This window comes from Ahaetulla prasina, chromosome 11, assembly GCF_028640845.1.
Source record: "Ahaetulla prasina isolate Xishuangbanna chromosome 11, ASM2864084v1, whole genome shotgun sequence".
Classification (NCBI taxonomy): domain Eukaryota; kingdom Metazoa; phylum Chordata; class Lepidosauria; order Squamata; family Colubridae; genus Ahaetulla; species Ahaetulla prasina.
This window is the reverse complement of record NC_080549.1, coordinates 24,560,422-24,688,694: the sequence shown is the minus strand read 5'-3', so window position 1 is coordinate 24,688,694 and position 128,273 is coordinate 24,560,422. Positions and strand designations below refer to the sequence as shown.

The following is a 128,273-nucleotide window of genomic DNA, read 5'->3' as shown; positions in this document are numbered from 1 at the left end:
AGATTGACAGTGGAGGGACAACAGAACTTGAAGGCTCCAGATTGGGAAGGAGAAAGAGGAAGGTCAGGATGGGGCAGGTTTTGAAAGAGGCAGATGCTGCAGCTGATTGTCAAGGACCAAAGGAGGGAGATGCAGCTGGTGATGAAGCCCAGAGGTCGGCTTTGAATAGCAGCTTGTCAGAGATGGGCATTGTCATTCCACACAGAAACATCGTTCTGCTATTTTAACTTCCCGCTGTCTTCAGAGAGCAATGAAAATATCCCGCAGCCTCTCGAAGTTTGTAGGAACATGACACAACTTTGCTTTGAATGCTATCATAAGTGCCCAGAAACATTACATGGAATGTCATAGTTTTTCTCCACAACTGAAAGATGAAACAGAGTGCTTTAATAACTAAAGAAGAAGAAAATAAAGAAAAACAAAATTACAGGACACTTTTCAATAGGCAGACTGTTGACTAACAATTCTCTCTCTCTTATCTATCTATCTATCTATCTATCTATCTATCTATCTATCTATCTATCTATCTATCTATCTTGCAAATTCCAGGAGATAGTGGAGGAGAGGGGACCATGGCATGCTGTGGTCTATTGGGTCACAAAGAGTTGACACAATTTAGCAACCAAACAACAACAAATCTCTCTCTCTCATCTCTCTTATCTCTCTCTCTCTCTCTCTCTCTCTCTCTATCTATCTATCTATCTATCTATCTATCTATCTATCTATCTATCTATCTTGCAAATTCCAGGAGATAGTGGAGGAGAGGGGACCATGGCATGCTGTGGTCTATTGGGTCACAAAGAGTTGACACAATTTAGCAACCAAACAACAACAAATCTCTCTCTCTCATCTCTCTATCTACTTATCTATCATCCATCCATCCATCCATCAATCTATCTATTCTTGTCAGGCTACCTTGCTTCTTGACAGCTCATCCTTTTAGGAAACTTCATAAACCAATAACTTACTTTCTTTTGCTGCAGCAATATATTTAGTTCCAGAGCTTTTCATGATTGTCATTCACGATTCTTGCTATTTTTATTCCTTTCTTTTTATGTCTGACTCAACAGTGATTATATGATGCTTTTTTTAAAATAGGAGAGGGGGTGGGGGTGGGGGTTTGAGAAGATGAAATGAGCTTGCCACAAGTTCTAGTAACAGATTTCATACAGACACCACACAGAACTTTTAGCAGAAATCTTGAGACAAAAACAGCGAGGTATTGGAATTCTTACCTATCATGAATTTTAAGAAATAAAATTTTATTAAACTCAGATGTATCAAGAAAAACAGTAGGATTGCATGAAAGTGAAGGTAATGAAGAAAGGAACTCATATGAGTATGAGTTTGTTAAAAAAAGGAGATAGTAAATGCATAAACAGAAATGAAATGAAACAAAAATCCAAGAAAGGAAAAATGGCGGATAGTGGAAGGCTACACAAAAGATCTGACCATGAAAAAACCAGTTACAGAAAGTGGAAAGAAAGATTAAGAGGAAATTTTTGGTGGTCCTTGAATCAACTATTTGTGCTCATCCTAACAGCCACCCCATGTGGTTATTTGGGAGTTAGAATAAAGAAATGTGGTTTGGTGGGACTGGAATCACATTTCCTCATACCTGAGCAGGGTGTGTAACAAAAGACAGTGCATTTATAGTGAATGCTTACCCCTCAAAGCCACCGTTATGGAAATGATCACTGTAGTTCTTAAACCGTGTCAAAGAAGAACCACAAGGTCCAGGAACAGCAAGGAACAGATCCATTAAGAGGTTCTCAGTTCCCATCATGCCCACCTAGAAGGAACAACTGCTAACAGCCTTTCTCTGAAAGCTGCCTCATTTGGGCTATCCTGTTTTGGATTGCCATTGTATTGCTATTATCATCCGCATCTTTCCTATTACCTAAGGAAAGATCCATAAGATCCTATTGGTATCTTATGACTATCACTTTGGTGGGTCTATCTGGTGATTTATGAATGTATTTTATGATTAATGATTTATTACTTTGTTGCTTGTATGTATACTGAGAATGCATGCACCTCCGACAAATTCCTTATGTGTCCAATCACACTTGGCCAATAAAAACATATTCTCTTCTCCTCCTTTCCTCTCCCCTCTATTGTACTCTACCCTACTCAACTCAACTTGACTCCATTCCACTCCACTCCACCCTGTTCTTTCTTTTCACAGCCCCCAGAAGTTTAAGGAGAGCATGTTACTAAAGCTTTAAAAATCACCCAGATTAATCTTTTGTGTTTATGAGTGGAGTGAGTTCTCCAGTTTTAATTTAGAGTAATTATGCATTCCAGCTATCAGAGCTTTTGGGAATAGAATCCATAAAAATAGATGATCAGTGATTGGTATTTTTAGCTCTCCATCATAACCCACTAGAAAAACTTCTGCATTCCATAAACTTGTCAGCATTTTCAAATCAGATCCCGAAGATGGTTCTTTTTTGCTTCATTGCCTACTCAAAACACATAAGAAAAAACCCACATTAGATATAATTTTTTTGAGCGGGTAATGTCTCCCCCGCACTCTTTGGACAAAAATGACATGATGGAGAGTAGGAAGTGAGCATCTCTGATACAGATTTAAGCATCTTTGGAAAAGGAAGGAGGAGAGTCATTCCTTGTTTCCTGCAATAAAATACAGTGGCAAGTAAGAAATTGTTCTCACCATCATTTCACACAATTCCAGGATAATAGTTTATCCAGGATAAACCCAGGGATGTCATTTATCCCTCCCAAGCTGTTTGTGCAGTGGAACTTCAGTCAGTTTCAGTGTTCCTTGCAGTAGCAGGAGGTAAAATCCTGTTTTTGAAGCGCAGCATTGAAATAGTCTCAGTCAAGTCAGCTGAGAGAGAGAGAGAGAGAGAAAGAAAGAAAGAGGGAGAAAGCGAGCTCCCTCTCTATCTTTTATGGTGTTTCAGTCTTGACTTTTGGTGACACCTGGACAATCCTTGATAAGATTTCAGAAGTGGGTTGTCCTTGCTTGCTTCTTCCTAGGACTGAGAGCCTGTGGTCCTAGGTCACACAGCTGGCTTCATGTCTTAGGCAAGATTAGAATTTATGATCAGTCAGTTTCTGGTTTGATGCCTTCGCCACACCACCAAACTAGTTGTCTGATATTTTACAAGGTTGAAATTTTTGGTGGGTTTTCTGTTCAAGTGTTAATGGGGGCTGATTCTGCTGAGTATTTTTCAGATCAGCCGAGGCTGGCTTAAGTGTTGCATTAAAAATTAGTGCAAAGAGTAACAGAGCAACCTAAGGAAATTACATCTTCTGCCCTGCAGACTGCTGCATGATATGCATAGCAGCCAATGTGCATATCAATCTTCTTTGATTCCATACATAGGAATGTATTGCAAAATGTCTTGTCTACAAAGTCAACTTGATTTGAAAAAATGCCTCTGGATCTCACTTCACGTTGCAAAAAAAATTTTTTTTTAAAGAAAAGGCAAGTGACAGTCCAAGCTTGTTTGTAAAATCCCTACGAAGACAATAAATTAGGACAGTAGAAGACCTCAGGGGTATTAAAGCACAGAGGGCAGGACAAGAAGTAATCGTGGAAGGTTGTTAAAGAGAAATCCAACCTAGAAGTAAGGAGAACTTTTCTGATAGTGAGAATAATTATGTCAGTGGAACAGTTTTCTTTTGGAAGTTATGGGTGCTCCAACACTGGAGGCTTTTAGGAAGAGATTGAACAGCCATGTGTCTCTTGCTTGAGCAGGGGTTGGGCTAGAAGCCCCCCCCCCCCGAGGTCTCTTCCAGCTCTATTCTATGTTCTGGAAGAACAGATGGGGAAACCTCTCTTCTATTAGCCTTTCTGAAATGGGGATTTGTGACTGTCACATTACAAAAATAAACACTTGGCACCATCGTACTTCTCACTCCCATCCAGATATGACCCATAATGCAAACTTCAATTCAACATTAGTCACTTCTGCGTCTCCCTTTAGCCCAAATGCTGTAGCCTACAAGAGGCCACCCCATTTTGAGTGACAGCTTCCAACTTCTGCCTGTTGTCATTCCCACTGTGGTCCAGATGTGCAGCAGCAGAACTCCCCCTCATAAGAAATCTGGAAAACCGGGCATAACAAGCCATGCCTTCCAGATGTGTTGGCCATCATGGTTTGACACTCTGGGAGTTGTTAACCCAAGGTTTGGGGCACATGTAAGGATTATTAAGGCCATCTGCAATATGCTCTGAACGTTTATTACTGAAGCTGATTGGCAAGGCAAGCGAACATTCCCATTAGAATTGCATAAATGCAATTGAAGTCTGCCTTCCAAGCAGCAGAATCAGAAACCCTTCTAGAACAAAGAAAGCTAAATACACGGAGGACACCGAGTGTCGTGTCCCACTCCTCCGCTGACGGCCGGGTCAGGGAAATCCGAATCAGGCTTGCCTCTGCAGCTCTGCCCAAAGTCCTAGCAAAGTCCTCAGAGCAGGCAGGAGACCAGTAAGTGACTTCAGCAAGATAAGTTCGACTTTTGCCTGACTCAGAGACTGCCAGAAAGCAGATCCTTTATATAGGCCATGGGGTGTGGCTCCATGACTCAGCACTCATTAAGGCCTGCCCCTCCCTTCCTTCTGTTGCCTCCGCCTATCCAGTCTTCTGATGCGAGGGTCACTCCAATCAGCTGTTGGTAATAAACCCTCCTCAGGCTCACATGCTGTGGAGGAGGGGGAGGGGTCTAGCTGCTCCGTTTGCCTGGGCATGGAGTCAGGGCTGGGGCCGGGAGGCATACATTCCTCCGTGTTCGGGAGCAGGTAAGAAGGCCCCGGCTGCTCTGAGGGCGGGCAAGACACAACACCGAGGCAGCTTCTATTGTTTGCTAGTTGGCTCAGGTGTACCTCTCAGAAAAATCCGTATCCCTGGGAGATTTCGACAATACATATCCTCGATTTAGTACAGTTCGTTTAATGACCATTCAAAGTTACAACAGCACTGAAAAAAGTGAGTCGTGACCATTTTTCACACTTTTGACCATTGCAGCATCCCCATGGTCACATGATCAAAATTCAGCCCTTTAGCGACTGATTCATATTTATGACGGCTGCAGTGTCCCGGGATCACGTGATCAACTTCTGAGACCTTCTCTCAAGCAAAGTCAATGGGGAACCCAGATTCGCTTAACAGCGTTGTTACTAATTTAACTGCAGTGATTCAACTGTGGCAAGAAAGGTCCTAAAATGGGACAAAATTCACTTAACAAATGTCTCACTTAGCCAGAGATTTTTGGGCTCAATTATGGTCAAAAGTCTATCGAAGTGCTGTCCCGGTGTCTGGAGGCCGTACGGGTCTGGATGGGGAGAAACAGGCTCAAGCTCAATCCCTCCAAGACAGAGTGGCTGTGGATGCCGGCATCCCGGTACAGTCAGCTAAATCCGCGGCTGACCATCGGTGGCGAGTCATTGGCCCCGATGGAGAGGGTCCGCAACTTGGGCGTCCTCCTGGATGAACGGCTGTCTCTAGAAGATCATCTGACGGCCGTCTCCAGGAGAGCGTTTTACCAGGTTCGCCTGGTGCGCCAGTTGCGCCCCTTTCTGGACCGGGATGCCCTATGCACGGTCACTCACGCACTCGTGACGTCTCGCCTGGATTACTGCAACGCTCTCTACATGGGGCTTCCCTTGAAGGGCATCCGGAGGCTGCAGTTAGTCCAGAATGCGGCTGCGCGGGTGATAGAGGGAGCCCCTCGTGGCTCCCGCATAACACCCATCCTGCGCAGGCTGCACTGGCTACCTGTGGCCTTCCGGGTGCGCTTCAAGGTTTTGGTGACCACCTTTAAAGCGCTCCATGGCATAGGGCCGGGTTATCTACGGGACCGCCTACTGCGACCAGATACCTCTCACCGACCCGTGCGCTCTCACAGAGAGGGACTCCTCAGGGTGCCGTCAGCTAGGCAGTGTCGTTTGGCGACGCCCAGGGGAAGGGCCTTCTCTGTGGGGGCTCCCACCCTCTGGAACGAACTCCCCCCAGGACTCCGTCAACTTCCTGACCTTCGAACCTTCCGTCGCGAGCTCAAGACACATTTATTCATCTGTGCAGGACTGGCTTAGATTTTAAATTTAGAGGGGTTTTAAATTGATTTTAATATTTATATTTTATATTTATATGTTTATTTTTAATAATTTGGGCGTTAGAATAAGTTTTTTAAGGATTATTTTAATTTGTATATTGATGTTTTATATGCCTGTGAACCGCCCTGAGTCCTTTGGGAGATAGGGCGGTATATAAATTCGAATAATAAAATAAAATAAATAAAATAAAAGTCGAGGCCTACCTGTAAATTAGAAGTAAATGACGGAATTCAAATTTAAATTACACTACACAACAACGTAACTCATTTGGCATCGGCTCCAATTTGGCTGAATACCCCAGTTTGAGAACCACGGTTTACGGCTCATGACACATGTGAACTCAACATTCTCGCTCCCTCAGCCAACCACATCCTACTACTCGGTCTGGAACTGGCTGTGACTTTGACAGTGTTGGAAAAAAGCAGGTTAAAAAATGTGCTGAGATGTTCTTTTGTGGCATTTCAATGACATTTTAAAAAAACCACACACACACACACACACACACACGTGAGTGAGACAATTTCACCATACGCGACCTTTATTGGCGATATCAGGGCGTCATTTATTATACAGAAGTCACATCACACCATTCTCTTCCAATTTAATCCACTTATAAATCTGTAGCAAAAGTGCACTTTTAATCTATAACATATTTTTTTTTCAATATTCTCTCCCTCTTTCAAGTCAGGTATTATTCGTAAAAACATTATCACCAAATATACAAAATACAAGCTTAGCCTTTTCCTATGCTGGGCGGCCGCCCCTGCCTTCCAATGGGGTGGGGTGGGGGCTTTGCCCACGGAGCTATCAGCTTCACCCACCAAAGAGGGGGTCTCCAGGGTGAAGTGGGTGAAGGATCTTTTGTGGTTTTGGAGACGTTTTCTAACCGAAAATTCATACCTAATGCATCAATAATGCATAAGCTGCCCACTAGTTGTCAACAGCTATTTTTGTTAGAGATGACCACCTCTGAAGAAAATTGGACTCTGGCATATTGGACTGAACATATCCACACCAGTTGCCCGCCTGAAGTAGGGAGACTCTTGAAATCTGAATTACTCAAAGACAAATGACGTGACATTATGTGCCGCTAATGGAATGTCACTGCTAACACTGCTAAAGGAAGCAGCTACTGTTAAGACAATGGCCGCAATCTTATAACCTCCCTGGAGGTCCCAGATACTCAGCTTGGTATCCTCGCTGAGGGTCATGTTCTTGGAAAGAGAGCTCCAACTTCTCCCAGGCCCCATGGAAACCTGTAGAACCTCTGATGCTCTGAAGTGAGCTAAGGCAAACGCAGGCGACTCTCCTCCTTCTTGGACATCGTCTGTGGAGTTTGGATGCTGCTGCAGAGATGGGACACCCTTGCAATGCAAAAGAAAGCTTTCCAATGGAAAAGTGAAACGATGGAGCCAAGGAAGCAAGGAAAACGCAGCTTATTGTTACCGGTGGGTGCAAGCCGGCCAAACCTTTGGAAGTAACAGTTTGCCTGACCTTCCAATCCCAGATTCAAGTTCAGCCGTTGCCATTTTCTGAGTCGATTCTCTTCTTGGAGATTCCCGGCAGAAGGTGATTTAGGAAAGCTTTAGGACGAGCAGAGATAATTTCCGAGTTCTCCCAAACAGGAAGCCCATTCTTATTACCGTTCATGTGGACTAACAAAGAAATCTATGCATTCGTCAAGGCGCACCAAGGGCTGCTGGGATCAGCTGCTGGGCACCAGGCCTTCTGAGAGGCTGCTGTGAAGAGGGAGAGGCACCAATGGTTCCCAAAGCCCAAACTGGCTTTTAGGTCACAGCCCAGACTAAGGTTCTTACGAGCCCAAATAATTCTGGCAGATTCTTCTCCACTGCACAATTTTTCCTCTCTTAAAAAGGCTTAGAGTTATAATGCGTAACATTGGAAAATCGATGCTAAGTTTGTTTAGTCTTCCTAATACTGCCTTATTTTTTCCCTCCGTTGAAGCAGCAACATCAGCATAAATGTGGACTGGAAAATTAGAGCTGGAGAGCAGGAGGGGATGAAGTTAAGAGGAACTCTTTTCAAGGCATCGATAGACCTTAGTTTAAGTCCCACCCCTGAATTGTTTTCAAGGCCAAAATCATAATTATTAATTAAACCTTAAAGTTTAGAGTGGTGATGTCCATTGACAGCATGTCGATCCATGCCGAGAATTGCTTCTTACGTGCAAAACTGAACCCTTAATAGATCCTGTTTCAGCAGACGGCACTTTTGGCTTAGAGAATAGCTCTGAGAAACTTGTTCTTTCAGTTTTTATGCTAGATGCGACCTGCAACACTTACATCTATTTCCTTTTCTGACTTCTACAGTATTGTGGTTCTGAGTCAAAATCTCTTTTTACAAAGGATTAACAGATTTATAAAGCATATAAAAATTACTTTCCAAGGAAAATTTTAAGAAAGAGACAAAGCTGAACAAATGTAGAATAAATAGTGTTATCGGAAATAAAAGTGACATCTTTAACAAAATCTTCAATCCTGTAAAAACGCCTAGTGTCCTTTTCCCATAGAAAAAAAAAGGTAAAAATTAAACCACGATGCTTCCAGGATGGTTTAAGCTGGCTGCAGTCTTGAATTACCAAAACTGCAACTTTCATCAACTTTCTTCCACTTGAGTCCAAAAAAAGGACAGGAATTCAGCAAATACCGGAGGGGAAATTGTTCTGTTAGAAAACAGAAAAATGGCAATAACGGAAACCAAAGAAGAGTCTTAAGCCACGACTGAACAGATTTTACAGTGTTACTTTAAAAATCACTTTCTTGGTTCTTGAAGAGTTAAGCAGCCAGGTTTCAAGTAGAGGTAAAAGATTTTGGAAGTTAGCAAGTATAAAATAGCCTAGAAAGAAAATCAAAGCAAAATGCATCCTTGCTCAAGACTGTTCTCTTCAAGGAAATGCACCACTTGATTGCCCACGATAACCAGGAGGAATTGTTTCTGCCATCACTTTGTTGTCCTTTCTGGGCACAGCCTTGATCCCTTCTTTTGTGCACAAGATGTCCCAAAAATGTGCCATCTCAGTCTCTTGATTGATAGAAAAGGATATATCCAGATTCTGAATTTTTGGAAATGTCTGAGGTCAATCCATAGAATTCTTCAATTGCTTGAGCGTCTATTTTCTACAATTTAAGAACAATGGAGAGGTTAATGGAGAGAGAGAATCAGAATCACTGTCAACATCCTCTGATCTACCATTTTCACACTCAGATTTTAAGCAGGTAAAGGAGAATATGTGTAGCTCAGGATTCAAATGAGGGGCCCTCTCTGAGTTTGGTTGTTTTCTTGTAGACATTTTATTACCCAAACTAGGTAACATCATCAGAACTACTGTGTTTCCCCGAAAATAAGACCCTGTCTTATATTGTTTTGAACCCTGAAATAAGCGCTTGGCTTTATTGCCTATGGATTAGGGGTGACATGTTAGCAATGTTCCCATATTTGAGGGGCTGCTACAAAGAAGAGGGGGGGGTGTGTCAGTCTATTTTCCAATTCACCAGAAGGCATGACAAAAAACAATGGATGGAAACTAATCAAGGAGAGAAGCAAGAACTAAGGAGAAATTTCCTGACAGTTGAGAACAATTAACCAGTGGAACGGCTTGCAAGCCTTCAGAAGCTGTGGTTGCTCCAACACTGGCAGCTTTTAAGAAGAGATTGGACAGCTACTTGTCTGGAATAGTAGGGTCTCCTGCTTGAGCAGGGGGGTGGACTAGAAGACCTTCCAACTCTGTTATATATTTCATTAAAATTCAGCTGCCAATCAAGTCAGTGGCCCTGGCTCCCCCCACTGAGAAGATGAGCACAAGGTAAGGGATGGTGCACAACTGTTTTAGCGCATGTGGCCCCTTCCCAACCAGAAAGGCAGGGAGAGCGCCAATTTCCCACTGTCATCTCTGGACAAACAAATGGACATTAAGAAGCAAAAGAAAAGGCTCCTGCTTTAAATATACATTTAAAGACATTAAATATGCAACCAATCAATGAATTAAAACAACCCACTTGCCCTTTGCTGCTATTAATGACTTCACTGCAAATTTAGCCACGTGTCCTGCAATCCATGGGGCTGAATGCATTTATCTGGCTCCACACAAAAAGAAGAGGTGGGCACTTCCCAGAGACAAGGAGCTGATGTGGCCTGTATAGGCAGTCCTCACCTTATGACCACAATTGAGCCCAAAATTTCTGCTGCGAAGCAAGGTATTTATTAAGTGAATGTTGCTCCATTTTACGACCTTTCTTGCCACAGTTCTTAAGTGAATCACTGCAGTTGTTAAGTTAATAACCTGGTTGTTAAGTGAATCTGGCTTCCCCCATTGGCTTTGCTTGTCAGATGGTCACAAAAGTGGATCACATGACCCTGGGATACAGCAATGGTCCTAAATACGAGTCAGTTGCCAAGCACCTGAATTATCTTCCCCCACATGGGGGATGTTGCAATGGTCGTAAGGGTGAAAAAATGGTCTTAAGTCACTTTTTTCAGTGCCGTTGTAACTTTGAATAGTCACTAAATGAACTGCTGTAAATCAAGGACTACTATGTAAGACTACAGACTTATGATTGTAATTCACATTCAATATTTTTCACCAGTCTAGGAAGCCAATCAAAGCATACCAGGTCCGCCTGGTGCGCCAGTTGCGCCCCTTTCTAGACCGGGATGCCCTATGCACGGTCACTCACGCCCTCGTGACGTCTCGCCTGGATTACTGCAATGCTCTCTACATGGGGCTCCCCTTGAAGGGCATCCGGAGGCTGCAGTTAGTTCAGAATACGGCTGCGCGGGTGATAGAGGGAGCCCCTCGTGGCTCCCGCATGACACCCATCCTGCGCAGACTGCACTGGCTACCTGTGGCCTTCCGGGTGCGCTTCAAGGTTCTGGTAACCACCTTTAAAGCGCTCCATGGTATAGGGCCGGGTTACTTACGGGACCGCCTACTGCTACCGGATACCTCTCACCGACCCGTGCGCTCTCACAGAGAGGGACTCCTCAGGGTGCCGTCAGCTAGGCAGTGCCGTCTGGCGACACCCAGGGGAAAGGCCTTCTCTATGGGGGCTCCCGCCCTCTGGAACGAACTCCCCCCAGGACTCCGTCAACTTCCGGACCTCCGAACCTTCCGTCGCGAGCTTAAAACACACTTATTTATCTGCACAGGACTGGATTAGATTTTAAATTTATAGGGGTTTTAAATTGGTTTTAATATTTATATTTATATTTTTTAATAATTCGGCATTAGAATAAGTTTTTTAATGATTATCTTAATTTGTATATAAATGTTTTATGTGCCTGTGAACCGCCCTGAGTCCTTCGGGAGATAGGGCGGTATACAAATATGAATAATAAATAAATAAATAAAATATTCTCAATAGATGACTTTTGCATCGCCGTCTACAGATAGTCCTTGACTTACAACCGTTTGTTTAGCAATCATTCAAAGTTATAACGGCACTAAAAAAAAGGGGGGGGGACTTACAACTGGTCCTTGCACTTTTAGCTGTTGCAGCATCCCCACGGTCACGTGATCAAAATCTTAACAACTAATATGTATTTACGTCTTGGGGGGGGGGGAGGTTACCAGATGGCCATGTGACCTTCCCAGCCAGCAAAGTCTGACAAGCAAAATCAATGGGAGAAGCCAGATTCACTTAATGACCACATGATTCACTTAACAACTGTGCTGATTTGCTTGACAACTGTAGCAAAAAAAAGTTGCAAAATCAGGCATGCTTAGCGACAGAAATTCTGGTTCCAGTTGTTGTTATGTTGAAAACTGCCAGTTATTTATAGCAGGGATATTCACAGGTTTTGGTTCAAAAAAAATCTAGATGTGTGATGATGAACCTATGGCATATGTGCCGGAAATGCCACGCAGAGCCATTTCTCTGGGCACGGAAGCCGTTGCCGTTTGCTCTTCCGGGTTCCAGCGCACCAGCCAACTGGTCTTCACATGCACGGGAGCACTAGAAACCAGAAGAGCAGCCACCCAGTGCGCATGCACACACCGGCCACCTGATCTTCCAGTTTCAGGCATTCATGCGCGTGCAAAGACCAGGTAGCCAGTGCGCCAGAACCTGGAACAGGCGACGGCTTGCACAGTCAAAGATGCAGAGAGGGGATCCCGGCGGTCGCTTCCTAGGGGAGCAAAGCTGTCAGCCAGGATGGGCGGGCTAGGGCTTCCTGCCCCAATGAGCTTCTTGCGCAGCCCCAGCCCTCCAGCCCACGGCACCGACACATATCCGTGGTCCGGAACACCTGGCCAGCTCAAGAAGCCCACTCAGGCGGAGAGAAACGTCTGTCCGACGCCGGGGTAAGAGGCGTACCAGCTGGAAGTGATTGCGCTCCCTTGGCAGAAGTGGTGGTGGTGGTGGGGGGGCTAAGCTGGCTCGTTCTCAGTGGCAGGCTGGCAGGGGGGCGCTTCATTGATACTCTTCCGGTTTCGCGTGCGCGCGCATGTGCACCGGCCAGCTGGTCTTTGTGTATGCCAGAAATCAGAAGACCAGGTAGCGCGCTGGAAACTGGGAAATCATATTCCCAGTGTGTGCATGTGCACCGGACAGCTGCTTTTTTGGCACACGGGCAAACTCCCATTTTGGCAGTTGGTGCCGAAAAGGTTCGCCAACACTGATCTAGATGATGGCCACCACAGCTGAATCAAAGCTGTCAGGTTTTTATGTACATTGCACATAAAAATTGGAAAATCTGCAGGGGCTCTGCCTGAATGCTTCAAAAGAGAGAACTCTGCTCTCAAAGTTATTAGCTTTCATGCAACAGAAACACTGAATGGCTAACAATTTTTTCTCCAGAGCTGAAAAAACCCTTCAGACTCAGCCCGGAAAAGTAAAACTGGCCCTTGTTTTCCTTCCCAACTCGCTCATCCTAGCAGTTAAGAGAAATCAATCAGACCGCAAAAGAGGCACTCACGGTGTCTATGTACATGTGAGTTTCAAGGGGGCAGCCAATCTAATATAGCTGCTTCCAATAGAGAAGTGCTTAAAATTTATGGAGTCTGGTAAGGCTGTAAGGACCCACCGGGTGGGCAGAGCAACCAGCCACAAAGTGATTTATCTAGCTCATTTTATTTAGCTACCCATTTCTAAAACCAAGAATGCTGCAAACTGAAAATTGTATTATAAAAAAATTATGTCTTCACAACAAGATGATTAAGGGCCTGGAGACAAAAACATATGAAGAACAGTTGCAGGAATTGGGTATGGCCAGTCTAGAGAAAAGAAGGCGGGGGGGGGGAGAAGGGTCAGGATAGCTGTATTCTAGTATTTGAGGGGCTGCCACAAAGAAGAGGAGGTCAACTTATTTTCCAAAGCACCAGAGGGCAGGACGAGTAACAGGACAAGAAACTAATCAAGCAGAGAAGCAACCTGGAATTGAGAAACTTCCTAACAGTGAGGACAATTAACCAACGGAACAGCTGGCCTCCAGAAGTTGTGGGTGCTCCATCACTGGAGGTTTTTAAGAAGAGACTGGACAGTCACTTGTCTGAACTGGTAGAGGCTCTCTTGCTTGAGCAGGGGGTTGCACTAGAAGTCCCTTCCAGCTCTATTCTAATTGACATCAAACTCTGCAGAAGTCTACATTTGTCTCACCTCTTGAATTGATTGGTTCAAGTATGAAATGTTGTATACTTCTGCTCTCACATGTCTGTGTGGAAAGCATTTATCCCATTTATTGTTATCATTGGTTGATGGAATATGTGATCAGTCAAAGTCAAACACAAAAATACCATCTGCAGTTAGAAATTGTACAGAATATTTGTAGCCCGGGCTGTGGATTTTGGCAGCAGTTCTGCCTCTGAGTTTGTTGTTTAGCTCCTGGATGTTTCATTACCAGACTAGGTAACATCTTCAGCAGGACTGTAGGTGAAGTGTTTTGTTCGCTTTTTCTTTTGCTAATATAGGTCCTGTGTGGTCAGTTGGTTGTATGACTGGTTGGTTGCGTGGCACAAAATTCAACTGGTGAGATTGTGGTCAATTCTGTCACTGATTTTGTCAGGCCTGAAAGCCATCTTTTGCATTGGGCCTTCAGGCCTGCCACGTTTCCTACTATAGGAAATAGGGAGGGGGGAATTGTATGGACCATGGGTGATATATAGTCATAATAACTTTCCTTTCTCAGAGAGTCAAGGACATCTTGCCCTGCACCTGGAGGGCTGGAACTGGGAGGCTAGAACTGGGAGGAACTGGAACTTGGAATGGTGCTTTGGTTGGACCATTTGATGGACAAGTGAGTGCTGGGCAGGGACTTGGACTTTCCTTTGGGTGGGGAAAACTTGGAAGCTTTCAGATTTGGGTTTTCCCAGATGTGCCAATATGACATCTCTAATAAAATGGAACTTTGAGGAACTTCTAGCCTCGGAGTCTTCTTTCGTTATGGGTGTTACTTGGAACCCTGACATTAACCCAAATTAACCTTGACAGATTGTTTGTTTGTTTGGATGGTTCGGTTTCTGATAGGTTCATATGTTGGTTCTAAGTCTAAACTGCAAGCCTGGCGAACCAACCGCTGCCAAAAAAACAATTTGCAGGGTCTAAAATGCTTCTTTTGGCTTCATCAGATTTCTTATCTGTAGCTCTTCTGACAATTGGCCAAGCTAAACCATGGTTAATTACAGGTAGTCCTCAACTTACAACCACAACTGAGCCCAGAATTTTTGTTAAGTGAGTTTTGCCCTATTTTATGGTCTTTCTTGCCCCAGTTGTTAAGTGAATCCCTACAGTTAAGTTAGTAACACGGTTGCTAAATGAATCTGGTTTCTCCACTTTGGTTGTCAGAAGGTCGCAAAAAGTATCACATGACTTTGGGACACTGCAACTGTCATAAATATGAATCAGTTGCCATGCATCTGAATTTTGATCAGGTGACTGTGATGCTGCAGTGGTCGTAAGTGTGAAAAATGGCCATAAATCCCTTTTTCAGTGCCATGGTAACTTCGAAAGGTCACTAAATGAACTATTTTAGCCAAGACTACCTGTAATAACCTTGTTACCACGCTGACGGACTACGTTGGTCATCACCTGGCAGAATACTGCTGCTCAGTTATTAAACGGTGTGTGAGGCCTTTACACAAGTGTTCCACAACTTGGGAATTCTGGGAGTTGAAGTTCACACATCTTAAAGCTGCTGAGGCTTTGATCAAAACGGCTTTACACCTCATGCCATAATTTATCTGCTCCCTTATTCACGTCTTCAGAATCTCCGAAACTGCCGTTGGTTTGTATAATCCTAAGAAGCCTGGAACCCTTTTCCTAATTCCATTCAATTTTTGAGATTTTTGGACGAGACTTCGTCCTCCTTGGCTATGAAACCATCTTATTTGGACACTGTCCTAAGCATTTTACAGCTCCTCACCCAATCTCAAGAGGTTCAATAGACTTCTCGAGTCTTTGGCTGTACGGTATTATTGTTGCATTGTGCCTTTTTGATGTCATTTGAAGTCTTGTTAGTATTGATTTATTGGGGCTGGAACTGTTGTTTGCATGATTGATTACAAAGAGTTTGTATTTATATTTAGGTACAAAAGCAGACGCTGAAAATAGTTTTGAGCCAAAGTTATTACAAAGCACTGGAACAAGAGCCCAACCTACCTCTACGATGTCATCATCGAAGAGCAACCAAAAGCCGTGGCTCTTCACAATGGTGATATAATGTCCACGATTTGGACCACTGCAACAAAGGAAAATGGTAATGTTACTGCTGGATATGGATATGTAGACTCGAACTATGGTTCTCCTACGACTTTTATCTCCAAAAGCCTCTTTGACATGAATGGAAGTAACACCGGTTGTGCTCCCATCTGTTTCAGGTGAAGCTGTGGCTGATTTTCTGATTCAGCTCTGAGGAATCCCTGATCTTCATCGAGACGGAAGGAAGGATGAGGACTGGAGAGAAGGCATCTTTGCTTGATTAAAGGCAAGAGCCACTCGGTTCGGACTTCTGATCCCAAAGCTTTCCCACAGTCCCAAGAGGGTATCACCACTGAGTGGTAAAGCAATGATAAGAGTACAGGTAATCCTCGACTTATGACCGCAATTGAGCCCAAAATGTATGTTGCTAAGGGAGACATTTGTTAAGTGATTTTTGCCCCATTTTACGACCATTCTAGCCACAATTGTTAAGTGAATCCCTGCAGCTGTTAAGTTCGTAACATGGTTGTTAAGTGAATCTGGCTTCCCCATGGACTTTGCTTGCCAGGAGGTCACAAAAGGGGATCACGTGACCCTGGGACTCTGCGACTGTCACAAACGGGTCTATCTAGACCCGTTCCAGTCCGGCTTCCAGCCCGGGCATAGCACGGAGACAGCTTTGGTCGCGTTGGTGGATGACCTCTGGAGGGCCAGGGATAGGGGTTGTTCCTCTGCCTTGGTCCTGTTAGATCTCTCGTCGGCTTTTGATACCATCGACCATGGTATCCTGCTGCACCGGTTGGAGGGGTTGGGAGTGGGAGGCACCGTTTATCGGTGGTTCTCCTCCTACCTTTCCGACCGGTCGCAGACGGTGTTGGCAGGGGGGCAGAGATCGGCCGCGAGGCACCTCACTTGTCGGGTGCCGCAGGGGTCGATTCTCTCGCCCCTCCTGTTCAACATCTATATGAAGCCGCTGGGCGAGGTCATCAGTGGCTTTGGGGTGAGTTATCACCTGTACGCTGATGATACTCAGCTGTACTTTTCCACCCCAGGCCACCCCAGCGAAGCTGTTGAAGTGCTGTCCCGTTGTCTGGAGGCCGTATGGGTCTGGATGGGGAGAAACAGACTCAGACTCAATCCATCCAAGACGGAGTGGCTGTGGATGCCGGCATCTCGGTAGAGTCAGCTGCAACCGCAGCTGACTGTTGGGGGCGAGTCACTGGCCCCAACGGAAAGGGTGCGCAACTTGGGCGTTCTCCTGGATGGACGGCTGTCGTTCGAAGACCATTTGGCGGCCGTCTCCAGGAGAGCTTTTTACCAGGTTCGCCTGGTCCGCCAGTTGCGCCCCTTTCTTGACCGGGATGCCTTATGCACGGTCACTCATGCTCTCGTCACTTCTCGCCTGGATTATTGCAATGCTCTCTACATGGGGCTCCCCTTGAGGTGCACTCGGAGACTTCAGTTAGTCCAGAATGCAGCTGCGCGGGTGATTGAGGGAGCACCACGTTGCTCCCGGGTAACACCACTCCTGCGCAGTCTGCACTGGCTACCTGTGGTCTTCCGGGTGCGCTTCAAGGTTTTGGTCACCACCTTCAAAGCGCTCCATGGCTTAGGGCCGGGTTACTTACGGGACCGCCTGCTGTTACCACATGCCTCCCACCGACCCGTACGCTCACACAGAGAGGGTCTTCTCAGGGTGCCGTCCGCCAAGCAGTGTCGGCTGGCGGCCCCCAGGGGAAGGGCCTTCTCTGTGGGAGCACCTACGCTCTGGAACGAACTTCCCCCCAGTTTACGCCAATTGCCTGACCTCCGGACCTTTCGCCGGGAACTGAAAACTTATTTATTTATCCAAGCGGGACTGGCCTGATTTTTAAATGCTAAATTTTTTAAATTCTTAAATCTTAAATTTTAATTGTATTTTATTGGGTATTTTATATGGTCAATTGGACGGTTTTAATTTCGGCCTTTTTGGAATAAGTTTTTTAATTGTTATTTTAGTTTGTATATAAATTGTTTTAATGCAGGCTGTACACCGCCCTGAGTCCTTCGGGAGAAGGGCGGTATAAAAGTTTAATTAAATAAATAATTAAATAAATAAATAAATATGAACCAGTGGCCAAATATCTGCATTTTGATCATGTGACCACAGGGACATTGCAATAGCCGTAAGTGTGAAAAATAGCACTAGCAATAGCACTGAGACTTATATACCGCTTCACAGTGCTTGTACAGCCCTCTCCAAATGGTCTATAGAGTCAGCCTCTTGCCCCCGACAATCTGGCTCCTCATTTTACCGACCTCAGAAGAATGGAAGGCTGATCATGGTCATAAGCCACTTTTTTCAGTGCTGTTGTAACTTTGAATGGTCACTAAATAAACTATTATAAGTCAAAGACTACCTGTAGTGCACAAGTGGAGGTCTTTGGGAATAAAAACTAGTTCAGCCGTCAGGAGTCTCTCCTGAATTCTATAGACGAGTGGTCGAACGACTAGCCTTGTGGTACGACCGAAACAATCTGGAACTGAACACACTCAAAACCGTAGAAATGGTGGTAGACTTTAGGAGAAACCCTTCCATACTTCCACCTCTCACAATACTTGACAACACAGTATCAACAGTAGAGACCTTCGAATTTCTAGGTTCTATCATATCGCAAGATCTAAAATGGACAGTTAACATCAAAAACATCATCAAAAAAGGTCACAACAAAGAATGTTCTTTCTGCACCAACTCAGAAAGCTCAAACTGCCCAAGGAGCTGCTGATTCAGTTCTACAGAGGAATTATTGAGTCTGTCATTTGCACCTCTATAACTGTCTGGTTCGGTTCTGCAACCCAACAAGAAAGACACAGACTTCAGAGGATAATTAGAACTGCAGAAAAAATAATGGTTACCAACCTGCCTTCCACTGAGGACCTGTATACTGCATGAATCAAGAAGAGGGCCGTGAAAATATTTACAGATCCCTCACATCCAGGACATAAAGTGTTTCAACTCCTACCCTCAAAATGACTCTATAGAGCACTGCACACCAGAACAACTAGACACAAGAACAGTTTTTTCCCGAAGGCCATCACTCTGCTAAACAAATAATTCCCTCAACACTGTCAAACTATTTACTAAATCTGCACTACTATTAATCTTCTCATCGTTTCATCACCAATCTCTTTCCACTTATGACTGTATGACTATAACCTTGTTGCCGGTAATCCTTGTGATTTATATTGATATTGATTGTTCCTGATTGTTTATTTGTGCCCTGTGATTATCATTAAGTGTTAAATTTGTACCCTATGACCTTCATTTGTGTTGTAAATGTTGTACCTTGATGAAGGTATCTTGTCCTTTTATGTACACTGAGAGCATATGCATCACACTTGGCCAATAAAGATTTCTATTCTATTCTATTCTATTCTATTCTATTCTATTCTATTCTATTCTATTCTATTCTATTCTATTCTATTCTATTCTATTCTATTCTATTCTATTCTATTCTGAATAGATTTAGCTTCCTCCTGAAGGCCAAATAAGAACAGGCCCTCTCTCCATAAAAGTTAGGGACAATTCCCCATCATAGGGTGGAAGGCTCTGGGGTGTGGCTTTGCACTCATCCAGATTTCCCCACTTTCACCCACTCTCTGCACTGGCTTCCCGGACCTTCTCTTGCTACAATGAATCCTTGATTAAAGGTGGATATTCTGTATTTCTACTCCTGGGTTCAACATTGGTTGGATAGATGAGACTTTTGGCTTGCACCATAACCACTGGATAGGAAAAATAAGAATCACATGTATCCTTGACTTACAACAGTTTGTTTAGTGACCATTCAGTTACAACGGCACTGAAAAACGTGAGTTGTGACCGTTATTCACACTTACGTCCGTTGCAGCATTCCCATAGTCACATGATCATGGCATGTATTTTGACGGTTGCTGTCAGGTCCCAGGGTCACGTGATCCTCTTTTGCGAGCTTCTGACAAGCAAATTCAACAGGGAAGCCAGATTCCTTTAACAAACATGTGACTAACTTAACAATGGCAAGAAGAGTTGTAAAATGGGGCAAAACTCACTTAACAATTGTCTCACTTAGCAACATAAATTTTGAGTTCAATCACTTGTGGTCGTAAACTGAGGACTACCTGTATAGGTTTGAGTACACATTTTTTATGTTGCGTTTTAAGCATTGCTGAATTTAAGGGATCTGCCACACAAACTGAATAAATAACATAAAGGCAAAAGCTGTCCGTGAATAGTAGACTTGTCTCCAGCCAAGATAACATGTCCTAAAATATATGTGACAACCTAAGCCTTGTTTGTACGGACAGAAGGCGACACACTTTGTGCTAGACCAGCATGTGCAAATCCACAACTCACAGAACAGCACCAATCATGGTTTGGTGAGCAAATGTGGTTACACAAATCATGCGGAGTGCGATGTGGGAGTTCAATCTATGGCTTGGGTAGGACCCTCTAGAGGGAAAGAATGACTCTATATTACACACCTCTTCTACAAGAACTAATTAGGGAGGCTTGTAAGTCGGCACCGAGAACAAAGCCAAAATTAATGGATTCAATAAACATTCGCAAAATATGCAGCTTAATCACCCAGTGGTGCTGCTATAAAAAACCTTAAATCATTTGGCTAAGCTGCTATAATATCTTCTTTGTTCCAATAATAGCTGGTTTCAATTTTCCTTTGCAGTAGATGAAGGTCCCATAAATAAAGCAACATTTTCTATCGATCTGTTTAACTGATATGCACATTTTAAAATGCGCCTATCAATTATACACCCAAAGAGGAAAAAAAAGCAAATGGTTCCTGTGGGGAGAGAAGATGAGGGATCTTCTTGAACACAATCCTATCATCCTTCTCCACTGCAGCTATCCCAGGGATGCAGATCCAGACCAAACAGGGAAAGCTGGTAGAGCAAGATATGCAGGGTAGTCCTCGACTTACAACCGTTCATTTTCTGACCATTTGAAGTTACAATGGCAGTAAAAAACCTGACTTATGACCGTTGCAGCATCCTCATGGTCACGTGATAAAAAATTCAGACACTCGGCAACTGACACATGTTTATGACGGTTGCAGTGTCCCCGGGTCATGTGATGACCTTTCAAAACCTTCTGACAAGCAAAGTCAAGGGGGAAACCAGGTTCACTTAACAACGGTGTTATCGTCTTAATAACTGCAGTGATTCTCTTAACAACTCTTAACATAAAATAAGGCAAAATTCACTTAACAACTTTCTTGTTTAACAGCAGAAATTTGGAGCTTAATTGTGGCCATAAGTCGAGGACTACGTACGCAAAGGCCAGAACGTAAATGAAATGGAGGAAAACGGTGCCGAATGAAAGGATTTCTTCTTTTCAGTTTGCAATGGGGGGCTACAATAAAGGATTGGGTAAGAGGCAGTGAGATTCAAGGATGGAGGGGATCTGCTAAGAACAAACAACAGCTGACTGAGAACAACTTTAGCTTAGAAAGTTCTCCAGCAGAAGGGGGAAGTTAATTGGGGTGGGGGTGGGGAGATGTGAGACAAATAGCCCTGTCTGGAATTGCATGCAGTTACCTCTGATGGCTGATCTACCCCTTTCCCAAATGGGAATGCTAGCCTAAATCTGTCCTTAGGTCTAAGCTGGGTGGTGGTGTCTCCCTGAAGTTCACCTGCAACTCTGGAAACACCAGGGGGCTGTAACTTATCTATGACTTGGTGCTCTCTGAGCGTGGTGGTTTTCTTGCAGGTGTTTCAACTGCCGACTAGGTAATGTCAGTATTAATCCGAGCACTGATGAGGTTACCTAGCTGGTTAAAGAAACACTTGCAAGAAAACAACCGAGCTCAGAGAGCATTATGGACCCCTCCTCTTCCTCTTCCCTCCACACTGCAAAGCCCATTCTTTTCTAGCACTGAGGATATTACCTAGTTGGGTCAAAGGAGAGTATTTGTAGCTCAGGGTTGAAATGAGGGGTCCTTGGTGCTCTCTGTGCTTGCTTGTCTTCTTGCAGACGTTTCATTGCCCTAACTAGGTAACATCATCAGTGCTACCGGTAGTAAGGAGTGCTGTTTGCTGTCAGTTTATATAACTGTGTTGTTTACTGATGGCTCTAGTTGGCTCATGAAACATCTGCAAGAAAACCATCAAGCTTAGAGAGCACCAAGGACCCCAGAGCTCTGAGTTACAAATGTTCTCTTTGATTAGTAACACCTATGATTTTGGGGGGGTGGTATTTACCTGCCACAGTGCACCACCACAGCCACGAGATCATACATTCGGTCTGGGTTTGTAGCGTCTCCTGATGTGTTGAAGAGTCGAAGCTCTAGAGGAAAGACCACGCGATAGGAAAGTTTGGTGTATCGGTGTAGCTGGTCCATGTATTTAAACCTTTTCAAGTGCAGAGCGAGAATCATGGGCAGCTTTTTCACTCGCATCCTTGATTGGCAATGTAAGATCAAAAGAGAAAGAAAAAATAAAAAAGCAATTCTTACAAAACCATGCACAATTCCAGAGTTAATTAAGATTTAAAAAATAACCCTAAGTGAATAAAATACAGGTAGTCCTCATGAACAGAACTGAGCCCAAAAATTATGTTGTTGAGTGAGACATTTGTTAAGTGAATTGTACCCCATTTTGCAACCTTTCTTGCCTCAATTAAGTGAATCACTACAGATGATAAGTCAGTAGCCCAGTTGTTAAGTGAATTTGGCTTCCCCATTGACTCTGCTTGTCAGAAGGTCGCAAAAGCTGTTCAGGGGACTCCAGGGCACTGCAACGGTCACAAGTATGAACCAGTTGCCAAGCATCCGAATTTTGAGCACACGATCGATCATGGGGGTGCTAGAAAGATCGTAACTGTGAAAAGCGGTCGTAAGTCACTTTTTTCAGTGCTTTGAATGGTTACTAAACGGACGGTTCTAAATCGAGGACTACCTGTAGCGTTCGATAAAATTTTTGCCCCCCCCCCCCCATACACACACACACACACAAAACAAAACAAAACAAAAAGACAGGAAAGATTTGAAGCAGACTTCCTGAAAGATGTGGCTATGGGATGACTTGAGCACTAAGGAACAACTGAATAGAATAGAATAGAATAGAATTTTTTATTGGCCAAGTGTGATTGGACACACAAGGAATTTGTCTTGGTGCATATGCTCTCAGTGTACATAAAAGAAAAGATACGTTCATCAGGGTACAACATTTACAACACAATTGATGGTCAATATATCAATATAAATCATAAGGATTGCCAGCAACAAAGTTACAGTCATATAGTCATAAGTGGAAAGAGATTGGTGATGGGAACGATGAGAAGATTAATAGTAGTGCAGATTTAGTAAATAGTTTGACAGTGTTGAGGGAATTATTTGTTTAGCAGAGTGATGGCCTTCGGGGAAAAACTGTTCTTGTGTCTAGTTGTTCTGGTGTGCAGTGCTCTATAGCGTCGTTTTGAGGGTAGGAGTTGAAACAGTTTATGTCCAGGATGCGAGGGATCTGCAAGACAGCTAATAATTCAGACCCAAACCACCAACCAAATAAATTGGCTAATATTGACAAAGAAATCAGAAAAAAAATGCATTTATTTATTCTCAATTTTTAAAATCCCACCTTTATTATTGTTCATAAATATCTCAAGGTATCAAACATATGTAAAGCTCCTTCCTTCTCCTATTTTCCCCATAAAAACAACCCTGTGAGGTGGGTTGGGCTGGCTGAGAGGGACAGGCTAAAATCACTCAGCTGGCTTTTATGCTTAAGGCAGGGCAAGAAAGGCTGACCCAAAAGTCACCCAGCCGACTTTTATGTCCTAAGGTGGAACTAGAACTCACTCTCTCCTGATTTCTAGTTTGGTGTCTGACTACTAGACCAAATTAAGGGCCTCTTGTTCCCCACCCCCCACCCACCCCCCCTCCCCATATCAAGAAAACTCAAAGTTTGGAGTGAACAATAAGAGTCAAATTCTAAAGAAATACCATCTGGTCCTGTACAGAATTTATTCCACTATTCTGTTTGCCTCTTTATTTGGTATGATTAATTTCACGGTTCCACACCTGAAATTCACAAGCTTATTCAGGCTCCAAGAACCATCGGATGTCACTGCTCTGAAAAATTCCTTGGCCCCCTACGGCCCCAGAATCAGTGAAGCCTCTCTTGGAAGGAGAAATCAACCCCTGAACTACAGTAAGGATTGCAGATGAGTTGCTGATCCACTTTCAATTTAAGGTTTTCTTCAAGGAAAAAAACTTCAGAATTGTGGTCATGAGTAATACTAATGTTATCTTTGCGTCTGCAGAGTTAATCATGAAAAATAAAAAATGAACAGAATTATCAGGGAAAGAATTATTCAGCTACTTTTTCTTTCTCATGTAGAAACTCATTTGGCCATTCTTCACATTTCTGAGATTATGCCAAATGCTTTTCAATACACCTCAATAAACTACAACACATTTCACATTCGTTTTCTCTATATACTTTTTATTACAAAGATACAACAAGAAGATAAAAACTAACACAAACTAATATCATGAGGAAGAAGTTACTTATGTGTGAGTTGGGAAGAAAGAAAGAAGGAAGGAAGGAAGGAGGGAGGGAGGGAGGGAGGGAGGGAGGGAGGGAGGGAGGGAGGGAGGGAGGAAGGAAGGAAGGAAGGAAGGAAGGAAGGCAAGCAAGCATAAACTGCAAGGTAAGAAAAAAGCTGAAGAAAAGTAACATACAAAGAAAGCAAAATGCAGAGAAGTGGCTTCTAAAATTCTTCACAACAGTTATAAATAAAATATACCGTATTTCACCCTCTCTCTAAAGTTCCATCATATTACTCCAGTTTCTATAATCTGTTTAATCATCAAAACCAGAAATCACAAGTTCATTAGAAATGTCTCTTTCCTAAACATCCTTTTCAACTATAAAGTGTGGGGGAGTTGATTCCTTCTCAGCATAGTCTACCTGCCAGGCAGGTCTGTTGTAAACGTATCAAGAACCGAAGTCCTTGGTGGGTCCCAGATATGTAATAAAAATGCATCTTGGCCTCACCTCTTCTGGGCTTCCTGTTTACTGCGACACTGCTCACAGTAGTACTTGTATTCGCTGCACAGCGTCTCGGTGTTACTGAACCCTCTGCAAAATGGAAGATTGCGACAGAAGTTATAATTGATCAGGTTTTCCAGCACTGAACAGATTTTCTCTGGGTCATCTGTACGGAGCTCCCACACAGGACAAAGATGCCTCTGTTTGCAGTGGGAAATGCAAATGTCACACAGCACCACAAAATGGGCAGTTTAATGGCTGAAGCTAATCCCTCTTCTATTTTTCCCCCTGTCTCCTTTAGGCCCCATCCCTAAATGACTCAGAGTAGGAACAGTAAAGAAAAGCCACTTATGACGACTTTATTAGACTGGGACCCTTTTGTGGCTAACATAAATTCCAATCAAGTAATTGCTGCTGCTAATTTATTGTGTGTGGGTTTGTGCCTGCGAGATCCCTTCATTAGCGAGATCATTAGCACATCGGCACAGTGATTCAGGGATTTGCAGTTGTATGATGGCCAAAGCAAGCAAATAACTCTCCCTGAAACTCTATTAGAAATCTTACAAAAGGCAGAATACGCATAGTTAAATAAAAATAAATAACACTCTAGGAAGCTATTTAATGTATTAGTGTTGGCTCAGGGCTTCCGTGTCCTGGATTAAATAAAGGATCCTTGTTCTATCTGGCTGCATTTTCTGTTTTTGTTGAAACGTGTACCTCAGGCAGTGGGTGATTGATGTATTTTGTTCCACGTCAACCGACAGGTCCAGAAAATCTTCATCTTTGCTGCTCACCTTGAAGAGGTAAAAATGCAGATTTTAGAATCTTTAAGAAATAGAATGAAGAATGTATAACTATACAGCATCTAATTCCTAGCAATTGTTCTCGGCTAAATCTTTCATCTCAGTGAAGGATCCTGAGCCAGTCACGTTCCCTACATTTACTCCTAGGAATGGGGGTTTTAGGCTTGCCTTCATTACAAGTAGTCCTCGACTTATGTAACAATTTCTGTTGCTAAGCGAGATAGCTATTAAAAGAATTTTGTCCCATTTTACAGCCTTTTTTTGCCACAGTTGTTAAGTGAAACACTGCAGTTATTAAGTTAGTAACATGGTTGTTAAGTGAATCTGGCTTCCCCATTGACTTTGCTGTCAGAAGGTCACAAAAGGGGATCATGTAACCCCGGGACACTGCAACCGTCATAAATATGAACCAATTGCCAAGTGTCTGAATTTCCATCACGTGACCAAGGGGATGCTATAACAGTCATAAAGCGTAGAAAAATCACTTTTAAGTCACTTTTTTCAGTGCCGTTGTAACTTTGAACGGTCACTAAACAAACTGTTGTAAATGACTGAGGCCATTTTGAGACTTCAGTGCTGACAGGACAGGATTACCGGTACAGTTCCAAAAAATCAGTGACAACTGTTACATTATGGAGGCAAACGTTATAGGTTACTAGACTCTATTTCAGTGTTTCTTAATTTCAGCAATGTATGGAATTCAGCTCCCAGAATCCCCCCAGCCAGCATGTGAGGACTTCAACTCCCAAAATTCCCCAGCATATAATTCTGAGAGCTAAAAGCCACACACCTTAAAGTTACTAAAGCTGAGAAACACCGTCCCACACCATCCATCCCAGCATTTTTGCAGTGGAGACATGTTTCAAAAAGAAACAAAAAAGTTATGAATTGAGAAACTGAATCCCAAAGCTTCAGATCCAAAGTATTAATATGCTCAAATCGGGATCTTTAGACTAAAGAATGTAACAGGACACTTTGTTTACTTTTGTCTACTTCAAGGAGAAAAAACTACCCTAATCAAGGAACTACAAAGGAGAAAACCACACATCTCCCATCATTGGCAGGGCAAGCTACTGCATATAAAGAGGACGCAAACCCAACTCTCTCGCACTGATGACGTTACCTACTTGGGCAGTGAAACATCAGCAAGCGAACAACCAAGCTCAGAGAGCATCCAAGATGCCAGAACAAGAACTGAGATAAGAGTGGGGCAGAGTTATGAACTTCATGCCCTCCCACAAGCTTCTTGAAAGCAGACCAAGCCAGTTATGGCAGGAAACACTGTGTGTTGTGTCTTGTCCGCTCTCACCGCAGCCGGGGTCTGCTTATCTGCTCCCGAACACGGAGGAATGTATGCCTCCCGGCCCCAGTCCTGGCTCCATGCCCAGACAAGCTGCAGAGGAGGGGGCACCTCCCGGTCCCAGCCCTGGCTCCATGCCCAAGCAGGCTGCAGAGGAGGGAGCATCCCCCGGCCCCAGCCCTGGCTCCATGCCCAGGCAAACGGAGCAGCTAGACCCCTCCCCCTCCTCCACAGCATGTGAGCCTGAGGAAAGTTTACTTCCAACAGCTGATTGGAGTGACCCTCGCATCAGAAGATTGGATAGGCGGAGGCAACAGAAGGAAGGGAGGGGCAGGCCTTAATGAGTGCTGAGTCATGGAGCCACACCCCATGGCCTATATAAAGGATCTGCTTTCTGGCAGTCTCTGAGTCAGGCAAAGTCGAACTTATCTTGCTGAAGTCACTTACTGGTCTCCTGCCTGCTCTGAGGACTTTGCTAGGACTTTGGGCAGAGCTGCAGAGGCAAGCCTGATTCGGATTTCCCTGACCCGGCCGTCAGCGGAGGAGTGGGACACGGCACTGTGGGTGTGGAAGTCCACACATCTTTGTTGCCAAAACTGAGAAACATTTTTCTAGCTCAGGGGTCTCCAAACTTGGCATCTTTAATAAGACTTGTGGACTTTCAACTCCCCAAATTCTGGGAGTAGAAGTCCACAAGTCTTAAAGTTGCCAAGTTTGGAGACCTCTGTTCTAGCTAAATGCAGGTTTAGCAACTAGAAAGAATGGCTGTTCTTCTGCTTATATATGGAGAGTAGGAAGATGGGGAAAAAACACATGCAACACCCTTGAGAAAGAACACCGCCACAAAGTAGGAATTTCAGAGAAAGTGAAGAGTCACCTACAGCTTCACAGTTTAAACAGCGAGTTTCATTTGTTAGTGTTCCCTGGAAGATTTCATGGACCCACGTAAGCTCTGTCTTCTCCCCTTCGTCACTCTCAATGCTTCCATTCTGGAGTTTGCCATTCTGTTTTTCCTGCTTCTTTTCTTCTTGCAACAAGTCCGCAATTGTATTCAATAGGTAGTTCAGGAATTCGTGTGCGTCCTGCTGCATATAGTTGTCAAATAGCTCTGGTAACAAGAAGGCACACAACAACAACAACAACAAAAAGAGCAGAGGAAATAAGATACAGTTGCAAGAAAAAGTATGTGAACCCCTTGGGATTATGTGGAGTTTTGCATGAATTGGTCATAAAATGTGCTCTGAACGTCATCTAAGTCACAACAATAGAAGAACACAGTCTGCTGAACATAATACTACACAAACATTAGATGTTGCCATGATTTAATTGCACATAACATGTAAACATTCACAGTGCAGGGAGGAAAAAGTATGTGAACCTTTGGACTTAATAACTGGTTGACCCTCCTTTGGCAGCAATTTATTTATTTATTTATTTATTCGTATTTGTATACCGCCCTATCTCCCGGAGGACTCAGGGCGGTTCACAGGCAAATAAAAACATATATGTACAAATTAAGATAACCATTAAAAAACTTATTCTAAAAGCCAAATTATTAAAAATAGTATAAATATTAAAACCAATTAAAACCCCTATAAATTTAAAATCTAGTCCAGTCCTGCGCAGATGAATAAATGCGTTTTAAGCTCGCGACGGAAGGTTCGGAGGTCCGGAAGTTGACGAAGTCCTGGGGGGAGTTCGTTCCAGAGGGCGGGAGCCCCCACAGAGAAGGCCCTTCCCCTGGGTGTCGCCAGACGACACTTTCTCGCTGACGGCACCCTGAGGAGTCCCTCTCTGTGAGAGCGCACGGGTCGGTGAGAGGTATTCGGTAGCAGTAGGCGGTCCCGTAGGTAGCCCGGCCCTAAGCAATAATCTCAACCAAACGTTTCCTGTAGTTGCAGATCAGACCTGCACAACGATCTGGAGTAATTTTGGACCACTTCTCTTCCCAAAACTGTTTCAAGGTAGCAATATTCTTGGGATGTCTGGTGTGAATCGCTTTCTCTCTTATGTCATAACATTTCAATTGGGTTGAGATCAGGACTCTGACTGGGTCACTCCAGAAGGCATATTCTATGCTGTTGAAGCCATTGTTTTGTTGAATTACTTGTATGCTTTGGGTCATTGTCCTGTTGCATCACCCATCCTCTGCGGAGCTTCAGTTGGCGATGGTCGTACGTTTTCCTGCAAAATGTCTTGATAAACGCCGGAATTCATTTTCCCATCAATGACAACAATCTGTCCAGGCCCTTAGGCAGCAAAGCAGCCCCAAACCATGATGCTCCCTCCGCCATGTTTTACAGTGGGGATGAGGTTTTGATGGTGGTGTGCTGTGCCTTTTTTTCTCCACACATAGTGTTGTGTGTTCTTCCCAAACAACTCAATTTTGGTTTCATCTGTCCACAGTATATTTTGCCAGTAGTGCTGTGGAACATCCAGGTGCTCTTTTGCAAACTTCAAACGTGCTGCAATATTCTTTTTGGACAGCAATGGCTTCCTCCGTGGTGTCCTCCCATGTCCTCCATTCTTGTTAAATGTTTTCCTTATTGTAGATGTGTCAACAAAAATGTTAGCATGTGCCAGAGATTTCTGTAGGTCTTTAGCCGACACTCTAGGATTCCTCATGCAGCATTCTGCGCTGTGCTCTTGCAGTCATTTTTACAGGATGACCACGCTTAGGGAGAGTAGCAACAGTGCTAAACTTTCTCCATTTGTAGACAGTCCGTCTTACCGTGGACACGTGGACATCAAGACTTTTGGAGATACTTTTGTAACCCTTTCCAGCTTCATGCAAGTCAACAATTCTTGATCGTAGGTCTTCTGAGCGCTCTTTTCTGCGAGGCATGGTTTACATCAGATAGTGCTTCTTGAAATCAGTAACCCCACAACAGGTGTGTGTTTTTAAAGGGCAGGACAGCTGTCAGCAACACATCCAATATCATCACTGATTGGAGTCAAGGTTGGCTCACTCCTGGCTCCAATTAGCTCTGGGAGAAGTCATTAGGCTAGGGTCTCACATACTTTTTCCTCCCTGCACTGTGAATGTTTACATGTTATGTGCAATTAAACCATGGCAACATCTAATGTTTGTGTAGTATTATGTTCAGCAGACTGTATTCGTCTATTGTTGTGACTTAGATGACGTTCAGAGCACATTTTATGACCAATTCATGCAAAACTCCACGTAATCCCAAGGGGCTCACATACTTTTTCTTGAAACTGTACCAATGATGGGCACAGTTACAAAATGATTACCATTTGAATCTGATTTACTTACTAACTAGATCTCAGGGTTGGTCTAGTCCCGTGATGGCGAACCCATGGCACATGTGCCAAAGGTGGCACCCCTAGCCGTATCAGTGGGCATGCAAGCTCAGCACCAGCGCGCATGCCGGCCAGCTGATTTTTGGGCCTTCTGGGCCCACCAGAAGTAGGGAAACAGGCTGATTCCTGCCTCTGGAGGGCCTCGGGGGTTGGGGGTAGAGAAGGCCCGTTTTTCTCTCTCACCTGGCTCCAGAGCCTCTCTAGGTGTCTGGGGGGGCTGAAAACGGCCTTCCCCACCCCCCCGGAGGCCAAAAATGGCCCATTTGCCAACTTCCGGTAGGACCGGAAGGCCCGTTTTTTGGTGTCCCCAGCCTCCAGGGCCTCTCTAGGAGTCTGAGGAGGGTGAAAATGGCCTTACCCACCCCCCATAGGTCCTCCGGAGGCCGAAAATGGCCCATTTTCGGCCTCCGGAGAACCTTCGGGGTGAGGGCATTTTCACGCCCCTCACTAGACTCCTAGAAAGGCTCTGGAGCCAGGCGAGAGAGAAAAACAGGCCTATCAGGCCATCGCATGTCAGGAGCCAGGGAGCAGGGTGGTGGTGGTTGGGCACACATGTGTGGGGGTGGGGCACATGGAATTATGGGTGTGGGCACACATGCGCGCGACAACCACCATCACCTCAGCTCGCGATGGCAAAAAGGTTAGCCATCACTGGCCTAGTCGGCTAAAAGACATTCTTTGATCAGATGCTGAACCCGGATGCTCTCTACCATCTGTGTTGTGGGGGGGGGGGTTTGCTATGGGTCAATATGGTGATTCTCTATTTGCAAGTAGCTTTTTTTCTTAAATTAACAGAATTTTTTAAAGATTAAGCTGGACAGGGAGCTTAATGGAGATGTGTGTCCATACATTGTGTTGATTATTCCAGTAGAGGTAGTCCTCCACTTATGACCACAATTGAGCCAAAAATTTCTCTTGCTAAGCAAGACAGTTGTTAAGTGAGTTTTGCCCCATTTTAGCACCTTTCTTGCCACAGTTGTCAAGTCAAAGGACACTGCAACTGTCAAAAATATCAGTTGCCTGAAGTGTCTTAAATTTGATCATGTGACTTTGGGGGTGCTGCCATGGTCATAAGTATGAAAAACAGTCATAAGACACTTTTTCAGTGCTGTTGTAACTTCGAACGGTCACTAAAGCAGTGGTTGTAAGTTGAGGTCTACCGGTATGAGGGAGCTTCCTCTGTTCCCACAAATCCATACTTCTGAGTGAGATGCTTCCAAGGGCCTCCAACCACACCTGCTCCCAAGCCACACAAACCGACATCTAATGAAATCTTAAGCATCCTCTGTCCCAAGGCATCCAAGAAGCAAGAGGCTTCCTTACCGTTTTCTTTCCTCAGCCGGGAAATGAACTTCTTGGGGGGGATAACCCCCACTTTCTTCTTCTGGGTGGCAATACTGTTGAAGAGGTCCGACAAGCACGTCAGAAGGGTCTCCTTTTTGCGGGCCTGGACTTTGTAGGCCAAAACCTTTTCCCGAAATGGACGACAGAAGTAAAGGGCCTGGAGGACTGAGTTACAGTAGCAGGTATTTCCAAACTGAGAGATCAGAAAAAGAAAAGTAACTAAGAATGTATCTGTCTATCTGTCTGTCTGTCTGTGAGTTGGCAACATGATTCTTCAACTGCAGGTAAAAGAGAACTAAGAAAACCAAGAGTATACAGTAGGGGTGTCCAACCTTGGCAACTTTGAGACTTATGGACAACCTGTAAACAATTTAACACTTGTGGACTTTGAAGTCCAGAAGTCTTTAAAATTTTCAAGGTTGGACATACCTGGTAGAGGATCTTCTGCTCAAGCAGGGAATTGGATCAGAAGACCTCCAAGATCCCTTCCAACTTTGTTATTCTGTCTTCTAAGTAAGCTGGCAAGGAAGAGGATGGGGGAGGCTGGCAAAATAGCATAAAAGGTGAAGGTGTTGCATACAATATTCTCATAAAAAAAAACATCCGGGGAGAAGACAATCTTTTTGAGGGCTCAAGGAGCCTGAGCAGTTTTTGTCTCTGAATGCTCTCCTTAAGCTGCAAACTGCCACACTTGCTCCGAATGCATTCCCTCTGCAATCTCCACTTTGAATCTGCCTTGGGGTTGCAAGCCTTGTAGGCTAGTTTGGGGGCTTTGTCAGTACTTCCTCAACCGTGAACTGTCCCACAGCTGCCCATCACCACAACATGCCTGAAGAATTTCCTTTGTTGACCTTCAGTGAAGGGAGCTGATTCGACTTTTTAAAAGCTTTGCAATGCCATTTGGCCCACTCTCCCACTGAAAACCAGCAATGCTAAATAATTAGGGAGGGGAACCATGTCCTGTTGCTTGTCACTCCTATTGCTATGCTGTTACGACTATCAGCGATGGGTGGTGCTCAGGGCAAGGGTGCTGTTTGTGACCAGACCGTGATTTATGTGTGGAGCCTGGTAGCAGCCAGAACTCTGATGGAGTGCCAAGGAGAGTTAGAGGAGATTCTTTCCGGAGTCAGCTCAGATCAAGAATATTTAGAGAAGGGACCAGCACTCTGAGGAGAAACTTGCCCTGGGGATGAGTTAGACAGTGTCTACATGCTTCCTGTTTACAAAGCTGAAAGCAGATGTTTGCATCGGTCACATTTGAAGGTTGCTTCATTTCAGAGAAAGAAAAGAGAATCTAAGGAGATGATCACGTCTGGAGAAATCATTTGACATTCAGAATACATCATCATCATCATCATCTCTGCAATAGCTCCCTCCATCCACATCAAGACTCTCAGTATAAACCAGGGCTCTCCAACCTTGGCTACTTTAAGACTTGTGGACTTCAACTCCCAGAGTTCCTCAGCCAGCTTTCTGGGAGTTGAAGTCCACAAATCTTAAAAGTTGCCAAGGTTGGAGACCCCTGGTATAAACAAAACCAATATTTGCCCATTGAAAACGATGTATTGGGAGCTGTGTGCTATTCAACTCTAGGCTGTGGAAAGCTTTGATATGGTGTTTTGGTTCAATTAATCTTCAGTCAAATCACTCCTGAAGCAGATTGGTGAATCTCTTGCCTCAAAGCAGCAAACTGAATTAAGATGAGATGCCTTTTATTATAGCTTTGCCGGGATCATCGCAGACCCTTCTGCAATTTCACTTCCATGCAGGGAGAAGTGCCATGGACTTTGACGTGACCGATGGGTTTCAGCATCTCATGACCTCTAAGCCTATTACGATTCCCTCCGTGCTGTTTCTTAGCATCCCTCTTGGCTCTGTCCAATGGAATTCTACTCTTCTGGATGCTCCAATCAACACATCTGGAAGTTCATTTCAGCTTTCAGATATGAGCTCAAAGCTGACCATTCCTGGGTCAAGCCTTTGTTTACTTCCACAGGATTAGGGCAGGTTTAAGCTCTCACAATGAGCAAATACTTGCAAGCTCTGGCCCAAAGGTTTGTGGTTTTTAAAAAAAGCAGACTGCAGGGCAGGAAGGTAACTTATTCTGGGCCAGCCCCCTTCTCTGTGGTCCACCTGTCTCAGGAGTTTTGTATTTCATTCTGACAGGAAACACATTTCTGCTGCTTCTTCCTAACAAATTGAACCAACTTCCTCAAGCAAACAAATGGCCAATATTTTAACTCTTGCTTTACTTTGTAAAGGTCGATTTTTAAGCAGTTTCCGAGGCTCAGGATACAAATGGACTCCAGGAGCAGTGAACACAAGGGGTAGTTGGGGTGTTTGGTTCCAAATTCAGGGACGACAAAAGAAAACACAACGATCAGACAACTCCCCAAGAAGTACAAAAGAGCCACTCACATTAACCAAGCCGAAGTAATGTTCATTCATAGGAAATTGATCCGGACCAATCTCTTTCTCCAAAGCAGAGGCATTGGCGCCCTGGAAGACAAAATAGAGGGAAGAAAAGACACGTAAAATGGGTACTTGTAGTCCCCGACTTACAACAGTTCATTTAGTGACCATTCAAAGTTACAACGGCACTGAAGAGTGACTTATGACCATTTTTCATACTTATGACTGTTGCAGCATCCCCAGGGTCACGTGATTAAATTTCAGATGCTTGGCAACTGGCTCATATTTATGACGGTTGTGGGGTCATCTTTTGTGACCTTCTGACAAGCAAAGTCAATGGAGAAGACAGTTTCACTTAACAACCATGTTACTAACTTAACAACTGCAGTGATTCACTTAACAACGTTGGAAAGAAAAGCTGTAAAATGGGGCAAAACTCATTTAACAAATGTCTGATTTAAGAACAGAAGTTTTGGGCTCAATTGTGGTCATAAATTGAGGACCACCTGAACACAGATGCATCTCTGAGCAAGAAGAATTCTCTTTTGCAACTGTTAAAACTCCATTAGTGGAGGTCCACTGCCAGAGATCTAGATTTAATGCCATTTTTTTTTTTTTTTTGTTTACATTTATACCCCGCCCTTCTCCGAAGACTCAGGGCGGCTTACAATGTATAGGGCAATAGTCTCATTCTATTTGTATATATTTACAAAGTCAACTTATTGCCCCCCCAACAATCTGGGTCCTCATTTTACCTACCTTATAAAGGATGGAAGGCTGAGTCAACCTTGGGCCGGGCTCGAACCTGCAGTAATTGCAGGCTTTGTGTTCTTAATAACAGGCCTTACCAGGCAGAGCTAAACCGGCCATTCATTATGAAGCATCTTGCAGAAGAATAAATGAAGTGTAGGGTCTCTGCCCGAGAAATGGATGATCGAAAACTCAACAATAGAAGGAAGGCAGAGCTTAAGAGTTTCATTCAAACCCAACCTTCATTTCCACTCAGACTCTGCCTACAGATCAATGAATATTGAAGAATTCTGTCTATTTGCTAAATATCATTGCAGTGGTTTTTGTAAATCATATAAACTCTGGGAAATATATTTTGATAGTCACCTGTACTATTTGGCACATTGTTTTGACCTCAAGTTAATAGAAGGAAAATAAAGAAATAAAAATGCTGCTTATATAGACAAAGCTTGAAACATCATAGACAATACAAAATGAAATGTCCTTAGAAAATCAACAAATGCGCCTCCATCTCAGACTTCCCCACTGCTACATATCTCCCTTTAAATTTCCTAGTATTGCTTCTTCTTCTTCTTTTTTTTTTTTGGAAGTTGAGTTGACCAAGAGCCAAACTGCAAAGGAAGATGAGAAAAAGAGAGGTAGTAAAATAAAAGAGTAAAATAAAGTAACATAGAGGGAATATTTTTTGCTGTGACTATAGAGCATTTGCAATTCCTAATTTCATAGGAAACACCTTGAAACTGGTCTTTAATAAAGAAGAATCCATTTCTTGCCAGTAAACTTTCGGATCTGAAGGCTCCCTTTCAAAACTATGAATGAACTGAAAGGGGCAGCATGCAACCCTTGCAGCTAGACAACACGCAAGCAAAACCTGCTAAACTGAAATATCCTGGAGGACATTTTGCAACTGGGTTTTGCAAGGACTGCCAATGCATTTCTCTCTTTAGAAACCCATTTCACCCCTTATATAACCCAGAACCTTTAAGGGTCAGTCTCCCCTCTTTGATCAGAATTTTTTAAAAAAAGTCCACTTCTACAGATTTGCACAATAAAAGGGCTTTCAAACAGATAGATGTCCCTTCAAGTCCAAGTATATAAACTGGGTGGTTTTCAACAAGCCCTCCAACAATATTTAGATCCTCGGCCAGTTGACCACTGATAAGGAAGGTTTCTTCTATTTCCATTTAAGTGCATCCATCTCTTAAAAAAAGAAATAATTGCTTTCAAAATGCCATCAATAACATCTCTACCTCTGCAAAGGAGAGCCGACTGCCATTATCAGCACAGCTTCTCAGGAGTGAAAAGCAGGGCTTAGCTCCCTGATTCAGAAAGTGCCCAAAGAATTAAACTGATGCTAAAACACAACACAGGAAGCAGAAATGTAGCAAAGATCTCTGGGGATGTTCCTCTGGGCTGGAAGTGATGGACCTGTGCTTGACTGGTGTCACTTCAGAATATAGCGTGACGGTGTTTCTCAACCTCAGAAAGTAGCCCTCTCACCTTGAGAAGTTGGTACCAGGGAGTGGAAGCATTTTTTTTTAATACAGAAAAGATGATCTCCTGGGGTAGGGAGGTGTGCAAACCCCTATTTCTAATTTCAATTCAATGGTACACTCTGCCGTATCACTTTTCAGCAATTAGGGCTCAAGGTGTACAGAAGCTAACGGTGAAGTACAGTTGTTAGACAGACAGACTTATAAATGAGTGAAACAAATAAATAGATACAAAAACTGGGGTACATGAATTTCAATTGTGTCATATCCTTTATTTATGCTTCCTTCAACAAAACAAGTTTTCTTCTGGATACTTTATATAGCAATTCAGAAGAAAAGGGCTGCTGAAAAGAAAAAGAGACATCTATAAAGTATTCTATTAAAAGGTTGTCGAGGAGCCACCTGTCAATAGCAATAGCACTGAGACTTATATACCGTTTCACAGTGCTTTACAGCCCTCTCTTAAGTTTTTTTAAAATTTATTTGCATTTATATCCCGCCCTTCTCCGAAGACTCAGGGCAGTTTACACTATGTTAGCAATAGTCTTCATCCATTTGTATATTATATACAAAGTCAATTTATTGCCCCCAACAATCTGGGTCCTCATTTTACCTACCTTATAAAGGATGGAAGGCTGAGTCAATCTTGGGCCTGGTGGGATTTGAATCTGCAGTAATTGCAAGCAGCTGTGTTAATAACAGACTGTCTTAGCAGTCTGAGCCACCAGAGGCCCTGGCTTACAGAGTCCGCATACTGCCCCTAACAAGCTAGGACTAGGTCCTCATTTTATCGACCTCGAAAGGATGGAAAGCTGAGTCAACCTTGAGCCCCATCAGGATTGAATTCCTGACAGTGAGCAGAGTTAGCCTGCACTACTCCATTCTAACCACTGCACCACCATGGCTCTCAATGCTTGTTAGCATGGAGTCCATTTGGCAGAAATGTCCCCTGAACTTTTGATGCACTTCTACAGTGGCAAAGAATTGTTGATAGTAACATGAGAAACATAATGACTGGGATGCAAATAAACATTTACCTGGAGGAAAAATTAGCTATTTCACCACAATAATTTAACTCTCCTATTTTATCTTAGATCTGCCAACGTGGCCAGTCTCCCGACTGCCAGAATTAGCAATCTCAATACACTGGGAAGCCTTGGTAGTTAAGTCAACCCCATTCTTTCTTCCAATTGACCTTATTTCTGAGCATCACACCCTCCTGGCCCTTGAGAAAAGAGCTACTTTCTCCTGACCATCCTTCATCCCTGTGAGAAGAACCTCAACTAAGGTCCCTTGGAGCTATGAAAACACAAGACTTCAGGAACAGCCCAAGACCCCAAACCTGTTAATAAAACCAACAGTGATGCTAAACCTAGTTGCCATGGAAGAATATGGGTTACCAGTTTATTTGACAATATGTGTGTTGACGCTCCAAGGAGAGAACTTCATATGGATCATCAAAAAAGTCTAAACTGGAACCTTCTTTGCCAGGCCAGTAGAATCTTTTTATGGGTAAACAACTCAATTAAATTGGGCAGATATGTTCTCTCGTTTCTTACTCCAATATTTTATTAAATTACAATATTGTAATAAAAGTATAACTCGTTACTTACAGCCTGTTTTTATACTTGATTTGTGAAAATCATATTGTATTCCTCCATCTTTTATGGCCTGCTTGTTGCAGCAATTCTTTTATTGGGCAATGAAATGCATTCATGGACAAAATAAGAACAGATTTATTGCCTTGCAAAGTTTCCCAGTAAAGATGCTTAAGACACATCATCTATTTGCATGCCAGTTTTGGACTGTACAAGCCTTGATTTTTAATCTTCTTCCCCCAAAATATCATTCTAGGTGATATACATAAAGCTTAATATATAATAATAGCTTTGATGGACTAAAGTTCAATTTTAACACCTGACACATTTTTGTAAAAATAGTCCTCGAGAACATTTAAAAAAAACCATGTTGATTAAAAGAGCAGAATACAATAAATAGGAGAGTAGATACATTAGGCGAACATATTTATAATCAAAATATAGCTCACTAATTCATTGGGTAATTTTGGCAAAAAATCTCTAGGCAAAATCAGCAAAATTCTCTACCAGAATCTATTCCTTCTATTCACAGAAAGTCCCCCGTGAGATGGTTATGAATGAAGCAAGCAGAATCTTCAGCGCTGCGAGTTTGGCCACTTGTGTATTAGATGCCTCTCCCTTCTGATCAATTAAAGTTTTCCAAGAGATGATGGGTGGCTGGCTTCATGAGATATAAATGCTGGATGCCTATGGAGATTTTCAATTGTCCAGGTCATGGTTGTCCCAAAGGTGCTTGTCCAAAAGGCAACTATATGTTATTGGTTTTTTAAAAAACATTTTGCTTCTCATCCGAGAAGAATAGCTTGAAGAAGCTATTTGGATGAGAAGCAAAATATTTTCAAAGAAAACTCCAAGAAAGTCCCAGTTGTCTTTTGGAAAAAACACCTTTGGGATGTGAATGCTTCTCTGCAAAAGAACTGGCTTCACCTGCTGCTTTGAAAGAAATGGCTTTCCAACCTCTTCATAAGAGACCACTGCCTGATCCAACAAATCTGGACAGCTTTTGTCAGGCCACAGATAACTGGCCTACAAGCTCCAAAAAGTTCTGAAAGAACCCTTTCCAGTCAGGCTTAGACATAATATTGAGATGGTTTTGACTGCATTGGTTGATGACCTTTGGTGGGTTTGGGATAAGGGTAAGTGCCTCATCCTGGCCTTTCTTAATCTCTTAGCAGCCTTTGATACCATCGGTCATGGCATCCTTTCAGCTGGCTTAGAGGACTGAAAGGTACGGTGCTTTGATGCTTCTCCTTTCTATAGCGTTGGTTCCAGTCATTTCTGTTTCTTCCAGGAAGGAAACTGAGCTGAGGCCCCTGTTTTATGGGTTGCCTCAGGGCTACACTTTCTCTCCACTCCTATTTAACATCTACATGAAGCTGCTAGGTGAAGTAATCTATTGGTATGAGGTCAAGTATTATCAACATACTGTTGATACTCAGTTATACATCTCTATCCTGGAGGACTGGGGGACACGCGGGATACGGTGGCTCAGTGGCTAAGACGCTGAGCTTGTTAATCAAAAAGGTCGGCAGTTCAGCGGTTCAAATTCCTAGTGCCGCGTAAGAGGGTGAGTTCCTATTATTTGTTCCAGCTTCTGCCAACCTAGCAGTTCGAAAGCACTTTAAAAAATGCCAGTAGAAAAATAGGGACCACCTTTGGTGGGAAGGTAACAGTGTTCTGTGCACCTTTGGCGTTGAGCCATGCCGGCCACATGACCACGGAAGCGTCTTCGGACAGCGCTGGCTCCTTGGCTTTGAAATGGAGATGAGCACCGCCCCCTAGAATCGGGAACGACTAGCACACATGGGCGAGGGGAACCTTTACCTTTACCTTTATCCTAGAGGACCAGGTGATGTTATCAAGATTCCTTCCCACCACCTGGAGGCTGTGGGGTTTGGATGGAGGAGAACAGGCCCTGGTCCAACCCTGGCATGACAAGATGGCTGTGGATCTTAAGCCCTTCACCGATCCAGAGATTTCCCATCTTTAGTTCATCCATTATGGTTGTGGACTCGTGAATGGTGGCAGCCATGACTAGGAAGACTTTTGCACTGTTTGTCTTGTGCAGACAACTGTGACCAGGCGGCTTCCTGCCTTTCCCGTCTTAGTCAGTCGTGTTTGGATTAGTATAATGCAGGGGTCTCCAACCTTGGGAACTTTAAGACTTGTGGACTTCAACTCCCAGAATTCCTCAGCAAAGCAAAGCTGGAGTCCACAAGTCTTAAAGTTCCCAAGGTTGGAGACCCCTGGTATAATGTATTCTATATGGGGCTGCCCTTGAAGAGCATTCAGAACTTGCAGCTGGTCCAGAATGTAGTGGTGCAAAGAGTTTTTGGCAGTTCTCAGTACACCTGTATACATTTTCTTCCTGAACCCAGATCAATATGCAGCCTACAGCTTAATATGGTTAAGCACATGACTGCTGTTTCAATGATCCTACAAATTCTGCTGCTGGGTTGCAGCTAATTCTGTTTATTTTGGGGGTTAGTTTGAAGACTTACAGTGTAAATAGTTTTATATTGTTTTAATTATAACAATATAACCGGTCTGACAGGTTTCAAAATGAAATACGTGTATTGTTATTTTTAAAGGCACAATTACCCATTTATCTTCAAGCACTATTAAAATTAAAATCCCACCCTCTCCACTTCAAAATTGTTCAATCTTCTTTCAAAATCTTTTGCATCAGGATAACCATCTCTATTACGAAAATTAGAAGTTTGATAAACTGACACATTTCTGTGACGTTTTCACAAATGAAGATGTAAGAAATCTATTTTATCTGATCTAATCCTGACACTCTCCAGTCCCACAGCTAACAATTATGTCCATGCCAAGCAGCTGCAAGAACAATGATTAGTCTGACCACATCATCAGCATGCTGGAGGTTCCCGATCTGGAAGGCTCTTTATTACAAATTGGAAAGGGAGACACAGAATGAGGGAGGGGCAAATACTTTTAAGCAAATTGTGCCATATATCTGCAATCTTGATGGAAGGGGGGGGGATGAGGTTTAAGGAATAAACCCCAAGACACATGGAAAAGATGCAAAGACGATATAGGGAAAGGAATGGTGGGAACAGCAAGGGGGAATGGAGGGAGAATATTAGAAGACCTTTAGACTACTGAGGATGGAGTTTAAAGGAGGACTATAAATGGCAACCAGAAATAACAAGGAACTCAGCTTTTATAAGCCTTCAAAGCCAGGATATTCTTTAAGCAATTTGAGAAATAATGTCAGAGGCCAACCATCAGGAAGATGAAGTATTTTAACGACAGACTTTTAAATAAAGCAAAAGAATGAAGTCTGATAAAGACCAAAGATGAGGTAGGAAATGATCACTGGATGAAACTGAGCTTGGCAAAGAAGACAAATGAACAAAAGAAAAAAGGTAGAACTATATATATATACATTGAGAATGGTGATGTGACTAGCAGGCATGGAGATTAATGAATGGAAGGCTGGATAAGAGGCAGACATGGGATTACATTGGCTTCCTCTGCTCTGATATACTGAATAATAGCTTTTATCTAGTTCAGCCACATAACTCCTTTATGGTAACATATCGAAGAGACCAGAGGTTGGGAAAGGATGGACATGGAAAAGGAAAGGTATGGTATAGGTATCAGTGGTTTCGGCGTGAGGTATCAGCTGTATGCGGATGACACCCAGCTGTACCTTTCCACGCCGGACCACCCCAACGAAGCTATCGAAGTGCTGTCCCGGTGTCTGGAAGCTGTACGGGTCTGGATGGGGAGAAACAGGCTCAAGCTCAATCCCTCCAAGACAGAGTGGCTGTGGATGCCGGCATCCCGGTACAGTCAGCTAAATCCGCGGCTGACCATCGGTGGCGAGTCATTGGCCCCGATGGAGGGGGTGCGCAACTTAGGCGTCCTCCTGGATGAACGGCTGTCTTTGGAAGATCATTTGACGGCCGTCTCCAGGAGAGCGTTTTACCAGGTTCGCCTGGTGCGCCAGTTGCGCCCCTTTCTGGACTGAGATGCCCTGTGCACAGTCACCCACGCACTCGTGACGTCTCGCCTGGATTACTGCAATGCTCTCTACATGGGGCTCCCCTTGAAGGGCATCCGGAGGCTGCAGTTAGTCCAGAATGCGGCTGCGGGTGATAGAGGGAGCCCTCGTGGCTCCCGTGATAACACCCATCCTGCGCAGACTGCACTGGCTACCTGTGGCCTTCGGGTGCGCTTCAAGGTTTTGGTGACCACCTTTAAAGCGCCCATGGCATAGGGCCGGGTTATCTACGGACCGCCTACTGCTACCGAATACCTCTCACCGACCCGCGCCTCACAGAGAGGGACTCCTCAGGGTGCCGTCAGCGAGGCAATGTTGCCTGGCGACGCCCAGGAAGGGCCTTCTCTGTGGGGCTCCCACCCTCTGGAATGAACTGCCCCAGGACTTCGCCAGCTTCCGGACCTTCGGACCTTCCGCCGCGAGCTTAAAACATACCTATTTAACTGCGCAGGACTGAGTTAGATTTTAGTTTGTGGGTTTTAACTTGGGTTTTAATTTTTTATATTTTTAATTCTTAGGCTTTTGAATAAGTTTTTAAATTGTTTTTAGATTGTATTTATTGCTTTTAAATGCCTGTAAACCGCCCTGAGTCCTTTGGGAGATAGGGCGGTATATAAATATAAACAATAAATAAATAAATAAATAAATATACAAAGACTGCCTCATTAATGTACATGCAGTCAATTGAGCCTAAAATTTCTGGTGCTAACTGAGCCATTTGTTAAATGGATTCTACCCCCCATTTTATGGCTTTTCTTGTCACAGCTGTTAAGTGAATCACCGCAGTTCTTAAGTTAGTAACATGGTTATTAAGTGAATCTTGTTTCCCTATTGACTTTGCTTGTCAGAAGGTCGCAAAAGGAGATCACGTGACCCCAGTATACTGCAACCGTCATAAATATGAGTCAGTTGCCAAGTATCTGAATTTTAATCATGTGACCAGGGGATGCTGCAACGGTCGTAAGTGTGGAAAATGGTCATAAGTCACCTTTTCAGTGCCATTATAACTTTGAATGGTCACTAAATGAACTGTTGTTGAGGACTATCAGTATAAATTCCAAATATATAAACTGCAATGCATAGTGAAGCAAAAATAGGAGGAAAACAAGAAGAGAAATCTGAGGGACACCAAGAGGGGTGAAAGAACATGTGAATACACAATGTGAAGGCCAGGACCAAAACAAGCTAATGCCTAAGAGATGGAGACCTTTAATTTTGATCAAAGTCATTGAAGTTGCCAAGGCGTTTGAAGACAAAACAGAGACCTCAGCCACTACAGCAACAATACATACTGTTTCAGAAAGGATGGTTTTGGTAAAGGATCCAGGACAGATCACAAGGGACCAGCAGCACAGCTGGGAAGGAGAAACACTCCAGAGGTAATGGAGTTAAGGAATTTAGGAAAGTCTTTTGGGGCAGATGGATTAGATCTGTATTTGTATCAGAATACAGTATAAAAGTAGCTAGAGGAGGAGAAATGTTAATAATATGTTGCATTTTACAGTCTGTATTTTAGCTTTCAGGTAACTGCGTAGTAATATTCATAGAGCTGTAAAGTATTAGTGATACACTTTTACTGCTGAAATGACTATAATCTTTATATCTGTCATTTTCTACCTCCTATGCTGGTCTATCATCCAAATAAAAAGCACTGTGTTGCATTAATGATATGATAGAATTTCCAGAGAAGATAGAAATCAGGAATCCCATGCTAATGGGATCAAGGCGGCACGTGACGAAAATGGATGAAAACAGTGAAATGATCTTCTCAACTGCACTTAAAGGACAGAAGTGGAAGTCTGGGAAAGTCAAGGAGGAATAGATAAGGAAGTGGGGTAAAAGAGTCACGGTGAATCCATTGAATTTAGCTGGGATAAAAACAGGAAGTGAAGGATGTTGAGTCAAAGGGAAGGTCTTGGAAAAGAATCAAAAGGTAGAAGAGATAATCAGAGGATTGCTAAAGTGGGTAACTGATTTAAAGTAACCACAAGCAGTCACTGACTTACAACATGCCTTTAAGCAACCATTCAAAGTGACCAAAGCAATGAAAAAAGTGACTTATGACTGGTCTTCACACTTTTGAGCGCTGCAGCATCTCTATGGCCACATGATCCAAATTCGGGCGCTTGGCAACTGCAGCATCCCAGGGCCTCATGGCTGCCATTTGTGACCTGCCCCAGCTGACTTCCAAAAAATGATGGGGGAAGCCAATTTTGTTTAATTGCATGATCCATTTAACAGCTGCAGTGATTCACTTAAAAACCGTGGTGAAAAAAAGGTTGTAAAATCAGGCATGCCCCACTTAACAACTACCTAGTTTAGCAATGGAAGTTCTGGTTCCAACTGTGATCCTAAGTTGAGGACTACATGGTAAAGTTGGCCTCCTCGCCAAAGGCTGCCTAAAATCAGATTGCCCCTAAGCCCTTCCATGTTTGATCATAGGAAATAAGTTAAGGATGGGGCAGGGGTTAGAAAGCAGGATTACAGGGCTAACTCACTGCCAAGGCATTCAATCCTGATGGACTCACGGTTGACTCAGCCTTCCATCCTTCCGAGATCGAGGTCGGTAAAATGAGGACCCAAATTGTTGGGGGCAAGAGGCTGTAAATCGCTTGAGGGCTGTAAAGCACTATGAAGTGGTATGTAAGTCTAAGTGCTATTGCTATGGCTACACTGAAGAGAAAAAGGCCACCAAATGAACAAACTACAGTGTAGAATTCAATACTTTATATCACGTGTTTCCATGCGGCCCTAGACAGCTAATACAGATAGTTCTCGACTTATAACAGTTCATTTAGTGACCATTCAAAGTTACAACAGCATTGAAACAAGTGACTTATGACCATTTTTCACACAGTTACAGTAGTTGCAGCATCCCCACGGTGATGTGATCAAAATTCAGATGCTTGGCAGCCAACTCATATTTTATGATGGTTGCAGTAATCCCCTTTTGCGACCTTCTGACAAGCAAAGTCAATGGGGAAACCAGATTCACATTAACCATTACTAACTTAATAACTGCAGTGATTCACTTAACAACTGTGGCAATAAAAGTTGTAAAATGGGACAAAACTCACTTAACTGTCTCACTCAGCAACAGAAATTTTGGGCTCAATTGTGGTCATAAGTTGAGGACTATCTGTACTGCAGCCCAACAAAAATATAAAATTTTAGTGATATTTATATGTACAATATAAATATTTATATACAGCTGAAGCCCATTCCTCTTCACTGAATGAGGCCCAGGCAAGGCAAAAGGATGGACACCCATGTTTTATATCGGAGGTCCCCAACCCCAGGACTATGGGCTGATGTCTGTCTGTGGCCTATTAGGAACCAGACCTCACAGCTGGAGGTGAGTGGCGGGCAGGTGAATGAAACCAAAACCAGTACCACCCTGGTCCGTGTAAAAACTGTCTTGCACGAAACTGGTCCCTGGTGCCAAAACGGTTGGGGACCACATTATCACTCACAGCTCTTTGCCTGCATCTGATGCGGATAAACCTTTGCTCAGCTACTTCCAGCTGTATTTGCAATGAGATGAGATGCTGACTAATGCCTTGGCCAAGCTCACCCACTGCAGTGTGGTTTGTCATGCTTGGGAAGGCAGGGCGAGTTTAATAACAATGCAAAAAGCTTCTAACCCTGATCTGATCATAATGAATTATGGCAGAAGCTGCCCAGAGAAAATGCAAACTTCCCCACGTCTGGCATAGGGATGAATTTACACAGGGCAAGCAGCCCAGAAGCCACCTCTTATCAACCCACCCAAACCAGTTTCACCTAAAGTCAGAAAAAGAAAAAATTCTGCAAACTTAGCTTCCAATCAGTTCAGTTAATAATTTGATACCAGAATGCGTGCATTACAAATATCTGTCTTAATTCAGGTAGTCTTCGATTTACTACTCCAATACTTGACTCCAATATTTCTGTTGCTAAGCGAGACAGCTAAGTGAGTTTTGCCCCAATTTATGATTTTTGTTGCCATAGTTGTTAAATGAATCACTGCAGTTGTTAAATTAGTATCATGGTTGTTAAATGAATCTGGCTTCCTCATGGATTTTGCTTGTTAGAAGGTTGCAAAAGGGGATAGAATGACCTTGGGACTCTGCAACCGTCATAAATACGAGTCAGTTGTCAAGCATCCAAATTTTGATCACATGATCATGGGGATGCAGCAAGAGTCATACGTGAAAAATAATGTCACATTTTTCAGGGCCTTTGTAACTTCAAACAGTCACTAAACAAGCTGCTGCGAATTGAGGACTACCTATATTAAAGCAACAAATGTCACATAAAAATATGAAATCTTGAAAAATGTTAGATAAAAGATGGTACCCATGAAGGGATGCTGATGCATTCCACCTCACACTTGATTCATCCCTATTAACTGACTACCACCCAAATCCACTCATTTGGTTGCTGGAGACGCCTGTCAATTTTCTCTACAACAAGCTCTAAGCACAGCATTACCACAAAGAGAGTAACAAAATCACTGAAGCTTGTAAGAGAGGTTATGAGGTGGAAGATTAGAAAACAAAAACTAATGAACAGGACATAATCAAAGGGTTACAGACAGAACAGTTGACAGTTGACGATGTGCTGCTTACTTTATGACAGATGCAAAAAATATTCTTACATGCACACTTCCGAGCTTGAAAAATGATGGATTAACCCCAATTTCACTGAAGTGAGTATTGAAATCCCAAATGCTTACCTGAACACCACCGCAGAAATTACAAAGCACTCCTCTACTATGTCACTAGAGACTCTAGTGCAGTGCTTCACAACCAGGACAACTTTAAGATGTATGGACTTCAACTCCCAGAATTCCCCAGGGAATTCTAAGAATAGAAATCTACCTCTTAAATTTTCCAAGGTTTATTTATTTATTTATTTGATTTTTATACCGCCCTTCTCCCGAAGGACTGAGGGCGGTGTACAGGCTAAATAAAACGAACAATACAAAATACAATTAAAACGGAATTTAAAAAACTTATTTAAATTAGCCTGAAAATTTTAAAATTTACCATACACTAAAAAACCCCTTTTAAAATTAATAAAATTTAACATTTAAAATTCAATTTAAGCCAGCCCCGCGCAGATAAAAAGGTGTGTCTTCAGTTCGCGGCGGAAGGTCCGAAGGTCAGGTATTTGGCGTAAACCCGGGGGAAGCTCGTTCCAGAGTGTGGGAGCCCCACAGAAGGCCCTTCCTGGGGCCGCCAGCCGACATTGTTTGGCGGACGGCACCCTGAGAAGTCCCTCTCTGTGAGAGCGTACGGGTCGGTGGGAGGCATGTGGTAACAGCAGGCGGTCCCGTAAGTACCCAGGCCCTAAGCCATGGAGCGCTTTAAAGGTCGTAACCAACACCTTAAAGTGCACTCGAAAGGCCACAGGTAGCCAGTGCAGTCTGCGCAGGATCGGTGTTACATGGGAGCTACGCGTAGCTCCCTCTATCACCCGCGCAGCTGCATTCTGGACTAACTGAAGCCTCCGAGTGCACTTCAGGGGGAGCCCCATGTAGAGAGCATTACAATAATCCAAGCGAGAGGTAACGAGCGCATGAGTGACTGTGCACAAGGCATCCTGATCAAGGAAGGGGCGCAACTGCCGAACCAGGCGAACCTGGTGGAAGGCCCTCCTGGAGACGGCCGTCAAATGATCTTCAAACGACAGCCGATCATCCAGGAGGACACCGAACCAGGTTGAGACACTGCTTGAGTATAAAACTAGTGGAACGACCACAATATCTGAAGTGTGCTCTCTGAGATAAGAAACACAAAGCCTGAAAGTGCAAAAGCTAAAGAACAGATTTTTTTTTTTTGCATGACACGTGTAAAATGCATAATGCATTTTACAAGCAAATAAATTGTGGCAGTGCTGTATTTTGCATTCCACCATCATGTCAGAACTGCCATAAAATCCTCTAAACCAGAAGTTCAAAATATTATTTGGGCAGATGTCTAGCCTGGAAGAACCTTGTCCATGGGGTCACGATGGGTTGGACATGACTTCGCAACTAACAACACAACAACTGGACAGAGCCTGAGTGACTCTGGTGGCCTTGCACATAAGATGAGGGGGAATAGACTGGATTAAAATGAGAAACTTCAGCTTGGGTTAAGATCTGAATTTTATTTACTACTTTTCTCCTGTCAATTTTGAGCTCTGTGGGAGTGTCAGCCATGGCATTTGTGTCCTTTTTATGCACCAAAATCTCAAATACAGAATTATTCCATTCAGGTAAAAATAACAATTCTAAGAAATGTTCAACTGCAACTGGATTTTGGCAATGAGTATGAAAAAGGTCAAAGTTCTGGAATAAGTCATCTAATGGCTTAAAAAGACGAATGAGTGACTATTTAATAACTGTTTTAATCCAACCAAAACACTCTGGCATTCTGATAAGCCAAAACCAAGGAAATCACAAATTAAAGCAAGGTGAAAGGATTGACATCTCTCACTGGAAAGATTGCTACTGCAATCTTTGCCCAAATCCTCTAATTTGAAAAACATATGGAAATATACAATATTAAATTGTAAAATAATTATGAAATTTTACTCTAGATCAGTGTTTTACTTACGTATCTAATCCCACCTTTATTATTTTTGCAAATAATTCAAGATGGTGGACATATCCAGCACAGGTTTCTCCTCCTGCTTCCTGTGGACTTCAATTCTCAGAATACTCCAGCCAGCATGTTGGCTGGGGTATTCTGGGAGTTGAAGTCCACACATCTTAAAATGGCTAAGACTGGCAAATATTTCTCTAGGTGCCTGTAACACCAATGCAGCCATGCAGAGGTGGTCTGTTGCATCTCTTTTTTTTTTTAATTTGAATTTATATTCCGCCCTTCTCCGAAGACTCAGGGCGGCTTATACTGTGTTAAGCAATAGTCTTCATCCATTTGTATATTATATACAAAGTCAACTTTTATTGCCCCCAACAATCTGGGTCCTCATTTTACCTACCTTATAAAGGATGGAAGGCTGAGTCGACCTTGGGCCTGGTGGGGCTTGAACTTGCAGTAATTGCAAGCAGCTGTGTTAATACCTCTGGTGGCTTAACAGACTAAGACAGTCTGTTATTAACACAGCTGCTTGCAATTACTGCAAGTTCAAGTCCCACCAGGCCCAAGATTGACTCAGCCTTCCATCCTTTATAAGGTAGGTAAAATGAGGACCCAGATTGTTGGGGGCAATAAGTTGACTTTGTATATAATATACAAATGGATGAAGACTATTGCTTAACATAGTGTAAGCCGCCCTGAGTCTTCGGAGAAGGGCGGGATATAAATGCAAATTTTAAAAAAAACAGACTTAATCTGCTGAGCCACCAGAGGCCCTGGAGGTCTCTGGATGAGTCATGAACTTGTTACTCTCCAGGATAGGCTATTCTTCAGCTATCCCTTATAAAGACCTCTCTGGCATACTGGCAAGTAAAGATCAATAACAGTTCAGAAACATGGCTGAATTCCAACTCTAACTAGTCAACCCCTTCCTGCCCACGTCATCCAAAGGGGTAACTCTAAGATTAATTGTCCCTCTTGGTGTAGATCATGGAGGCAAGTCATGGAGATAAGCCAACAGGAAAGTCATTCTAGGCCCTTCAGTTCTGAAGTCACGCTACAGTTTAAATGTGTGTCAAAAACAACCCACTATGGTTACACAACATCTGCAAGAGTTACTTTAGTCAAAGCATGTTGATGCAACTATTTCATAAAGCAGCATCCAGGATCTCAAAATATATAAATCGAAAGCTTGTTAGCCTTGCAAGGTAGTGCAGACAAAAACCATAAAAAGTATTAGCTTTGTCTTTAAAAGTGGCTCCACAAAGTGAAACTTCACAAACCTTAGCAGCAGACACTAAAATGCTTGAAATGATGTAGACTGGGCTCATAAAGTCCCTAAAGTCACCTGAACCATGAGATGGGCGGCAAATAAATTTGATAAATAAAATATAATAAAAATGAAAATCTGCAAATGGCAGCCAGGATTTGGGAGGAAGGGGTAAATAGCAGCCTCATTGGTGGAGGAGGAGGCAGGACCATAGAGCCAGTTTGGCCTACAGGTCTAATCACCAGATTAGAAAACAGGAGACCATGAGTTCAAGTCCTGCCCTAGCCATGAAAACCAGCTGGGTGACTTTGGGCCAGTCCCTCTCTCTCTTATCCCAGTCTACCTCACAGAGTAGTTGTTGTTGTGAGGAAAATAGGAGGAAGATTTGTGGGATATGTTCGCCACCTTGAGTTACTTGTAAAAAGAATAAAGGCTGGAAATAAGAAGTAAGTAATCCCATTGCTCTAACATTTCATCAGTATAATTTTCCTTTCTTTATCCTGGATTGAATTGATATAAAATAGCATATGCTTTAGGACAACAAAGAATGTTCTTTCTTCGCCAACTCAATAAGCTCAAACTGCCCAAGGAGCTGCTGATCCAGTTCTACAGAGGAATTATTGAGTCTGTCATTTGCACCTCTATAACTGTCTGGTTCGGTTCTGCAACCCAACAAGAAAAACACAGACTTCAGAGGATAATTAGAACTGCAGAAAAAATAATTGCTACCAACTTGCCTTCCATTGAGGACCTGTATACTGCACGAATCAAGAAGAGCCGTGAAAATATTTGCAGATCCCTCGCATCCTGGACATAAACTGTTTCAACTCCTACCCTCAAAACGACGTTACAGAGCATTGCTCACCAGAACAACTAGACACAAGAAGAGTTTTTTCTTCAACGCCATCACTCTGCTAAACAAATAATTCCCTCAACACTGTCAGACTATTTACTGAATCTGCACTACTATTAATCGTTTCATAGTTCCCATCACCAATCTCTTTCCACTTATGACTGTATGACTATAACTTGTTGCTGGCAATCCTTATGATTTATATTGATATATTGATCATCAATTGTGTTGTAAATGTTGTACCTTGATGAACGTATCTTTTCTTTTATGTACACTGAGAGCATATGCACCAAGACAAATTCCTTGTGTGTCCAATCACACTTGGCCAATAAAATTCTATTCTATTCTATTCTATTCTAATTATTCAATTCTATCCTGTTTCCATTTCCAAGAATGACGGGTGAAATAGGCGAGATGAATTCAGGCTGGATGGTCATCTCCTGGAGATGTACCAAGCAGGGGGTTTCCTTGGTTCTTTCCAGTGCTAAGATTCTGTGTGGTCTTCCCAGACTGCCAGCAGCCCAGATAAAGTCCCAACCCCTCTGTCTAGGTGAGTGCTTTAAGCGTTCAAGATCTTTGCTTCTCCATCTTCTCATGTCAGCAAATTTGACAGAAGATGGAATGATGGATCACCATGATTGTTTACTGCCAAGCAAAAATATCATGTTAAGTATATTTCTTTGCTTCCTGCACTGTTCCTTATCCTCAACTGTTATCTCACGTTACCATACATATCATGTATACCATGGTTTGGCACTATAGATTCTAAAGCCCTTGGCATATATATGGATATATCATTTACCCATCTTAAAAAATAAAAACAGAGGACATATGGATATATCATTGGTTCAGGTTTTCTTAGGCCTCACAGCCGGGAGAACTTGATTTGACTTTTTTCAGTGCTACATGACAGACATGATTCCCTGAATTAAGTTTCTATTCCGCCTAACCTTCTCTGAGTTAGATGCATAGTATTGCTCTCCCTGATTTGGGCCCCTAGCCTTCCCTGAGATAAGCTTCTAGTTTTGCATTCCTTAAGTTGAGTTTCTATTCAGGTAAAATGCATGATTTCCTGAAAACCATGTGGTATTTTGCTAATACGTATACTCTAAACGCTTGCTGATTGGTATAGCTAAGTTTCTATATGCTAATTCCCTCATTGCTGTAGTTACCCCTCCCTGCTAAAACTGCATAATAAAAGAGACTGTTGCGATCTAAGGGGGATCTTTTTACAACATCTCTTTTTACAACCCTTTCTTCGTGCTATCTCATTTTGAAGAACTCCTGGTGTGGTGTCTTTTATTTGGCTTCTTTCGTCCTTGCGAGGACCCACTCAAATTGTCTCAGCGAGGGCTGAGACCCGTTCCTGCGGGAACCCAGGACAACATTAACAGGGAACCTAGGACAACAAATAAGTGTTGCAGACCAACAGCAACATCTGGGGGCTCGTCCTGTCCTGTTGTGTTGTCCAGAGGCGCGATCGTTGTCTAGCGGTGCGTCACCTTCACCCTCATAGCTTACCCGTCCGGGACGCGACACGTGCACACGTAAGTTATGGGCTCCTCGAACTCGAAAGTCTCATCATTGCATAGGAATGAGCTTTACTCTCTGGTGAAGAAGGCTAATTGTTTGCAAAAAGTTAATGGCACCACTGTCTATCCTCTTTCTTAGAAATCTCTTACCTCTTTCCTATCCTATGTTCATGAAAAGTGCCCTGCCTACCGGAGGAAGGGTCTCTTAAGAAGGCCACCTGGACCGCTTGGGAAAATTCCTCCATGACCACCCTCGAGCTCCGCCTGATATTCTAGTGACTTGGCGGGCCATTACGGCTGCTCTTGGCACCTCTATCCTAATTCTCCTTCTACTGATTCGGCTGCTCTGCTCTTCTACTACGGCCGAATCCCTGCCAAAAGTTTCTCCCCCTCCGTATGAATCTTCTTCTGTCTCTGTAGCTGCCTCTGCTCCCCCTGCGGACACAGCTCTTTCTCCTTCTGCAGCGTCTCCCCCCCCTCCGGAGGATACAGACATAGCTGCAGGTACTCTCTCTGCCTTGGTTGCTCTTTCTTCTCTTTCTCTAAGAACTGAACCCCCGATATCGGCTTACCCTTTAAACCTCAATCCACCAGGAGGAGGACAGCCGATACATGATAACATCAATGTACGGGTGCTTAAAAATTTAAAAGAAGCTGTTACTTCCTACGGCATTCACTCTCTTTCAGTTCCTATGTCTGCTCATTCCTTTTCCTCCTCCTCCCTTTCCCCCCACTCTGAACCTTCAAAGCATATTGAGCTAGAAAGCGTATTGTACCAAATGCCTGTTTCTTCCATCCCTGCTTTGAAAACTGCCTCCTTTCCCTTGCCTGCCTCCCTTCCCCCAGAGCACCCCTCCCTTTCCCCCATGGGTGATCAGCAACTGATTTGGTTTAATTGCTTCTCTATATCTGGAAACAATCTGGAAAAGAATTTGCTCACAGCGACTACATGGGAAACATTGGGAACTTTTTTCCATGAAAGTCCAAGAGCCCTGTAAAATTCTGTACATCTGGCACATGATCCTTGAATGCCTCATTTTACTTGCAGACGTCACTTAGATCAAAAATGACTTAAAAGGATCCACAATCACAGTCATGATTTAAACTGCTGAGTTTTCTCAGACAAGTTCCCCAGGTCTGTAAATGTTGTTTGATGATGTGTGTGCTTGTGTATGTATGTATGTGATCATTTTCAGACCTGCATAAGAATTGTAGAGATAATTGTGATGCTTGATTTGCATGGAATGTGTGTATGTGCAAAACTCATTGAGAAGGTGTGAAATTTCTGTGTTGTCTTTTGGATTTGCAAGAAATGTGTGCATGTGTGAGAAATTGTCTCTGCATGTGTGTGTGTGTGTGTGTGTGTGTGTATCTGTCTGCATAAATTCCGTATGCAAGCAGCCAGGTACTTTTGAAAAAATAAAACAAATGTATTTTTCCTTTTGCAAATCTGAGTTCTTTGTGAAAAGTTAGGTTTTCTGGCTGAATTGAGTTTTTCAGCCATTTCAGGGATATAGCTTGCTGTAACTTCTCAGGGAAAGCTCAGATCTGAAAATCAAACGTGATTTTAAGTTTCCAGACCGTGGGGAACAAGAATATATGTTTCCTTTGCAAATCTGAGTTCTTTGTGAAAAGTTAGGTTTTCTGGCTGAATTGAGTTTTTCAGCCATTTCAGGGATATAGCTTGCTGTAACTTCTCAGGGAAAGCTCAGATCTGAAAATCAAACGTGATTTTAAGTTTTCAGACCGTGGGGAACAAGAATATATGTTTCCTTTACAAATCTGAGTTCTTTGTGAAAAGTTAGGTTTTCTGGCTGAATTGAGTTTTTCAGGGATATAGCTTGCTATAACTTCTCAGGGAAAGCTCAGATATGAATATCAAATGTTATTTGAAGTTTCCAGACCTTGGGGAACAAGAATATATGTTTCCTTTGTAAATCTGAGTTCTTTGTGAAAAGTTAGGTTTTCTGGCTGAATTGAGTTTTTCAGCCATTTCAGGGATATAGCTTGCTGTAACTTCTCAGGGAAAGCTCAGATCTGAAAATCAAACGTGATTTTAAGTTTCCAGACCGTGGGGAACAAGAATATATGTTTCCTTTTCAAATCTGAGTTCTTTGTGAAAAGTTAGGTTTTCTGGCTGAATTGAGTTTTTCAGCCATTTCAGGGATATAGCTTGCTGTAACTTCTCAGGGAAAGCTCAGATCTGAAAATCAAACGTGATTTTAAGTTTTCAGACCGTGGGGAACAAGAATATATCTTTCTTTTTCGAATCTGAGTTCTTTGTGAAAAGTTAGGTTTTCTGGCTGAATTGAGTTTTTCAGCCATTTCAGGGATATAGCTTGCTGTAACTTCTCAGGGAAAGCTCAGATCTGAAAATCAAACGTGATTTTAAGTTTCCAGACCGTGGGGAACAAGAATATATGTTTCCTTTTCAAATCTGAGTTCTTTGTGAAAAGTTAGGTTTTCTGGCTGAATTGAGTCCTTCCGCCATTTCAGAGATGAGTTAGAAAGTTATAGGATGTGATAAGTTAGAAGGTTACAGAATATGAAGAGAGAGTTAAGAGGAAGTTTTCATACTAGTGCTGAAAAAGTATGAGTAAAGTAAGACGGATGGTGATTTTGCTAATAATGTGGTTTGTTTTTGGAAGTTTTTGATAGCATGGATTTGTTAGTGACCAACTTCCACACATGAATAAAAAGGGTGGGAGTTGGGTTTTTATTGATTGTTTGTCTTTTTCTCTGTCTTCCACATAGTATATTACTCAAATAGTACAAACTATTTTTCTATCTTACTTGTCCCCTTCTCTTGACAAACGTACACATCCCTATTTTGTTATGTAGCAGAGGCTGCGGCCTCTGCCTCCTCTCTTTTGACACTTTCTCCTGTCTCTCCTTGGGACAGTCACTCCTATTTTCATCAAAACAAAAAGGCGCTCATGAAACAATTTGGCTTCACGGCTGCTGAGGCATCTGATCATACATCAATGCCCTACTTGCAGCCGCCAAGGTAACTCTCTTCCGATGGGGGTCAACCCCAGAGGAACAGTGGCCTGTCAACTATGGCAAATGGATGTAACTCAATATCCATCCTTTATACATATTCAGGTTTCATCATGGCAACCTTGCAAAGGGTGAAACCAAAAACAAGTTATTAATCATTGTATTCGGACTTTCGTAACGTTGGGATGTCCAAAACTCTAAAACTGACAATGGACCAGCCTATACGAGCTCTGCCTTTGCACAATTTTGCCATCACTGGTCAATAATCCATAAATTCGGCATTCCTTTCAATAGCCAGGGCCAGGCCATTATAGAAGCGAATTTGACTCTTAAACAGGCCTTGGACAGACACTTGGGGTCAAAAGGCATCAGCCCCCGACACTCGGCGTTGCAAAATGTATTAAATGTTTGCTTGTATTCATTGAATTTTCTTAATCTAACTGGATCTCCTGCCTCCACTGCCGCCTCGAGACAGTTTTCCTCCTCCCTCCCTCCCTCTTCTCGTCCTCTGGTATATTATAGGCATCTTCCGGATCCAGCTTGGAAAGGTCCAGCTCAATTGATTACCTGGGGAAAAGGCTACGCTGCAGTTCAACTGCCTGATCGAGTCCTGTGGGTTCCAGCTCGCTGTGTTCGCCCTGTCATCTCAATGATCCAAAAAGAAAGATGAAGATCCTTCTGATCCTATCACTGATCTCTCTTGCCTCTTCTGTCTCTAATGCCTCTTCCTCTCTTCCTAAATGTACATGAAAATTTCCTTCTCTCTGCTACCCATTTCTCCTCTGGCGCACGCTTCTTGCCTCTTCCCACGCTTTCTACCCTGCAGCTCTCAGCGCAGCGCCTTATCCGAGCACAGCAGAACCTGCATCGTCCCACAAATTATACTTGGACTATTTTGGACTTCCAAGGCGTCCTTCATTCCATCTCTAATCGAACTCTGTGGCCTTGGTTTCACTCTACTTTGACTTTGCTGAAATGCTGGTGTATGGATTTAAACATAAAACAAAATGTAATCCTTCCCCTCGGGACGTCTGGTCAATTGGTCCAGGCCTGTATATCTGCCCAGGACATCTTACTGATCTCTCCCACCTAGATGAATGTGGGACCATCTCTGATTGGTATTGCAAGTCCTGGCAATGTGTGTCAACTGGAAAGATTTGGTGGACTGCTCCCTATACTACTGACTATATCAAAGCTGTACTAGGCCCTGATAACAATTTGCCTTGGAATTCCTGCTCCAATTGGGCCTGCTGCGTTCGCCTCAATCCTATGACTGTTACTTTTACATCTCATGGAAGGTCTTCCGATTACTGAATGGCTTAAAGGGAAAAGATGGGGGAAAGAGAGAGAGAGATGAGAAAGAGAGAGAGAGAGAGAGAGATGGAGAAAGAGAGAGAGAGAGAGATGAGAAAGAGAGAGAGAGATGGAGAAAGAGAGAGAGAGAGATGAGAAAGAGAGAGAGAGAGATGAGCAAGAGAGAGAGAGATGGAGAAAGAGAGAGAGAGATGAGAAAGAGAGAGAGAGAGAGAGAGAGAGAGATGAGAAAGAGAGAGAGATGGAGAAAGAGAGAGAGATGAGAAAGAGAGAGATGAGAAAGAGAGAGAGAGAGAGAGAGATGAGAAAGAGAGAGATGAGAAAGAGAGAGAGATGGAGAAAGAGAGAGATGAGAAAGAGAGAATAAGAGAGAAAGAAGGAGAAAGATGAGAGAGAGAGATGAAGAAAGAGAGGATAAGAGAGAAAGAAGGAGAAAGGTGAGAGAGAGAGATGGAGAAAGAGAGAGAGAGAGAGAGATGGAGAAAGAGAGAGAGAGAGAGATGAGAAAGAGAGAGAGATGGAGAAAGAGAGAATAAGAGAGAAAGAGAGAGATGAGAAAGAGAGAGAGAGAGAGAGATGAGAAAGAGAGAGATGGAGAAAGAGAGAGAGAGAGAGAGAGAGAGAGATGAGAAAGAGAGAGAGAGATGAGCAAGAGAGAGAGAGATGGAGAAAGAGAGAGAGAGATGAGAAAGAGAGAGATGGAGAAAGAGAGAGAGAGAGAGAGATGAAGAAAGAGAGGATAAGAGAGAAAGAAGGAGAAAGGTGAGAGAGATGAGAAAGAGAGAGAGAGAGAGAGATGGAGAAAGAGAGAGAGAGATGGAGAAAGAGAGAATAAGAGAGAAAGAGAGAGAGATGAGAAAGAGAGAGAGAGAGAGATGAGAAAGAGAGAGATGAGAAAGAGAGAGATGGAGAAAGAGAGAGAGAGATGAGAAAGAGAGAGAGAGATGAGAAAGAGAGAGATGAGAAAGAGAGAGAGAGAGAGAGAGAGAGATGGATGAGAAAGAGAGAGAGAGAGAGAGAAAGATGAGAAAGAGAGAGAGATGAGAAAGAGAGAGAGAGAGAGAGATGAGAAAGAGAGAGATGGAGAAAGAGAGAATAAGAGAGAAAGAGAGAATAAGAGAGAAAGAGTTCTCAATCCCACACGTGGTATCAGGGAATGTTTAATCTCTCTCCCTGGTTGACCACCCTCCTCTCTGCCCTAGCTGGTCCTCTGATTTTGTTGCTCCTTGCATGTACAATTGGCCCATGTGTCATGGGGAGAGTTCTAGCATTTTTGAAACAAGACTAAACAGTATTGGAGATGATGTCCTCTTGCTAAAAACAGAGGACATATGGATATATCAATTACCCATCTTAAAAATAAAAACAGAGGACATATGGATATATCATTTACCCATCTTAAAAAATAAAAACAGAGGACATATGGATATATCATTTACCCATCTTAAAAAATAGAAACAGAGGACATATGGATATATCATTTACCCATCTTAAAAATAAAAACAGAGGACATATGGATATATCAATTACCCATCTTAAAAATAAAAACAGAGGACATATGGATATATCATTTACCCATCTTAAAAAATAAAAACAGAGGACATATGGATATATCATTTACCCATCTTAAAAAATAAAAACAGAGGACATATGGATATATCATTTACCCATCTTAAAAAATAAAAACAGAGGACATATGGATATATCATTTACCCATCTTAAAAAATAAAAACAGAGGACATATGGATATATCATTTACCCATCTTAAAAAATAAAAACAGAGGACATATGGATATATCATTTACCCATCTTAAAAATAAAAACAGAGGACATATGGATATATCATTTACCCATCTTAAAAATAAAAACAGAGGACATATGGATATATCATTTACCCATCTTAAAAATAAAAACAGAGGACATATGGATATATCAATTACCCATCTTAAAAAATAAAAACAGAGGACATATGGATATATCAATTACCCATCTTAAAAAATAAAAACAGAGGACATATGGATATATCAATTACCCATCTTAAAAAATAAAAACAGAGGACATATGGATATATCAATTACCCATCTTAAAAAATAAAAACAGAGGACATATGGATATATCATTTACCCATCTTAAAAATAAAAACAGAGGACATATGGATATATCAATTACCCATCTTAAAAATAAAAACAGAGGACATATGGATATATCATTTACCCATCTTAAAAATAAAAACAGAGGACATATGGATATATCAATTACCCATCTTAAAAATAAAAACAGAGGACATATGGATATATCATTTACCCATCTTAAAAAATAAAAATAGAGGACATATGGATATATCATTTACCCATCTTAAAAAATAAAAACAGAGGACATATGGATATATCATTTACCCATCTTAAAAAATAAAAACAGAGGACATATGGATATATCATTTACCCATCTTAAAAAATAAAAACAGAGGACATATGGATATATCAATTACCCATCTTAAAAAATAAAAACAGAGGACATATGGATATATCAATTACCCATCTTAAAAAATAAAAACAGAGGACATATGGATATATCATTTACCCATCTTAAAAATAAAAACAGAGGACATATGGATATATCAATTACCCATCTTAAAAATAAAAACAGAGGACATATGGATATATCATTTACCCATCTTAAAAATAAAAACAGAGGACATATGGATATATCAATTACCCATCTTAAAAATAAAAACAGAGGACATATGGATATATCATTTACCCATCTTAAAAATAAAAACAGAGGACATATGGATATATCATTTACCCATCTTAAAAATAAAAACAGAGGACATATGGATATATCAATTACCCATCTTAAAAAATAAAAACAGAGGACATATGGATATATCAATTACCCATCTTAAAAAATAAAAACAGAGGACATATGGATATATCATTTACCCATCTTAAAAATAAAAACAGAGGACATATGGATATATCATTTACCCATCTTAAAAATAAAAACAGAGGACATATGGATATATCATTTACCCATCTTAAAAATAAAAACAGAGGACATATGGATATATCAATTACCCATCTTAAAAAATAAAAACAGAGGACATATGGATATATCAATTACCCATCTTAAAAAATAAAAACAGAGGACATATGGATATATCATTGGTTCAGGTTTTCTTAGGCCTCACAGCCGGGAGAACTTGACTTGACTTTTTCAGTGCTACATGACAGACATGATTCCCTGAATTAGGTTTCTATTCCGCCTAACCTTCTCTGAGTTAGATGCATAGTATTGCTCTCCTGATTTGGGCCCCTAGCCTTCCCTGAGATAAGCTTCTAGTTTTGCATTCCTGAGTTGAGTTTCTATTCAGGTAAAATGCATGATTTCCTGAAAACACGTGGTATTTTGCTAATACGTATACTCTAAACGCTTGCTGATTGGTATAGCTAAGTTTCTATATGCTAATTCCCTCATTGCTGTAGTTACCCCTCCCTGCTAAAACTGCATAATAAAAGAGACTGTTGCGATCTAAGGGGGATCTTTTTACAACAGCTCTTTTTACAACCCTTTCTTCGTGCTATCTCATTTTGAAGAACTCCTGGTGTGGTGTCTTTTATTCGGCTTCTTTCGTCCTTGCGAGGACCCACTCAAATTGTCTCAGCGAGGGCTGAGACCCGTTCCTGCGGGAACCCAGGACAACATTAACAGGGAACCTAGGACAACAAATAAGTGTTGCAGACCAACAGCAACATCTGGGGGCTCGTCCAGTCCTGTTGTGTTGTCCAGAGGCGCGATCGTTGTCTAGCGGTGCGTCACCTTCACCCTCATTGCTTACCCGTCCGGGACGCGACACGTGCACACGTAAGTAATGGGCTCCTCGAACTCGAAAGTCTCATCATGGCATAGGAATGAGCTTTACTCTCTGGTGAAGAAGGCTAATTGTTTGCAAAAAGTTAATGGCACCACTGTCTATCCTCTTTCTAAGAAATCTCTTACCTCTTTTCTATCCTATGTTCATGAAAAGTGCCCTGCCTACCCGGAGGAAGGGTCTCTTAAGAAGGCCACCTGGACGCGCTTGGGAAAATTCCTCCATGACCACCCTCGAGCTCCGCCTGATATTCTAGTGACTTGGCGGGCTATTACGGCTGCTCTTGGCACCCTCTATCCTAATTCTCCTTCTACTGATTCGGCTGCTCTGCTCTCTTCTACTACGGCCGAATCCCTGCCAAAAGTTTCTCCTCCGTATGAATCTTCTTCTGTCTCTGTACCTGCCCCTGCCCCCCCTGCGTACACAGCTCTTTCTCCTTCTGCAGCGTCTCCCCCCCCTCCGGAGGATACAGACATAGCTGCAGGTACTCTCTCTGCCTTGGTTGCTCTTTCTTCTCTTTCTCTAAGAACTGAACCCCCGATATCGGCTTACCCTTTAAACCTCAATCCAGCAGGAGGAGGACAGCCGATACATGACAACATCAATGTACGGGTGCTTAAAAATTTAAAAGAAGCTGTTACTTCCTACGGCATTCACTCTCTTTCAGTTCCTATGTCTGCTCATTCCTTTCCCTCCTCCTCCCTTTCCCCCCACTCTGAACCTTCAAAGCATATTGAGCTAGAAAGCGTATTGTACCAAATGCCTGTTTCTTCCATCCCTGCTTTGAAAACTGCCTCCTTTCCCCTGCCTGCCTCCCTTCCCCCAGAGCACCCCTCCCTTTCCCCCATGGGTGATCAGCAACTGATTTGGTTTAATTGCTTCTCTATATCTGGAAACAATCTGGAAAAGAATTTGCTCACAGCGACTACATGGGAAACATTGGGAACTTTTTTCCATGAAAGTCCAAGAGCCCCTGTAAAAATTCTGTACATCTGGCACATGATCCTTGAATGCCTCATTTTACTTGCAGACGTCACTTAGATCAAAAATGACTTAAAAGGATCCACAATCACAGTCATGATTTAAACTGCTGAGTTTTCTCAGACAAGTTCCCCAGGTCTGTAAATGTTGTTTGATGATGTGTGTGCTTGTGTATGTATGTATGTGATCATTTTCAGACCTGCATAAGAATTGTAGAGATAATTGTGATGCTTGATTTGCATGGAATGTGTGTATGTGCAAAACTCATTGAGAAGGTGTGAAATTTCTGTGTTGTCTTTTGGATTTGCAAGAAATGTATGCATGTGTGAGAAATTGTCTCTGCATGTGTGTATGTGTGTGTCTGTGTGTGTATCTGTCTGCATAAATTCCGTATGCAAGCAGCCAGGTACTTTCGGAAAAATAAAAAAATGTATTTTTCCTTTTGCAAGTAAGTGAGTTACTTTTGGACATTTTTTTTCTCTTCATATGCATGAGAATGTCTTTCCAGTGAGTTACTTTTAACTTTTTTTCTCTGCCCTCTGGCTTATCTTAACTACCCCCCCCTTTTTGTTCCTTGCTGTGCCAGGGAAAAGGGCGGGCTACGGGGGAGAACCATTCACCCCCACTCCATTTTTTTTTCTTCTCTCTCTTCTTTCTTGTCTGAGAAGGGAGGGACAATTAGGCTCTCTGGAAGCATTGCTTTTGCAAAGAGCTATGTAAAAACTATGCAGATATATTTTCTTTTTCACCAGGAAAACAATTTTGATTCTAATTTTCAACCATGAAAACAATTTTGATTTTAATTTTCACCATGAAAACACTTTTGATTTTAATTTTTAATCATGCATACAATTTTGATTTTGCTTTTAATTTTTATTTTTTATCTTTTCTGGAACTTTTTGAGGTTTAAACTACCTGATTAATAAATGTTTTCAAAGCACAGAGTTGACTCAAACTGTTTCCTTTAGTTTTGTATTTTTGCAGCTGTTCACATACATCATAAGAGTTGGAAGGGACCCTTGGAGGTCTTCTAGTCCAACCCCCTGCCCAGGCAGGAAACCCTACAGCATTTCAGACACATGACTATCTTCTTATGTATGGATGCATTTTTTTTAAAGCGTAGATCTGTTTTTTGGAAAATGCACTCAGGTTTTCTACATAAACAGACTCACCCTAAAGCTTCCGCCATGTTTTTCTTTTTTGAATCTGACTCAGTGTGCCCCTTATTTGCTGTTTGTATTGTTTCTTTTTCTTTTTTAGCAGCACAATATGTGCCCTGTTTTAGGAACTATTTCAGAGATGAGTTAGAAAGTTATAGGATGTGATAAGTTAGAAGGTTACAGAATATGAAGAGAGAGTTAAGAGGAAGTTTTCATACTAGTGCTGAAAAAGTATGAGTAAAGTAAGACGGATGGTGATTTTGCTAAGAATGTGGTTTGTTTTTGGAAGTTTTTGATAGCATGGATTTGTTAGTGACCAACTTCCACACATGAATAAAAAGGGTGGGAGTTGGGTTTTTATTGATTGTTTGTCTTTTTCTCTGTCTTCCACATAGTATGTTACTCAAATAGTACAAACTATTTTTCAATCTTACTTGTCCCCTTCTCTTGATTCTAATCTCACTTCTCTTTTCACAACTTTACAGTCTCTCATTTACAAACGTACACATCCCTATTTTGTTATGTAGCAGACGCTGCGGCCTCTGCCTCCTCTCTTTTGACACTTTCTCCTGTCTCTCCTTGGGACAGTCACTCCTATTTTCATCAAAACAAAAAAGGCGCTCATGAAACAATTTGGCTTCACGGCTGCTGAGGCATCTGATCATACATCAATGCCCTACTTGCAGCCGCCAAGGTAACTCTCTTCCGATGGGGGTCAACCCCAGAGGAACAGTGGCCTGTCAACTATGGCAAATGGATGTAACTCAATATCCATCCTTTATACATATTCAGGTTTCATCATGGCAACCTTGCAAAGGGGTGAAACCGCAAAACAAGTTATTAATCATTGTATTCGGACTTTCGTAACGTTGGGATGTCCAAAAACTCTAAAAACTGACAATGGACCAGCCTATACGAGCTCTGCCTTTGCACAATTTTGCCATCACTGGTCAATAATCCATAAATTCGGCATTCCTTTCAATAGCCAGGGCCAGGCCATTATAGAGAGCGAATTTGACTCTTAAACAGGCCTTGGACAGACACTTGGGGTCAAAAGGCATCAGCCCCCCGACACTCCCGGCGTTGCAAAATGTATTAAATGTTTGCTTGTATTCATTGAATTTTCTTAATCTAACTGGATCTCCTGCCTCCACTGCCGCCTCGAGACAGTTTTCCACTCCTCCCCTCCCCTCTTCTCGTCCTCTGGTATATTATAGGCATCTTCCGGATCCAGCTTGGAAAGGTCCAGCTCAATTGATTACCTGGGGAAAAGGTTACGCTGCAGTTCAACTGCCTGATCGAGTCCTGTGGGTTCCAGCTCGCTGTGTTCGCCCCTGTCATCTCAATGATCCAAAAAAGAAAGATGAAGATCCTTCTGATCCTATCACTGATCTCTCTTGCCTCTTCTGTCTCTAAAATTTCCCTTCTCTCTGCTACCCATTTCTCCTCTGGCGTGCCCTCTTCCCACGTTTCTACCCCTGCAGCTCTCCGTTCGCGGCGCTCCTTATCCGGAGCACAGCAGAACCTGCATCGTCCCGCAAATTATACTTGGACTATTTTGGACTTCCAAGGAAGCGTCCTTCATTCCATCTCTAATCGAACTCTGTGGCCTTGGTTTCCTGCACTCTACTTTGACTTTGCTGAAATGCTGGTCGGCGCCCATGGATTTAAACATAAAACAAAATGTAATCCTTCCCCTCGGGACGTCTGGTCAATTGGTCCAGGCCTGTATATCTGCCCAGGACATCTTACTGATCTCTCCCACCTAGATGAATGTGGGACCATCTCTGATTGGTATTGCAAGTCCTGGCAATGTGTGTCAACCGGAAAGATTTGGTGGACTGCTCCTTATACTACTGACTATATCAAAGCTGTACTAGGCCCTGATAACAGTTTGCCTTGGAATTCCTGCTCCAATTGGGCCTGCTGCGTTCGCCTCAATCCTATGACTGTTACGTTTACATCTCATGGAAGGAGTCTTCCGATTACTGAATGGCTTAAAGGGAAAAGATGGGGGGGAAGGTCGAGAGATAATTCCGATTACAGACATCCAGGAAATATATTCATAATTCGTCTTACCATGTCCTTAGAAACATCCCCACCAGTGGGCCCAAACAAACAAGTCAATTCGCCCTTTTTACAGCCCTTGATTAAAAGCAACAATCCATTGGTGTCCTTGGTCTCCTCTGCACATGATGCCCTTGTAGCAGCCCGTACTTTTCCTAACAATGATAGTAGATGTTGGCTGTGTCTGTCTTCTCAACCCCTTTTATGAGGCCATAGGTTCCGCCTACCTTTACCAATAGCACCTCAGATACCGGTTGCAGGTGGTCTAACTCTTCTATAACGGTATCCTCAATTGAAGGTCAAGGTTGTTGCCTTGGGTATGTACCCTCTAACTTTTCTCACTATTGTATCAATGCCTCCTCGGATGCCTATACTTCCTGCACAATATACTTGTCCAAAGAAAGGCTAGGACTTGACACTGGAGGGTGGACTATAATACACTACTCTATCAACTGCAGATCTTTCCAAACGTTTAAACGGTCAGTTTTTTATTCCTTCCAATGGCTCTATTTGGGCCTGCTCTACGGGTGCTACTGCATGTGTCAGTGGAGACATTTTACACACCAAACACGCTTTTTGCATTCAGGTTTATCTTCTCCCTAAAATGTCTGTTTTTTCCAATAATGAGTTCTTTTCTCGCATAGAAACACCCCAATACCTTCCACGAACCAAACGGGAGGTGGTTACTACTATGACTTTGGCCCTTCTCCTGGGCCTAGGAGCCACTGGTGCTGCAACTGGAATCGCAGGAATGGTTGTGGCTGACAAAAACATCCGCAGGCTCAGTATTGAAATAGATGCTGATCTCAAACGCATTGAGCAATCTATGGTTGCCCTCCAAAATTCCCTGACCTCTCTCTCCGAAGTTGTGTTACAAAATAGAAGGGGTTTGGACTTGCTATTCTTAAAACAGGGCGGTCTGTGTGTAGCTTTGAAAGAAGAATGTTGTTTTTACACTGAAAGTTCTGGTGTTGTGCTTGACTCTATGGCAGAATTAAATACCCGATTGAAAGATAGGGAAAAAGAGCGTTCTCAATCCCACACGTGGTATCAGGGAATGTTTAATCTCTCTCCCTGGTTGACCACCCTCCTCTCTGCCCTAGCTGGTCCTCTGATTTTGTTGCTCCTTGCATGTACAATTGGCCCATGTGTTATGGGGAGAGTTCTAGCATTTTTGAAACAACGACTAAACAGTATGAATATAAACAACCTCTTTTAGAATTAGCCTCTGAGGCTGATGAAGACTCTGAATCGGGAACCATTCCTTTGGAAAAGTGTACTGACTCCCTGCGGGGTCTCCCGGAGGGGGGATCCACTGGGGATGTCATAGCTTTAGAAGAATATTACCCATCTTAAAAAATAAAAACAGAGGACATATGGATATATCATTTACCCATCTTAAAAAATAAAAACAGAGGACATATGGATATATCATTGGTTCAGGTTTTCTTAGGCCTCACAGCCGGGAGAACTTGACTTGACTTTTTTCAGTGCTACATGACAGACATGATTAATAGTCTTTCCCTGAATTAGGTTTCTATTCCGCCTAACCTTCTCTGAGTTAGATGCATAGTATTGCTCTCCCTGATTTGGGCCCCTAGCCTTCCCTGAGATAAGCTTCTAGTTTTGCATTCCTTAAGTTGAGTTTCTATTCAGGTAAAATGCATGATTTCCTGAAAACCATGTGGTATTTTGCTAATACGTATACTCTAAACGCTTGCTGATTGGTATAGCTAAGTTTCTATATGCTAATTCCCTCATTGCTGTAGTTACCCCTCCCTGCTAAAACTGCATAATAAAAGAGACTGTTGCGATCTAAGGGGGATCTTTTTACAACATCTCTTTTTACAACCCTTTCTTCGTGCTATCTCATTTTGAAGAACTCCTGGTGTGGTGTCTTTTATTTGGCTTCTTTCGTCCTTGCGAGGACCCTCTCAAATTGTCTCAGCGAGGGCTGAGACCCGTTCCTGCGGGAACCCAGGACAACATTAACAGGGAACCTAGGACAACAAATAAGTGTTGCAGACCAACAGCAACACATATATATCCCTATTTAACATTAAGTCCCCTTAGAATCTCCTTCTATATTCTATACTCTACTTGGTCTTAACATGCTCCAACAAAAACCTACATTTCACAGACGCTATCATTGTATAAGAGTTCATGAATTGGAATAGACATAGTAACAGGTCAGCCAATGGGGACTGTTTGGTGATCCAGATGGCTCAGAGCCTGGGCGTGGGTTAGCTTGACTGATTTGTATATAAGAGTTGCTTTGCCCTTGCAATACAGCCTCTGTATTATATAGCTTCTGTGATTATATTGATTCTGTGCTTCTGGATTCTGTGAGTTCTGATTCTGGTTCTGGCTTCTGCTGCATGGGTACTGTATACATGCATCATGCTTTATATTACTGTATATAAAGAAGTTTCTTTTATACATGAATCCTGCTGAATTATTTACTTGTGTGCTGGTTGGATTGCTGCAAATTCTAACAGACGCAAGCCAAAGGAGAGAAGGACTACAAGAAAGCATACACAGCTTGGTGATTTATTATCATGATTGGATTTGCAGAGAAAGAAATACCAGCTATAAGAAGTCCCCTCGGAGAGCTGGAGAAAGAGCTGGAAGAATAGAGCAGCTTGGAAGAGACTTTCTTCAACTTCCCCTCGGATTGTTCTGGGATTGCAATTCTTAAAATTCCCACTTAGCTGTGACAGATTTTTATTTACATCTAGATGGCGTCTGCTTGGGTAAGGTAATTATAGGGATCCTTAAAGTGGATATAAAGGAACAGTAAAGGACTGAGACCAAAATTATATATTATAGCATGCAAGTGGACCCCTTCTCAATTACAAAGAACTCTCAAGTACACATGCACTTGGTAACACAAAACATGACGGCTTCTAAGCTTTTCCAAGGTCAGCCTCTGAATCTCTTTTTCCAAAAACAGCTTTACTCTCATGTAAAATCTACAGTCAGATGGTATAGTACAGGTAGTCCTCCACTTACGACCACAGTTCAGTCCAAAATTTCTGTTGATATGTGAAACATTTCTTAAATGAGTTTTGCCCAGTTTTACAACCTTACTTGCCACAGTTGTTAAGTGAAGTTGATAAGTTAGTCACATGGTTAAATGGATCTGGCTTCCCCATTGACTTTGCTTGTCAGAATATCACAAAAACTGATCGCATGACCCCAAAACACTGCAACCATCATAAATATGAGCCCGTTGCCAAGCGTCTGAATTTTGATCACGTGATTATGAGGATGCTGCAATGATCGTGTGAAAAACAGTCATTAGTCACTTTTCTCAGTGCCGTTGTAACTTTGAAGAGTCACTAAATGAACTGTTGCAAGTCAAAGACTACCTACATCTTTATCAAGACCAGTCAAAGTGGTCCCCCAACAGCCTTCCGAGATCTCTAGAACGCCTCAAATGTTTTTTGAAAAAGGAGAAGGAAAAGCAAGAAAGTGCAAACATTATAGAATGCCTCAAATGGGTCTTTAAAAAATAGAAGGGCAACAAGATTAGGATATTCATGCCTTGAAATCCGTGGTTCAAAGACAAGAGATGAAGGACCTTAAGACACAGCTGGTGCTTAGATGCTGTTCATTTCAGAATACAGAATCAGAAAATTGGAAGGAGACCTTTAGGGGGTCCAGGTATCCAAACAAGAGCAGAAAGAGGCCTTCCAAGCCTCTGTAGACTTCAACTCCCAGAATTCACTTCCAGTGAAGAGAACCTACCTCCTCTCCTGGTCTGAGGTTCTGCTGTTGAACTGCTCTTACTTTTAAAAAGTTTTCATCTAATGTTCAGCTGGAATTTAAGAACAAAATACAGGTAGTCCTCGAATTATGACATTAACGGAGCCTACCCATCACATGATGCAGGTCAGTCATGTTACTGACCTGATTTTATGATCTTTTTATGGTGGCAGTTAAGCAAACCCCACAATCAAGCAAATCCAAATATTGGCTAGTTTGGCCAATAACTGGAAGTACAGTAAATATGGGCTTTTGACAAAACTGTCACAAATCAAGGTCATGTGACCTTGGGATACTGCAAACCACCATAAATGTGGCCTGATTACCGAAGTGCAGTCATGTGACCATGAGGGGTGTGTGTATGCCTGACAGTCAGAACTCTGAATCCAGATCATAAGTACAGGTAATCATTGACTTACAACCACAATTGAGCCCAAAATTTTTATGCTGCAAAGTGAGACATTTGTTAAGTGAGTTTTGCCCCATTTTATTACCTTTTGTGCCAAAGTTGTTAACTGAATCACTGCAGTTAACAACCTAGTCATACAGTTGTTAAATGAATCTGGCTTCCCCATGGATTTTGCTTGTCAGAAAGTCGCAAAAGCTGATCACATGATCTTGGGACACAGCAGCGGTCATAAGTAGGAACCAGTTGCCAAGCAACTAGCATTATAATCACATGATCATGGGGATGCTACAAAGATCGCAAGTTTGAAAAACAGTTGTAAGTCACATTTTTCAGTGCCGTTCTAACTTTGAACAATCACTAAATGAACTGTTGTAAGTCAAGGACTACCTGTACTACCCAAGTAGGTCAGTTATAAATTCAAACAGTTGCTAAATGACTGGTCGTAAGTTGAGGACTACCTGTGCAGAGTTTTTTCTTTCTTCTGTCTCATTTTCTCTCTCCCACCCCCTTTAAATAACACCTTGGCTGACAGAAGGTTCGGGGGGGGGACTGAGAATAAGACACATGCTTCAATGTTATTTTGGTGGCTTCCACGTAGATTTTATCCACTTATGACTATTTATTTTTCCCCATGGACCAAAACTGCTGTAAGTGCCTTACCCACATTAATGCATTAGAAACAAACATAATGAGATGAATTATGTTGTGAAGCCGAAAGCTACTGATGGAGAAAGAGGCTGCTGTGGAAAAGTCAAGGGCTTGGCTTTTCTCCATTGAGAATATTTTTATCCAAGAATAGTGTTTCTCAACCTCAGCAACTTCAACTTCCAGAATTCCTCAAGCAGCCAAGTCCACCTATCTTAAAACTGCCAAGGTTGAGAAACACTCTCCCAGACTCTTTTAATGGCTAAATGGCCATAAGCACCATGTACCTCTGCACAGCGAGGTGTGGTTTGGCAGTCAAAACTGAAAAAGCTTCTAGGATGAGAAGTGAAACATCTTCAAGGAAAAACAAAGAAAGTCCAGTTGCCTTTTGAAAAAGCACCTTTGGGACAACCATGGCCTGGATGGCAGCAAATTTCCAATGTTAAGCCGGCTTTGATTATGAAGGCAAACCTGCAGTCACATGGCCCTCTTTAATGCCTTCACTTCACAAACTGGAAATAAATAAGGAGCCAACAAAACATGCCTGAGAAGACATTATTCCCGATCCAAACGTCTAGCTCCTACAAGTGTTTGAGTTACAGATATAGTTTCCAAGCCATCGGTAACATCAGCCCCAATAAAGCATGTATGGTAATCTGATCCCATTTAATGGAGGCAAAATCAGTTTTCTTCCGATCACAATTGGTAAACAAGCCAACAATGTTAAATGATACACCCAACCACTGACACAATGGCAGTTTAACAAAATTCCACCTCCATGACAACATCTCAACACCATCCCTCAGTCTTAAGGGCATGGTTATGCAACACATTCCCTCTAGGTATTTTTGAACACAGCTTCCAGCAACTGTAGTGCTGGGAGATGCCGATCAACAATGGAGGCATTCAAGGAGAATGCAAATCACTCAGTTGTGCATTTCCAATCAGATTAACAGATTATTCTCACCCACAATGCACAGTTCTCATCTGGATGAAGTTTCAACTGCATTCCTTCATTCAAGCCAAAACTATCCCATGACACTTGAGTTTCATGATGGAAGGAAGCTAAAAGATGAAATATACAAAATGTCAAGAGATCTTCCCCAATAGAAGGCGATGAGAATTCCAGATGGTCTTTGTTGGAATGAAATGCTGTACGATCATCAATCCTGCAGCACAAATTACTTCAGGAGAGAAGGAATTGCTTGCAAGAGCTGCAGGGGGGGAAGGAACTCCTCATCTGCAGGAGCCTGCCTGCCTTTCTGCTCTTGACAATCAATTATTTTCTCTCTCAGGAACCGAGAGGGAGAAATCTCATGTTTGCTGTCTGTAAAGGACCTACACAGCAATACACCTTTGTGCTACTTTAAGGATACACCACTATATAAGAGCATCTAACTCAACTTTCTGACTCAATAAAAATGAATTGGAGTCCAAGGGGACCAAAACATCTTCTCAAAGCTTCAACTTACAATCAACTGCCCAGAGTTACTGAGAGTTAGGTGGCACATACATTTAATATATTACTATTTCTAGATATTTTAACCTCTCCATATTGTTAAATACAGGTAGTCCTCAACTTACAACAGTTCATTCAGTGACTGTTCAAAGTTACAACGGCACTGAAAAAAGTGAGTTGTCAGAGTTTTTCACCCTTACGACCTTTGTAGCATCCCCATGATCATGTGATCCAAACTCAGATGTTTGGCAACTGGTTCATACTTATGATCATTGCTCTGTCCCAAGGTCATGTGATCCTTGCAACCTCCTAACAAGCAAAGTCAATGGGGAGGCTAGATTCACTTAACAACCGTGTTACACTAACTTATCAACTGCAGCGATTCACTTAACAACTGTGGCAAGAAAAGTCAGAAAATGGGGCAAAACATTTAACAAATGTCTCATTTTGGTTTCAATTGTTGTCGTAAGTCAAAGACTACCTGTATTGCTTCTCATTTCACCTATTCGTTCCACTTCTATGCAGAAAATGTGACACGAAATTACATTAAAAATAGGGGTACAATATGATTCTACTCACTTTAATTAACTAAACTCATGGAATCTACCCTGCTTCACTCATTTCCCAACAGGCTACATGTTGTAGCTCAGGTCCACACAGCACATACATGACTCATCTGTGCCCCTCACGGCGCATTCACATCTTTTCTTTTATGTACACTGAGAGCATATGCACCAAGACAAATTCCTTGTGTGTCCAATCACATTTGGCCAATAAATTCTATTCTATTTCTACCCCAGGATATGTTTTCTGTGACAAACATACTGAGGAGAAAAATAACGAAAGTAATGAAGCAGAAGGGACCAAAGAGGAACAAGAAAGCTGAGGGAAAAGACAAGTCCTTCTCTCTCTCTCAGCCCAACCCAGGGTTGTGGGGAAAATAAGAGAAGGAGGAAGTGTATTAGGTACAAACGCTGCCTTGCACTACTTATAAACTAAAAAAGCAGAATAAAAATCAAATAAAAGCTTATCAAGGAATGGAGAACCCTTTTTGCATTGTGTGCAAACTTAGAAGGCACTCTCCCTTTATTTTGTTATGGCAGCTTTTTTTACTGTTTAAATTGCATGTTGTGTCAAAATCAAATCACCGATAAGGCCAGAGGCATTAAAATAAAACTGTGACACACACCTCTGGGGTGTGCAATCTAAAGAACATATATCATAAATATACGGTCATAAAAAGCCACGAATGGACAGATACCCCCGCCTGAGTTAAGAGGGCGAGAGGTGGAAGGATGGAAAGAGAAATCCTGCCCGGAAATCTGGGATCCAGGAAGGTCCGGATCGAGGGAGCAGCCCGGCCTGGACGGAGCCTGTGGATGATGGGCTTTGTCTTCTGATGAATTCCGGGCACCGCGCAGGGTCCCCAGCCGGGGGAGGGGCCCGACAGGCGTTTCATTCCATCCATAAATCAGAACAGGCGAGGCGCCCAGAGGAGAAAGTCAGCCGCCTTCCTCAGAGGCTTCTTTGGGGTCCCTTGAAGGGGCGGATTTTTTTTTTATTTTTTTTTTAATTTGCATTTATATCCCGCCCTTCTCCGAAGACTCAGGGCGGCTTACACTATGTCAAGCAATAGTCTTCATCCATTTGTATACTATATACAAAGTCAACTTATTGCCCCCCCAACAATCTGGGTCCTCATTTTACCTACCTTATAAAGGATGGAAGGCTGAGTCAACCTTGGGCCTGGTGGGACTTGAACCTGCAATATTGCAGGCAGTTGCTGTTAATAACAGGCTGCATTAGCCTGTTGAGCCACCAGAGGCCCATATATTTTCCTCGCCCCCCCCCTCCCGCGGGAGAAAGCACTCTGCACGTGCTCAGAGAGCTGCCCCCAGAACCGCCCCGGGGAGAGCTTTCCTGCCGGGCCCCACCCCCGCGCCCACCCCCTCCTCATTTCCGTCCCTCCCCCGCCCCAAAAGGGAAGCCCCGCGGAGTGCGCGGGACGGGGGGGGGGCTAATGCTGCGGGGCGTCCCCCTCCCCTCACCATGGTACAGATGGAGGCGAGTCTCCGGACGGTCATCAGTGTTGCCATCCGCGCGGCGACCCGCAGCCCGCCGTCGCCGCCATGATGGCCGCCCGCCGCCCGAGGGAGCGCCGCCGCCGCCCCCGGGGCCGCGGCCGCCGCAGGTGGCGCCACCGAGAAAGCGCTCCGGGTGGAGGAGGAGGAGGAGGAGGCGGCGGCGGCGGGGCGCGTCACTCGCACTCGGCTCCGACCTGCCCGCGCAGCCTCGGAAGAAAAGTTCCGCCCATCCACACCGCCCCTTTCGAACGCCACGAGGCCCCGCCCCTTTCTGGGCTCGCCCGGCGCGAGGCAAAAATGGGCGGGAAAGAGGGAGGGGCGGGGGAATCCTCGGAGGGGGGGCGGGGAACTGCCTCTGCCTCACCCGTACAGCGACTGCAGGTAGTCCTCAACTTACGACCACGATGGAGTCCAACATTTCCGTTAGTAAATGAGACAAGTCAATTGTTAAGTAAATGTTGCCCGCTTCTGCGACCTTTCTTGTCACAGTTGTTAAACGAATCACTGCTGTTAGTAACTGGGTTGTTAAAAAGTGATTCTGGCCTCCCTGTTGCAAAAGGGGATGGTCACGTGATCCTCGGGACACTGCAAAAGGGTCACAAGTATGAGGCAGTTGCCAAGCGGATGAATTTTGATCACGTGACCATGCTGCAACGGCCGGAGGTGTGAAAAATGGTCCTAAGTCGCTTTTTTCAGTGCCGTTGAAAATGCGAAGTCACCAAGCGAAAGGTTATAAATTGGAGGTTTCTGTATTCCGTAGGTTCCAGCAAACCCGATGCTTCTTCAAACATCCTGCAATGGGCAACGTGATGTTTTCAAACCTTGCCAAGTTTCATACGTATAGACTTCGGTTTCCATAATTCCCTGGCCGGCATGCTTCAAGACGGGTGGACTGCAACACCCAGAATTCCCTGGCCAGGACGCTGCGGCATCTATTTCAATATCATTAAAATTGCCAAGGTTGAGCCACGGTGCTCCAGTAACCTGGGAAGGATGAACCTTGGAGCAGCTTTGATCTGGGCCAGTGAACACCTGGGAGGAAGCATCCCAGCTACACCTGGCGCTCAGGAGGCGCTGAGCACTTCAAAGTAACATTCAACCCTTTAGGGTGTCCAACCTTGGCAATTTTTAAGACTTGTGGATTTCATTTCCCAGAATTCCTCAGGCAAGTTGCCAAGGTTGGACATCCCTGTTCTAGTTGCTCAGTCTTCTCTTTTGACTATGAATATGGTAGAGTTGAATGAACTTCCTCCTTCCTATATTTAAATAGAGTTTGCAGTATCGTTAGTACCTGAGTACCGTAGTACCTTGGACTAGAAGACCTCCAAGGTTCCTTCCAACTCTGCTATTCTGTTATGTCTTCTGGGATCAGCAAAGATCAGGGCTATAGTGGTCGCGCAGTGATTGGAATGCAGTTTGGCAGTTCGATTCTTACCAGCTCAAGGTTGACTCAGCCTTCCATTCTTCTGAGGTTGATAAGGCCTCTGGTGGCTCAACAGGCTAATGCAGCCTGTTATTAACAGCAACTGCTTGCAATATTGCAGGTTCAAGTCCCACCAGGCCCAAGGTTGACTCAGCCTTCCATCCTTTATAAGGTAGGTAAAATGAGGACCCAGATTGTTGGGGGGGCAATAAGTTGACTTTGTATATAGTATACAAAATGGATGAAGACTATTGCCTGACATAGTGTAAGCCGCCCTGAGTCTTTGGAGAAGGGCGGGATATAAATGCAAATAAAATAAAATAAATAAATAAATAAGAAATAAAATGAGGACCCAGATTGTTGGGAGAAAGAGGCTGACTCTAACCAGCTTAAAGAGGACTGTCAACCATTGTGAAGCAGTCTATAAGTGTAAGTGCTATTGCTATTTCCTTTCCCCTCCTCACCATTATCTATTTTCTCATGAATTTCACAACTCAAGTCTCAGGAGAATTCATTCCAGTCCATTTTATAATCCCTCTCTCCATTTCAAGACCCAGCTTCCTTTGCTAGGGTTTCTCAAGCATGCTGGCTAGAGAATTCTGGGAACTGAAGTTCACCCATCTTAAAAGTTTCTAGAATCAAAAAAAATACCATGTATCAGCCTCACGCACAACCCAGCTTCCCATCCTCTCTCTGCCTCCTCCCGATTTAAATCCTCCATCTTGAAGTGAGCTACATATTAATTAATTAATTTGCTTGTTTATATCATGTTTCTATACTGCCCATCTCTCTCAAAGCTATTTAATCAAATCTGTGAGTTGGAAAAGTTGCTGTCAGAAGATGGTCAAAGTTTGTGTAATGGTTTATGGTTTAGAATTAGATATGAGCCAGGACATTACGATTGGTTGAACAAACTGATGTGTATTCTTCTAAATCAGTGTTTTCCAGGTATATGGACTTCAACTCCCAGAATTCCACAGCCAGCATAGCCATTGCTGAGAATTTTGGGACTTGAAGTTCACACGTCTTAAAAAGTCTGAAGGTTGAGAAATACTGACTTAAATAATATACTTGGACTTCAGCAAGGCATTCGACAAAGTAGACCACAACCTACTTCTTTGTAAGGTAGAAAAAGGTGGGATTGATAGCTTCACCACCAGATGGATTTGCAACTGGCTGACAAACCATACTCAACAAGTAGTCCTTAATGGGTCTAAGTCTACATGGAGAGAAGTAAGCAGTGGGGTGCCACAAGGTTCCGTCTTAGGCCCGATACTCTTCAATATCTTCATAAACGACTTAGATGAGGGAATAGTAGAGGAACTCAACAAATTTGCAGATGATACTAAGCTGGCAGGAATAGCTAACATCCTAGAAGATAGGGTCAAGATCCAGATGGATCGACAGACTTGAACACTGGGCCCTATCTAACAAAATGAAATTCAATGAAGAGAAAAGTAAAATCTTATACTTAGGTAAGAAAAACCAAAAGCACACACATAAACTGGGAGAAACCAGGCTTAATAGCAGTGACTATGAGAGGGATCTTAGAGTCTTAGCGGACAATCAGCTAAATATGAACCAGCAGTGTGCAGCGGCAGCTAAAAAAGCCAACACAACCCTAAATTGCATTAACAGAGGGATACAATCAAGATCAAGTGAGGTACTAATACCTCTCTATAAAGCCTTAGTAGGACCACACTTAGAGTACCGCATCCAGTTTTGGTCACCACACTATAAAAAAGATGCTGAGGCTCTGGAAAGAGTGCAGAGAAGAGCAACCAGGATGATGAGGGGACTGGAGGCTAAAACATATGAACGGTTGCAGGAACTGGGCATGGCTAGTCTATGAAGAGAAGGACCAGGGGAGACATGATAGCAGGGTTCCAATATTTGAGAGGCTGCCACAGAGAGGAGGAAGTCAAGCTGTTTTCCAAAGCACCTGAAGGCCAGAGAAGGAATAATGGATGGAAACTGAACGAGATTCAACCTAGCAATAAGGGGAAATTTTCTGACAGTGAGAACAATCAACCAATGGAACAGAAGTTGCCTTCAAAAGTTGGGAGCTTCATTACTTGAGATTTTCAAGAAGAGATTGGATTGCCATTTGTCAGAAATGATATAGGGTCTCCTGCTTGGGGTGTGTGTGTGGATTAGGTGACATATTAGTTCCCTTCCAACTCTGTTAATCTGTTAAACTCAGAGGTCTCTAGGGATGGTTGCCAGTCCCTTTTCTCTCTGGGGATATTTGTGAGAGACAGCACCTGGCTGTCAAAGGGAAAGGCGAGATAAATCCAGAAAGTCTCTTCCAGGTGGTCTTGCAACATGTAAGCAAACAAGATAAGGGTCCCTGGACTCTCTCCTGCATCTGAAGAAACAATCTCTTGTAAGGCAATGCCTAGCAAGTCTTATCTCCCTGGCCTTCTTCAAACTCTTTTCTTCAGATTGTGTCAACAATCTCTTGTGAAGGGGAAAGATTGGGGTGTGTAAATTCTGTATAAGCTGCTTGGACCACCTGTTCACTTTGAAGCTGATTTTTGTTCCTTTGCTATTACCGACACTTGGATGTTCCTCTCCAGACAACAGCACGAGAGTTCCCACTTCAAATCTTTCCCAAAGTCCATCTTTTCTGTGAAGCTCTTGGCTGTGCTTGTTGGAAAAAGAACCACCAGACAGAGTATCTTCTGATGTTATTTATTTTTTGCCTTCATCAATTAGCATCTCTGGTACTGCAGGTTACTTCTGCTGACTGCCAGCTGACTGCAGTTTGGCAGTTCAAATCTCGCCAGGCTCAAGGTTGACTCAGCCTTCCATCCTTCAAAGGTGTTTAAAATGAGGACCCAGATTGTTGGGGAGCAAGAGGCTGACTGTAAAACTGCTTAGAAAGGGTTGTAAAGCGCTGTGAAGCGGTATATAAATCTAGTGCTATTGCTCCTCCTACAGTGACTTCACAGGCAGATTTATGTATTAGATTTGCAGGTAGTCCTTGACTTATGATCACAATTGAGCCCAAAAATTCCTTTGCTAAATGAAACATTTGTTAAGTGAGTTTTGTCTCATTTTATCATTTTTCTTGCCACAGTTGTTAAGTGAATCACTGCAGCTAGTGACACGGATGTTAAGTGAATCTGGCTTCCCCAGTGACTTTGCTTGTCAGAAGGTCTCAAAAGGAGATCAGATGACCCCAGGACACTGTAACTGTCATAAATATGAGTCAATTTCCACACAACAACCCTGTGAGGTGGGTTGTGCTGAGAGAGAATGACTGGCTTAAGGTCACCCATTTGCCTTTCATGCCTAAGGTGGGACTAGAACTCACCGTCTCCTGGTGATTGGCTCAGAGCACTCCAACCAGCTTCATGCCCAAGGCAGGACTAGAATTCACCGTCTCCTGGTTTCTAGCCTGGTGTTTAACCGCTAGAGCAAGCTGACTGTCTCAGTGCTTATGCTCCAGATTCATTATTCCAAGCAATATTTGAAACTTTACTCCTTAAATTTTAATTAGGAAATTAATTAAAACCTTGTTACCCCTTCCTTAAGGTTTTAAAACCTTGGACAAAGGTGGTAGATGAGTTTGTTGTATAAGGATTGACAATTGACTGTGTTTGCTCTCAGGTGGGTTTGTTTCTATTATTCCTTGTTTATCTGTTTTTAACCTGAGGTTAATTGTGTAGAGACGATGTTTGAAATCGTTTTTTAAACTGAGGTTAACTGCAAGAAGGCAACCATAGACATTTTTTTTTTTTAAATTTGAATTTATATCCCGCCCTTCTCCGAAGACTCAGGGCGGCTTACATTGTGTCGGTCAACAAACATGAAATTGTAGCCTGCTCTGTGCAAAGCGCCCACTTTGGTTGTTGTGTTTATTTGAAGAGTTCCTTGAGGGTTGAGCACAGAAATAGAATAGGCAGATGGTAGAAATCACAATGGTGTGAAAGAGACAACTTGTGTCTCTTTCGTTGAACAATGCAAACTCTAGGCTTTCACATTTACATTGTGATGTCAGACACAAGTACTTAACTCACAGTACTTTGTGTTGTCTTCTCACAATACACATTTTGTCCCATGCGGCTGGGCTTTTTAGCAGCTGCCTTAAGTGGTTCCTTTTCAAGCATGATTTTCAGAAAATTCTCATTAACCAAAATTTAGCGAGGTGAAAGCAATGGGACTGAAAGAATTCCAGCAACAGAATCATTTTCCTTTCGAAGCCCTCATTTATATTCTCTTCTCCATTGCTCATGATATATTTAAGCTGTAAGCCACCCAGAGGTGCCTCGAATCACAGGATGGGCAATATATAAATTTAATAAATAATATTCATAGCAATTTTCAGTCTTTTAAAATGAGATAACACAGGTAATCTCAATTTATGATTAACTTATTGAGCCCAAAATTTCTGTTGCTCAGTGAGACAATCAGTGAGTTTTGCCGCATTTTTCTTGCCACAATTGTTAAGTGAATCCTTGCAGCTGTTAAGTTAGTAACATGGTTGTTAAGTGAATTCCCCATTGACTTTGCTTGTCAGAAGGTTGCCAAAGGGGATCACATGCAACCGTCATAAATATGAGTCAGTTGGCAAGCGGCTGTATTTTGATCAAGTGACTGGGATGCTGCAACGGTTGTTAAATGAAAAATGGTTATAAGTCACTTTTTTCAGTGCCATTGTAACTTCAAATTGTCAGTAAATGAACTGTTATAAGTCGAAGACTACCTGTATACTAGACAATTTGTGATCCATTGGGTCATTGTTTCAGAGAGATTTCCTTACCAGATTCCTCAATGCCTTCAATAATGCCAGACCCTACTGAAGCCCCCTTATTATTATTTTTTCTTGCCTCCTGTTCCAACAGCCCCACCCCACCTCTGGGGACCCTTGCTCTGCCCTCTGAGACAGAGTTACTCCCTGCAGCAGCCTCCTTCACCCTTATTAAGATAACTGGACTTCAATTCCCAGAATTCCCTAGTCATCCATGCTGGCTGGGGAATTCTGGGAGTTGAAGTCCACACACCTTAAAGTTGCTAAGGGTGAGGAATATTGCTGTGGAGGGAGCAGGAAATAGGTCGGGGAGGGGGTTGCCTTCTACTCCAGAGCACACACCCCCCCCCTCTTTCGGGCCATTCCTCCCAGGGAAAGAGGACTGGGCTTTTGCAACCTGGACTTCTCAGCCATCTCGGGACTTGGTGAACTTCTTCTTCCCCTTGCAGAGGTGGCGGCTTTTCACCTGCAGCGGCTCCCTCCCCAAGCAAGCCGTGCCCTCCCCCCCTCCCCAGGTCCACGGGGGCTGCCTCCTTCGCATCCTAGCCGAGGCGCCCTCCGCAAAGCTGCCGAGCCGAGCGGGGAAGACAGGGGCGGGTGGGCGAGCGAGCAGGAGGCTCGGTCCGTCTGCCCACCCGCTGGAATGCCGGCCCGGCCCGTTTGATTGGCTGAGGAGCGCCGGAGTCAGCTTTCACTGGCTTTTGCAACGATGCAAACTTTCCCTTGCTCGCTGGAGCAGAGCCTTTGGGGAAGGGGCTGCCCGGCTGGGTTCCTCCGGCAATGCCGCTTACCTGACCATGCCGGGCCAGGCAGCAGGAAAGGCCGGAGCCCCCGCGTCTCCCGTTGAGGCGACCCCCTTTCCCAGGACCCCGCCAAGCCTCTTTGGGCCGTTCCTTGGGTCTCTTCCTCTGGCATGCCCGAGTGGATGACTATGTCCCAGTACTCCATGAATTTCCTCCTGGTTCCCATCCCGGAATACCCGCTCTTGGAGTGCGCGCCCAACAAAGTCATCAAGCTGGTGGTCCTGGGGGGCAGCGGCGTGGGAAAGACCGGTAAGTGCCCAGGGATCCCCCCCTCCCCTCTGCACCCCCCCCCCCAAGAATAGAATAGAATTTATTGGCCAAGTGTGATTGGGCACACAAGGAATTTGTTTTGGTGCAGATGCTCTCAGGGTTACCTAAAAGAAAAAGAAAAAAAAATACCTTCATCAAAGGTACAACATTTACAACACAAATGATGGTCATAGGTTGCAATTTAACCCTTAATGATGAAGGGGTTTGTTTTCCTTCCCTCCCTGCTCCGCCATCACTCCCTCCTTTTGACCCGCTGCGCTTTCAGCCGGTTCTCTGTTAATGTTTGATAGATTCCGGAGCTCAACTTGTTTTGAGGGAGGCAGAAGTTCCGGAGATGTTTTTTTCCCTTTCCAGCGAAAGAAGCCAGATCTGGGGCAGGGGAAGCAGGAGAAAAGTCAGGGCAAGCGAGCCAGGAGTGGGCCTTTAAAAAAAGGCACCGCTGGGTTTCTTCGGAAGCTCATTGTCCTGGATTGGTCAGTGAGAAATCACCAGAGTAGAAATCAGCCATGAATGAGATAACTGCCCGATTGACCTCAGGCTGAAGCTGCAAGGGAGGGTTGATGGCTGGTCTGATGGTGGTGAAACCGGAGTGATCCTTCTCATAGAATAAGGGAGTTGGAAGGGACCTTGGAGGTCTTCTAGTCCAACCCCCTGCTCCAACAAGAGACTACACCATGTCAGACAAGTGACTGCCCAATCTCTTCTTAAAAGCCTCCAGTGTTTGAGCACCCACAACTTCTGAAGGCAGCTTCTGTTCCATTTACTGATTGCTCTTACCACTAGGAAATTTCTCCTTTGTTCCAGGTTGCTTCTCTCCTTGGTTAGTTTCCATCCATTGTTTCTCATCTTGCCTTTTCATGCTTTGGAAAATAGGTTGACCCCCCCCCCTTCTTTGTAGGAGCCACTCAAATATTGGAGGCTGCTATCACATCACCCCTAGTCCTCCTTTCCACTAGATTAGACATATCCAATTGCTGTAATTGGTTAGTGGACAAGCATTGTAATTTTGCATCTTATTTGTTTTATTGGTCAGTTTGTACGTCATCAGAGTAACTGAGGGCAAAGCACATATTAAAGTTAAAAGCAGCAAAAAGAATTCACAGAAACAACCCTCCCAAATTCAAATAATGCTTACTTTGTCTCTTTTCCCTTACAATCATTGGGTGTGGCAATGATTGTAAGGGTGAAAACTGGTCATCGTTCACTTTTTCAGTGCCATTGGAACGTCGAATGACCATTAAATGAACTGTTAGAAGCTGAGAACTCTCCGTATTAAAACTTGGGTTACAAATGTGACTTATGACTGGAATTGGGACCAGAATTTCCATTGCTAAGCAAGGCAGTTGTTAAGTGAATCATGCCCGATATTACAAACATTTTTGCCATAGTTAAGTGATGTCCTGCAGTTGCTGAGTGAATCATACAATCATTTGCTTGTGGGAAGCCATCTGGTGGTCATGTGACCCCAGGAAACTTCAACCTTCATAAATATATGCAGGTCCCCAAGTCCTTGAATTTTGATCATGTGACCATGGTGATGCGGCAATGGTCATAAAAGGGAGGATCGGATCATAAGTCATTTTTTTAGTGCTGTTCAGTTGCTAAATTTATGATTATAAGTTGAGGACTACCTGCATTTTTTAAAAAAAATAGATGTTTCCAAATGGTTGCAAGCTACTAACAATGGGGAGAAAAATATACTCTACAAAAATTATTCCATTCATGAAAAGAATGCTTCAAATGCTTTCATTTTTGCGGGAAACCGTCTGCCCAGGTTCTCTGTAAAAGCAGCAGTAATTGTTGCTTGGGGAAAAACAAGCACCGAGCATCCTTCCCAAAAAAACCCTCTCCCTCGACATATTTAAATTGTTCCAAACTAAAGGCAATTGGAAGGAGGCAGATTTTTGAATGGAGGAAAATTTGTCTGAGTCGGTGAGTTGGTCTGTATTGACTGGCAGGCACATAGAAGTTTTCTAGGATTCCTTGGCATCACTCTTAGATGCCTTCTAGATGGGCAGAGTATCCTCTGGCCTTCCAACTATTTGTTGGGAAAAGAGGGGAGACTCTGGAAAGGGTGCAGAGAAGAGCAACAAAGATGATAAGGGACTGGAGGCTAAAACATAAGGATGAATGGTTGTGGGAACTGGAGATGTTTAGTCTAAGGAAGAGAAGGACTGGAGTGAAATGATAGCAGTCTTCCAATATTTGAAGGGGTGTCACAAAGAAGTGGGGGGGGGGTCCAACCTATTTCTCCAAAGCATCTGAAGCCAAGACAAGAAGTAATGAATGGAAATGACTCAGGGAGAGAAGCAACCAGGAACTAAAGAGAAATTTCCTAACAGTGGGAACAATTAGCCAGTGGAGTGGCTTGCCTTTAGAAGTTGTGGCTGCTCCACCACTGGAGAGACTGGACAACCATTGGTCTGAAATGTTTAAAGGGTGCCCTGTCTGAGCAGGGGGTTGGACTAGAAGACCACCAAGGTCCCTTCCAATTCTGTTATTTTGTGTTCTACCATGGGATGGCTGAGCTGCTTAGCTCCTGGCCAGGCTGCAGCTCGGTCCCAGATTCTGAGTCCCTTCGCCACCAGTACCCCACTTGGAAGCACCTTTAAAAAAAAAAAAAAAGGCAGGAAAGCGATTGAGCCTGGGGCATGAACTGAGTTTCCCAGCCTGCACTGTGACAGGCAAGGTTTGTTTTAAAAAGAGCATAGAAAGAACGTTGTTTATTTTCTTTTTTGCTCCTTTAATTGGTTGGTTGAAAGACAGTTTATAGCAGTGTTTCCAACCTTGGCAATGTTAAGATGGGTGGATTTCAGCTCCCAGAATTCCCCAGCCTATTGGTCCACCCATCTTAACATTGATCAGACTGGCAAACTTTGATTTGTTGAGTTAAATCCAGTCCTCCTGGATGGGCGGCTGTCGTTTGACCATCATTTGGCGGCCGTCTCCAGGAGGGCTTTTTACCAAGTACGCTTGGTCCGCCAGTTGCGCCCCTTCCTTGACCGGGATGCCTTATGCACGGTCACTCACGCTCTTGTCACTTCCCGTTTGGATTATTGCAATGCTCTCTACATGGGGCTGCCCTTGAAGTGCACCCGGAGGCTGCAGCTAGTCCAGAATGCAGCTGCGTGGGTTATGTAACACCAATCCTGCGCGGCTTGCACTGGCTTCCTGTAATCTTTCGGGTGTGCTTTAAGATCCTGGTCACCACCTTCAAAGCGCTCCATGGCTTAGGACCCGGGTACTTACGGGACCGCCTGCTGTTACCTTATGCCTCCCACCGACCCGTACGCTCACACAGAGAGGGTCTTCTCAGGGTGCCGTTCACCAAACAATGCCGGCTGGCGGCCCCCAGGGGCAGGGCCTTCTCTGTGGGGGCTCCTACCCTCTGGAACTAACTTCCCCCTGGATTACGTCAAGTGCCTGATCTTCGGACCTTTCGCTGTGAGCTGAAAACACACTTATTTATTCAATAAGTAGACTGGCCTAATATTTTTAAATTTTAACTGGGGTTTTATCATTTTAGGGTTTGAAATTTTAAATTTTAAATTTTTTAATACTGGCCATTTTTTTCTAATTTGCTCGGTTTTAAATTGTTGTTTTAATTGTATATTTTTTTATATTTCTTATCTTTTGGCTATACACCGCCCTGAGTCCCTCGGGAGAAGGGCGGTATAAAAATTTAATAAATAAATAAATAAAATAAATAAAGTTGTTTCAGGCTAGTTACAGTGAGAACCCATGCAAGTACAGATAATCCTCCACTTACAACAGTTCATTTAGTGACCGTTTGAAGTTACAATGGCACCAAAAAGGTGACTTATGACTGTTTTTCACAGTTGCAACCTTTGCAGCATCCCATGATCACGTGATCCAAATTCACACACTTGGCAACTGGTTCATATTTACGATGGTTGCTGTCCTATGATCATCTTTTGTGACCTTCTGACAAACCAAGTCAATTGGGAAGCCAGATTCACTTAACAACCGTGTGACTAACTTTAACGGTTACAGTGATTCACTTAACAACTGTGGCAGGAAAGTTTGTAAAATGGGGCACTTAACAGCTGTCTTGCTTAGCAACAAAAATGTTGGGCCTAATTGACTAGCTGTATTAGGTTTCTCTTTTGCTTTTGTTCTGGAATTTGAAAGTGATATAAATATAAATCCCACCTCCCATTTCCCCCATAAGAGCCCTGAGAGGTAGGCTGGGCTGGGAGAGGGAGAGTTATGGGTCTAAAGTGCCTCCTGTGGCTGAGGGTAGGTTTGGACTTTATTTATTTATTTATTTATTTTTCGTATTTTTTATACCGCCCTTCTCCGAAGACTCAGGGCGGTGTACAGCAGAAATAAAATATAAATATCAAAGAGATTTAATTAATTAATTTATTTTAATTTATTTACATTTATATCCCGCCCTTCTCCGAAGACTCAGGGCGGCTTACAGTGTGTAAGGCAATAGTCTCATTCTATTTGTATATTTTTACAAAGTCAACTTATTGCCCCCCCAACAATCTGGGTCCTCATTTTACCTACCTTATAAAGGATGGAAGGCTGAGTCAACCTTGGACCTGGTGAGACTAGAACCTGCAGTAATTGCAGGCAGCTGTGTTTTAATAACAGGCTTCTTACAGCCTGAGCCACACCGTACTGTATAAAATACAGTATTCATTAAAAATCTGATTCAATAGGCTGAGAAATTTAAAATTAATGAGTAAAAAATTATAAAATAGATTAATCCCCTTAAAAACCCCATTAAAACCCTCAATTAAAAAAAAGACTTGGTATCTCCAGTGCCAGTTCAAAGCTTAACCACTATAAGATGCACCGGTGTATAAGACGCACCAAGATTTTGAAGAGGTAAGTAAGAGAAAAAAAGATTTTTGCCCTCCCCCAGCCCCCAGGAGCACTCTGCAGGCATCCCAAACCCAGGCATCCCAAACCCATAAACCCTGTTTATGAAAAACAGGCCCATTTTTTTGCAAAAATGGGACGGGCAGGGCTTCGGGAGGCCAAAAAATGGCTGTATTCGGTGTATAAGACGCACCAACATTTCCACCTTCTTTTAGGAGGGAAAAAAGTGTGTCTTATATTCCGAAAAATATGGTGCATCATACTGGCTCGTATCTGAGGATGCCAAGTGAGAATAAGCAAACAATATTTTGGGGCAACCATTAAGTCAATGTTATTGTATGTGAGAAAGACCTTGGGTGACAAGGTGAAGAGATGCTGCCTAGGGAACAGTCAGATAAGAGACATCAGAGCCCTCAGCAGGATAATGGGTGGAGAAAGATTCAGAAGAGACCCTCCCTAGTTTCTCAAGCTGTAAAGGAGACAGTGGGAAATTTGTATTTTCAGACTTGCTAGATTCTCTAGCTTTACAATAAAGTAGGATTAGTTTATCTGTCTGTGTTTACTGTCTGGTCTACCCAATATGCCTGACAACCATCAGCTCAGACTTCTTGAGAGTTCTCTAGAAGTGGGAGGAAGGGTCTCTGGAAGTAGGAAAAGAGATCCTTGCATGCAGAAATCTGGTGAACTTTTGCACGATCCTTTGTTGGAAGTAGATCAGGAGACACTGGAGTTGCAGTTTCCAAGCTGTGGGTTGGCTCCTAGGGCAAGATAAGATGGACATATGTGCTGCTGAAGGAAGACTAGTGCCTGGTGAAAGGTAGAAAAATCTGGCAGGCACCAAAGGAGAAGAACTACTTGGGGACAACCACTCCTTTGGCCAGGTGGTGGGCACTTAAGTAGCAATTGGGAAAAAGCTGTCTCAACATCCACAGATTGTTTCATGAAGTGGAGAGATTTCACCTGCAGGGTAGTTTATTGTGAAGAATTCTGGATTGTATCCTGAGATTTTAGGAGGAATTGCCCTTAAATATATTTGATCAAGAGGACAGAGATGATGGGCTCTTTCAGAAGAACAAATACAAATATGGACATTACTGTCATTTTAAAAGACATGCTAGATTTTGTACCAGAGTGGGGAAGAGAGTGACCAAGTGGATTACAAGATTTAATCTCTAATCTCCAGATGCTGCTACCTGGAGAAGAGACAATGTCTTGGCCTTGTTCTTCTCTTACTCTTCTTTTGGAGCCTGGATCTCGACTGGACTGGTTTTCAAAGTCCTCCTTAAAACAGGACACCAGGCTCTCTCAGAAACCACCAGAATTTACCCCAAAATTGCTTTTCCAACAGGCAACTGGACTTCCTTGTTTTTTCCTTTGAAAATGTTTTGCTCCTCATCCAGGAAGTGAATTCAGTTCTAAATGAAGTTCTAACTGAGTTAACACTGAAGAAGCCTCTTGGATGAGAAGCAGAATGTTTTCAAAGCAAAAAACTAAGGTAGTTCAGTTTCCTTTTGGAAAAGCACCTTTGTGGAACAACCATAACCTGGATGGTTGAAAAATCTCATCAAGATTTACCTTCATTAGGTGTGAACTATGAACATTCCCCCAACCACATCCAAGAATTCTATGTTAGGGGTGGCCTGTTTGGGCTTCATAACTGCTCATCTTGGCAGGGCTTCTTGGACACTTTGGGAATGTAATCTGGGTGAAACAAAATCCAGTAACCAAGATCACTGTGATAAATCTTATTAGATGTAGCTCATGCATCTCCATTGCCAAGGATGAGGGTTTATGTGTGTATGTGGGAATGTGACAAAGAGAAGTGACAATGTCAAGGTCCTTCCATGCACTCTGATTTTTAACTGCTACAATCCCTTTTAAAAGTTTATTTTCCCAGCCAGTTTATTTTTGGAGTTTGGTTCTGATCTCAGAGTCTGGCTGGAGATCTAAACCAGCATGTATCTCTCTACTGTAGCAACTTTAAGAGGAGTGAACTTCAATTCCCAGAATTCCTTGGCTAGCATGCTGGCTGGGGAATTCTGGGGCTTGAAGTCCACTCATCTTAAAGACACCAAGGTTGAGGAATGTTTATCCAGGCAAGCTAGGTCTCCATTTGGGAGCAGTTGCATGGGAAAATTGGTGGGGAGCACAAGGGTTAACCGCCCCCTTCTTCCTTCCTTCCTTCCTCCCTTCTTCTTCCCAGGGAACGTCATAATCTTTCACACAAGCGAAGTCAAGGGAACATCATGTTTCTGAAGCTTTGCATGCATGCTTGGATCTTCCCATGTAGACTCAGCCTCCACCAAACGATTTCACATCCATCCACCCACACAAAAGTGGTATGAAACCGGAGCTCAGAGCTGATCTCTTTCTGGCTTGCCTTTTGCTTGGAAGAAAATGCCTTGTTCTCACGTGACCTGTTTCCTCAAAGGAATAAGCTGGGCAGAAAAAAAAAACTCTGCTGGAAGTAAATTCCATTTAGTCAAGGAAGTTCAATGAGTTGTGACAAGAGTGACACCGTGGTGAAGGGTCACCCTTTCCCAGCCTCCCTGGTGAAAGAATGCGAGAAAGCCAGGCAAAAATAAATAAAATGGGAACCTTTTCAAAGTGTGAAAACACAATAGGTAATTTATAGCGAAAAGGTCTCCTGGCCTAACCTCCAATAACATCCAGTGCCCCTGACTGGGACACTCCATCATGTGGAACTGTTGGTTTCCTGGGGCTGCCAGTGTGAGAGGCACAGCTGAAACCTGAAAGGCGTCTTCCCTGAGAGCCTTTGGCAAGGGGTTCAAGAGACCCATTGCATTCCTTCGTGAGAAAGAAACTTCAGGCAGAGGTAAATGTTGGGGAGACCTTCAGTTTGATGAAAAGAGATCCTTAAGGGGAAGGGGAAGGAGATGGAGATGGGGAAAAAGGAGGAGAAGAAGAAGGGGAGAGGAAGGAAGAAAAGAGGATGGGGAAGTCAGTGTCGACTCCTAGTGACCACATCAATAGATATTCTCCATGTGGATCTTTCTCCAACCTGAGCAGCGTTTACTTGGGACCCAAATCAAAGGTCTCGCTCCAAACAATCTTTGTCAAGGTACGAAACTGCACACTGGTTAAAGGAAGGCAGCGCTCTCCACCTCCATTTCCCCCCCTTTTGTGGGGTGTTTTCTGATTTTGGAAGTTTAAATGGCTCTGAAGGTTTTTGAGGGCCATTTTATACATATTTTCTTTTAATTGGAGATTCCTTTGAAAATACAGTCTGCAGAGTCCTGTGCTCTGATGAAGTTTCTGTTGGGTAATGAAACACCTGCAAGAAAATAACCAACTTCAGAAGGCAGCAGGGACCTCCTTGCTGCTGCTGCTGCTGCTCCTCCTCCTCCTGCTGCCTTCTTCATCTCCTCCTCCACTCCACAAACCCCACTCCCTTCTAGTACTGATGATGTTACCTAGTAGGGTCATGAAGCGTCTGCAAAAAACAAAAACAACTGAAGCTCAGAGAGCAGCAAGGACTCTACATTTCAACCCTGGACTACGTTATGTGTATTGTATTACAACTCAGCTCTGCAGGGATGGGCACGTGTAATAATAAAGATAACACTCTTGTTAACTATGTGCTGGCTGGGGCGTGGCCTGATTTCAGAGTACACAAGAAAGACACATAAGAATGGGTGGGTGGGGCTTCAATTGTACCCTGTGGCCACCATCTTGATTTTTTTGGCCAACTTTGACAACTTCCCTGCAAGGCTGGCTCCTGATCGATATAGCAGTCCTAAGTACGTTTTTCTTTTCAGATAAAGCCATGGATGGTTTAAGACATGGGTCTCAAACTCGATTCATTGAGAGGCGCATCAGGGTTGTGTTTGACTTTGGGGGGGGCTGGGGGGGGCATGGCCAGGGTGGGTGTGGCCAGCTCTACTTCACTCATTTTGGGGGCGCTCCGCCAGTGAAAATGGGCTCCTGAGCTGCGATGGCCTCCTGCAGCCATCTGCCAGTGAAAATGGAGGTTGGGGGTGGGTGCGTGTGGCCGTCACGAGCTCCATCTTTGGCCACGACAGCCTCCTGCAACCCTCTGCCAGTGAAAATAAAACTCGGGGGGGCCACGCATGACCCTCATGAGCTCTGTTTTTGGCTATACATTCCCCCCCTCCAGTTCCATTCTCACTGGCAGAGGGCTGCAGGAGGCCGTCATGGCCAAAAACGGAGCTCGCAAGTTGCTCACCACAGGCCGGTCCTTCGTTGTTTCCAGGGCGGCCCCGCGGGCCAGATTTAAGCAGCCTTGGTTTAAGAAGAAGCATCTTAACCTCTGCATTTGTGAAGCGGTAGGACGATCTGCTGAGTCAGCCAACAAGAGGAGTCTCCAACCCGCATCCCTCACATTAATCACAAAATTCATCGGATAGTGAGACAGAACAGGCACCTTTAATTGCCCCTCTTTACCGCCGTGGCAATTTCTGGGTCCATTAAACATCCCTGTCTTTTCTCTTCTTTTGCAGCCCTGATTGTGCGGTTTCTCACCAAGAGGTTCATTGGGGACTACGAAGCCAACACGGGTACGTCTGGCTGCTGCCTTAGTATTTTAGTATTTAGTATTTATTGGATTTTTATACCGCCCTTCTCCCGAAGGACTCAGGGCGGTTCACAGCCACAATAAAACAATGACAATGTACAGATAAAACAATAATTAAAAAACTTATTATATGTATGGCCAAATTAAAACATTTATACCTTAAAAACCCCATTAAAATTTGTATCAAATATTAAAATTAAAACTATTTAAAAATTTAAAATTCCTAGGCCAGTCCTGCGCAAGTAAACAGATACGTCTTCAGCTCGAGGCCTTGTGGGTCTTGATGGGAGCAAATGGGGGCTGGGGCTGTCTGGTTCCAGAGCCTGGGAGGGCGAGTGGGTGGATGGGTGGGCAGCTCCCGGAGTCCATCCGGGAAGAGAACGGAGCCAGTCCAGAGGAGGGTGTGTGTGTTTGTCTGTTTTTAGGATTCAGAAATGTCTCATTTTCAGATCATCCCATTCTCAAATATTGCTTCTAGCAATGGCGGTCATAAATCAAAGCTTTGTGATTTACAGTCTGTGCCTTCCATAGGGGAAGGGGCTGGTTTTTTTAAGCCAGCATTGCCTCCATTGAGAGGCAGCTGAGAGATTACTTTCCTGGCAGTTTTAATTAAAAAGAAAGAAAGGATCAAAGGCTTCTGCCATGCAGCCACTGGACAAACAGAGGCCACCTCTGTTCTGCTTTTGTCTTCTGCCAAAGGATGAGGCTGCGAGGGCTTTTCAAAAGAGCAGCTTCAAAGAGAGGCTTCTGTTTGCTTCTAGTGCTCCGGAAAGCGGAGGGGGGGGGCTCTGAGTTTTAAGGGAGGGGAGGGGGCTTTTGTCATCTGAATTGCCCCAAATCCAGTCTGTGCGTTCCTGTGCAGCAACCAACAGCTTGGTCCGCTTACAATGAAATATCAACCTTTCCTAAGAGTAAAGGAATTAATTGCCTGGGAACGCTTGCAAATTCATCGTAAGAACGAAGATCAGTATAACTGTTCACGGTTGGAAAACACTTTAAGCCTGCACCACTCAGAGATGATTGGGAAGAAGCGTTTTGCAGCTCACACAAACACATTGTGTTTCTGCCATAGCTGGAAGAGGCCTTCTCCTGCATCAGGCTTCAGTGTAAACCTTTAAAAAGGTAACTCTGCTTTCACGCTTACTCTCAGGCAACGGTTCTCAATCTTACCAACTTCAACTGATACGGGGACTTCAACTCCCAGAATTCCCCAGGCAGCATGTGGAATTGAAGTCCACATGTCTTAAAGTTGCTACTGCCTTGAAGTAAGCATGAAAGGCACACTATGTTTGTGTGAGCTGCAACACTTCTTCCCAATCATCTGCATTCATTCATGATAATAATGTAGAAAAAAAAAACCCAGTGTAATGGTTTGCAAACACTGTGGAGTAAAGAAAATGGCTATTTTCACATATCAACTCCATGGAAATAAGGAAGCAATGAAATGGATAGATCTGCAAATTGGAGAAACTGCTTGTTGTTTTAAATGAATTTATTAACTGCTTCAGACAAAGGAAGTCTCAGCAGTCTACAGAAGCAAGAGCTGCAGCCAATGCAATAATATCAATAACATTTTGGTAGGATCCTTTTTTGCCGGCCAGCAGTGTTGAAATTTCACAGTCCAAAAAAGATTTTATCTGTCCTGAATGTCATCCCTTGTTTGATATCCGTGTTGTGAGGACATAAATTTGCAGTGGTAACTGTCAACCACAACAACTGATAACCTTAACCTTAAAGTTAGCCCTAAGCCATTTAGCAGGCAAAAAGGGAACAAGAGCCCTACAATAATAGATAATGAAAGAGCAACAACATATACTTAAAGTTAGAAAGTTACCATGAAAATTACATTCCTGGCAGTCAGGAACTCAAATGTATCCAAGGCCCTTTGGAACAATCAAGTTCTTAGGCGTCTCCAGGAGACCCTCCCCTTGCCTTGAGAGCCATCTGTTTTAGAAGAAGGGAGACCCCCCCCTCCTTAGAACACCAGCTTTAGGGTCCCTTCACATCTCATAAGGCTGGAAGGGACCTTGGAGGTTTTCTAGTCCAATGCCCTGTCATGGCAGGAGAATTTTTACTTTCCAATCGAGTGATTGTGCTGGCTCTTCTTGAAAATCTCCAGTGATGGAGCATCCACAACTTCCAGAGGCAAACCGTTCCGTTGATTAATTGTTCTCACTGTCAGGAAATTTCTCCTTCTAGGTTGGATTTTTCTTTACTGATCTTCCATCGGTTATCCCAAAGGTTCTTTTTCAAGAGGCAACTGGATTTTCTGGTTTTTCTTTGCAGCTGTTTTGCTTATTTTATTTATTTATTTATTTAATTCGATTTTTATACCGCCCTTCTCCCGAAGGACTCAGGGCGGTGTACAGCCAAAAGTAAAAAACAGACAATACAATATACAATTTAAAATACAAATTAAAAAACTTATTTTATAATTGGCCTAAAAACTTTAAAATATATAAAACTAAAACCCCATTAAAATTAATAATAGAAAATTTAAAATCGATAAAATTTAAGCCAGCCCCACGCGAATGAAAAGATGTGTCTTCAGTTCGCGGCGGAAGGTCCAAAGGTCAGGTATTTGGCGTAAACCCGGGGGAAGCTCGTTCCAGAGTGTGGGAGCCCCCACTGAGAAGGACCTTCCCCTGGGGGCCGCCAGCCGACATTGCTTGGCAGACGGCACCCTGAGAAGTCCCTCTCTGTGAGAGCGTACGGGTCAGTGGGAGGCATGTGGTAACAGCAGGTGGTCCCGTAAGTACCCAGGCCCTAAGCCATGGAGCGCTTTAAAGGTCGTAACCAACACCTTAAAGTGCACCCGAAAGGCCACAGGTAGCCAGTGCAGTCTGCGCAGGAGCGGTGTTACATGGGAGCTACGCGGAGCTCCCTCTATCACCCGCGCAGCTGCATTCTGGACTAACTGAAGCCTCCGAGTGCACCTCAAGGGGAGCCCCATGTATAGAGCATTACAATAATCCAAGCGAGAGGTAACGAGCGCATGAGTGACTGTGCACAAGGCATCCCGATCAAGGAAGGGGCGCAACTGCCGAACCAGGCGAACCTGGTGGAAGGCCCTCCTGGAGACGGCCGTCAAATGATCTTCAAACGACAGCCGTTCATCCAGGAGGACACCTAAGTTGCGCACCCTGTCCTTTGGGGCCAATAACTCGCTTCTCATCCAATCTTACCAATTGAGAAGAAGATTCAGAACTGAAGAAGCTTCTTGGATGAGAAGGGAAATGTTTTCAAAGAAAAACCCAGAAAGTCCAGTTGCCTCTTGAAAAAGAACCTTTGACCTGGATGACTGAGAAGCCCTACAGACTTCCACCCATTACTTCTTATCCTGCTCTCAGGTGCTTTGGAGAACAGGTGGACCCCCTCTTCTCTATGACAGCCCCTCCTCAAGTATCCAATCATTCCCTTTGTTAGTCTAGAAATACCTGGTTCCCTTAACTGTTGGTCCTATGGTTTCACCTCCAGTAGGTGGGGATCAGCAGCATTCCTGGGGCCTGTGGATTGAACTTGACCTATGAACTCTCATCAAAGGACAAGTAGTCTTCCACTTATAACCATTAGTTTAGACCAGGGGCCTCCAACCTTGGTCCCTTTAAGACTTGTGGACTTCAACTCCCAGAGTTCCTCAGCCAGCTTTGCTGGCTGAGGGACTCTGAGAGTTGAAGTCCACAAGTCTTAAAGGGACCAAGGTTGGAGACCCCTGGTTTAGACCACTTGATGTTACAGTGGTTCTGAAAAAAGTGACTTGCGACTGGTTCTCCCAGCATCTCTGTGGCCACGTGATCAAGATTCAGGCACTTGGCAACAGGCGTGTATTTATGGCAGCCTCCTTGGGATCACGGGATCGCCCTTTCTCAGCTGGCTTCTGACAAGGGGAGATGGAGGGAAGGTGGATTTGCTTAATTGTGTGATTCACTTAACAGCAACTGTGATTCATGTAACACCTGTGGCAAAAAAAAAAAAAAAAGGATAGTAAAATCAGGCATGGCTCACTTAAGATCAGTCTTGCTTAGCGACAGAACTTATGGTCCTAATTGTGGTCATAAGCCGAGGATTAACTTTTACATTACTTTGATGTAGAAGAATAGCCCACGGAAGGCATTTTCAACCCGGCTGCCCCAGAAGGTATTTATTTCAGGACTGCCTGACCTCCTGGTGCCTGCTGGGGTTTCTGCTCTTAGCAGCCACGGAGGGTGCAGAAGCCCTGCTCTGCTTCTCGTCCGTCTCCTGGGACTGACAGGGGTTTACATTAGCAGAAAGGGGGCCTGGATGGAGGCAAAGCAATACATGCTCTTACCGATTGGCATCTGATGTGGGCCTCTTGCTGATAGAATGAAACAGCCTCTGGTTTACAAAGGCCGGCGGAGCCGTAGATACACAGCTAGTCCTCGACTTATAACAGTGCACTGAGCGACCATTCAAAGATGTTGAGACTCTAGAAAGAGTGCAGAGAAGAGCAACAAAGATGATTAGGGGACTGGACGATAAAACATATGAAGAACGGTTGCAGGAACTCGGTATGCCTAGTTTAATGAAAAGAAGGACTAGGGGAGACATGATAGCTGTGTTCCAATATCTCAGGGGTTGCCACAAAGAAGAGGGAGTCGGGCTGTTCTCCAAAGCACCAGAGGGTAGAACAAGAAGCAATGGGTGTAAACTGATCAAAAAAAGAAGCAACTTAGAACTAAGGAGAAATTTCCTGACAGTTAGAACAATTAATAAGTGGAACGACTTGCCTGCAGAAGTTGTGAATGCTCCAACACTGGAAATTTTTAAGAAAATGTTGGATAACCATCTGACTGAGAGGGTGTAGGGTTTCCTGCCTGGGCAGGGGGTTGGACTAGAAGGCCTCCAAGGTCCCTTCCAACTCTGATGTTATGTTATGTTATGTTAAAGTTACCACGGCACTAAAAAAAAGAGATGACGACCGTTTTTTACCCTTTACAACCTTTGCAGCCTCCCCATGGTCACATGATCAGAATTCAGATGCTTGGCCACTGGTTCATACTTATGACCATTGCTGTGTGCCGGGGTCATGTGATCCCCTTTTTAAGGCCTACTGACTTGCAAAGTCAATAGAGAAACCAGATTCACTTAATAACTGTGGCAAGAAAGGTAGTAAAACAGTGAGGGGAAACTCACTTAATAAATTTCTCACTTTGCAACAGAAATCTTGGGTTCAATTGTGGTCATAAGTTGAGGATTACCTGTATGAAGTTTTTTTTGAGGATTACCTGTATTAACTTTGTTAATATAATGTTAGGAGTAGCACTTCTATACAGGTAATCCTTGACTTACAACAATTCAATTAGTGACCATTCAAAGTTACAACAGCCCTGAAAAAAGAGATTTATGACCACTTTTTACACTTACGAGCTTTGTAGCATCCCTTCAGTCACATGATTGAAATTTGGATACTTGGCAACTGGCTCATGTTTATGATGGTTGCTTAACAACCATGTTCCTAACTTCACAACTGCAGTGTTTCAGCTGGACACATGATACAAGTTGGCTTGTTTCTACTCACGGCGTCTGACACAACTGTGGCTGAGCTAGCCGAGAGTTTCACTTAACAGCTATGGCAAGGAAGGTTGCAAAATGGGGAAAAAACTTACTTAACAACTGTCTCGCTTAGTAACAGAAATTTGGGGTTCCATTGGGGTCGTAGGTCGAGGACCATGTATACTGTCCCATCAGATGATTCTGGCTGGTATGCAACTAACAGTTTCATAAAAAGAATCTTCCTCAGCTCACCCCTAAAAGCAGGGCTGGGCAATTCATTTTCGCAAGGGGCCACATGAGAAACTTCGACTGTTGTGGGAGGCTGAGCCAATATAACTGTGAAGATGCAAAGGTGTGTAGGCATGCACACACACACACAAACACACACAAATTGAAAAACAAAACAAAACAGCAATCCCCTTCAGAATAAAAGCAGTGCAGTTGTTCTGCATGCAAGGCATCCCCTTATTTACCTTTGCCTCACACGGGCTGGGCAGGGACAGCCAAAGGGCCGGATATGTCCCAGGGCCCAAGAAATACCCAGGTCTGCCTTAGAACAAGGATTCTTAATCCTGGTAACTTTCAGATGCATGGACTTCAACACCCAGAATCCCTCAACCAGCATAGAGTGGATAGAGAGAACACCTCCAGCTAGTCTTCAGGTTATGACCACAAGTGAGCCCAAAATTTCTGCTGCTCAGCGAGACAGTTTGCTAAGTGAGTTTTGCCCCATTTTACAACCCCTGTTGCCACAGTTGTTAAGCGAATCACTCAGTGGTGGGTTTCAAAAATTTTCGCTACCGGTTCGGTGGGCGGGGCTAGGTGGGCGGGGCAAGTGACTGAGTGGGCGTGGCCAACTTGACATCACTCATGCCCACGCCCACTCAGTCACATGACCCCCACCACCTAGCCACGCCCACAGGAAAAGGTAGGAAAAATTTTGGAATTTCCACCTGTCTACCCCCGCCCTCACTTTGCCAGTCATCCCCATTTCCCCTCCTTTAGCAGCCCTGGCCCTAGCCCCGCATCCTCCCCCACCACCGCCTCTTTGTTCCGGCTGCTTACCTTTCGTGGAGGCTGGTCCAGAGTCGTGGAGGCTGCTTACCTTTTGTAGACGCTGGTCCGGAAGGCAAGCTGATCAGAGTTTTTGGCGGCCCCCAGCCTGCCATCATTGCTGGAAAGCAGCTGGCAAAGAAACCTCCAAGCTGCTGTCTCTTTGAGAGCCGCTTTGTGGCTGCCGTGGCTGGCCTCAGGCCGCTGCATAGTACCGGAGGTTGCGGAAAAACCTGCTGTCGCCGCCGCTATGTTCTTTGCGCATGCGCATCCCATTGGACTTGCAAGGCAGTGGGATGCACATGTGCAAAGATCATGGCAGTGACGAACATGGTGGGTGGGCCGAGCGAGCGGCGACTGGGGGACCGGTTTGGGGGCGTGGTCAGCCACCCATCGCTACCGGCTCGGTGACCTTGGCCAAATTTCTGCCAATGGTGCGTGTGAACCGGTTCAAACCGGCTGAATACCACCTCTGGAATCACTGCAGCTGTTAAGTTGGTAACACGGTTCTTAAGTGAATCTGGCTTCCCCATTGAGTTTGCTTGTCAGAAGGTCTCAACAAAATGATCACATGACACTGGAACATTGCAACCATCATAAATATGAGCCAGTTGCCAAAGATCTGAATTTTGATAATTGAGCATAGGACATGCTGCAATGGTTATAAGTCACTTTTTTCAGTTCCGTTGTAACTTTCAGTCACTAAATGAATGGTTGTAAGTTAAGAACTTCCTATGTCCAAATCACCAGGACCAGATGGATTCAAAAGGAGCTGGCAGATATGATCTCAGAACCACTGAAGGTGGTCTTTCAATGTCAGTTAGCTGAGCTGCACTTTTGACTGGTGGTGTGTTCTACACACAGAGACTCTTGTGCGATGCTCTTCATCATGAGTATTTTTGGCATGGCCTTGTGACACAATGGAAACTCAGCTCTATTGGCTCCCTGTAAACATTTCGCTGCATTTATTCCCATTCCTGGCCGCCCAGTTGAGCAGAGATTTTTCAACAAGCCACAATAGAGGCAGTTTTTTACAAGCCGGTTTTGCAAAGACTTCACTTAGTTTTTAATTATTTCAATTTAGATCAGTGTTTCTCAGCTTTGGTGACTTTCAGATGTGTGGTTTCAAGTCCCAGAATTCCCCAGCCAGCCATGCTGGATGTGGAATTCTGGGAGTTGAAGTCCAGACATCTGAAAGTCTCCAAGACTGACTGGTTAGGATGAAGGAGCCGAGTGCAAAGACCAAATGGGTCGGATCAATGCACAGTCTGTCATATTCCTGCAGGCAGATCACTTTTAATGTACGTTGGGTGAAAGTCTACACTCTGGCTTATTTAATATTTCATAACAGCATCTAACAGTCTCTAAAAACCTTTTGCCTAGTTTCACTTTCTGAAATGTAATCATTCAACTACCGTATATACTCGAATATAAGCCGATCTGAGTATAAGCTGAGGTCCCCAATTTTACCCCAAAAACTGGGGTAAACTGGGGACTCGAGTATAAGCCGAGGGTGGGAAATGAGGCACCTACCGGTTGGGGAAACCCTCCCTCCCTCAGCTGAGAAGGCTGGCGGCTCCCCCGCCCCGCCCTCTCACTGCACCGTCCGGTAAAATGTGAAAAAAAAAACAAAAAAAAAACTCGAGTATAAGCCGTATAGACCCGAGTATAAGCCGAGGGGACGTTTTTCAGCACAAAAAACGTGCTGAAAAACTCGGCTTATACTCGAGTATATACGGTACCTCTTCCCCCCCCCCCCCTGCTTTTATGTGTTTTATTGTTAGCAACGGGAGGATGAGTCCAGTGAAAACTTTGCAGGGTCATCTCTGAAATGTTCCGTGATGAGAAATGAGCCAAGCAGCCATCAGAGTCTTGGCTCTTTTTTGCTAGGAAAAACCATCTTTGGCTCTGGTGGGCCCCACGAACCACGTTCTGGTTTTTGCGGCGGGAATCGATCGGTTTAAGTTAAAAATAATAATTGGTCTGGTGTGAAAAGGAAAAAAAAATTAAAAAGAAGTTTAAAAGGTACTCATACAGTGGCTGGAGCAGAAGTGGGTTTCAGCAGGTTCTGACCAGTTCTGGACAACCGGTAGGGGAAATTTTGAGTAGTTTGGAGAACCGGTATTAAAAATTCTGACTGGCCCCACCCCCATCTATTCTCTGCCTCCCGAGTCCCAGCTGATCGGGAGGGAATGGGGACTTTACAGTGTCCTTCCCCTGCCACACCCACCAAGCCACGCCCACTGAACTGGTAGTAAAAATATTTGAAACCCACCACTGGGCTGGAGTTAGGTTAGGGTCTTCACCCTCAAGGCAGAATCTGAATAATGGATTGAAATCCCCTGGAAGTAGATTCAGATGGCGTTTAGGAGGAAACTATTGGGGAGGGGAGGGGAGGGAAGGGAAAGGGAAAGGGAAAGGGAAAGAAAGGAAAGGAAGGAAGAGGAAAGGAAAGGAAACGAAGGAAGAGAGAGGGGAAAGGAAGGGAAGAAGAATTACTATCACTGGTAGTATAACCATTACTTGCAACCATTCATTTAGTGACCAAAGTTGCAATGTCATAAGTAAAAAAAGTGACTTATGACCATTTTTCACACTTACGACCATCTCTGGTCATGTGATCAAAATTTGGACGCTCGGCAACTGACTCATATTTATGACGGTTCCTGTGTCCCGTGGGTCACGTGATCCCCTTTTTGCAACCTTCTGACAGGCAAACTCAACGGGGAAGCCAGATTCACCTTAAGAATTGCAGTGATTCACTTAACAAATGTGGCAAGAAAAGTCATAAAATGGTGCAAAGCTCAACTTTGTCTTCCTTAGCAATGGAAATTTTGGGCTCAATTTTGGTCGTAAGTCAAGACCTACCTGTGGTAATAATAGTGCATTAAACTTTTGTGCCTCCTGGCTCTCAACATCCTTGCCTTAGAAGCAAGGAAAGTGGGGGGAGGATCTTCCTGTTTGGGGCAAAATTGGAGGAAAGTCAGATGAATCCATGCCGTCTCTGATATATTAATTATCTTCCCGTTTTTCTTTCTTTCTCCTTAGGTGCTTTATACTCCAGAAAATTCACCGTTGATGGAGAACAGATTTCCTTACAAGTCCAGGATACCCCATTTGTTTCTCTGGAGGTATAAAGAGTAATTCCAAATAGCATTTGATCTCTTAACCAATGCAGCCAAAGTATCCACAGGATGTGGCCAAAATACAACTAGTCCTCGACTTACAACAGTTCATTTAATGACCGAAATTACAATGACACTGAAAAAAGAGGTTTATGTTTGTTTTTCGTACTTACAACCCTTGCAGCTTCCCTATGATCATGTGATCAAAGTTCAGATGCTTCTCAGCTGACTCATATTTATGACCGTTGCAGTGTCCCAGGGTCAGGTGATCCCCTTTTGCGATCTTCTGACCAGCCAAGTCAGTGGGGAAATCAAGTTCACTTAACAACCGTCTTACTAATTTCACTGCACTGATTCACTTAACAACTGTGGCAAGAAAGGTCGTAAAATGGTGCAAAACTCACTTAACAAATTTCTCACTGAGCCACATAAATTCTGGGCTCAAGTGTGGTTGTAAGTGGAGAACCACCTGTAGTGGCCACAAAGGTGCAGTTAAAGCTCTCTGAGATACAGCTATAGATGGACAGAGCTGTGAGGGCAGCTACGGGACTTATCTGACCGCATCCTATGGACAGCCCTGAAATCCGGACAGCGCGTCCCAGTTGGGGAAACAAAGAGGAAAGAAGGAAGGAAAGAGGGGAAGAAGGAAAAAAAGGAAGGATCCTTGTTGCTATTTGTGAACTTGGCTTGTACCCATGCAATGAAAGATTTCATTTAGTTGGTTGGTTGGTTGGTTGGTTGGTTGTCAAACATGTACAAGATAACAAGTATAGGTATGAACATAAACATAAAGGAAGTAAATGCAGATAAATGGGGACAGTAGGACAGGGACGGTAGGCATGCTGGTGCGCTTTTGCACGCCCCCTTTAGGGACCTCTTAGGAATGGGGTGAGGTCCACGGAAGACAGTTTAAGGTTGAAGCTGTGAGGGTTTGAGGATGTAACAACGGAGTCAGGTAGAGCATTCCAGGCGTTGACCACTCCGTTGTTAATGTCGTATTTTCTGCAATCGAGTTTGGAGCAGTTTACCTTGAGTTTGCAGCAATTGTTTGCCCGTGTACTATTGTGGTTAAAACTGAAGAAGTTGTTGACAGGCAAGATGTTGTAGCAGAAAATTTTGTGTACTATGCTTAAATCGGACCGCAGGCGGTGCAATTCCAGATTGTCCAAGCCCAAAATTTTAAACCTGGTGGCCTAGAGAATTCTATTGTGAGTAGAGGAGTGGAGTACTCTTCTCTTGAAATACCCCTGAACCCACTCAATCATGTTAATGTCTGAAATACAGTGTGGATTCCAGGCGGACGAACTGTATTCAAGATTTGGTCTGGCAAAGGTTTTGTATGCTTTAATTAGCAATGCAATATTATCGGAGAAGAAACTTCGCAAAGTTTGTTGATTTACATTCCAAATTTCTAGGCCACCCAATTCCAACATCCTAATTGGCTCAGTCCCAAGATTAATTTTCAGTAGAAGGGATAATTGCTGATTTCAGGGAGGAAAAGAGGCAGACCGTGGTAGGATGTGCTTCCGAGCCTCTACCTTGTGCATCTTTCTTGATCTTGAAGATTTAGAGCCATGATTTATGGATTAAGAAAATGGGCACCTTGTCCTTTTGTAAAGGAGACCTCGGTAGGGAAGCCTCGCCTCGCCTGTCAGGCTGTTTTTAGCTCTGTTCAAAACAATAATTTCCAGGCAAATGTTTTGTAAGCAGGTGGTTGCGCATCCCAGACAAACTCAGTTTCAGCCCTGGATGGCCAGGAACAAATAGAGAAACCAGAGCCTGCTTAGCAGCAGTTCCATCCCACCCTTTTTAAAACAATTTTTTTTAAATAATAAAAGAAAAAGAACAAAACACAAGAAATGCCTACATTGTCAACGAGGATAAATGTCTCACTTAGCAACAGAAATTTGGGACTCAATTGTGATTGTAAGTTGAAGACTACCTGGAGAGCAACATAGATGATGAGAGGGCTGGAAGCTAAACTAGTTAAGGGAACTAGGTATGTCCGCCGCGAACTGAAGACATACCTTTTTATTCGCGCGGGGCTGGCTTAAATTTTAAATTTTAAATTATATAAATTTTATCGATTTTAAATTTTCTACTAATTTTAAATGGGGTTTGGTTTTATAAATTTTAAAGTTCTAGGCTAATTATAATAAGTTTTTTAACTTGCATTTTAAATTGTATACTGTGGTGTTTGTATTTTATTGTTGCCTGTACACCGCCCTGAGTCCTTCGGGAGAAGGGCGGTATAAAAATCAAATAAATAATAATAATAATAATAATAATGTCTAGTTTGTTCAGAACTTGGTTTTTAAGACTTAGATTCAACTCCCAGAGTTCCTCAGCCAGCTTTGCTTTGCTGGCTGAGGAACTCTGGGAGTTGAAGTCCACAAGTCTGAAAAGAGCCAAGTTTGCAGGCCCCTGGGCTAGCCTATCAAAGAGACCCATTAGGTGGAACATGGTAACTGTCTTCCAATACGCGAGATGCTGGCACAATAAAGAGGGGATTGGTTCATCCTCCAAAGCACCAGAGGGCAGGACAAGAAGCAGAAGATCTGGGAGATCATCCAAGAGAGACCCCACCTAGAAGTAAGGAGGAATTCCTTGATCATTAGAACAATTAATGAATGGAACAGCTTCCTTCCAAGAGTTGTGGCTGCTCCACCGCTGGAGGTTTTCAACATTGGATAGTCATTTGTCTTGGATAAAATAAGGTTTCCTGCCTTGGGCAGGGGGTTGGACTAGAAGACCTCCAAGATCCCTTCCAGCCTATGAGTCGGCAGGATTACAGAAAGTGTTTGGATTGGGACTGATGGCAGACTGGAGACAGCCCTGCTCTTGCCCTGCTGACATTGGGAATCATTTATCAAGCTCATTGCTTCCCGCTTGAGCAGGAAGATGCTTCCCGTCACATTGATTGAACCTCCTCACTATAGATGCTGACTCAGCAGCCGGGTTTCCAAAGTCTGGCTGCAATAACCACACACTTTGAAGTTGCCGTGGTGGAGGGGCTGCCATCGACTGTAGGATTATAAAGTTCAGAAATAAAACAAAAAATCAAGTCAAAAGTGTAGTCTGAACGTTGAGGGAATAGGATAAACTCCCAGCACATCGATTCTCACATCTGTCAGAGGAAACATACTTGAGCCAGGTCGGTCCAAGCTTTATGTTACTCTACACTCTGATGTTGTGTCTTGCCCGCTCTCACCGCAGCCGGGGTCTGCTTATCTGCTTCCGAACGCTGAAGAATGTCCTCCCGGTCCCAGCCCTGGCTCCATGCCCAAGCAGGCTGCAGAGGAGGGAGCACCCCCCGGCCCCAGCCCTGGCTCCATGCCCAGGCAAACGGAGCAGCTAGACCCCTCCCCCCTCCTCCACAGCATGTGAGCCTGAGGAAAGTTTATTTCCAACAGCTGCTGATTGGAGTGACCCTCGCATCAGAAGACTGGATAGGCGGAGGCAACAGAAGGAAGGGAGGGGCAGGCCTTAATGAGTGCTGAGTCATGGAGCCACACCCCATGGCCTATATAAAGGATCTGCTTTCTGGCATTCTCTGAGTCAGGCAAAGTCGAACTTATCTTGCTGAAGTCACTTTCTGGTCTCCTGCCTGCTCTGAGGACTTTGCTAGGACTTTGGGCAGAGCTGCAGAGGCAAGCCTGATTCGGATTTCCTGACCCAGCTGTCAGCGGAGGAGGGGGACACGACATCCGATCTGTTTCATCTGGGCTAGGTTTGTTCTGTGAGTTGTGGTTGTCAACCATAGTTTGTGGATGACTGTCTTATACAGGTAGCCCTCAACCACAATTGAGCCCCAAATTTCTGTCGTTAAGCGAGACATTTATTAAGTGACATTTTTATCCCATTTTGCAACTTTTCTTCCCACGGTTGTTAAGTGAATCCCTGCACTTAAGTTAAGTTAGTAACACGGTTGTTAAGTGAATCTGGCTTCCCCCTTGACCTGGCTTGTCAGAAGGTTGCAAAAGGGGGTCGCATGAACCCAGGATCCTGCAGCTGTCATAAATAAGAGTCAGTCGACAAATGTCTGAATTTTGATCAGGTGATCACAGGGGTACTGGAATGATCGTAAGTGTGAAAAACGGCCCTAAGTCACATTTTTCAGTGCCGTTGTAACTTTGAACGGTGACTAAACGAACTGTTGTAAGTCAGGGACTACCTGTAGTGACTCAGCAATTGATTTCTTTGACAACCTCAATGTGTGAATCTGGTTTTGACCTTTGGTCAACTGTCACTTAGCTCTTTCCTCCTGGTTTTTGATGACAGGACGAGAATGACGCCATCTGTTGCCAGGAGCAGATAAACCGGTCTATTTATTGGGCTGACGGCTTCGTCTTCGTCTACTCCATCACGGACTATGAAAGCTACCGTGTCATCCGCCCGTTGCACCAGCACATCCGCAAGATTCACCCCAACGCCAACATCCCTTTGCTGCTGATGGCCAACAAAGGGGACCTGCTCCGAGCCAGGCAGGTGTCCACAAAGGAGGGCCACCAACTTGCCAACGAGCTGGGCTGCCCGTACGCGGAGGTCTCTGCGCGGGAGAACTGCGAGGGGGTTCACGGGGCCTTTCAGCAGCTGTGCCAGGAGCTGAGCCGGATCATTGGGAATTGCAATGGGGAGAAGCGGAGGGGCCTCCATCTCATCCGGCCCAAATCGCCCAACATGCAAGAACTGAAAAGGAGGCTCAAGCAAGCCTTGTCTTCCAAAGGCAAAACCGCCACCATGCTCTGATGAATTTTGAAGTGACCCTTTGGGCTGGGCCATAGCAGGCCAAGAATAGCCAGGTGGGCCTAGTGACGGTCAGCTTGCCAGCTGTTTTGGGGGTGAAAGAAGTCCTTCTCAGAAATGAGACTAGGATGGCTGGGAATTTGGGGAGTTAAGCCTTTTCACTCGGCCAGGGGTCTCCAAACCTGGCAGCCTGCTGGCTGGGGAATTCTGGGAATCGAAATCCACAAGACTTAAAGTCGCCAAGTTTGGAGACCCCTGCACTCCAAACCAAGAGGGTCCAAAGGAAAGGTGGACCTTCATTCTCAGGATTAATTTCAGCTTCTTCACCTACATGAGACAAACAGGTGAATACCTCTACCTGTCCACTCCCATTTGGCTTCAGTCATCAACTTGGTTCTTTCCCCATGTGTCAGACAACTGTCTTCTCTAGTGTTTAGGTGCCAAATGTATGTTTATGTATGGCCTTTAAAGGAAAAAAATAACCACACATATAAATGTCTTAAACACGGTTATGAAACTGACAGGACAAGAAGAGAGCTGGTGGGTGGTCTCTCCATTGGACAATCTGCTCCTGCTGTACAGGAACCTTCTGCCTTTCTGTTCTACCATAGCAACAACCAGCACAACTTTTTCAGAGGAAAAACTCCCTTCCTCCCTCCCTCCCTCCCTCCCTCCCTGTTCCACCATACCAACAACCAGCACAACTCTTTAAGAGTAGAAGGGAAAACAACCCAATTCTTTCCTTTTCCTTATTTTACGATGGATTATTTCAGAGGACTAATCCATGGTTTATCTATGGCCATCCAAACACTTGAAATGAATGACTTGTTTATCATTACCGTTGACCTCATAAATGTTACAAACGATCTGGAGTTTTGTTATTCATACATGGAATGAATGAAATTCACCGGGGAGTTAATTGGGTTTGAGCTCGTTAAAAGTATAGGTAGTCCTCAATTTACAACTGTTTGTTTAATGACCGTTTGAAGTTACGTCAGCAAAAAGCGGCTTAAGATCAGTCTTGCACTAATGATTGTCCCGACCTTCCCGACAGAATCACAGGGTTGTGATTCTGGTGATTGGCAACTGTGGCATGTTTATTATTATTATTATTTATTTGATTTTTATACCGCCCTTCTCCCGAAGGACTCAGGGCGGTGTACAGGCAAAAATAAAAACAGGTAATACAATATACAATTTAAAATACGAATTAAAAAACTTATTTTATAATTAGCCTAAAAAGTTAAAATATGTAATAAACTAAAACCCCATTTAAAACTATTAATAGAAAATTTAAAATTGATAAAATTCAAGCCAGCCCCGCGCGAATGAAAAGATGTGTCTTCAGTTCGCGACGGAATATCCGAAGGTCAGGTATTTGGCGTAGACCCGGGGGAAGTTCGTTCCAGAGGGTAGGAGCCCCCACAGAGAAGGACCTTCCCCTGGGGGCCGCCAGCCGACATTGCTTGGCGGACGGCACCCGGAGAAGTCCCTCTCTGTGAGAGCGTACGGGTCGGTGGGAGGCATGTGGTAACAGCAGTTTATGACGGTTGCATGGTCTGGGTCAGGCGACCACCATTTGCAACCTTCCTAGATGGCTTCCCATAAGCAAAGTCACTAGGGAGGCCAAGCAGGGAAGGCTGCAAATCCCATGATGGCTCATTTAATGACTGGCAATTCATTTAACAACTGTGATCAAAAAGGTCATAAAACTTGGTGCGGTCATGTGATATCTCACTTAACAACCATACCATTTAACAATGAATTTTCCAGTCCGAATTGTGTTCATAAGGTCCATCTTTTTTGAGGTCAGTAAAATGAGGACCCAGATTGTTGGGGGCGAGTGGCTCACTTTGTAAACTGCTTAGAGAGGGCTGTAAAAGCACCTTGAAGCGAGATGTAAGTGTAAGTGTTATCGCTATTACCTTTTTCAGAACTAATGTATGTTTTTCTGTCCTGGATTGTGGGCATGAAGAGCACCCTCAGTCCTAAGTGAGTAACGTTCAGCCCTCTCTCACTTTTGATCCCTTATACTCCCATAGCTTTGCTTGAACTTTGATCATAGAAGCAAATTGTAGTATTTATTTATTTATTTATTTATTGTTTATATTTATATACCGCCCTATCTCCCAAAGGACTCAGGGCGGTTTACAGGCATTTAAAAACAAAAAATACAATAAATACAATTCTAAAAACAATTAAAAAACTTATTCAAAAGCCTTAATTAAAAATATAAAAATTAAAACCCAAGATAAAACCCATAAACTAAAATCTAACTCAGTCCTGCGCAGTTAAATAGATATGTTTTAAGCTCGCGGAAGGTCCAAGGTCCGGAAGCTGACGAAGTCCTGGGGCAGTTCATTCCAGAGGGTGGGAGCCCCACAGAGAAGGCCCTTCCTGGGCGCCGCCAGACGACATTGCCTCGCTGACGGCACCCTGAGGAGTCCCTCTGTGAGAGCGCACGGTCGGTGAGAGGTATTCGTAGCAGCAGGCGGTCCCAGATAACCCGCCCTATGCCATGGAGCGCTTTAAAGGTGGTCACCAAAACCTTGAAGCGCACCCGAAGGCCACAGGCAGCCAGTGCAGTCTGCGCAGGATGGGTGTTATGCGGAGCCACGAGGGCTCCTCTATCACCCGCAGCCGCATTCTGACTAACTGCAGCCTCCGGATGCCCTTCAAGGGAGCCCCATGTAGAGAGCATTGCAGTAATCCAGGCGAGACGTCACGAGTGCGTGGGTGACTGTGCACAGGGCATCCCGGTCCAGAAAGGCGCAACTGGCGCACCAGGCGAACCTGGTAAACGCTCTCCTGGAGACGGCCGTCAAATGATCTTCCAAAGACAGCCGCTCATCCAGGAGGACGCCTGTTGCGCACCCTCCATCGGGGCCAATGACTCGCCACCGATGGTCAGCCGCTGGATTTAGCTGACTGTACCGGGATGCCGCATCCACAGCCACTCTGTCTTGGAGGGATTGAGCTTGAGCCTGTTTCTCCCCATCCAGACCCGTACAGCCTCCAGACACCGGGACAGCACTTCGATAGCTTCGCTGGGGTGGTCCGTGGAAAGGTACAGCTGGGTGTCATCCGATACAGCTGATACCTCACACCAAAACCACTGATGATCTCACCCAGCGGCTTCATGTAGATGTTAAACAGAAGGCGAGAGGATCGACCCCGCGGCACCCCACAAGTGAGGCGCCCGGGCCGACCTCTGCCCCTGTCAACACCGACTGCGACCGGTCGGAGAGATAGGAGGAGAACCACCGATAAACGGTGCCTCCCACTCCCAATCCCTCCAGCCGGCGCAGCAGGATACCATGGTCGATGGTATCGAAGCCGCTGAGAGGTCTAATAGGACCAGGGCAGAGGAACAACCTCATCCCTGGCCCTCCAGAGATCATCCACCAACGCGACCAAAGCCGCTCTGTGTTGTAACCGGCCGGAAACCGACTGGAACGGGTCTAGATAGACGGTTTCATCCAGGTGCAGGGGAAACTGATATGCCACCATATTTCTACAACCTTCGCCAAGCGAAGGTTGGAGACTGACGATAATTACCTAAAACAGCCGGGTCCAGGAAGGCTTAAGGAGGGTCTCACCACCGCCTCTTTCAAGGCGGCCGGAAAGACACCTCCACCAAAGAAGCGATCGAATCGCCTGAGCCAGCCTCGTGTCACCTCCTGAGTGGCCAGCACCAGCCAGGAGGGCACGGGTCCAGTAAACACGTGGTGGCATTCAGTCTACCCAACAACCTGTCCATGTCCTCGGAGCCACAGGGTCAAACTCATCCCAGACAATGTCACCAAGACCACCTCGGACGCCTCACCTGAGTCACTGCAATCTTGGTCCAACCCGTCCCAAGCTGAACGATTTTATCGATAGATAACCGTTAAACTCCTCAGCACGCCCCTGCAGCGGGTCATCCCGCCCCTGGTGAAGAAGGGAACGAGTCACCCGGAACAGGGCGGCTGGGCGGTTATCTGCCGACGCAATGAGGGAGGAGGCGAGCAACGCCGCTTCCTCAATGCCACTAGGTAAGTCCTTGTATAGGACTTCACTAGTGTCCGATCAGCCTCTGAACGGCTAGACCTCCAGGAACTCTCTAGGCGCCTTCTCCGCGCTTCATCCCCTCAGCCTCGGAGAACCAGGGAGCCGGTTGGGACCCGCGCCGGGTCAGAGGCCGCAAAGGCACGACACGATCTAAGGCCCCGCCGCAGCCCGCTCCCAGGCCGCAACAAGTTCCTCAGACGTGCCGTGAGCCAGACCCTCAGGAATGGCCCAAGCTCCGTCCGAACCTCTCCGGTCCATCAGGCGCCTGGGACGGAACCAACGCATCGGCTCCGCCTCCCTGCGGTGTTGGGTGGCGGTCAGAAAGTCTAGGCGAAGGAGAGAGTGATCTGACCATGACAAAGGTTCGTGACTATTTCCTTTAAGTCCAGATCTCGACCACTGACCAGAGACAAAATCAAATCGAGTGTACCACCCCGTGTGGGTAGGGCCATCAACTACTTGCGTCAGGTCTAAGGCCGTCATGGAAGCCATGAACTCCCGAGCTGCTGTCGATGACGAGCCGGAAGAAGGCAAGTTAAAGTCCCCATGACTAAAAGTCTGGGGTTTCAACTGCCACCCCAGCAAGCACCTCCAGGAGCTCGGGCAGGGCAGCTGTCACGTAGCAAGGAGCCAGGTACGCCACCAGCAAGCCCATCTGACATCTATGGCCCCACTTCACAAGGAGGGATTCACACCGACAATCTGAGGTACAGTGGTCTCCCTCGGCTCCAGACTCTCTAATCACAACCGCCACCCCCACCCCTACCCTGGGCTCTCGGCTGATGAATGCACGGAAACCTGGTGGGCACATCTGCACCAGGGCACGCCCCTTCTGCGCCCAACCAGGTTTCCGTAATGCCTATAAAGTCCGCGCACCCCTGAATAAGGTCGAAATTAGGGGCCTTATTGGCCACGGACCGTGCATTACATAACATCAGCCGAAGGCCCAGGCTCTGAGGGTCTTGGCTGTCCGGGGAACGGGAGAAGTCTGGGGGCTCGGGGCGCGCGATCGCCTGCAAATATCGAGCGCGCGCCCCCTTAACACGATCCGAGCCCCCGCTTCCGCCAAATCTGCCCCTCCCCCAAACCGTGCAAATAACACCACCCTCCACCAATGGAACCTGAAGACACACCAGCCTTCTGTGGAGTAAACCATTACAGCCAATATCTGAGGGGCTGCCACAAAGAAGAGGGGCTCAACCTATCCTCCAAAGCAGGGGTCTCCAACCTTGGTCCCTTTAAGACTTGTGGCCTTCAATTCCCAGAGTTCTGGGATCCTGGGAGTTGAAATCCACAAGTCTTAAAGGGACCAAGCCAGGTTGGAGACCTCTGCTCCAAAGCACCTGAAGGCAAGACAAGAAGCAATGGGTGGAAACTAATCAAGGTGAGAAGCAAACTAGAACTAAGGAGGAATTTCCTGACTATTAGAACAGTTAATCAGTGGAACAACTTACCTTCAGAGATTGTGGGAGCTCCATCACTGGAGGTTTTAAAGAAGAAATTGGACAACCACTTGTCTGAAGTGGCATAGGGTTGCCTGCTTGAGCAATGGGTTGGAGCAGAAGATCTCCAAGGTCTCTTCCAACTCTGTTATTCTGTTAAGTATGAGTGGATCATACTTCAGGATCACATGCCAATAGCCATTACTGTGTGTTAGCTTGGAGAGCTAAAACAGCAACAATTGAGCCAAACAGGTTTCCCCAACCTGATTTAATAGAATAGAATAGAATTTTTATTGGCCAAGTGTGATTGGACACACAAGGAATTTGTCTTGGTGCATATGCTCTCAGTGTACACAAAAGAAAAGATACGTTCATCAAGATACAACATTTACAACACAATTGATGGTCAATATATCAATATAAATCATAAGGATTGCCAGCAACAAGTTATAGTCATACAGTCATAAATGGAAAGAGATTGGTGATGGGAACTATGAGAAGATTAATAGTAGTGCAGATTCAGTAAATAGTCTGACAGTGTTGATGGAATTATTTGTTTAGCAGAGTGATGGCCTTCGGGAAAAAACTGTTCTTGTGTCTAGTTGTTCTGGTGTGCAGTGCTCTATAGCGTCGTTTTGAGGGTAGGAGTTGAGTTGATGTCCTCAAACTGAAAAAAATATATTCTTTCTATAGGAATCTTTAAATAAGATAATATGTCTGGAATAGTGAATGAACCAAGAGTAATGTGGAAATGGATTCTAATTACCAGCGAACTGTCTTGTTTTAAAAAAGGAGGTTAGGAAACTGAGGCACAGGATCATCAATGGCATCCCGTAGAAACAGGAGAAACGACGTGGAATGGCTGGGGAGAGCTTGACAGAGGAGCCAGCCAGTCACGCTGAACTTCAGTTATTGGATACGGACTAGCAAGAGACGTCATTTGGAAGCGTGCCTGAGTTATTAACTTCGGAGTGGTAATTGTTCCTGCCATTGCTGGAGACAGAGAACTGCAGCAGATCAGCTGCCAGACTGAGCCCATCAAGCAACTGATCTGCTCTTATTCTGAATCAGCCCAGTTACAAAAACAACAGGATTAGAAGTGTCAACGGATCTGAGATGGCATTTCCACGGATGGACCCATCCCTACCATCAAGTAGAAACAGATCGTTGCTGCTTTCTTTCTAGTTGTAGGAATCAAACATAGCAGGAGCAGAGAGGTGGGACTGTAAAATCTCTGAGGCTGCAGGGTGGAGTTTGCTTTCCTGAAAATAGATACAGGAAGACTTAACTTAAAACAAATTCATTTAGCAACCGTTCGAAGTTACAGTCTGCCTGAAAAAAGTGACTTATGACTGATTTTCACACTGATGACCGTTGCAGCCTCCCCATGCTCATGTGATCAAAATTCGGATCCTTGGCAACTGACTCATGACCATTGCAATGTCCTGGAATCACGCGAGCCTCTTTTGTGATCTTCTCACAAGCAAAGGCAAGGGTACACTTAACAACCGTGTTACTAACTTAAGAACTCCAGTCATTCAGTTAACTACGATGACAAGAAACGTCATAAAATGGGGCAAAACTCACTTAACAAATATCTTGTTTAGCAACAAATTTGAGCTCAATTTGAAGACTACCGGTATGAGGTTCTCCATGTTTGACCTAGTGTTTCGCACTTTATGTGACATTAAACCCATCATGGCTGGTTCAGAGTTCTTCACAAATGGAGACAGAGGCAACTGCCAAGCCTGACTGCCAAATCAACTCTATGCACATTTCTGTTATTGACACTTCTGTATTGTAGAGTAATCCACTGCTCAGGGCAACCCAGAGCTACTGTATAGGACAATCTTACAAATATGGAGGAGCCAGCTTCTGGCATATGGCATGTATATAGTCACGTTTTGAGAGCCATGCAAGAACCTTGGTTAAACAAACAAGAGTGCAGATCGTCCAAAAGTTGCTTTTTCAAAAGACAACGGGACTTTCTTTGTTTTTCCTTGAACACGTTTTGCTTCTCATCCAAGAAGCTTCTTCGGTTTGGACTGAATGGTGGAGAATGGAAGGATTTAGATTCCTTGTAGTCCTCTGGTCGTTAGCATTCTTTCTGAGAGTTTTTGAGGCCACTTCCACACCTATTTGCACTATGCAGGTGACTGAGGGCATGGTTAAACCTCCAAGTGGCCTCAATAACTCTCAGAAAGTGTGCTAATGACCAGAGGACTACAAGGAATATAAATCCAAACATCTTGAAGGAAAAACAATGAAAGTCCAGTTGTCTTTTGAAAAAGAACCTTTGGGACCACTGTCAATCTCCGCAGACAAGGTTGCAGATTGCTGAGTAGACATCACTGTCTGGTCTCTAATGGAATTAGTAACCATCATCTTCATCACTGTGGTCATTAAGTGAATTCTGCGTCCCCCATTGATTTTGTTTGTTGCAAGCTGGCTGGGAAGGTTGCAGAGCCTAATCACATGACTGCAGGATGCTGCAACCATTGTCAGATGATTGCCATGTGCCCAAATCTTGTTCATGTGACCGTGGGGATGGTACAACAGTCATAGCTTCAAGTACATGTCATAAGTCACTTTTTTCAACTTCCAGTTGAGGACTACCTATATCAGGGGTCTCCAACCTTGGCCACTTGAAGCCTGGAGGATTTCAATGCCCAGAATTCCCCAGCCAGCTTTGCTTTGCTGGCTGGGGAATTCTGGGAGTTGAAGTCCTCCAGGCTTCAAGTGGCCAAGGTTGGAGACCCCTGACCTATACAAAGAAGAACACCAGCCATTAGCAATTCCTTCAATGATAAGAATGCGTTTGAGTTCCACTTCCATCAACATTGGTAGACAATAAAAAAGGTGGGTGGCTCAAATGCTTAGCTTTTGGGGGAAGCCTTTTGACTGGAAGGTTCCAGATGAGCTTGGAATGAGAGGAAGCAGCTTGGCAGTGGGGTGGTGATGGAGAGACAGCAAGTTCACTTTTGGACCGATGGATGGTTGGTGACCAGTCAGACCCACCCTGGACGCCTTTTGTCAGGAGACCCCAAACATTCTCTTAACCTTCCCATGTCTTTGCTCGCTTCCTTTTTCCCTCGGGGTTGCTGAGCTCTGTACGACTCTCTTTCTTCTGTCTACAGTCACACATAAGGAATAAGGACACAGGGGCCTCTGTGGCTCAGACTGCTAAGACAGTCTGTTATTAACAGCAGCTGCTTGCAATTACTGCAGGTTCTAGTCCCACCAGGCCCAGGGTTGACTCAGCCTTCCATCCTTTATAAGGTAGGTAAAATGAGGATCCAGATTGTTGGGGGCAATAAGTTGACTTCGTATATAATATACAAATAGGATGAAGACTATTGCTAACATAGTGTAAGCCGCCCTGAGTCTTCGGAGAAGGGCGGGATATAAATTCCAAAAAAACCAACACCTTGGGGTTTGCAGGCTGCGACTTTGTTAGACTTTTCTACGTCACGTTAAATCATCACAAGTTGTCTAGATATAACATAACATAATAACAGAGTTGGAAGGGACCTTGGAGGTCTTCTAGTCCAACCCCCTGCCCAGGCAGGAAACCCTACACCATCTCAGACAAATGGCTATCCAACATTTTCTTAATTTTTTCCAGTGTTGGAGCATTCACAACTTCTGCAGGCAAGTTGTTCCACTTATTGATTGTTCTAACTGTCAGGAAATTTCTCCTTAGTTCTAAGTTGCTTCTCTCCTTGATTAGTTTCCACCCATTGCTTCTTGTTCTACCCTCAGGTGCTTTGGAGAATAGCTTGACCCCCTCTTCTTTGTGGCAACCCCTGAGATATTGGAACACTGCTATCATGTCTCCCCTAGTCCTTCTTTTCATTAAAGAAGGACTAAATTATATCTACAAGTCGTCCTCAACTTATGACCACAATTGAGCCCAAAATTTCTGTTACTAAGTAAAATATTTGTTAAGTGAGTTTTGCCCTGTTTTATGACCTTTCTTGCCATAGTTGTTAAGTGAATCACTGCACTTGTTAAGTTAGTAACATGGTTATTAAGTGAATCTGGCTTCCCCATTGATTTTGCTTGTCAGAAGGTTGCAAAAGGGGATCATATGACCCCGGGACACTACAACCATCATAAATATGAACCAGTTGTCAAGCATCCCCCAGGTCAATCCGTGGGGATGCTGCAATGGTCCTAGGTGTGAAAAGTTGGTCATAAGTCACTTTTTTCAGTGCCATTGTAACTTTGAATGGTTAGTAAATGAACTGTTCTAAGTCAAGGATTATTTGTACTCGAAACAATGCTTTTAAAATTATTTCAGTGCCTTGTTATGCCGTGGAGTAAGGTCAAATGAACACAACCCTCCCTGCCCTAGCAAATCACAGTTGTTCCCAACTCTTTCAATGAGCTTGCCTGCCCCACACGCCTGTATTTTAAGAAGACCATTTTGCTAGGAGCAATGCGACCCCAAGGCTGTTCCTGCCCAGGCCTGCAGCAGGGGTTAATAATTTGAAGAAAATTGCTATGGGTTTATGCAAGCGCAGGAATGACTCATCAGCAATTAAGCTCTGCTTATATTAACCTCCTGGTTTTAAGGGTCACCCAGCTAAGCGGAGAGGTGCTTGCTTTGCTTTTTACTGTTTTGTTAAGGTTCCTAATGAAACCATAAAAGCCTTGGAAACTTTACCCCACTGTAGCAAGAAATGACTTCACTGTGCAAACTGTTGCCTGCAGTGTATCTACATTGCTGGACGTCTGGAGGTCCAGAGGAAGCTCCTTGGCTAAGATTTAAGACATGGATTTAAAATCAACCCGTCCTACAAGTTAGTTTATTTTTTTAAATGTTCAGAATCTTTGCAAAGCTGCTTCTTCAGCTGCCTAGCCAATGTTTGGGTTATGGAGATAAGAGAAACACCAGCATTATGTTTTATTTATTTATTTATTTATTTATTTGATTTTTAGAATAGAATAGAATTTTTATTGGCCAAGTGTGATTGGACACACAAGGAATTTGTCTTGGTGCATATGCTCTCAGTGTGCATAAAAGAAAAGATACCTTCATCAAGGTACAACATTTACAACACAATTGATGATCAATATATCAATATAAATCATAAGGATTGCCAGCAACAAGTTATAGTCATACAGTCATAAGTGGAAAGAGATTGGTGATGAAACGATGAGAAGATTAATAGTAGTGCAGATTTAGTAAATAGTTTGACAGTGTTGAGGAATTATTTGTTTAGCAGAGTGATGGCCTTCGGGAAAAAACTTCTTGTGTCTAGTTGTTCTGGTGTGCAGTGCTCTATAGCGTCGTTTTGAGGGTAGGAGTTGAAACAGTTTATGTCCAGGATGCGAGGGATCTGCAAATATTTTCACGGCCCTCTTCTTGATTCGTGCAGTATACAGATCCTCAATGGAAGGCAAGTTGGTAGCAATTATTTTCTCTGCAGTTTAAGACATGGATTTAAAATCAACCCATCCTACAAGTTAGTTTATTTTTTTAAATGTTCAGAATCTTTGCAAAGCTTCTTCTTCAGCTGCCTAGCCAATGTTTGGGTTATGGAGATAAGAGAAACACCAGCATTATGTTTTATTTATTTATTTATTTGATTTTTATACCGCCCTTCTCCCGAAGGACTCAGGGCGGTGTACAGGCAGAATAAAACAAGCAATACAAAATACAATTAAAATGCAATTTAAAAAACTTATTAAATTAGCCTGAGAATTAAAAAAATTACCTTACACTAAAAACCCCATTTAAAATTAATAAAAATTTACCATTTAAAATTCAATTCAAGCCAGCCCCGCGCGAATAAAAAGGTGTGTCTTCAGTTCGCGGCGGAAAGTCCGAAGGTCAGGTATTTGGCGTAAGCCTGGGGGAAGCTCGTTCCAGAGTGTGGGAGCCCCCACAGAGAAGGCCCTTCCCCTGGGGGCCGCCAGCCGACATTGTTTGGCGGACGGCACCTGAGAAGTCCCTCTGTGAGAGCGTACGGGTCGGTGGGAGGCATGTGGTAACAGCAGGCGGTCCCGTAAGTACCCGGGCCCTAAGCCATGGAGCGCTTTAAAGATCGTAACCAACACCTTAAAGTGCACCCGGAAGGCCACAGGTAGCCAGTGCAGTCTGCGCAGGAGCGGTGTTACATGGGAGCTACGCGAGCTCCCTCTATCACCCGCGCAGCTGCATTCTGACTAACTGAAGCCTCCGAGTGCACTTCAGGGGAGCCCCATGTAGAGAGCATTACAATAATCCAAGCGAGAGGTAACGAGCGCATGAGTGACTGTGCACAAGGCATCCCGATCAAGGAAGGCGCAACTGCGAACCAGGCGAACCTGGTGGAAGGCCCTCCTGGAGACGGCCGTCAAATGATCTTCAAACGACAGCCGATCATCCAGGAGGACACCCAAGTTGCGCACCCTGTCCTTTGGGGCCAATAACTCGCCTCCAACAGTCAACTGCGGCTGCAGTTGACTGAATCGAGATGCCGGCATCCACAGCCACTCCGTCTTGGAGGGATTAAGCTTGAGCCTGTTTCTCCCCATCCAGGCCCGTACGGCTTCCAAACACCGGGACAGCACTTCAACAACTTCATTGGGGTGGCCTGGGTGGAAAAGTACAGCTGGGTGTCATCAGCGCATTGTTGATATCTCACCCAAGCCACTGATGATCTCACCCAACGGCTTCATGTAGATGTTGAACAGCAGGGGCGAGAGAATCGACCCCTGCGGTACCCCACAAGTGAGGCACCTCGCGGCCGACCTCTGCCCCCCTGTCAACACCATCTGCGACCGGTCAGAGAGATAGGAGGAGAACCACCGATACACGGTGCCTCCCACTCCCAATCCCCCCAACCGGCGCAGCAAGATACCATGGTCGATGGTATCAAAAGCCGCTGAGAGGTCTAATAGGACCAGGGCAGAGGAGTACCCCCTGTCCCTGGCCCGCCAGAGATCATCCACCAATGCGACCAAAGCTGTCTCCGTGCTGTATCCGGGTCGAAAGCCGGACTGGAATGGGTCTAGATAGACGGCTTCATCCAGGTATTGGGGTAGCTGTCACGCCACAGCACTCTCTACAACCTTCGCAACGAAGCGAAGGTTGGAGACTGGACGATAATTTCCCAAAATAGCTGGGTCCAGGGAGGGCTTCTTGAGGAGGGGTCTCACCACCGCCTCTTTCAAGGCGGCAGGGAAAACCCCTTCCAGCAAAGAAGCGTTGATAATCCTCTGGAGCCAGCCTCGTGTCACCTCCTGAGTGGCCAGTACCAGCCAGGAAGGACACGGGTCCAGTAAACATGTCGTGGCGTGAAGCCTCCCCAACAACCTGTCCACGTCCTCGGGAGCCACAGGGTCAAACTCATCCCAAACCGGCTCAACAAGACGTGTCTCCTCTCCCTCGCTTGGATTATCCCAATTATGTTCCGTGGGCAGGATGAGAAACAACCAGGTTGAAGTGCCCATGGGATGAGGAGTAATTCTTTTTTTAGAGATTCGACTTTAAGGAGAAGCTATGATTTGGCAAGTTTCAGGAATCAACAAAACAAAGTGGAGGATTGCACAGAATCGCAAAACTGCATGAAAGCAGAAAAAGGGCCATTTCTTCAAATGCAAAGAAAAACTGTGGAGAAGTTTCTCCGTGAAGTCCAGCCAAAGGAAGTTCTCCTCTTCTTCCTTTTCTGCCAGATGTTCAACACAGTCCATCTTCTGCACTGAGGACTTTCTCCTGCGTCCTGCCTAGAACATCTGGCCATGACTTCTTTCCTCCAGTTCCCCATCAAGCAGCTCTTGACTAGGATTATGGGGTTCTTCGTGCTCTCTGAGCTTGGTGGTTTTCTTGTAGTGTTTCATGAGCCAACTTCAGTTCAAACTTTCTGGGAGCAGTGCAGTCGCAAATAATCATAGCTGTTTTTTCACAACATAGGTAGATTTAATTTTACCATTGTTTACCCAATCAACTCAAATTTCTAACTTCACACAATATTCTGAATCAGACTTACGGAATGAGTTCAAAGTGTCAGGCTAAAATGGGATCAGCTAATTTCTGCCTTAATGCGTTGTGCGAATGTAGCTCAAGAGAAAAAAGTTCAACGCAAACTTAGGCAAGACCCACAAGTTCTGTGGGTGGATGGCATATGGGAGCTTCATCACTTGAGCCTTTCAAGAAGAGACTGGACTGCCATTTGTCAGAAATGGTGTAGGGTAGGGTCTCCTGCTTGGGCGGGGGGTTGGACTAGAATGACTTACAAGATCCCTTCCAACTCTGTTAATTTGTAAAAAAAAAAAAAGAAACAAGAAACAGCAAGTGGATCTCGGACCAGGGTTATGGTTATGGTTCCAGAGCTAGCCTATAAGCTTTTAAACAATTTACTATGCCAATTACTGCCAAAACACCTCCTCTCTACATCTAGCCTAGCACAGAATTCAGCAGTCATATCGTCTTCCTGGATGACCACTAGGGGGCAGCAAGATTTTTTAAAAGATATTTTTCTTCCTTCCCCCTAGTGGTCACCCAGTTTTTTCATCCAATAATCCTACTTCAACTGTTCCTTGAAGAACATTCATTACAGCAGAGGTCTTCAAACTTGTCAGCTTTAAGACTTGTGGACTTCAACTCCCAGAATTCTCCACCCAGCATAGCTGGCTGGAGAATTCTGGGAGTTGAAGTCCACAAGTCTTAAAGCTGACAAGTTTGGGAACCCCTGCATTACAGTATTCTGTCCTAGTAGCTGCACAATTTGGGAATTATTTGTCAAAGTGAGCATTTCCCCCCATTTAAGGGCATCAACTTCATTACATGTAATTGAATGGGCACAGCAGAGCAGCTGCAGAGAAGAAGAAAAAATAATTAGACACAAGAGAACAAAACAACAAAGATATGAAAATAAGGGAACAATTAGATGCCCTTCCAGACATGGCACATATCAAACCTTTGAACTGTTGAACAATTGAGCTATCAAGTCTCTCTTGTTTAGTGACCAAAGTAGACACCAATCCACAATAAGGCAGAGTGGGGCCTTTGGAGGTAAACCAGGAAATGCTGTGTACAGAAAATAATTTGAGTGAGAATTCTTATTTGCAGAATCCATTCAAGCACAGAGGAGGAATCTCTGGAGAGACTGGCAGTCCAAAGGAGTGGAACATGGGAGGTAAGGAAACTCCAACAGTTCTCCCAGGCCCAACAATCTGGGTAGTCCTTAATTTACGACCATAATTAGCATTTAGCAATAGCATTTAGACTTATATACCACTTCACCGTGCTTTACAACCTCTGTAAAGTGGTTTACAGAGTCAGCCTATGGCCCCCAACAATCTGGCTCCTCATTTTACCCACCTCAGAAGGATGGAAGGCTGACTCAACTTTGAGCCAGTCAGAATCGAACTGGTGGCACTCAGCAGAATTAGCCTGCAATACTGCATTCTAACCACTGCGCCACCACAGCTCTTGGCACCAGAATTCCCATTGCTAAAACAAGGTGGATATTCAGAGAGTGGCTCACAGTCTTATGATCTGTTTTGCCAGGCTGTTGAGTGAATCATCATAGTTATTAAGTGAATCATGCAATCTTTACCCTAATTCAGCTTCCCCCCTAGACTTGTTGGAAGCCAGTTGGGAAATTTGCAAATGGTGATCTTGTGACCCCAGGATGCAGCAACTGTCATAAATCATGCCAATTGCCAAGCACCTGATTTCTGATCATATGATTGTGAGGGTGTTGCAGCGGTTATAGGTGTGAAAATTGGTCATAAGTCATTTTTTTTCAGGGCTGCAACTTCAAACGGTTGCTAAATGAATGCTTGTATGTTGAGGACTGCCTGTATTGGGATTGCAACTCTCAGTTGGGAGTAGCCTCAAGAATTTTGCACAAAACAAAAGGATGAACCTCCTCCTTAATTTCCTTGTTGTGATCTATGCTTAGGCAATTAGAGATCCCAGAGGGGTAAGTTCTCCTGTAGTCCTTTTTCGTGGCCCCAAAATATCACTGTTGATTAAACTGCTGAAAATGAGCATGCGATTCTCCACAATTTGCAGGCGACACACCAACTAAAGCTGTCATGAGAGTCCTCAGTCAAAATAAGGAGGCGAAATCCCCTTGGGGTTGACCAGGACACTTGGTGACTCTGACACATGGTTTTCAAGAACTTGACACAGGAATATGAAAGCTTAAGGGTTTCATTCTCCATCACCCAGGTCATGGTTGGCCCAAAGATGCTTTTCAAAAGGCAATGACTTTATTTTTCAGAAGACGCTTCTTGGATGAGAAGTGAAAGGTTTTCAAGGAAAAAAAACGGTTGTCTTTTGAAAGTCCAATTGCCTTTGGAAAAAGCAGCATTGGGAAAGACTAAGGGAGGCGAAAAAAATAACCATGGACCCTCTTAGCAATTTTTCTAAAGTGGATCAGAAATGGTAGGGCTTGTCAGATGATTTTTAGAAACCCCCCCCCCCCATTTCCGAGGGCATTTTTGCTCATCAACAGCTTTTCTCAATCTTGGCAACTTCAAGATGTGTGGACTTCAACTTCATGAAGCTGGGGAATTGAAGTCCACATGTCTTAAAGTTGCCAAGGGTGAGAAAGGCTGCTCTTGATGACTCATTCATTACTCCTTGTGTATCTGAGAGGCAGATAGAGCTTCTGACTGGCCTGAACTTAATGGACTTGTCCATGTTGCTTTCCTAGCAACAAGAGTGATTGTTTATGGATTTGTTTGTTGACATGGAAATGCTTTGGCATTATGTCTTCCTGACAAATTTTATGACTTCCCAGTTTTCTCTACACCCCTCAGCTAGGACTACATAATGTTGTCTGGACTGAACAGCCATTTGAGGTCAAGCAAAGTCCGTAGAGCTGGAAGGGACCTTGGAGGTCTTCTAGTCCAACCCCCTACTCAATCAGGAGACCCTATACCATTTCAGACAAGTGGCTGTTCAGTCTCTTCTTAAAAACCTCCAGTGATGAAGCACCACAACTTCTGAAGGCAACTTCTGTTCCACTGGTTAATTGTTCTCACTGTCAGGAAATTTCTCCTTAGTTCTAAGTTGCTTCTCTTCTTGATTAGTTTCTGCCCATTGCTTCTTGTCCTGCCTTCAGGTGCTTTAGAGAATTGGTTGAGCCCCTCTTTGTGGCAGCCCCTCAGATATTGACTGTAATGGTTTACTCAGCAGAAGGCTGGTGTGTCTTCTCTTCACTACAATTTGCTTGTCTTGCCTTCTGGTGCTTTGGACAATAGGTTCACCCCCTCTTCTTTGTCGCAGCCCCTCAAATACTACCATGTCACCCTAGTCCTTCTTTTCTCTAGAGTAGCCAGACCAAAATTCTGCATTCCCAAGTTCTTCATGTTTTAGTCTCCAGGCCTTTAATCATCTTAGTTGCTCTTCTCTGTGCTTTTTCCAAAGTCTCAATGTATTTTTTGTAATGTGGTGATGAAAACTGGATGCATTATTCCAGGTGGGGCCTTACTAAGGCTTTATAAAGGAGTACAGATGCTTCTAATGTCAATAACATGGTACTAATAGCACCATGAATTGCTACCATTTAACTGAGCAATAGTTAAATGAATTTTAAAAAAACACCCTTTTGTAAAGTCCCCAAAGGATTGATCTCATTCATGATGCATAACATTTTCCCACTACCCTTGCACCATCACACAACTACCCTAGCCCCAGTTTTAAGGACCCTTTCCATCGTTCATTCCTGCTGGAATCTAGGTTGACCCTGAGAGAGGCCGGCTTGGGAGTAAATGACCCAGCATTGCAGAGAGATTTCCACCGTAGTGTGACATCTCTGGAATACCAGCTTCAGAACAAAAATGATCCTGATAGATCTCTCGCTGCCAGTTGCACTTTGGCAAACTTCTGTCAAGTAAGCATACAATATTCAGACCGTAATAATCCAAATAATGCCCAGGTATAGGTAGTCCTCAACTTATAACAGTTTGCTTACTGTTCGAAGTTACAATGGCACGGATAACAGAGACTTCTGATTGTTTGTAACGCAACCGTTGCAGCATCCCAATAGTCATATGGTCAAAATTCAGGCGCTTGGCAATTGGCTCATATTTATGACAGTTGCAGTGTGCAGGGATCACTTGATCACCTTTTGCAAACAAAGTCAGTGGGGAAGCCAGATTTATTTCACAACCACTTTACTAACTTAACTGCGGCAATTCACTTAACAATTCTAGCAAGAAAGGTTGGAAAATGAGGCAAAACCCACTTAACTGTCTCACTTAGCAACATAAATTTTGGGCTCAATTGTGGTTGTAAGTTGAGGACTTCCTGTAAAGCAAAATGATACAGAGAATGTTGAACCCTTTACTGCCATCTAGACATTTTCGCCATTTCTTTAGCTACGTCTTCCATAAAGTACATCAAGAGTACCCACCAACTTTTCACAGAAAATTTTAATCTCCATGCCCCCAAGCTGGAGGCTGGGGCATGTATATTAATTGCAGCCTTATTTATTTTGACTAATTCTATGTCTCTGCAGCAACTCTGATCAAATTAAGACTGTAATTTCTCACGATTTGATGGATTTGAACAATACTGGAGAGCCTGAAATACAGTAAGCAGTTTTATGGCTAATTGTGCTATGGACCCTGACAAGGTAGTTAGTTTTGCACCTGTGTTGCACCTTCTTAGTGTTTTGTGAAATACTTTATTTATTTTATTTATTTATTTTGTCACAACAGTATATATAAGCATAAGCATGAAATAACTATACGATATATAAGCATATATATAATAACTATATGAAATTGGATACAATCAAAGGGAACATTAGGACAGGAACGGTAGGCACATAGGTGCTCTTATGCACGCCCCTTACAGACCTCTTAGGAATGGGGTGAGGTCAACAGTAGACAGTCTTAGGTTAAAGCTTTGGGGACTTTGGGAGGAGACCACAGAGTCTGGTAATGCATTCCAGGCATTAACAACTCTGTTGCTGAAGTCATATTTTCTGCAATCGAGATTGGAGTGACTCACATTAAGCTTAAATCTATTGTGTGCTCGTGTATTGTTGTGATTGAAGCTGAAGTAGTCTTCAACAGGAAGGACATTGTAATAGATGATTCTATGAGTTAAACTCAGGTTATGTCGAAGGCGGCGGAGTTCTAAATTTTCTAAACCCAGGATTTCAAGTCTGGTGGTATAAGGTATTTTGTTGTAATCAGAGGAGTGGATACGGAATTTGAATTCAACGAAATAATTCAGTGGGACAGAGAATGTGAGAATTTTTCAGCCTCTGGAAGTAAAATTTCTCCAAAACAATTGGTAAAGGAGGCAATTCATACCATCAAACCTTTGTCTTCACTTGGTGCCTGAACCACCCTAGAACATAGAATATAGACTCAGCATAGGCTGGAAGGAACCTCAGAGTCTTCCAATACAACCCTGCAAGGTAGGAGAATTTATATCATCCTGGTCAAATGATTGTCCAAATGATTTTGAACATCCCAGGAACAAAGCACCCACAAATCCAGGAATTAAGCTGTTCTACTGATTAATTGTTCTCACTGGTCTTTGTAAATAGCCATGTTTGAGGAACATAACAATTCGGTTGTAAAAACCCAGGAAAATGAAATATAAGGAGGAGCCCCTAAAATTATTAACTTTTGAAAAAAGAATATGATTCATGAAGGATCGAACCTCTTGAGGTTCTATTTATAGGAAGCAGAAGTTTGAAGGAAGGTAGGATCTTCAAAGAGAGATTAAACCTGGTTTAGATTGTGAGGCTGTTAGCAAGAGGTGTGCTGGGTTTGGGTGAGCCATGTTTTCCAAGTTTTTTTCACCCGTATCTCTCTGTAAAAGGCACAACAGGTATTGTTAAGAGGTCATGAAAACTTGGTGGGAATGGCGTTTATAGTCTTCCATAGCAGGGCAGGCTGCCACGACAAAACCTCCCTCTTAAAAGTGTCTTTTCTTCTTGGTAATCTGCCAAGTGTAGGATCACAAAGATAAGATAGATCTTTCTTCAGTGCTCTTCCGCTTGTTGCTTCTTGTCCTGCCCTCAGGTGCTTTGGAGAAGAGGTCCAACCCTCTCTTCTCTGTAACGGCTCCTCAAGTACTAGCAGTCTTCAGGTACCTGAGGGGCTGTTACACAGGAGGGGCAACCTTTCTCAAAAGCACCTGAGGGCAGGACAAGAAGCAACCAGTGGAAGAGCATTAAAGAGAGACCTAACCTAGAATTATGGACAACTTTTCTATCAGTGACAACAATTAATTAGTGGGACAACTTTCCTCCAGAAGTTTTAGGTGCTCCATCACTGAAGATTTTCAAGAAGAGACTGGACAGCCATTTGTCCAGAATGGTCTCCTGCTTGAGTGGGGGTTGGACTAGAAGACCTCTAAGATCCCTTCCAACCCTATTATTCTTTGTTCTAAAGTAAATGTCAAGCTCCAGGGAAATCAGGAGATCCAGGCAGTTCAAATGAGTATACAGATTTATTGCACGCTTTCTACAAAAATCTGAACTACTAACGGTCAAGGCAATTTGGTGGTAGATAAAGAATTCACAATGGGCTGAACTTAGGTCTTAGGGACTCATGACTGATGACACATTTGACCCTTCCCTCTGGCTCAGCCTAGCCATCTCCTACCTACAGGGTCTTTCCTTCTTAGCAGGGTGCCAGTTGCAGGTTCAGACAAACATACAGAAAAGTCTGAACTAGTCTGAAGGAACATCAGTGAACAGGGTTTACTGGATACAGGCCAACAATGACATGGATAATTGAAAAGAAGTATAAATGGAGGGACAAAACAAACTGTTTAACATATTTTTTGCATTGGTAACAAAAATTGCAGTGAAAAACTGCCCACTTCCCAAGTATTTAGGTCTAAATGTATATAAATTACTTTTGCCAGCAACAGAAAGACTGGTCTTCCAATTGCAATATTTTTCCAACAGATCATTATTGTCAAGAACATACTGTACGCCAGTGATCATACAGAATCAATGAATCAATTTCTTTTCAAATTTCATCATAGAAATCTTTGACCGGCGATGCGATTTCTTCCAGTGGGAAGAAGATGGCATACAGTGACTTACAACGTCATTGAAAAAAGTGACCTATGACCATTTTTCACACTTATGACCATTGCAGCATCCCCTGCAATATGACCAAAATTCAGATGTTTGACAACTGACTCACAAATATGACGGTTCCAGTGTCCTGGGGTCATGTGATCCCCATTTGCGACTTTCCTACAAGTAAAGTCAATATGAAAGCCACATTCACTTCACAAACATGTAACTAACTTAACAACTGCAGTGTTTCCCTTAACAACTGTGGCAAGAAAGATTGTAAATGGAGCAAAATTCAGTTAACAAATGCCTCCCTTAGCAACCTAAATTTTGGGCTCAGTTGTGGTCATAAGTCGAGGACTACCTGTATAACTGGCTGAAACTGCTTCTGAGAGGGTACAATTGAAAGTTCCCGAGCTGTCAAAAGATTAGAAATGCAATTAAGTTGCTTTTGTCTTGAGCACAATCCAAAGATCTCTTCTTGTTCACAACAAGCCTCCTCCAGGCCTTGTGCGGAGGTCACATTGCTTGGAAAATCCCAAGATCTTGTTCCCTGGGACAGTTTAATGCTGTTAATTTCTTGATGTTTACAACACAGGCTTCTTATTTCTAGAATCTATTTTGTCTCATCATCAAAATGATAAATCATTAGTTTCTTTTCTTTTCTTTTCTTTTCATGCAAAAAGTCCACAAGGGGTTTTGTCAGCCATGAGCCCAGATATCGCTTTTTTTCTCAGATCAAACAAATCCATTTGGCCATCTCAGCACGTCCCATCATCTTCGCCAACCGTTCCTCCCTCGCGGTTAGTGCTGAATCTTTCCATCTTTGTGCATATAACAATCTCACTGTGAGGACGGATCTCCTTCCAAAAGCTGGAGTGGGAACCAAGCGGCCTTTGAGCCACAGATCACACATTACTAGATAGGAGGGGAAACTAAGTTTCCATAAATAAATCATTCCACTTATCGTTCTGGGGTGTTGCATTAATTCTGCCATTCCAGTTTGCTTTCCAGTTTTGAGAGAAGAGGGAGAGAATGTGTAATTGGATGCAAAGCCTTGAGATGGAAATTTCAGCCTGTACAGTCACTTGTCTGGAATAGGGTCTCCTGCCTGAGCAGGGGGTTGGGCTAGAAGACCTCCAAGATCCCTTCCAACTCTACTATTCTCTTATTCTGACTTTATCTCTCAAATCACTTCCTTCTGCACAGTTTGAAGTTTTGCATTCTGAAAAAGAAAGTCGTAAGCGATAATTGGCATCTCTAGCGCAAAGCCCTCGGATCTTGACCTTTCATTCAGCCATGGAATTATTTTTATAAAAGGTGGTTAGCTCTGTATTCTGAACTAGGTTCTTGGCACCTGAGGTTCTTTGCCACTACTGAAATAGGAAAAAAGAAACTTCTGGAAGAGAATTAATTGAGAACCTGGATTCTTCTCCTTGCTGCTGAATTGGTGTAACATGTCAACATGGGTACCACAGGATACATTGTTGTTGTTAGTTGCAAAATCATGTCCAACCCATCGCGACCCCATGGACAATGTTCCTCTAGGCCTTCCTGTCCTCTACCATCTTTTGGAATACATTTAAGCTCATACAGGATACACTAAAGAGAATCAAAATGTGTTGAATATTTAAAAAAAAACCAGCACTTTCAAGGACATCATGGCTACCATCTTAACACTTTTTCCCATACAAATAGTCCTCAAATTACAACCGTTTGTTTAGTGACCACAGCACTAAAAAAGTGACTTGTGACTGTCATTGTAGTTATTACTATTGCAGCATTCTGAGGGCTACACAGGATGGATTTTGTAATAGTTGAAACATGGTTTTGGTAGTACTGTTGGATTGTCTAACTAACATGGGTGTTCCTGTGTTTTAAATTTGCTTTTTCAAATGTATTGCTAATAATTTGCATGAATAACCTTCTCGAAAAGCCTCCCTTTCAGAAACTGGATTGACAGGAGAGCATTTGACACATTGCAGATCACAGTTTCGTTTTGAGCTGTTCTCAAGCCTCTATGAACAGAGCAAATATTCAAGCCCAGCCTTGGGAAGCACTGAGAATGTATCTTATCCAGGGACCTTTGCTTTTACCTTTTTTTTCCTTTGCTAATTTTTTTTTACCTTTATAGAGGTAAAATAGATAATTTTGGGAAATTATCGTCCAGTCTCCAACCTTCACTTTGTGGCGAAGGTTGTAGAGAGTGTGGTTGCATGGCAGCTGGAGGAAGCTGTCTATCTAGACCCGTTCCAGTCCGGCTTCCGACCTGGTTATAGCACGGAGACGGCTTTGGTCGCGTTGGTGAATGACCTCTGGAGGGCCAGGGACAGGGGTTGCTCCTCTGCCTTGGTCCTATTAGATCTCTCAGTGGCTTTTGATACCATCGACCATGGTATCCTGCTGCGCCGGTTGGAGGGATTGGGAGTGGGGGGCACCGTTTATCGGTGGTTCTCCTCCTATCTCTCTGACCGGTCGCAGACAGTGTTGACAGGGGGGCAGAGGTCGTCCGCGAGGCGCCTCACTTGTGGGGTGCCTCAGGGGTCGATTCTCTCGCCTACCCTGTTCAACATCTATATGAAGCTGCTGGGTGAGGTCATCAGTGGTTTCGGGGTGAGTTATCATCTGTACGCTGATGATACTCAGCTGTACTTTTCCACCCTGGACCACCCCAACGAAGCGGTCGAAGTGCTGTCCTGGTGCCTGGAAGCTGTACGGGTCTGGATGGGGAGAAACAGACTCAAGCTCAATCCCTCCAAGACGGAGTGGCTGTGGATGCCGGCATCCCTCTGTTAATGCAATTTAAGATTGCATTGGCTTTTTTGGCTGCCACAGCACACTGCTGGCTCATATTTAATTGGTTGTCCACTAACTGCAAGATCCCTCTTACAATTACTGCTATTAAACCTGGTTTCACCCAGTTTATATGTGTACTTTTGATTTTTCTTGCCTAAGTGTAAGAGATAGCTGCAATATTTGCTATGCTCCTGGTCCAGCCATCTAGCACCATTGCACCATTTTGCTGCATCCCCAGCATTGCAGGGCTGTGTCCTGACCTTGAGAAAGAGAGCAGCAGAATGGAGGCAGAGGAAGCTAACCGGGTTTCTAACATCACAGGAGGTGATGTGCCAACGAGGGCCCCTGCCTCTGGTCCCGTATTGGCTTCAGGATAAAGGCGCTGCTTTAAAACCAGTACAGTTAAAAACAACTTAGGCACTCAGAGGTTGGGCAAGAGGAAGGCAATGGGGAGAGAGCAGAGGTTGCCAGGACAGTTTTTATACAGTTGGGTGCAAGTGGGGACACAGCCCATGTCTGGAACATGCTGGAAAATGCTGCATGGAGGAGGAGGGGGAGGAAGAGAGAAGAATTTTAGAAGGAGCCTTTGGGTTCCTTAATCTGGACTAGCAAAGCACGGAATAAAAGCTTTAAGGAAAGATGCTGGTAGATCATATGAGTGCCAGGCGGGGAAGCAGCCAGGAAATCCAAACAAATGCAAACAGAAGGAAATGTGTACAAAATTCGCATGGCGGCTTCCCATAAAATAATTGTGTTCTTCTGGAAGAATAAGTCTAAGTTGAAGCATTTCCTGCTCAGGCTGTGAGTGGCTTTTGCTCTTTCGGCTGTTCCCACGCTAGTCTGCAACATGTGCTTTGCCCATCTCTCCCTCCCCTCCCCTCCCCTCTCCCCCCCTTCTTGGGAGTTATTTCTGTTTCAACACAAGCTGATCTTTTGAAGGCACAAAAAGCACATTCTGGGCATCACTGGAGAGGTTCCTTGGGGGCTCCAGGCTTTGAGCCTAAAGGGGCTTTAGAATAGAATAGAATAGAATTTTTTTTTATTGGCCAAGTGTGATTGGACACACAAGGAATTTGTCTT

General features: G+C 43.9%; 2 protein-coding genes across 4 annotated transcripts; one reads left to right on the top strand and one right to left on the bottom strand.

The window, feature by feature from the left end:
• Positions 1-6,596: 6,596 nt before the first annotated feature.
• On the bottom strand, positions 6,597-73,042 carry LOC131205019 (ubiquitin carboxyl-terminal hydrolase 12-like). 3 transcript variants are annotated; one of them, XM_058196806.1, is made up of 9 exons: positions 72,769-73,042; positions 33,955-34,035; positions 31,516-31,729; positions 27,750-27,976; positions 25,483-25,559; positions 24,772-24,855; positions 21,976-22,173; positions 15,700-15,778; positions 6,597-9,225 (listed from the first exon to the last, which is right to left on the bottom strand). In XM_058196806.1, the coding sequence occupies exons 1-9, from the start codon at positions 72,814-72,816 to the stop codon at positions 9,124-9,126; spliced, it is 1,110 nt and encodes a 369-aa protein (XP_058052789.1). In that variant the 5' UTR covers positions 72,817-73,042; the 3' UTR covers positions 6,597-9,123. The 3 variants fall into 3 exon arrangements, with proteins under 3 accessions (XP_058052789.1, XP_058052790.1, XP_058052791.1); XM_058196807.1 differs by lacking the exon at positions 21,976-22,173; XM_058196808.1 differs by lacking the exon at positions 31,516-31,729 and having other exon boundaries at positions 72,769-72,828.
• A 6,603-nt stretch (positions 73,043-79,645) lies between these two features.
• Positions 79,646-104,782, top strand: LOC131205020 (ras-like protein family member 11A-like). The gene is made up of 4 exons (XM_058196809.1): positions 79,646-80,035; positions 89,392-89,448; positions 99,081-99,163; positions 103,439-104,782. Exons 1-4 carry the CDS (start codon positions 79,897-79,899, stop codon positions 103,904-103,906), a joined length of 747 nt encoding a protein of 248 aa, XP_058052792.1. The 5' UTR covers positions 79,646-79,896; the 3' UTR covers positions 103,907-104,782.
• Positions 104,783-128,273: the final 23,491 nt, after the last annotated feature.

Coding starts and splice junctions, on each gene's coding strand:
- LOC131205019 (XM_058196806.1), bottom strand. CDS start 72,816: ATGGCAACACTGATGACCGTCCGGAGACTCGCCTCCATCTGTACCATG. Junction 27,977..31,515: donor CCGGCTGAGGAAAGAAAACG/GTAAGGAAGCCT, acceptor TCTTGTTACCAG/AGCTATTTGACAACTATATG. Junction 25,560..27,749: donor GCTGTTTAAACTGTGAAGCT/GTAGGTGACTCT, acceptor TACCTCTTCAAG/GTGAGCAGCAAAGATGAAGA.
- LOC131205020 (XM_058196809.1), top strand. CDS start 79,897: ATGCCCGAGTGGATGACTATGTCCCAGTACTCCATGAATTTCCTCCTG. Junction 89,449..99,080: donor GGACTACGAAGCCAACACGG/GTACGTCTGGCT, acceptor CTTTCTCCTTAG/GTGCTTTATACTCCAGAAAA. Junction 99,164..103,438: donor CCCCATTTGTTTCTCTGGAG/GTATAAAGAGTA, acceptor TTTTGATGACAG/GACGAGAATGACGCCATCTG.